General features: G+C 44.0%; 1 protein-coding gene across 1 annotated transcript; it reads left to right on the top strand.

The window, feature by feature from the left end:
* Nucleotides 1-376: 376 nt before the first annotated feature.
* On the top strand, nucleotides 377-106,810 carry FNDC1 (fibronectin type III domain containing 1). The gene is made up of 23 exons (XM_027056527.2): nucleotides 377-670; nucleotides 27,628-27,822; nucleotides 30,155-30,241; nucleotides 30,682-30,750; nucleotides 46,660-46,866; nucleotides 52,181-52,279; nucleotides 53,839-53,956; nucleotides 56,235-56,422; nucleotides 57,310-57,417; nucleotides 60,353-60,541; nucleotides 61,929-64,520; nucleotides 66,202-66,302; nucleotides 68,483-68,594; nucleotides 69,671-70,066; nucleotides 84,256-84,324; nucleotides 85,893-86,036; nucleotides 88,110-88,340; nucleotides 91,795-91,903; nucleotides 97,427-97,506; nucleotides 100,833-100,862; nucleotides 101,814-101,975; nucleotides 103,313-103,435; nucleotides 106,021-106,810. The coding sequence occupies exons 1-23, from the start codon at nucleotides 562-564 to the stop codon at nucleotides 106,134-106,136; spliced, it is 5,634 nt and encodes a 1,877-aa protein (XP_026912328.2). The 5' UTR covers nucleotides 377-561; the 3' UTR covers nucleotides 106,137-106,810.
* Nucleotides 106,811-121,896: the final 15,086 nt, after the last annotated feature.

Here is a 121,896-nt window from a genome sequence, read left to right as displayed (position 1 = left end):
GCAAGACCGCAATGTGCAGATAGAGGTGAAGGGGCCTGGCTCCAGTCCCCAGCGTTGAAACCAGGGTGTTTGTTTAAGGGATCATCACAGGGCACTCACTCTTGGGCTTGGCAAGCGATTGGACGCGATGAGCCATTTCCCGAGCCAGAAAACGAGACAGGTTAGACAATGGGAGGAACGTCCCAGGCCACTTCGCCCCGCACCGAAATCACCGAATTTTCAGAACCGCCAAGCGGAGTTCCGGGGCGCTCCGGCAGCCGGAGCCCAGGCGCGGCACCCAGTGCCCCGCCCGCCTGGCCCCGCCGCCCCGCCGCCGGCAGGGGGCGCCCGCTCGCGGCTAAAAGGCACGGCCGGCGGCCGGCGGCCTCAGTACGCGGCGAGGCGGCCGGTGCGCGGGCGGAGCGACCAGCGCGGGGCCAGGGCGCCGCGGACACCGCGCAGAGCGCGCACTCCCATACGGACGGCGGGGACCCGACGGCTGCGCCCCCGCGCTCCCCGACTCCGGCCCAGCGCCCACCGGCCAGCCCGCCCGCCCAGCCCGCCGCGCACCCCGGGCTCCCAATGGCGCCCGAGGCCGGGGCGGCCCCGCGCGCGCGGTGCCCGCTGCCCTGGGCGGCGCTGCTGCTCCTGGCGGCGCTGCTGCCCGTCGTGTCCCCGGCGGGGGCTCCAGGTACGCGCAGTTCCGGGCTCGGCTGCCGGGCTCTCCGCGCCTCCTCGCCGCTTCTCTCTCCACCCTTCGCGCGTCACCCACCCTGCCTGTCGCTCCGGGGACCGCCGTCCCGCTCTGTGATGTGCTGTCAGTGTCACTAACCTGTGCGTCTTCATCGCTCGCGGGTCGGGGAGCGGGGTCTGGGCACTTGGCGCCGCGCGCGCGGGAGGTGGGCGCGGGGACACCGTTGGTACCCGGGGACCTCAGCGCTCTCGGTTTTGACTTTGCCGTCGAACGCGCAAAGTTCTGGAGACTCGAGTTCTGGAGGCTCGAGCAGTGTAACTTCCCGGAGAGATTCAGGCAAAGGGAAAAAACAAACAAAAAAGAAAAAGAGAGAGTGAAAAGCGACCCCTCGGTGGCGATGCTTTCCTTTGCCCAGAATTTCCCCGTGGGCATCTTTCTTTCCCCCAGTTCACCTGCCCCGAGGTAGGATTGCCCGTTGGAAGGTGGCATTCGACAGACCAGGGGGGAGGCAGGGAGAGGGAGGCAGGACTCTTCTAGAAGCGCACTCTTCTAAAAGCTGCGAGCTGTCCCGGGGCGGTCGGGTACCTCGGGGCCCAAGCGGCAGCCGCGCCCTGACGGAGGCCAGTACCTCCCGGTGAGAACTTTGGAGCTGGGAGAAGACATCGGTCTTGAGAGCGGAGAGAGAGGGAGAGTGGGGGGGCCGATTTGGGAGAAGCTCCCCCTTCCCCAAAGACTGAAGTTGGAAATGGGATGGTGATGTGAGCAGCGCTTTTGGGAAAATGCCCGCGGGTCGGTTGTCAGAGTTTCTGAACGTTTCCTGCAGAAAGAGATACGTTTGTGGTGGCGTTTTCACCCTTAAGCCTTCGGCGGCCCTTGTTCCCACCTCCTGTGCAGGCATTTTCACACTTAAAGCGTGTGGCTTTTATTTATGCCATCAGTTTGCAGGAATCCAAGAAGTCCACGTTTTTGTTTGAGACTGTTCACTCCTGGCTGGGTTATAAAAATTCAGATGTGACTCCAATGAGGGCTACTTGCTTTATGATGCTATTTAGTGTTCCCATAGCCCTTTTGTACAAGGGGAATGGGACAATGTTGGGGGAGGGGTGTCGTGTTGTCGTCCAATTCTTTTTGGTGGGTCCATCCTGCATAACGCTCGGGTTTATGTCACATGCTGGGATGCCAGAGGCACGTCTTCATAAAAGGCAGTGCTAGTGGTGGGTTTTGTTTTCCTCTCTGTTAGCAATCTCTAGGAAAGCATTCACGGAATATGTGGTACAGTGGTTCACAAGAATACAACTATTTTAAAGCCTTTCAAATTCCCCACCTACAACCCATGGCTTTTTTTTCCCCCCTAAATTAAAATTTCTGAATGTTGAAAGAGTTTTTGTTTCAGAAAATGGGCTGGAGCTGGAAGTAATGCTGAACCGGCTTCGCGATGATTCCACCTTCATTCCTGTTAGATCCCGCTGCCACCTGCCCAGTGGGTTACGTTTGAGTGCGTCTGGACTCGGGGTTGTTTGTGATAGCTTCAGAAATGCTTCTGTGTTCCGTGCTCTTCCTTCTCTTGCTTCTGCTCCGTAAATCCACTGAGCTGTGGAATGTGCAGCCTGGAATGCTTGCTGGCACTCTCTCTACTGTGTTGACGTGGGATTTGCAGTACAGTGATGATCAGACTAGAAGTGGACAAGCACATTTCGAAACGAATATTTACTGCATTGTAGGGAAATAGAAGAAGGAAAGAAACAGACATCATCTGCAGATAGCTCCCCGATGCTGTGAAAGAAATCATGGGGCACATAATTTATCTCATCTGCTCCTCTGGAAGGCTTCCTGTCTGTCCTGCTGGACATAGCTCCAGTCACTTGCAGACTTGTATTCTGGGTCTGACAACAAGGCCACGGGCGCACTGCTCCTGCTCTGGCTGAATCAGTGCATGGGCCCAGCAAGCTGCTCGAGTCAAGCCTCCCCCTACTCTCCAACCTTTGGGGGCCAGAATCCCTGTAATGAAATCACCCAGAGCCACTTTAAACGGCAAAGCATCACAGCTCAGAGGGGGCTCTCCTTAAAACAGAGGTGATTTGCGGGGCATGCTGAGGATCTATATAAACTCTTTAAGTTGGTGGCCCATTAATGTAAAACAAAATAAGCAGGCAATGCCTCCACCATCCATCCCATCAATAAACTAACATGCAACCCTTAAAATTACGATGGCACTTGCCAGTCTGATAGGATGCATTTCTCTAAAAATGTGGGGACACACACACTCCCATACATTTACAGCAGTTCCCTCAGGGTGGTTATGGGTGACGTGACTTTGCTTCTTTAAAACTTAAGTATCCTTTCAGGGACTCTGCCAGGTCAAAACTATTTTCAAAGTAATACAAAGATACTCTTTGCCTTTTTTTTTTTTTTTTTTTACCGTGTTGACATTGACAGCAAGCGTGAGAAGCTTGGTGAGTAAAACCACTGGTGCTTTAGTGTGAATCAAGGCAGTGGCACCATATTGTACTCGTAGTCACTGAATTTTTTTAGGCCTTTGAAGTGCAGTAAAGCTATGCCAGTTCCAATGAAGCATGTCCTGTGGCAACAGTAAAAATGATTCATTTTGCCAAATCTCTACCCTTGAATGCATGTCTTTTTAATATTGTGTGTGGAGGGGACAGGAAAGGGACATAAAGCAGTTCTGCTAACTACCCAAGTTCAGTGGTAATCCTGAAGAAAAGTTCTTGTGCGGTAGCTTGAGTTGGGAACTGAACTAGCTTCTTTTTTCATGGCACGCCATATTTACCAGAAAGAATGACCACAGACAAACTTGGGTATTTGGCAGACATCTTCTCAAAAATGAACAAAGGAGGCGCCTGGGTGGCGCAGTCGGTTGAGCGTCCGACTTCAGCCAGGGCGCGATCTTGCGGTCCGTGAGTTCGAGCCCCGCGTCAGGCTCTGGGCTGATGGCTCGGAGCCTGGAGCCTGTTTCCGATTCTGTGTCTCCCTCTCTCTCTGCCCCTCCCCCATTCATGCTCTGTCTCTCTCTGTCCCCAAAAATAAATAAACGTTGAAAAAAAAATAAAAAAAAAATGAACAAAGGGGCCTGCCACTTCTAATAGGATAACTGATTGTATGTCTTGCTGGTGATAAAATTTCAACTTTCTAATGAAAGAATTTTGCCAAGTCATCTCTAACATCGATCGAAAGCTTCCTAATACTTAAAAACTTTTCTAATAATATTGATGGTGATATACATGAGTGTGATGTTTTAAATATTATCTTATAAAAATGTCTCAGCATACTGGGTGCCTGGGTGGCTCAGTTGGTTAAGCGTCTGACTCTTGATTTTTGGCTCAGGTCATGATCTCATGATGTCATGATCATGGTGTGTGGGTTTGAGCCCTGTGTTGGGCTCTGTGCTGACAGTGCGAAGCCTGCTTGGGATTCTCTCTCTCTGCCCCTCCCCTGCTCTGTCTTTCTCTCTCTCTTTCTGTCAAAATAAATAAATAAACTTAAAAAAAAGTCTCAGGATATGACCTGCATAACCAGGTGAACCAGTAAATCTAAGTGACCAATGCCGAGTGTTACAAAATCTTGCCTGGTGAAAAGATCCATCCAAAGTGCAAGATAGCCCAATGGATTTTTCATGTAACAAAATGTGAAAAATTCTTGAGATGGTTTCAGATTCTGTATCATAACTAACCTTTAAGAAACTGCTACTTGATGAGTTTTGGTGTAGCATCAAAGATTTTCCAAACTTACTCATAAGGCTTTTAAAATACTTTCCCAACTATAGATCTGTGTGAGGCTGGGTTTTTTTCAGGTTCTCCAACCAAAACAACATATTTCCATAGACTGAAGGCATAAGCAGATAAGAGATCCTGCTGTTTTCTATTAAAGAGATATGCTGAAGTGCAAAACAATGCCATTCGTCAGTTACTTTTTGTATTGGAAAATGGTGATTTTTCATAAAATCCAGTTTTTTAATGCCAATATGAAATGGTTTACTGCTGCTATTTTAAAATGATTTAGGGCGCCTGGGTGGCTCAGTCGGTTGAGCGTCTGACTTCGCTCAGGTCACGATCTCACGGTCCGTGAGTTCGAGCCCCGCATCAGGCTCTGTGCCGACAGCTCAGAGCCTGGAGCCTGCTTCAGATTCTGTGTCTCCCTCTCTCTCTGGCCCTCCCCCCATTCATGCTCTGTCTCTCTCTGTCTCAAAAATAAATAAATAAATGTTAAAAATAAATAAATAAATAAAATAAAATGATTTAATACACGCCTAGTAACTTGTGCCTAGTTTTAATTTCTGGTCAGTAGATAGCATCAGATAAAACCCACATAAATATAAAATCTCTGTGAGAACCTCATTAATTTAAGAGTAGAAAGGAATCCAGAGAACAGGAAGTTTGGCAACTGCTGGTGTAGACAAGGGGAGTAATTCCAGAATCAGGATGCCTGGGTCTGAGTCTCGTGTCATTCACATGCTGTGTGGCCTTGGGCCAGTTAGTCAGTCTCCACTAGTCCAACTGAATGGAAAGATACCTTCCATCTTCAGAAGCCCTCAGTGACTTTCTTGTGGCCCAACCTACACCCAGCTCTGTAGGGTTTCACTCCTTACTTCTGTCCTCTTTGAGAGGAGGAGGTGAAATACCCTTTCCTTTTATCTTGTGCATTGGAGCGCACCCAGATGAACTGTTTAATTCATCAACTGAACATGCAATTTGTTACTGTTGAATCAGAGGTTGTAAAAGAATTGCAGGGTGACAATTCCTGTCATTGGAAAATTATCCCTGGACAATTCCAGAGCATTGTCAATATGTCTAACCAAGGCTGTTCATATCTCTAGCTAAGTCATAAAGGCCCATTCCCTGAAAACAGGCAGGGGAGGGGGTGAGGAGTGTGTGTGTATGTGTGTGTGTGTGGGGGGGGTGTAATTAGTTTCCTACTTGCTGTTGTAACAGAGTACCACAAATTTAGTGGCATAAAAAAACACAAATTCATTATCTTCTAGTTCTAGAAGTCAGAAGTCCAAAGTGGGTTTCATTGGGCTAAGATGAAGGGCCATGTTCCTTCTGTAGGCTCTTGGGGAGAATCTGATCCTTATCTTTACAGCTTCTAGAAGTGCCCACATTCTTCTAGGGGCCCCTCCCAGCAGTCCCGTGACTCTGCCCCCACCCACACATTGCAGTTTCTGACTCTGACCTTCCTGTCTCCTTCTTTCACTTATGAGGACCCTTATGGTTATATTGGGCCCACCAGGATCATCCAGGATAATCTCACCAGCACCAGGTCCTGTCCTTCATCACATCTACAAGGTCCATTTTGCCACATGAGGTCACATATTCTCAGGCTCTGGGGGGTTAGGACATACACATCTTTGGGGGCTGTTATTCTGCTACTGCAGGCGTGGGTGGGGCAGTGGGGGGGGGAGGGGGGAGTCTGGAAGCAAACATTCCAGGAAAGACCCCATCAGCCTTCAGATAATTAGGAAGCAAACTTCTTTTCGTTGTTCCCTGTGGAACTTGGGGATTTCTTAAATTATCATTAAACTTCTTATCAGGGGATTTTATTTCAGTTTGGAAATACAGAGGCAAGTATCTAAAGCTATAAAAATAAAAGAGAGAAAAATATGTATCTATTTACTTGTTAATCCATAGACTGTTTATGTTAGAATACACTGGAACCTGAAACTCTGGGTGCCTTTGAGGAGAGCTGGGTAGCTGGGGCAGGGGCGGATATTGCTTATTTCCTTTACCGGTTTCAGTAAGCACATATTGGAGCATTTGGATCAGGGTATTGATGATACGTATGAGCTAACCTCTTCGTGTCTCTCCTAGAATTTAACCTTGTCTTAGTTACAAAGAATGTGAATTTCATTCTGTTTTTGGGAATTGTGTCATTGTTGATTTTTCATTAAGGAAATTTCTCCAATATGGGCCAGATGGTTAAAATGTAGACATTTTGAACACAATTATCTTTGTGCCGCTGAGCATTTAGGGGACGTCCTGAGGAAGACAGTTTTCCTGTTCCTTTTCCTCGGCAGCGCTTGCGCTTCGCGGCCCTTAGGGGGCGCTGCTGGCCTGCTGGCGGCGTTTCCACCGCCCGCGGGCCCTTTGCACTGGCGCCCCAGCAGCTGTGGCTTTTTCAGAGTTGAGAAAATTAGGACAAACGTGCTCTGGGTTTCTCTTAGTGTTTGCCCTTGTTCAGTTTTGCTCCTCACTGAAGCTTCCTTCAGACGTTAAGTCAGGAAGGACAAATCATTAAGAGTGGAATTGAGTGCTTCCTAGTAATTTTCAACTGACCATTGGTGAGGAGGAATTTGAAGCCTAAAGTTAGATCCGGGGGGGGGGGGGGGGGGGAGTGTCAGCAACCCTTTAGCCCTGGGGGTCCCTGGTATTTCTGCTCTTCCAACAGAGCTGCAGCAGCTGGAACACAGGGGACTGGAGGGTCACTGGAGGAGAACGCAGCCTCCTGAGTGCTGCGGGTCCGTTTTGAATGAGTTGATGAATCAGTTTCTCCCCTTTACCCTCCGTGGATTCTCTTTGTATCCGGGGAGTAATGCAAGTTCTAAGGCAGATTTGTAAGTCTAGCAAAATAGCTGGACAGCTGCTAGTGTCATTGCTCACAGTTTTCTGCCTCCGTCTCCTCTATGTGGAGGAAACGATTAACTTGTAATGTCATAATGGTATAAACAACACAATTCCATTTTCACTTTACGTGGCGTTCTTAGGTATGCATTTTAATTTCTTTTTGATAATAACTGGCAGTTAAAAGTGCCACAGAGTCTTCCGTTTCTCCGTATGTTATTTCATTTGATTTTCAGGGCGACCTCGTGAAGTTGGTAGCACCCTCACCTCACCACGAGGGAACGGCGTTCAGAGGAGTTAACTGATTTTCCCAAAGTCGGTCCTGTAGTCTGTGGTATCCCAGGATTTGGACCCCCGTCTTCTGGATCCACATCCTCCGTGCTTCCCGCAGACTCTCCCAGCTCCCATTTGGATGTTTGCTTAATTTCCCTTGTTTTCTTTCTTCTTTAAGCTGGTGGTGGGAACTGGCACCAGCATTTCTGATTTGCTCAGAACGCCCTTGTAAGTCTACGCTCTGGTGACACTGCCGTTGGCTATTGGGAAATGATCCTGTCACACCCCGAAGCGTATTGAACTCCAGTAGGGTTTAATTTCCGATGAGCCTATTCCCTATTACAAAATATATTTGGCATTTGGGTATAAGCATGATCTTCATTGCAGGAAGTGTCTTTCCTCAGTGGCTCCTGTTAAAACGTGCCCTTGAGATGAGTGTTCTGTGTCTGGTTTGTTACAGAACACTTCGGTGTTTAGTACAGTGGTTCTCTGTGATGCCTGATCCTTATGGTGGAATCTGTCGGCCTTGTGCTGTCACTAGAAGGTTCCTAGAATTCAAGTTTGTTTACAGCAGACCACTTAAATCAGGGAACAGTGCTGACAGACATTAGGTGTTAATCTCAGGGGTTGACGGATCCTCACCTCTCCTGGAGGTGATAAGACTGTAACAGCATTATTGTTAAGGTGTTTGGAACTTCTCAGAAAAAAGTGTCCTCTAAATGCTGGGATTTGTGTTTTAGGGATTATTTTGCAGGGTCACATCTCTTCACCCACATCTGCATTCACTTCACCTGACCCACGTGCTGGCTTGTACTGTGTGAACTTGGGCAGGTCATGACCCTGTGGGCCTGTTTCTCACGAAGTGACAGAATGGGACTGTAGACATGGCTAAGGGCCCTTTCTGGCTCTAACTTTGTGTGAGTCTCCATCTGAAGGCCATCCATCCATCCATCCATCCATCCATCCATCCATTCTTCCATTCATTCAGTCAGCAAGGGTCAATGCCCAAGCGTCAGTGCCCAAGCATCAATGCCTGTCAGACATGGGGATACCAAGTCCAACAAACACAGTCCGTCTGTCCAGAATGCACAGGCAGAGAGGGGGTGGGGAAGAAGGTACACACAGTGTGGTGTGTATGAGGGCAGTCCCTGGGGGGAATCAGACTGGAAGTCTCGGACAGCCATATTTGAGCTGGGTTTTGAAGACAGGTGTGGGCATTAGTTAGAGAAGGAGGGCAAGGAAGGACATTTCGGGTGGAGGACCACCATGCGGTGGGTGTGAAGGCTCAGAGGCAAGGGGCATCATGACATGTGTGAAGAAATGTGAGTTTTCTGGTGGCCCCTGCAAAGTGACCCCTTGAGAGAATGGTGGCATTCAGGGCTGGAAAGGTCAGCAGTAGGCAGCTTAGGAAGGGCCTGGAGTTTGACCATAGTCCAAAGCAGTCGTGGCCATTGAAAGAGCATCCACAGTGGGAGATTGCGTGGCCGCTGAGTGGAGGACAGTGCAGGAGTCAGGCCAGATGGGGGGGGGGGTTCTCTTATATCTGCTTATTTTTTTGAGGCTTGGGGAGTTTCTTCATTACATGCTAGACCAAGCTGACAGCTCCTAACTACTGTCCTTACTTCCAGTCCTATCTGAAATGTTCTAGAACAATCCCATTTAAAAAAAATATTCATTTTTGGGAGAGCACAGCAGGGGAGGGAGAGAGAGGGGTCAGAGGATCTGAAGCGGGCTCTGCGCTGACAGGCTGACAGCAGCGGGCCCAGTGCGGGGCTCAAACTCACGACCTCTGAGATCATGACCTGAGCCGAAGTCAGATGCTCAACCGACTGAGCCACCCAGGTGCCCCTAGAACATCCCATCTTGGAATGGGTTCCAGGTTACCATGAGTCTCATGCCTTCACGTGTGGGCAGGTTGGTAGACTTTGTAGTTAAGATGGGAGTACTGAACGCCGAGTGTCTTTGGGGTTGAGGGTGGTTCTGTGGACAGAATTCAGTGTGGTTTCCAAGGGAAAAAACCATGGGCAATTTTAGGAGTTCGTGGCCGTGGCGGTGGTAGGTAACTTGGAACTGAAATCGATGGGCATAATCTATGCAGACTCTTGGAGCCTAAGTAGTGATGCTCCACTCTGAAGGTCACCCAAGCATCCACTCGTTTCAGGGTCTGACAGTTGTCACGTCGTGGACAGGCGGTTGGTTAAAGCCAGCCGACACAGACTGGGGAGGAGCCCGGCTGTTCCTGGCAGAGGGGTGGACAGTGGGTCCCCTAAGCACGGCGCTGTGGCTGGACCAGCTGGCACCCCAGTGAGCAGTCCCGGCAGGGTGCACAGCAATGGCTAATTGGGGGTGACAGCACGGTTGTCTCCCGGTGACTGACAGTCACTGCGGTCAGAAACAGCAGTGCTGGGTGGGGGAAGAGGCCAGGGACCCTGAGCGTCTCCCCTCTGGAGCAGCGACCTCAGCCAGGCCAGGCGAGGGCGGCCGGGGCAGGCTGTCCTTGTGCGGGGTGGGGGAGTGGCTGCTGTTGGCAGAGCAGTGGCGGGGAGGACTGCCTTCTCAGGGGCACCGCAGCCAACATCCTCATTTTGTAAAATGGTATAAAATCCCCTACGGAGATTAGGGTCACACTGTGATGGTGCCGCCTTGTAAGTCGCCACACGGACACTTCCGCCTAGAGAACAGAAAGCTTAGGTGAGCCTTCCCCACAGTGACACCAGTGTGGCCTGTTGCACTCGCTGGGGCTCAGAGTGCTTTACGTGTTCATTTATCACGAGTCTGCTGTGGCCTGCTCTTTCCCCAAGCACAGGGGTCAGGGGTTTGCACTCCCCTGTAGGCCTAAAAGACTATTTCTTAACAGCTTTTTATTTTTTATTTCTTCAAAAAAATTTTCTTTAACGTTTGTTTATTTTTGAGAGAGAGACAGAGGGTGAGTGGGGGAGGGGCAGAGACAGAGAGAGAGACACAGAATCCGAAGCAGGCTCCAGGCTCTGAGCTGTCAGTACCCAGTCCGACTTGGGGCTCAAACCCATGAACTGTGAGATCATGACCTGAGCCGAAGTCGGACGCTTAACCGACTGAGCCACCCAGGTGCCCCTTAAAAATGGCTTTTTAAAGTGTTTACTCTGAGGTAGTTGTAGTCATGTGCAGTTGTAAGAAATAATGCAGGGATCTCAGGTGTCCTTCACCCAGTGTCTCCCTAAGGTGACCTCTTGTGTAACTATAACACAGTGTCCAGCAGGAAGGTGACATTGATACAAGCCATTGACTCTTCCCATCTCATGAGTGTTACATGCTTGTGTGTGTGTTTCTACATAATTTTGTCACGTGTGTAGATTGTGTGACCGCCACAGTCATGATGCAGAACATTCCATCCCCGGACTACTCTTTTATAGTTCATCTTCCTTCTTCCTGTCCACCTCAGCCCTTGGCAACCACTAACCTGTTCTCCACTTCTATAATTTTGTCATGTCAAGGATGTCATATGAATGGAACTATACAATGTGTCACCTTTTGTATGGGTAAAGGCCTATTTTTAAGAAGTATGTTTGGGGTGCCTGGGTGGCCCAGTCGGTTAAGCATCTGACTTTGGCTCAGGTCATGATCTCACTGCCTGTGGGTTCAAGCCCCACGTCGGGCCCTGTGCTGACAGCTCGGAGCCTGGAGCCTGCTTCAGAGTTCCTCTCTCTCTGCCCCTACCCCGCCTGCCTCCCGCCCCCCCCTCCCCCCGCCTCTCTCTCTCTCTCTCTCTCTCTCTCTCAAAATAAATAAATATTTAAAAAAATAAGGAGTATTTTTGCCCATTCTGCTTGAGATCACTATAATTAGCTTGCAAGTATTTTTGCACACACTGAGATACCATGGTATATAATTTGGCATAGTGGCAAAATACTGCCACCGCCTGGTCCAAGCCACCTTACCTGAATTATTGCAATAACCTCTTTACTGGTGTCCCTGTTTCTGCCCTCTTTCCCTACATCCTATTCTCAAAAAAGCAGCCACAGTGATTCTCATGACGTGTGAAGTCACAGAAGCTTCTAGTAACTCCCCATCTCTCTTACATAAAAACCAAAATCCTAACAAGTTTTCAAGGCTACACATAATCATCTTCTATCCCATGCCCTCCCTCACTGTCAGGTCCAGCTACTTGGCTTCCTTGCTGGTCCTCTAATGTGCTAGGGACCTTCCAGCCCCAGTGCCTTTGCACTTACTGTTCCCTCTGCCCAAAAAACTTTCGATAAGCATCTATGGGTACATTCCTCATTGTCTTCAGATTCTTTATGCAACATCTCACCAGGTCTTATGTGACCACTTCCTCCCCAATTTAACAGTGTAACCCTATCCCTACTCCCCAGTGCTTCTTACTCTGGCTCTATTTTTCTCCCCAGCTTATCCCTACCTGCTAGGTCATGTATTTTGCTTTTGGATTTGATAAGTGCCTGTTGTCCTCCACTGGAGTATAAGCTCCACAAGAGAAGGATATTTTGTTGGTTTTATTCACTGAAGTCTCTTCATTGCCTAGAATGCTGCCTGCACAGAGTAGGTGCTCCGTAAATATTTGCTGAATGATTGGATGCGCTTTCTTTGGTATTGATTACATGTGCTATAAATATATTGATGTACACTGACTAACAACAGCAGGATACGTGGGGTCGGGGGGTGTGGGACAGTGTCCTGCCCACCTGTCTCCATAGTCCTGTGAGGTCAGCCCTCAAGTTTTGAAGAGTGTTGGCTTGTGTTGGAAAGTCCCTCTGCGGCTGGAGCAGAGAATTACATTTACTAGTTTCCTAGGGCCACAAACTGGGTGGCTTTAAACAACAGAAAATTTATTCTCTCATACTTCTGGAGGCTGGAAGACTGAAATCTGTAGGTCAGGGTCACACCGTCTCTGAAGGCTCTAGAGAAGAATCTTTCCTTGCCTCTTCTTTGTGACATGATTTCCAGTACTCCTTGGTGTCCCTTGGCTTATAGGTGTATCACTCCATTCTCTTGTCTCCACTGTCACATGGTCTTCTCCCTGTGTCTTCTTGTAAGGATACTGGTCATATTGGATTAAGACCAGTCCTAATCAAGCATAACATCATCCTAACTTGATTACATCTGCAACAACCCTATTTCCAAGTCACATTCACAGGTCCTGGGTGTTAGCACTCAACATAGCTTTTGGGGAGACACAGTTAAACCCACAACACATGGTGTGCCTCTCAACACAATTCCTTTTCAGTAGGTGAAAGAATTCCTGCAGCTTCTAACAGTGGGGGCCATAGTTGAGCCATAGGAAGACATGAGGCACTGTGTTGTACCCTGTGTTGAATTGTCAACCCACATTCTGAAGACCTACGCACATTCAGTAGGCCTAATTCATAGGTCAAGCCTGACTCCATCCTTCATTCATAAAGTAAGTAATTAATTAATTAACTTGGATCTTCTATGGCCAGTGACTATGCTAGGCTCTGAGGTATGTGGTACAAAGAAGAAGTCGGGATTGATGTAGCAATAAACAATGGCATTGAGTGTGTGGTATAGCAATATAGGATCATCTAGTACTTTCTAATCAACTTTTACTTGCCAGGTATTGTGTTAAGTTCTGAATGTTTTTACACTAGCATACATAAAATCGTAAGATTAGCAACAGAAATTAGCAAATTTGTGTGAGGACTTTGCCTGACGGGAGCAGTTTGATGTTGACTGATCTACATTTTTTTTCCTATTTGATAAAATTTGGGATGCATCACTGTCTTTCTCTTACCTGGACTGCGGTCTGTTCGTCTCTCATCGAGATTTCTAGGTGATGAGGTGAGGCAGCCTTGCTCTCCTACAAATGTCCAACTTTCTGACATTACATATGTTACAGAAAGCTGCCATGTTCTTTTTCTGTTATAACCCATGTCTGGGCCCTGCTCTGTTTTTTAACATTTCTCTACCCTACCCAACGATTTCCTTCTATTATTTTCTAATAGACTGGGAGAGCTGAAGCCTCTTCTTGTGGTTAATAACTCTCAGAATCCACATAGGTACCTACAGATATCTGAGCAAACGACAGGCAAGGGGAAGAGAAAAGAGGGGCAGAGGGTACTATGCCCCCTGACCTCCCTGAAACCTGGGTTGATCTTATTTTAAAACTGTGCTATCACCATATTTTTATTCTAAATAGTAGGAAGGAAGAAGTCCTGGAGATGAAACACAGGATATTGTCTGAGCAGATTACATGTCTGTCTTGGGGAACATGAGGGTTTTGACTTAGAGTCTCTGGGATGAGTTTAATGGGGTCCACTGATGCTCTGGAATTGTAATATATTTTGATTACAGGAAGCAATTCAGAGCATTCTCAGAGGTAAAGGGTAGGCTGGGTTGGAGTCACAGATTAAATGTCCTCTTAGAATCAAAAGTACTGACCAGTGCTCACACATGGGGGAAATCTCTGGCAAAGGCCCTTCTTGAATGCCACCAATGTCATACTTTGTTCTCTTATCATCCTTACTTGAGAAAGACTTCCTTCTTGCCCTTCGGAGCCCTGATAATGTGTATTGTTAGTAGCACGCAGGTGATATTAAATGTCTGATACCCTTACTCTTTTACTCATGTGCTAGTAGAGTGCTTCCCTCAGAAGACTGAAGACACTGCCTTTCTTACATACTTGTGAATTTATTCACTGGTATTCCCAGGGCAGCACTTGCATAGTAACTCTGCATCATTGCCCAGCTGAGGAACACATTCATAGAAATTTACCTTTGAAGGTGGGGGAATGTGTTGGGATTTGAGTTAGGTAGATATGACTAGTTACAGAAACTACTCACGACCATTTTAGGCACAGAATAGATAGGCAGATTGAAGAGGGAAGTTGATCAGGTTACCTAAGTTTCCTTTCAACTCTTAAGATTTTAAAATTCATTTCAAAGACTATGTCTTAAGATTGAGGAAAATGAAGACCCAAAGCCCACTCCTGCTAGGTGAGGAGGGAGAATTGGTCGAGAGGTCCCAGGTACTGGGAACCATGCTGGGTCATTTTCTATTAGCCAATAGAAAATTAATTGGTGACACGAGCCCCGCACTGTGCCTCTTCCTCCTCCCATGTGTGTCGAGTGCCTTATAGTTTTCTTTCACATTTTATTCTTACATCCGTGCTTTGAAAGTAGCACTAGAAAAGGAAGTCATTAAGTTTGATATTTTCAGAAAGAAACTATGGTGGCATATTAGCTTTGTTTTGATGTTTTGAATGGGGTGAACCTGTCCTAATTATAAGTGAAGAAAAATGGGCTCTTCTCAGCATTTATTTGACTTGACACTGACAGATATTCCTTACTTTCTGAAAATCTCTCTATTTCTGTCTTCCATGATGCAACTATTTTCCAGTTTCTCCTCTTTATAGCTAATATTTCAAATTAAAGTGTCTTCTTTCCAGTCGTCCTTCACACATCTATGTTCTTTGGGTTCTACTGGGGATGTCAAGTAGACTGTTGGACACACTGGAACTCAAAGGAAAACCCAGGACTGGAGTTATGAATTTAGGAACCATCATTGTATGGATGGTATTTGCAATCATAGAACTAGATGTGCTAACTAGGGATAGAAGACAGCGGGGTGGAGTGGGGGCGGTGCATGCAGAGAAGAGGGAGGGCCAGAGGTTGGGCTCTGAAGTACTCTCACATTTGAGTTCTGGCAAAGGAGACAGATGATGTGAAAGATAAACCAGGGAGGATGGTGTCCTCAAAGGCAGATGACTGTGGGGTTAGAGAGGACAGGAGAAGAGGACTTCTAGGAGAAGGACTCAACTGTTGTTGGAAGTAGAATAAATCAAGGACCAAGAGATGAAGGTTTGGCAATATCGACTCTTCTTAATATTTGTAATAGTTCACTCAGCACAATGAGCTCATGTATCGCCATGAATTCTGCTGCCACTGATAACTTTTGGTTTTATAGATTTGGTTCTGACTTCTCTCCAGGCTTACATTTATCTCTTTTAGTTATAATGGCAGCTGAGAGGCAACAAAGAATAGTGGAAAAGCATGGTCTTTGGTTTCATGGTCTTTTGGTTTAGCCAGTGTAACTTACTAGCTGTGTGCACCTGGGGAGTCACTTAACTCTATGAGACTCAGTTTCCTCATTTATAAAAATGGGGATACCAAAGCACATTTGATAAGGTTTTTATGGAGACTAAAGACCTAATAGTTGTGATAGCATAGAACTCTTTTTAATCACCTCTGGGTCCCCAGGGCCTATCTCAGAATCTGACACATAGTAAGTATTCAACCTATGTCTGTTGCAGAAATAAATGAAATGACTGGCACTTACTACATGGGTATACAACAAGTGTTCATTTTCTTTCTTCTTTACCTCTCTGTCTATTTGTTCTTGATCACAAATGGCTCCATTGCAAAACCTAAAGTCCTTGCTCATTAGGTGTGTTGAACATTTTTTTCCTCTTCATTGATAGATTGTTTGCCTATGCCTGTTCATAACCATGAGGTTATATCTGAAATATTAATTTTTAAAATATTAAAGCATAATGTAAAAAATTATTATCATTAGCAGTCTGGGCTGTCATTGAGTCCAGGTGGTTGTTGGCTTCTGGTCGTGTCTGCCTCATATACTCTGTTTCATACCTGCCTCTGCACAACATTTGCTTGGCTTGTCTTCTAAGGGTATTTTGCAGGGAACTTTCCGAGTAAGATGAGTGGTGATTTCAGTGACAGTAGTGCCCAAGTGTTTAACATAGTTAGACAATGACTTTCACATTTTGGGAAAAGGAATGAATTTTCAGGGAGTTTTTTTTGGCTGGCGTGTCCGGCAGTTTATAGTAGGCTGAGTTTAAGCTGGACCAGCAAACAATGGTAATTCTTTGAGAAACTATTTCTCAGTTGCGAATTGAATTTGAAGAATGTGCAAAAGATCCCACAAAAACCTGGAAAGTACTGGTGTCTAGTAGGATCTCTGATGCTGGTCAACAGCAGGCATGAATCCTGTATTCCTTTTCAATCCATAGGCCTTTTCTCTTTGGGGTCCCTTGTTTTCTTGTTGTTATTATAAATAGGCATATCTATGGAATCCCTCCAGTTCCACTTCCCTAAATCATTCTGGAAAGCTGGTGGTTTAGATGGGGAAAAATTCTTGTCTTTTCTTTGAACAGTAGCTTTTGCTTACAATAGTTCCTGAATAAAATGGCCAAGACCTTTAAAACTTTAAATCCTAATGATCAAATCCTGCCAGCTCTGTGGGTTAAGTTTACTCTAACTTTTGGCTGCATCATTTTCTGGACAGATGTACTGACTCAAGTCTGTGGCATACTGACAAATAAAGCACTGACATTGTCAAAATTAAATTTCCAGAGAGGATCCCTTAAAAACAACAGAAATAAGTTAGTTAAAAAAAAAAAAAAAAAAAAAAGGCAGCTCTCATTTAGAAATCAAGGGAAAAAGTGACTTGATTTTATGGATCCAGTAATGATGATACCAGGTAGCAATGGATTGGGTTGCTGATAGCACAGTATCTGATTAACAGTGGCTAAACAGGCAAGAAAATTGTTTATCTCACTCATCAATAAACTCAGGAGCAGAGAGGCTCATGAGGGACCCAGGATCTTTACATGTTTTCCAGTTGGCCATCCCAGGCCTTCCCAGTATGTCTAGTTGAACATACTCAGGCTTGTCATTTCATGTTCCAAGATGGCTGCCGCATCTCCAGGTGTCATGTTGACATCTCAGAGTGGGGAAAAAACAGGAAGGTATGAAAGGTCAAAAGCACAGGAGAGCAGATCCTGCCCCTGTATAATGCTTTCCCGGAAGTGATAGTAACTTCCTTGTATGTGTCGTTGGCTAGAATCAATCACATGACCACCCTTAGCTACTGGGAAGGCTGAAGGGTCATGAATATTTAACATCCCAGTTTCTATTGTGGAAGAAGGTGAAGGAGGAAAAAGCAGCCAGGAATGATTCTTGGGTACCCAACCCACTGTTGACCATTTCTGAATTCAGTGCAAGTTCTAAACTGTTATAAATTAGTTGGGAAACTGTACATTCTTGAATGAGACTAATAAAAATTCAACTTAAAACATCTCAGGAGATTCTTGAGGGAGAAGGCAGATTCATTTTAAGAGTGTTCTTTGGGCTTGAGCACTTTGTTTTAGTTTTGCCACTTGCTGCTGGTTTTGAAACAGAATTCCTTGCTGCTTCTTTTTGTTGTCCATTTTTGTATTCTTCCACTTTATAGATCTTTCCCAAGGTGGCTGGTGAGGAGGAAGAAAGATAATTGAAAGGGAATAATATGAAGTAAACTATATTAACAAATATTTTGACTTTCTCTGTTCACCCCTTTTTCTCCCCAAATACAAATAAACAAGGTAGACTCTAGAACATTCTAAGCAAAAATTTCCCATAAGAAGCCATTAACCTTTGAGGTAATGAGATGGTATTTGAATACAGCCTTTGTTTACCAACATCACAGGACTGTGGCCGCATTGGGGATGCAAGTGGCCTTGGGTGGGAGGTTGGGGGCCAGCTCCTAAGGAGAAAGGGACAGGGGAAAGAAAGTGCAGCCCATACAGCATTGGGACTCTTTCCTTGGGAAGTTCCTGTGAGCTGGCAGGAATGCCTGGCAGCCTAGGGCATGACCAGCTTATGTGTGGCCCCTACCCCTGCCCCGGGGTGCAGTTTACTAAAGTCACATATGAGGATCGCCTCTTTCTGTGACATGTGGCCACGGGAAACTCATCCTGGGGAGAATGCTTGCACAGAGGCAGATGAGGGTGGCGGTGGCCCTGAATGTCTGGAAAGGATAGAAATGGTCTCAGACAAACTCTACTGAAGTGTAGCCAGTGGCTCAAATTTTGAGATTTGGATGGCTTCATCATTTGGCTTCTTTGAGCTGATGGAGAAAAAATGTGATTCACAATTGTATTCAGTGACCATCTAGTGCCCTTATAAGCTCATTGGCATGTATGCATGTGAATTTGGCCATTTAGTCTGAATAAAATGATGCTTTGTTGTGATCAAAACACTGGAAAGTGCCCGAGGGTCTGGGGATAAGGGCAGGGAAGTCAGGTTTAGCTGAGGCTCGGGAGAGGTGAGCAGAACACACACTGAACCTAGTGGCTTCCCTCCTCCCTCTGTTCATTAGGAAACTCTGGGAGTGTGAGTGGCGGGGGTGCTCCTGCCGCACCAAGAGAGGCCTGGGGCATTCTGAGTCTTCTGGTTTCTCACTCCACTTGTATACACCCTCAGCAGGTAAATGGGACAGGACACATTGGCCATGGGGGCGGAACCCGGTTACATGGGGTTACATCGTGACAAGGGGAGATGGATTGGGTTTTGAGGAATGTGAACCAGGGATAAGGTCTGGAGAACCCTGACTGCCCTCCATCTCCCGAGGGACTCAGGACATCTGCTTGCCTTCGTGTTTCCCTCTGACGTGAGGACAGCGCTGTGTGTCTTCCCTGTGGTGGGGTCAGAGGTTCTGTTTGCAAAGTTCTTTTGGCTCCCTGGGGTGTTTTTCAAGTTTAAAGACTCCAAAGACCTAGACTCCTAGACCTGGGTTTTGTTTTTTATCCGTACAGAATCATGCCAACAGTGGAAAACACTTTTATTAAACCCCATTCATATTGTGAAATGTCAGAAGAAGAGCCAGGCCATTATTTTAGTACTCAGACTGTGTCTACCCAACCCCAGTCTTCTAGGTGGAAAATGCAGTCAACCATATGTAGATTTTACTAGTATCAGTTTTACTTCCCACCATGGCAAATCAACCTGTACTTTCTCTGTTTTTTTATTCTTGATTTTGTTGTTGTTTCGTTTGCTTTTGCTTTTTGTTTTGTTTTTTTGAGGGAAGAGCCATAATTATTTGGCAAATATAATTCCAGCCATTTGACAAGTTATTAAAACTCAGTCAGGCATTTCAGTGTTTTGCCCATGTGTTGCCAACCATCTGGATATTTCTACATTTGTGAATATTCCTGTGCTGTCTGGTATCTTATGGACAATAGCTGAATTTTTCCACCTTTTCTTGGAATGATAGTCTCAAAGTTGTAGACCACGTGGATTTCCTGCCCCCTCCCCCCCCCCCCCCCCCCCCCCCAGTTTACATCCTGACCTTTCCTGGCTTATCAATTGGATTTTTGGTCAAACATTCATGGTTGCAGTGAGAGCTGTGTTTTCTTCATTTCAGAGTCTGGGAAGTATTTGGCGGTTTCCAGTGGAAAGTAAAACTTGAATTTCAAACAAAGATGAAATAGGGAGACTTACATAAACACGAAGGTTTTGTTGCATTAAAGAACAATCCTTGGTATACTTATGAAATAATTTTAGAATTTGGGGGGTTTTAAGAGACTCGTTTATTTCGAAAAGTTCTTAACATTCATTTGGAAGTTTCCTTCTTAACCAAGGTTGTCCTCTCTGGCTCCTCAGCATCGACTGCCAGACTGGGTGGGCTGCATGGAGCGCTCAGCTAGGAATGGCAGCTGTCCCTGGCTGGTATTTGCCTTAAAAATTTTTGGGGTGTGTCTGCACCCTGGCAGCCTTTTGTGACTAAATGTACTGGCTTACTGGTGTAGCTTCAGAAAGTTATTTTTGACTTTCATAGAGGATCTTGATTAACCTATCAGGGTTTAGCTGCATGTGGCAAAATCCCAACTTGAACGAATTTAAATCCCAGAATTCATTGCTTTGTGGAGCTGTACGTTTGGAAGTGCAGGGATTGAGCTGGCCTTAGGGGTTGAGCCCTAGAACCCAGGTCCTAACAGCCCCCATACTCTCTCTCCATCTCTTGGTGAGACTCTCTCTCCATCTCTTGGTGTCTTCTCTGTGTGACATGAGAGCTGTCACTAGCAATTCTAGGATGCTCCCTTCAGAGCCTTATGACTGGAAAGCAAAAGCAGTGCCTGGGTTCCAGCTCCAGTTAAAATGGTTCCAGTGGAGTCTTCTGAGCCATCTGGACTCACATGAACAGAAGTCTGTTACCAGAATTGGGGGAGGCTTCACTGGATAGACAAAAGTGATATGTATCCTTTACAGAGCACATTTTGGATTTGCTGCCTTATAGAAATTTTAGGGTCTTGGGGCTCCTAAGGAATTTAGGCAAGTGGAAGACTTTGAATTAGAATCCACATCAATCCCAGTAAAAGACGGAAGGAGCTGTAGTTGCCAAGGGAGCCCTGACCTCCTCTGGGCACTTGATGAATGTCCTGTGGCTGAGGCTAGACAGAATAGGAAGAGCAGAAAGAAACTTAGATTTTAATTTCTTCATATTTTAAGCTCTGAGACCAAGAAGGCTTCACTCTTGGACTCTAAATTTTCCTTGAGAATTTTGTAACGGGAAGGACTTATATTGAAATCGGGATATTTCATATTGCTGGTATTGTATTATCAGAATACCTATCATTTCATCTCATTGCTTACACTCTGGTGGGCTATTTTGGACAGCATGAGTTGGCAGAATATGGGATTGGGAAAGGACAGGCAGGAGTGGATTTTCAGCTTAGAGGTCAGCATGGCTTTGGAGTTGGCTAAAGAATGAACCCTCCTCCTTTCAGAGCCTTTTGGGGGCTGGGGGAGATCCCTATCTGTAACCCCAGGAGGACACATGGTAGGACAGTGGTTGGCAATGGGGAGGCTCCTGAAGGTGGAGCCGGTGGTCCTGATCCTCACTCTGAAGGAGCAGCCACAAGTTGACCTCAGGGTAATGGTCATGCCCAGTGGGGCCAGGTTAATGGTCATGCCCAGTGGGAATAGTCTTCTGGGGAATAGTCTTCTGGGGATGTTAAGGGGACTTCCATTTTCCTCTCCTCATGTTTCGCTTCTGGCCTCTCTCCTCATCCTGTACCCCCTTTCCTCCACAAGACTTGCTGTATCTGAGGGGTGAGTGGAAGGAGCCCAGTCTCCATTGGCCTACTTTCTCTAGTCGGTGACAGTAATGGGTTAGAAGACACAGACATGTGAGTTTCCTCTTCGGGTCTGCCTTGCCATAGGCTCCATTCCTGCTTCCACATGGGAGGGTCCTGGGTTGTGGCTCAGGCCTGTTGCTTTCTCCCCACCTGTGAGGCAGCGGCCCTGAGGGGTTCTGCTCCTAGGCTCAGCTCTCCCTTCTGTGTTCACCTGAGGGTCTGGAATTGGAGAAGAGAGGAAGACAGAAAGCATGATGACGGTCACACATCCGATCCACCCTCTTTAATTTAACCTTATCAATACTAAACCTGTTAGTTTGATTGTTTGCCTATGTAGAGAATATAATGAAGTCACAGTATGACTTTTCAAAAGTAGAACAAAACAAAGAAAAAAGCAAAAACAATATTTTGGATCCAGAAAGGTTCAGTTACTGTTTTTAATCACAGTCTTCAAATCATGATTTTTTACATGAATTGTGTCCATTTTGGATTACTTTTTACCATTGAATCTTTTTTTTTAATGTTAATTTATTTTGAGAGACAGAGAGAGAACAAGCAGGGGAGGGGCAGAGAGAGAGGGAGAGAGAATCCCAAGCATGTTCGGTGGTGTCAGCACAGAGCCCAATTTGGGACTTGAACTCATGAACCGTGAGATCATGACCTGAGCCAAAATCAAGAGTTGGACACTTAACCACTGAGCCACCCAGGTGCCCCTACCATTGATTCATTTTATCAGTTAATTCTGAACTTTCCATCCCTTTATTCTGAGAAATAGCCCTTGACAGAATTCCCTTTCTAGGAATATACGTATTTTCGTTCGTTGTGGCTATGCCTGTACCCTTAAGGATGGATGGTGATGTCTGAACCAAGATAGTGAGAAGTGAGATACCGAGTTCACTTTGAACACGTTACATTTGGAACTCACATGGGACTATCACATAGGCAGTAGGGACTGTCAGTCTGGGATGGTTAGGCCAGAGCTAGACATCTGGAAGTCTTCAGTTTTGCTAGTAGTTGAAGCCTGTGTAGCATCCTACACTCCCCTACCCAAAACCATCCTGGGGTAGACCTTCCTTTCTTCTTTGGAGCCCAGGCCAGTTTTTTTTTTTTTTTTTTTTTTTTTTTGCAGAGCCTTTAGGTCTCTCATGGGACAGAGGGTGGTCTGGCAGTGAGATAGGAATCCTTGAACAGATCTGTACCTAAAGTGAGACCAAATTGTGCCTTTAGACTCAGTGGACACTCCTTAATATGTCTTCACTATTTGCTTGATCTTCCTGGTCCTTGGAGGTATTTGGGTTGGATATCCTTGGTTGATCTCATGAGTCTAAATCCTGCTAACATCTTTTTCTTCAATCCATCAGCCATTTAAGTGAGAACCAGGCATATGGTCAATTGTGGTGTCAAGAAAGATGCCAGAGTGGCAAGGTGAGCAAGGGGCAGGTGAAGAGTTTTGCCCCTGTCCACTATGAAAAATGGGCCCTGCAGATGTTGGTCAGGCCAGCCTGCCTTGGGAACCTAGCTCTGGCATCCCAAGGGCATTCATCAGCCCTGGAGAATCCCTTGAGGTCACTCTGCAGAAGCTGAAGACCTTCTAAGGGCAGACATTACAGAGCCATTGGAATTTTGGTATCTATCCTTGAGCAGAAAGGGATCCATACTTTGACCCTTGAAGCAAACTGGCCTTCTAGAGCCCTCTTGGATAAGACCTGAGGTTTGGAGCTAGACCAAAGGAGCAACTCTAGGTACTGACTGTGCCCTTATTTTCCATTCCTGAACAAACCAGTAGAGGTCTCACGGGAACCATGGCTCAGACATGTCTAGCCTGGCAGTGGCTGGGAATCTGAAAGATCACCAAAATACCATATGCCACTTGGTACATGGCAAAATATTCTTGAATTTGGGTAATGGTTACTGGCACAAAGTCTGGAAGTGGCTTTGTCATGGTATGAAATTGCTTCCGTCACAGCAGACTTTAGTAGCTTCCTTCTTCTGTCTGGAGCATCTTACCATTTGCTCTATTCAAAGACAGCCTTGAATGGGGAGAAAAGGGGAAAGACATGGACAGGAAATTCTTTTTTACTTAACCTAAAATCCCTTAGGCTGCAGCTTAAGCTCATTTCCTCATTTTGCATCCTGTGGAGAAGAAAAAAACAGCTTGTTGTGGCCCTAACCTGTCGTGCACACTCTGTGAGATTACCTCCCAGTGTTCCCTCTGTTGGGCCATATAATTCCTGTTGTGTTGACTTTGGGTTTTTCCTTTGTCCTTTTTAAAGAGGCAGCTCGTGGGACACATAGCTTTAAAGAATATACCCAGTATCATACGTCCTTATCAGGCAAGAATACTGAGAACGCTTACAAAAGGTCACATGCTGCATTTATCTAACAGAGGGTGGTCTATTATAAGATTCTAAGAACACTTAGAATAAATGAGGAACCACTTTGTCATATTGCATCTTTGTACTCCCAGAATGTTGATCCCACAGCACAGAACCAGAATGCAGTCTGCAGTCCTGGAAACCAATTTCAAAGTCTTTATGCCTTTACTTCACATTTAAGGAAGGAAATCAGGAGACCTACAAAATGATCATCAGGAATAGAACATATTGGCATGTTTCTAGTCCCAAGAAGAAGCTTTCTGTCAGGTAATCCAAGTGTATGCACATTGATTTGTGCCGCCTGGACTGGCTGTTCCTTAGATAGATGCTGATTTGATGAGTTCACCGAGAACTTGGGCTCAGGGAGCTCTGGGTGGGGCTGGAATGACAGACAAGATCACTTTTGATCTAGGGTCTCTCTTCTCTTCCTCCAGTTCTTTCTGAGGAGGGTACAGATGGTAGGAAGCATCACAAATGACATCAATTTTAAATATCAAAGTTGATGAGAATCCAGGGGGTGAAAATACCTGCTAATCAAGCCACCGTATAGTTTGTTTAACTGTCCCAGTTTGCCTGTGCTGGGGGGTAGGGTGGGAGGAGGGGTCATGGTAGACTGGCCTCAGGCCTTTGGAAAACCTTACATTCAGGATTGATCTTAAGGAGACTGATCCTAAGGCTGCTTTGAAAGTATGGTTCCAGGTCCCCCAAAGGTCTTTGTGTTTAAAAACGACCTTCATTAGGTGACTCTGTAAGGCCTAAAGCGTTGCTATGAGAAAAGTCATTTGGTCTCAGGTTTTGTCCTAAGAGTGCAAATATCCCTGAGAGAGTACCTCGTCCACTTCTTCCATGCCTTCAGAGAGAGGGAGGATGAGGACACCCAGCACAAGGTGCCATGACTGGGGTGGGGCAGGAGTGCTCCCCCGCCCCCGCCCCGTCCCGAGGGGAAAGCAGCATGGTGGAAGAAATGGTAATCACAACTACAACTACAGAGGCCTTATCTTTTTTACAAGGGTGGTTTCACTGGCAGTGATCACAGATCATGTATGGGCCGGAGCAGATTCTGAGGATCTGGGAGCTGTGGGGGGGAGGGAGACCTGGGCTTTAGAATGGGACAAAGCAGGGCTTGCATTTGGCTCCCCCTGGGTGCAGCTGTGTGACTCTGGCTGAACCCTAACCTCCTTGCTCCAAGGCCTTCTTTCCCCCTTCTGCAATATGGAGGGAGTTATGTGTGTTCTCCCAGGTTATGTGTGTCCTGAGCGTCTCCTGCAGCATAAGGTTGGGTGCTCAGAGCGGTGCGTGGTGGATGGTAGACACTTGATAAATCCCCTCTTCCTGGGGCGCCTGGGTGGCTCAGTCGGTTAAGCCGCCGACTTCGGCTCAGGTCATGATCTCGCGGTCCGTGAGTTCAAGCTCCGCATCGGGCTCTGTGCTGACAGCTCAGAGCCTGGAGCCTGTTTCAGATTCTGTGTCTCCCTCTCTCTGACCCTCCCCCGTTCATGCTCTGTCTCTCTCTGTCTCAAAAATAAATAAACGTTAAAAACAAAAAATTAAAAAAAAAAATCCCCTCTTCCTATCCACTGAACTCTCCCATTCGTATTTACTTTAGAGCAGTTGCACGCACCATATGGCCTTTTTCTCAGCATACACATTCTGGCTCAGGCAGTTATCAGGTGGAGACACACTGATGGTACTTGATCATTGGCAACAGGAGAACAAACAGACTCATGCATGGACGCAGTTGGAGGCTTTGATTGTGTGAGCACAACGAAATGAGATTCATTAGGTTTTGGCAACCCAGAGGTATTTGCCCCTTGCCCTTCTTTACTTGTGCCCCTTACTGGAGCTCCTTGAAGGTTTTGAGTGTTTCCCCATATGCTGGGCTGATGCAACCATTTGAACATGGATTCTTGCGTGAGTTGGAAATTCATCTATGCCGGGTCCAAGGGTAGATGTGAGGCAGAGCCGGGAAGAACAAGGAGTATGTTTATAAATTGTTCTTTTCAGATACCGGTAATGAAAGTCCAGCATTTTCAGGCCTAGGCAGGTTTGTGCTAATTGAATCACGAGTGCCCAAGAGAAGATGTGACAGTGTTTGGGTTTCACAGGCCTCTTGTTTCAGCTGTGTCTGTCCGGGATCTAACTTTTCTTAGATTTGGAATGGAACCGTAAAGAAAAATGTTATTCACGCACTCATTGATTTGTTTTCGTCCTTGGGAGAACCACCCAGCCATGAGCATCCCTTTGCAGGCTTTGGAGACCTCGCTTTAGTCTTGCACACCTTTTGGTCACTGTGAAATAGCAGATTCCTGGAACTGATTTCTGCCGTTGGGGGAAACATGGAATGCAACTCGAAAAAGCTCGTTAGTCAGATGGCAGAGGAGGAGGAGAGGTTTCTGGAATGAAGCCTTGGGAAAAATAAAGGGAACCGAGGGAAGGGAGCCCCAGTCCTCTGGCTAAGTAAGTCCTGGAAGGTTTCTTGTGGGTGAGGCGGGAGTACGTGAGCATTATTGAAGAGTAGCTGTGATTGCTAGTAAATGCTCAGGAAGTCAACCCCTTGCCGTGTGTACAGTCTCCTGAACTCAAAATTCCACACAGAGTACCAGGTTTCTTTTCTGATTTCTCCCATCCTGACACCCTCATCTCTGGAACTGGGGACGGGTTGCTTCGTGGGTTTCTCTTCGTGCCCGTAGTCGGGCAACATGCTTTTGTCTCTTTCTCTTCTGCTTTGAAATCATCATATTCATTCTCTTCTTTTTTACTCCTTGGATTTCTTTGAGTGGGGTCCACGAGTTCTCCCCTTTTCTCATCGTGTTCCTCCTGAGGCAGCGGGGAAGTTTTGGGGTATGTTAGGGTCATCTGTGCTTCCTGTGTTCTGAATTTTCATCCAGTATTAAAATCACATACTAACCAATCCACGTTTCATCATGAAACACTTCCCCTTTCTTTTTCCACGAGGTTCCAAATTCACTTTTCTTAATGTTACTAAGTTAAAAGGTTTCCAGGTTTTTTGACTACTTTTTTCTTTCCTGGGAGTGCCTGGCATCACTGAATAAACAGTTTCAGATCCAAATTTGCCTAAACTTTATTTGTGTGAATGTTTAGCATGTGTTTATATTGTGTTATGTGTTCTGTGTTAGGATCCATTATGGTGTGGGCTGAGAGATTTTGTTTGACAAAATGTTATGTCTCATTTGGGTTATTTTTGAAAATCTAGAATACTTTTACGGAACCTCAGAACTGAAGAAACAAATGGAATTGTGCTTCTTAATAACTTGTTTTTCCTCTTCTGGGACAAAATATGGAGACATTTAAATTAGTTATATTCAGATATACCAGAGGCTTATCTCCCTTTTAAGCTGTTGATGATCTTGGTTTGTTTTCTTTGTGGAAATGAACACTTCCATTATCTCACTTTGGCTGCAATGGATAGTCTCCCTTATCATGAAAATTTTATGTTGCTCTCAGAGGTATTTTAAAGATTATCCAACTATACCATACAAAATGCTGAGAAGTTATTTGATATATGGTTGCCTCTGGAGAATATGTCAAATTATGAGTTCATTGTTCCTGTGCTAGCAAAGCAGCATAATCAAGCCAGAGAATGCCTCGAGTTTGTTTTGATTCACTTTTGTTTTAAATTTACCACCCACTGTTTTATCCAAAATACATAAAAGCTTGTGGGTTTGGTATGTTTGTCTTGCTCTCATCCTGTAATGATGTTCAAACATGATTGTACTTAAAGTCTTTAGGACCAGACAAATGAAGAGTCATTTGCTCTTTTGATAACAATATCAGAGAACACTGGAAAAAAAAATTCGTTTTCCCAGTCTGTGTTCCCGTAAGTTCATAGTCATGCTGTTTGCATAGCTGACCACCCACTGAAGCCAAGGCACGTGAAACTGCTGTCCACTAAAATGGGCCTGAAAGTCACATGGGACCCACCCAAAGATGCTACCAGTAGACCCGTGGAGCATTACAACATTGCCTATGGGAAGTCACTGAAAAGTCTTAAATACATCAAGGTGAATGCCGAGACGCACTCCTTCCTTATTGAGGATGTGGGTAAGTGACACTCTGGTCTTGTTCCCAGTCAGAACTAACTGTACACCAACCTTCTCAGTTTCCTTCTTAGGTAGGATGGCTGTTTGTGAGACACAGTGTGGACAGGCTCAAGGGACCTCCTGGTTCTTTGGGAATGGGGAGCCGAGTTCATGAGGCTGTGGCTTAACCTTTATCTTGCCCCTGGGCTTCCTCATTCTGCATTTGAATTCTAGTATTTCTGGATATCTCTCTAAATGGATGTAGGAAACCATTTTTAGTTTCTGAATGTGCTTTTGGAAAATACGTTGGTCCTTTGTTTGTTTCATAGAAACTCAACTACTTTGTAGCTTCATCTTGAGATTTCTAGTTTACAAATCAATCAGAGGTTACTCAAGTAATGAGTCCCTGTGAAGGTACGTATGTGCGATATTCGCTTAGCCACATCTGGTTCAAAGATGTAACATTCTCCCCGTTAAATTTGATTCTGGAAGTTTGTAATGTTTGCAGTTTTTCCTAGATATATTGTTTTATAAGTGCAGGTATAGGCGGTTTTGAACTTAGGTTTTGAGCTGCCACCTCCCAGGGATCCCCTGGCTTCTGCGTTTTTGATCTGACGAGCCTGAAACTCCATTTATTCTACAGTCACGTCACAGCCCAACCTCACGATGGATCGTGAAGAAGTAACAGAAGTCAGCATCCATGACAGCCAGGTCTCCCTGTGCCAGGTCACCATTTTCCTGCCTTCCTCTGGTGGATCAAAATCAACTCATGACTCCTTGGGTTCCTGGCCGTAGTCTACGCACTTACTCCTCCACCTCCTGCTCCCTAATGTTAGGTTTTCTGAGTAATGGAGCAGAGAGTGTATAGAAGGGGCATAAGGGGGGCCAGATTTCCTTCTTGGTAGTTCCAGCCACACATACATTTCTCTGAATCCTTTCCATGTCAGTATCACCCTAGAAAGTCCAACTACGAGGTTAAATGGAGATTCTGTTGGATCGAAGGCATGAGCAGGGTCATATCTGCTTGTTCAAACCTTAGGTTGTTAAGATTGCTGCAGAGAAGAAACACATGCAAAAAGAGAGCCCTAGAGCCCACTGAAAAACAAATAATGCCTCCCAAGTAACTCACTGATGAGTTAACAGGAGTCAGAGACATGTGGATTACATTTCTTTGAAAATACGAATAACCTCAGGATGAAGAGAGAAAGTGCCTGGTGAAGCATGATTTTGCATTCTGTCTGGATCTAGAGCATTTTCCAGTTGGTCTGGCAGGTCGTGCCAAACCCTCAATGCCACCAGGCCCTGCCTCAGTCAGACAGAAGTCACACTGGCCTTGAGCACAGCAGGGATGCTAGAGGGCATCACTGTGTCGCTGTTCCTGGACCTCTGGCCCGAGAACTAAAGTTCCGTTGCAGGAATAGTCCTCACTTTGAGAAATGTAATAACCGTTATTGTCTTTGATACAACTAACTCTTACCTCTCCAGCCTTTGGCCCCTCACGTGCCCGCACACTTTCGTCTCCTCAAGGAGTTCGCACCTTCACTTACCTTTCACAGTAATTTATTTTGAGGAAAACGAGCACTACTGGAGTTTTGCTTTCTGAAGCTGCACATTGGGGCGCACTCACTTGGTAATGTGGCGTCTTGGCTTCCCTTCCTGTTCCACTGACTTCAGGAGCTCAGCCAAAGAGAGCATCACAATTTGACCTTGACCCCTAGATGCAAGTCAAAAAGTGGAGCCCAGTTATTTCAAGATTAGCATTTCCAAGATTCCAACAATTGTTTTTCTAGATATTTGTTGAAATAGTCAAAGACAGCACACAGATCTAGTAAAGGGAGTGTTTTACTGGGATAAGGGGAAAATTTCACGAAGCTTTATGTGTGTTGCAATGAAGATTTCCCATGTGCTAAATTTTATGAGTTCCACTGACATTTTCTTACTGTTTTTTGGAGATTTCTGTTTGGAGCTTTCATGGAGAGATATTATTGGCAGTTACTGATAGCATAGGTTAAAACATCTAGTTAGCAGACAGTGCATTTCTATTTCCTGCATTAATTTCACATTAAAAAACTCAAAAGCTTTTTCTGCCTACTGCTCATGGACCCAGGCTTATTACACATGCCATGTACTTTGTACTACAAATAAATTTTGTGTTCTTTGGGTCAGGTGTATTTTAGTTACATGAGAGGAATGTTAGCGATAGCGATTAAAACAGTGAGAGAGAAAGCCGTAGTTAGACTTGTCGCTTAATTCAGATTTCTTTATTTGGTTATATATGAGGAAGACGGTTAGTGAATCGAACTGTCATTCTTGGAGATGTGAAATGGTGGCTTGATATAAACCATATGTTTCAGAGCCGGGTGTAGTGTACTTTGTGCTGGTTACTGCAGAAAACCACAATGGAGTGAGCCGTCCAGTTTACAGAGCTGAAAGCCTGCCTGGTAAGTCTTACCTAGAATTGGAGGCTGTCTTTTTGTTACTTAGATTGGGAGAAACATCTCTCCTTGCTTTCTCAGGTCTACACAAACGTAGAATCTTTAAAGAGTTCCCAAACAGGAATTTTCTTTTTTTTTTTAGACTTGTCTAGCAAGCTGAAAGATTGAAAACTAGGAGAGATTTGCTCCTTCTTTTAAAGTAATTTGAATGTAGGTCATTCGTGTTTTGTCCTATTTTTTTGAGCACTCGTTAGAGTAAACCACGTGCAAAAGACCAAAAAGATGTGTTGTCGATAAAGCGTATGTGCCTTGTTACTGATGTGGCCTGAGCAGATCCTCTGGAAGAGTGTTGAAAAGACCATTAAATATACGTTAGGGCTGCGCAGAAATGTGGAAAATCCAATCGTTCTTGTTTCTAACTATGAAGTTGCATTTTCCTCATTTAGGAGGTGAATGGATCAAGATTGATGGTTTTCCCATTAAGGGTCCAGGACCATTTAATGAAACCGTCACAGGTACCTCGTGCTCCTTCGGTTCATGTCTTCACTGAGGCACCGTCTCGCAAGAGGGTGGTGTTTCTGTCACACACATGTGCTCACCAACCTTCATTCAGTTCCCATCGCTAAACTAACACACATGCCACACGGTTTTGGTCAACCTGCTGTGCACCTGATGGCCCAGACTGCAGCCATTGTTGCTCATTTCTCACTGTTCTTTCATGTTCTGGAGTGGGGAGGTGTCCGCGTCCACATCTGGGGATACTGTTGCACTGTTAACAGGCAAATATGGTGGTTGAGATGGCAGTCCTGGCCTGATGAGGATTGTTACAGCTCTTTTTCCTGTGGATGGCGTAAATGAATGGAACCCACCAAGCAGTGGCTTTTATTGGCTAATATGCTGCATGCATCAAGTCTTTCTCTGTTTTCTTGTAACCATGGGATATTTTGTGATATGTTAGAGAACCTGCCTTCCATCTCTGCTCCATATTTGTATATATGTTTTATCATTTGGATGTTGCTGTTGTCTAGTCATGTTGTTTTACTTGTTGAGAGAAGTGTGTACATTTCTTGTATGTTCTCGTATGAGTGTGGTTGTTTTGGAGTGTGGTTGCATGATATCCCAAAGGCGATATGGTGAGGAACTGTATATTATTTTCATGACCCATGTTTTTAAGTACATCAGTCTGGTGTTGTTGTTGAGAGGAAGGTGAGTACTTTGAAACCAATGACCATAATCTGCTTCTCAGGTCAGATTTGATGGGTGTAGGCAGCTTCAAGTTCCCTTTTCCACCAAAAAGGGGTGGAAAAATGAAACAACCAGAAAAGGAAACTGGCTTTCCAGGAAAGGTGATATGTTTTTGTTCCAATATGTTGGACTTGTGTTGACCCCAGGGGTGATGGAAGGGAGACATGTTAGAGGTGATTACATGTGAAGGGATGAAATTTGGAAGAGAGAAGTAAGAGACAGACATGCATTGTGGAGTCATGCTCCAGAGTGAGAGTGCGAGCAGAGAGTGTATGAGGGTGACAGGAGAGACAAGAGCAAAAGGCCAAGGGTCAAAACGGAGAGGATGATGACAGTAAAGTAGCCAAGATGGTAGTACACCTAGGAATATGCAGAATAGACAAGGGTGTTTATTCCTCGATTGTCTACCCCTGAAGAGGCACATGTAAACTCTTTGCTGACAGAGGTTCAGTGCCTTGTATTTGAATCTTGTATTTTAAATGACCATTTTATTTTTTATAATCTTTCTGATAAAGTTTTCTGAATGTCAGTGGTTTTAGAACAAATAGTTTTCTTTTGCTTTTTCTTAAGTAATGAATTCCTTGTGCCTTCTTTATAGAAGTACGTGTATGTATGACCTTTCTGTGTGTGTGTGTGTGTGTGTATGTATGACGTGAGCATGAATTACCGAAATGCTGGGAATTGGGACTCATAGACAATCGTGTTCCAACTCATTATTGGTCTTATGTACAGTAAGATGATTTAACCTCTCTCTGTAGAAGACTTTGTGTGCCCTAGTTGCCAAAGAGCACTCTTCTATAATACATAATAGTATATTTGTTATACATTACGTTACAAAAGATACTGGAAGAAATTAGCTGAAACAATTTACAGCATATGCTGTAAAGCAGAATTTTTTTAATGAATATCCAGAATGCATAGACTTGGCGACAGTGCTCCAGAAAAAAAAAATCACATTTCATTGTTATTAAAATAATAAGAATAATTCATGAGAAGTGATCAAGAAGTGATCGGCATGCATCTACACCTTTTTTATAAGGCTTGGGAAATACTATGCTGCTGTTCTGAGGAATGGTTAATAAATTATAATCCTGGTAGTTAAACAAAAGAAGTATTCTGAATTCCAAGTATCTTCATTCAAAAGAAGGGATTTGTCCTGGGGATATTGGCAGACATTGGCATTGACTCCTGGGGTGAGGTCCCAAGGGTTCCCTTTAGTGCTTTGACTGGTGACATCCCACTTTATTCTAGTGTTTTATTTGAAGCCAGAGGGAAATCTATTCTTTTGCTTTGCTCGAAACAGTAGTTTCAGTTCAAATTCCAGAAGGCCTCTTTATGCTGCTGAGACCTATTTTGACCTCGTTATCTTTCCTTAATTATTAGATTCATTCATTTAGCGCCATTGGTTTTGCCAGCATGTCTGGATGCTAAAGATACAATAATGAAGAAGATAGACAAGGGCTTGCCTTAATGGAGACTGTAGTCTAGAGGGAAAGAAAGACAATAAACATATAAGCAAAACATAATGCATATAATCTGTATTAGTTTGCTAGGGTCGCCATAACAAAATACCACAGAGGGTGGCTTAAACAATAGATGTTTATTTTCTCGCAGTTCTAGAGCCTGGAAGTCCAAGATCAAGGTGTCAGCAGGTCTGATTTCCCCTGAGGCCTCTCTCTGGCTTGCCTTTCCTCTAGGAGTGCACATTCTTGGTATCTCTTTGTGTCTCTGAATTTCTTCTCCTTAAAAGGACACCAGTTAGATGGGATTAGGGCCCACCCCAGGGGCCTCACTGTAATTTAACCACCTCTTAAAGGCTCAGTCTCCAGATACATTTACCTCCTGGGATAACTGAGGGTCAGGACTTCAACACGTGAATTTGGGCGGGGGTGGGGGTGGGTGGGGACACAATTCAGCCTGTAGCATGATCATAAGTTCTTTGAAAAGTGAACAACATTGAGATCTAGAATAAGCAGGGTGGGGGAACCCAGGAGGCGCAAAGGTGGTGACGCCAGGCTGAGATGGTATGGGGACCGCGGGGGTGAGCGTTAGGAGGAAGAACGTGCCAGGGCCGACTTGAGTGATTCTCAGACTGGTTGCTCGTCCAAATCTGAAAACCCAGAGGACTCAGAAAGTAAGAGGACTAAGCAGAACTGCAATTCCCTGGCAGAAGTTTCAGCTTTGGCTTTGGGTAGCTCCTGTTCTATCTTTCAGCTAGAAAGTTCTCTGTGTATTTAAATATAAGATCCCTCTCACTGAGACTTAAACCCATATTCCTCTGTTTAGTCCCCAGGGAAGAGAAGTCCCAAGTCCAGATACTGGAATCTTATTATTTACCTCCCCTGAAGATTTCTTTTCTGAAGCTGTTTTAGCTTTTTTTTCCCCCTGTTGACTGGATGTGGGGTCATATGGTCTGTGCAAAGCCAGACACTGGGGTCAGGACAGGACCATGGCCCAACCCTGATTCCAACCAGCCCAGCGACTGGGCGCGCAGGTCAACCTGCCTTCACCAGGCTCTTCATCTGGAAAATTTTAGTTCTCAGTAAGATCATATGTATTTTTTTAAAGTTTATTTCTTTATTTTGAGAGAGAGAGAAGAGAGCAGTGGAGGGGCAGAGAGAGAGGGAGAGAGAGATAATCCCAAGCAGGCTCTGTGCCGACAGTGGGGCATGAACTCAGGAATCTTGAGATCGTGACCTGAGCCAAAGTCAAGAGTCAGATAGATGCTCAACCCACTGAGCCACCCAGGCACCCCGGATCATGTGTATTTTTAATAAGGTGATGGTTTTCTAAAAATCGTCATGCTGCCCTTAAGCTATGGGGCCCAAACTAGACATAATATGGAGGGAAAAGTCAGACTTGTGCCTCATATTTTGTTATATCATATTTTAGTTCCTGAAGCTTGCTCATTTTGTAGGCAATTAACTTATAGCTCAGACTTGAGCCCACAGTTCTCCGTGGCCATTCTCAACCAACACTGGCTTGGTACCTGACCTCCAGTTTGCTCCCCAAATACAAATAGCATGTTGGCGCTAGGCTCATAATGGCCTGTCCACACTGGCGTCCTTCATGACAGTGGCCCATGTGACAGCTTCACCTCAAGCTTTCCAGCTGCTGCCACCTATCACCTGTGGTAAAGCTGCTCCTCTCCACAGTCATCTCGCCTCCTCAACTGCCTCGCTCTCCTGAGCTCACTTTCAGACCTACTCAGGCTTTGGGTCCAGAGACACGTCCCATTTCCACGGTCCAGAGCCGTCTCCTGGCTCACTTCTCGTCTTATCCTGGTCCCACTCATGTCAGCACGGCCGGCCCCCTGACAGAGGGACAGCCTCAGTGGCCTGCTAGTCCCCACACCACCACCCCCCACCCCCCATCCCTCCTGCATGTGCATTGTTGAGCCTCGTGGGAGAAGCAGAGAGTTGAGCTGATCTGCACCATTGTCACTCCTTACCGCTGGTTAGCCAACTCCACTCGGGTCCTCAGCGCTGCTTGGCTGTTGTTCTATGTGCCCTAAATCCGGCTCCTTCCTTTCTTCCATGGGTTGGGCCAGAATGTTGCCACTTTGCTCAGGCTCCTCCCTTTGCCCGTTCTCCTCTCGCTTTTAGCCCTGCTTCCCTCCTCCCTGGGAAATAAAGGCCATCAGCGTGACACCCCTCCTCTTATTTCCTGTGACCTCCAAACTCTCATCTCCCTTCCCTCCTCTTGGCTCTGAGGGGAGCTGCAGTCTGCACGTCTCTTCAAGGCTGACTTCATGCACGTGAAGCTGCTTTGCACGCATGGTCAAGCCAGAGGGCAGGCCTGGGTTCGCATCCATCATGGGAGCCCCGACGCTCCCCTCAGTGCCTGCCTCAAACAGCTGATACCTGCTGTTGAACAGGTGTCCAATTATTTGACATGGGAATGATGAATCAGGAAGCCATGCGCCCCACAGTTTGGCGTCTTCCTGCCCTGGCATTTCTTTTCATAGGCAATACCTACAGGCATATGAGAAATGGGTATTTCATAATCTAGAAATACGAATTCTGCTCTTTTCTATCAGTAGCTCATCAAAATGAGCACTGACCTTCAGGTGTATTTTCGTGCCAATTTATTTAAATGTGACTGATGTCGAGCGTGGAAACTCTAACCCTGGTGTGCGGCAATGGGCTGTTTCCTGACCTGTTGACTTCAAGCCGCTGTCCCCATCAAGCCGGTGTCTCTGCCCTGTGCACGGCTGCCCGGGCTGCCCAGGACATTCCTAGATCCAGATTCCTCAGCTGTAACATGCTGCACTCGACAAGAAGTTTTTAGGCTCCTTTCTAAGAACTGTCTCAGGTTCTAGGTTTCATTCTACGGTTCCTTTCAGCTTTGAAATTTCGTGAATTTTGGACACTAAGTGGATTGATTCACCACTTTTCATGGATGATTTTAAGCTTAGCAAGCGATTGGGAATCATTTTTATTACTGAGAAATGGCTCCGAGCCTTTCTCTCCACCCTACTTTGGCTGTTTTAGGTCAACAAAGTCAAAAATCCTATTAGCAAAGGGAGAAACACTGACTTGGAGTGTCTGGGTGTTGAGTGCGTGCCCAAGGACACAAAAGTGCACAGAAGAAAGAATTGTCTCCAGGGATCCACTGAAAGTGCCTCCCCGAACGGCCCCCCCGTCTGTGCTGCCCTCCCCTTCTCTGTGTGTGATGGCAGGAATCCTGCCACGTGGGCCAGAAGACACGCATCCGTGTCACTCTGGGTAAAAGGTGCCGGCACAACCCACCCGTGGGCAAATCACACACAATGCTGATTATCTGATTATCCATCAGGTAATGCTGGAGCCAGACCATGGGGCTGCTCTGTGCCAGACTTAGAGTAGACTGCAGTCCAGAAATTTTTAATTAATTATGATCAGTTGGTCTTTTTGCAAGCTAGTTTCCATTAACGTCCCGGCCAACGGGGGTTTACTAATGTCTGTGGCATTATTTCCTCGGGAGCTTTCTCATGCCATCATCAGTTGTTACTAAGTACGATTTGCAGGGCAAAAATCAATTTCTGGTTCACAGCCCGGGTGGTGAGCTCCTCAAGGGCTGGGTCCTTTGATTTACTCATTTTTTTTTAATGTTTATTTATTTTTGAAAGAGAGAGAGAGAGAGAGAGTGAGTGAGGGAGGGGCAGAGGGAGAGGGAGAGGGAGACACAGAATCCAAAGCAGACTCCGGGCTCTGAGCTGTCAGCACAGAGTCTGGCGCGGGGCTCGAACTCACAAACCATGAGATCATGACCTGAGCTGAAGTCGGATGCTTTAATCGACTGAGCCACCCAGGCGCCCCAATTTACTCATCTGTTTATCTCCAGGGCCTGGGGCAAGCACACAGTAGGTGCTCCATAAATGTTTTTTAAGCAGAAATGCACTTGGAGGCTGCTTCCCCTGGGGGGCTGTGCCCTGGTATAGGAGATGAGCAGTGACGAGAGCTTCCACATCACACAGCGCCCTGTCAGGAGGCCAGGGTCACCTCTGCCTGGTTCAGCCGCGGACGCTGGGGTGGTCCTGGGCCGGCCGGTGTGTCGGCCACAGAGCGGTGTGGTCGTTAATCAGAGATCCTAATTCTTGCCTTCTGTTTCTTGGAATGATATTGACTGTGTCTGTGGATTGGGATTCCTCGAGGCGGCTGGTCTGTGAGACGAGGTGGGTGCACAGTCCCTCTGCTGTGGGGTTGCCTCTCAGTCCCTCGGAGGCACTGCCCGGAGACAGGTGCCTTCCTCTTGGGGGCTCCCAGCTCTTTATCAGAGTGACTGCTTCCAAGTCGCCTGTCACATTAGGGGGGAGACTTCCCTAACCTTCCGGCCCGTTCTTCAGTAATGAGAAAGTAGGGCGTGGAGGCTTGTGTGCGGAGCTGTGTGACTTCTCACGTGGCTGGATGTGCTTGGGTCAGATCCAAGCCCTTGGGGGTTCCAGCCCCCACAGGTTTCCCCTGGAAGGGAGTCAGGAGCCATCACCACCGGCCTTCTCTGACACCAGGGCTTCACCCAGCCTTCTGTGGCGTTTCCCCCGTATTGATGAGTAGGATATGTGCTCACAGATTTTCCCTTCCGTGAGTTGCTAGGAAGCCAGTGGCTAGGAGTGAGGCTGTTTGCTGGGGGTGGGCTGGGTGCTCCCTTCAGAGCCGATGAGTGGCTGCTCCAAGCAGACAGGGCAGGGCCGAAAGCTGGAGAGATGAGCTGTCCCCACGTGAGTGGCCTTGAGTGAGGGGCTGCTCTCCCTGCCTTCATGTCCTGCAGTCATTACTAAACCCAATGCTTCTGACAAGGTCAGTGTCCTGGGGGCCAGGTGCCGCTCTCTGACTTCATATCCACCGTGGCCTTTTCTTTTGATGTCTGAGTGGAAGAGAGGGAGGGCGTGGCCCCTGTGAGGTCGCCAAAGAGGGATGTGCTCATAAGGCAGGATCCCTGCAAATGCAGATCTTAGTCCTGAAAGAAAGCCCTTTTCTCTTTTAGCTTTTCAACCTATTCAAATATCGTAACTGGGTCTTCCATTTGCAAAGGGCATGTTGGGTCACAGTAAGAAGCTGAATTCTTCAGTAGCCACTCAACAAAAACATGGTCTTCATTTCCAGGGAACGAGTGCATTACTTAGTTGTCTACTCCCGAATGAGAGCGATGTAGACGAGCTTTAAGACTAAAACAACTGAACCAAACAAACCTTTGAACTGGGACATGATTTTCCTCAGAATATTTCCCAGTCCTTCTTCTCGGCCTCCATAGTCTCCGTGTTACGCCACGGGGTGAAGAAACGCCAGAGGTCTGCATTTCAGCCGCTGAGGAGGTCAGAAAAGGGCCGTTCCCCCTTTTGCTTTTCTGTGGCCCTCGTGGGTCCTCAGGAAGTGCCTCCGGAAATGACGATACCCCCAGAGGGATCTAGAGCAGATGCTTTCAGTGACTGTGACTGCCCATCATGGATGGAGGAGGCCTCCACAGCTGGAGAAGCTCCCTGGATCCCCTCACGCTGTGTCCGTGGGGCTGGGCCAGGGGTGGGCTCCCCCCAGGCTCCTGTCGCAGGTGGCTGAGGACATCAGCGGCTGGTGTTGTTCTTCAAGGCTTATACAGGAGCTACTGCCATGAGTAGGAAGCAGACCCTTGCTCTGCCTACACAGTAAGATGGTCAGCTTAGTGTGGGGAGAGATGCCCCTCGAAAAGCTTAGGATCTGTAAGAACTGAGGAATGTGTCCATGCAGGTGGTTGCTGAACCTCTTAATTCTTGTGCCGGTGGCCGGGCTTCATGACCAACTTGTGCAGGTGTCACTCATGTAGCACTGGCCGCCATCTCAGGGTGACCTGGCATTTTGTAGCCCTGGTCCTGTGGGGTGAAATCGGTGGCATAAAGTACTTTTCACTGATATTCTTTGCACCACCAAGGTCAAAGTCAGCCACCGTTTGACACGTCGGATAACATCCTGAAGCTGCTGACGCACTAGTGGTTCTTGGGGCTTCTAAACCTGGGGTTCTCGGAACCTGGAAGTCCATGAAGGTATAGGATTCACCGGCCATGTCCACAGGAAGTGCTTTCTTGATGATCAGTCATTCAAAACGTTACTTTCTAGTGTAAAACAAACACCAAAATATTAAAGAGTAGTCTGCAGAATTGACGTGCAATTTTGAGATAAAGTCTGCATAAATTGCCTTGCTCCTGGCTTCTGGGATTGTGCCATCTGCTTTTGCTGTTAAGTAAACTCTGGTGAAAAGTTTGAGGAGCTATACTAAGTGATAACGTGAAACGAACAGCCAAACAAAACAAAATGGCCACAGGTGAGTGGTCCCAGGATGGCGGAAAGTATTTGCTTTGTTTCTGGGACCATCCCTACTGGATTCCGAGTGCCCTATTTTAGGGCACCAGTGCTGGCTGCCTCACACAGCCTGTGGGGTTCTGACCACACCGTCCTTTCTCCATGCCATGCCGAGAAGGATGCCCTGAGGCTTGTCATCTGGTGACAGCCTGGACATCACTGCATCATCCCAGGGAGCAGGTGAGAAGAGTTTGTGAAGACCTGGACAGGTCCAGGGGGCAGGAGAAAGCTTGACGGAAGACACTTAGGTTGGTTGATTTAAGAGTTAGTGTGAGATGTTTTATAAAGGTTCTTTAGGGTTCATGATCCATCACAATGTTAGTAATTGGCATTGATTAGCTTGGGGGAGATCAAGGTTGTTTTTCTTTCTTTTTCTCTTTTTTTCTTTGAAGATCTTCTGTCTTCTCCCAAGCCCTGAAAAGGCAGTAAGGATCCAGTGCCTCCAGGTGTGGGCTTAGGGCCACCGCTCTAGTGTCTCTGAAGGATGGAGAGATGTGTCTAACTTGCAAAAATTCTCTCCTTCATGTTCTGAATGCTTCCCCGGATGAGTCAGGTGGCCAGGCCGTCGGTGGTGCTGCCCAGGTCCTGGGCTCTTCATCAGACGGTCTTCCCCGGAGTGCTGAAATGTATAAATGTCAGGGGAACAGTGTGATGAGTGTATCCTGATGGGACAGATGGACCAACTTCTCTTAAGAGCAGCCGGGTCCTTGGGGTCTATGCTGACATTTTCCGTAAGTGGGTGTCCTCGTGGTGTGGAAGTCACAGGCAGTGATTACTGGAGCTGCAGACCAGATCCTTCACGTGAGGTGTCTGTGAGGCACCAAAGGGACCTTCTCCCAGGGCAGCCACCATGCTGGCCGCTGGTGACACTGACTCTATAACCACCGGGAACTTCTGAACAAGAACGAAGTGGAGAGAATCAGAGCTACAGATCCCACAGATCAGGGTTCCAGCCCAGCTTAGTGCCCCTGCTGTCTGGCTTTGAATCCCCCCTTAACCATTCTGAGCCCCGCTTTCTTTGTAAATGGGCCGTTATTGGATTATTGTGAGGATGTTTGTCAAATGCCTTCTGCCTGGTTCGGATCCAATTATCTTACGAAGGTTGGTGACATGGTGACAGACTCTATTCCAAAATAAAGAAATAAGACAGTCTTTTTCTGGTTAAGTAATTCTTTCCTGTTAAAAATATTTTCTCACTGTCGTTAAGTTGTTAGTAATAAACTGCCAAATAAAAATGTTTGGCCTATCACACAAAAGCTTAGTCGTCAGATCACTGAGGATGTTTATTGGAAACGAAAACATGGCATTAAAAGGACTTCATGTGTGGAAGGAGAGTTTTGTGAAACATGCAGAGCTGTCTCAGGAGATTACGTGTCAGAGCTCGCCCAGGAAGGAGCCCTTGGCAGACAGAGGTGCTTGCAAACCTATCTTGGCAGATGTCGGTCAGTGCTGGCCTGGACCTATGTTAGCGACAGGGAATCCATACTCCGAGTGGGGACACCAAAGCCCATGTCCTGTCTCTGTTCTGGCTGTCCGTGGTTCATCTTCACACCCCTCTAATGCACGTTTTCTCCCCTTTTCCCATCCTGTCTCTTCCTTATCATGTTTATTCATCAAATGTGAACGTAAGCTTTGGACTCTCTGGCCCTGATGAGGGTGGGGGCTGGGGAGTGTTTCCACAAGCCTTCCAGGTGATTCCGCCCCACACTGCCGTGTGGGGGCCACTATACTCTAGCCTCACAGGCTGGGCCTCTTCTCGCTGGAGGGACCGGTGCCCCCGCTGGCCTCGGGGGTCTGATGTTTGGGGATGGTGGGGAAGCTGCCTGGGGCAGAGGACGAGTGAGCACACAGGCCTGCCCTGCGAGGCCGTGGGAATGGGGATAAGGGCCATTTACCTTTATCTTTGTGAGGCCTGGAGGTCAGGGATGTGGGGTGTCAAGTTGGTCAGTGGAAGAGACCACTTAAACCTGGTCCTCAGAGCTGCGCACCGAGTGATACCTCACACTCTGCGGAAAATGAGAATGTCCTGGTAGCTGAGGCCAGGCTGAGGAAAGTGGTCCCTGGACAGCAGTGGCCACGGACTCTTTTAGGCCAGCGAAGAGTAGGGACTTGATAATTGTTAGATGCTTTCAGTTCATGGTGCAAAAAGGGGTCTGGATTAGACCACCTCGCATTTGAGAAGGTTTTCAACGTAAAGAGTCTTTGGCAATAGGGCATCTTTTGCTTTTGTCTGGTTCTTTGCAACACATTTTCGCGGCGCCCCCCGTGTGCAAGGCATCATGGTGAGCTGTGTAGCGCGAGTGTGGCCCACCCATCTAGTGAGTCTGGTAAACGAGGAATTTCATTTTTATCACAACTGCACACACAGCTAGCAATGAATGTGTGCTTAATATATGCCAGGAACAGTTTTAAATGCCTTTTGTGGATTAATATTACAAAATTCGACATGCTATATACTACTTTACAGAGGAGGAAATGGAGCTTCAGTGAATATTCTCAAAGTCACACAGCCAGTGAGTATCAGACTTAGATTCAAACCCTGACTTTAGAGTCTGTGGAAACCCAATTCAGAAGCAACCATGTTTAACTAGCTTTGAATTGTAGATGGGCAGAGCATCACGTTGGTTTTTTAAGTTTTTTTCTTTGCATCAAGAGCAGATTCTGAGTCCATGTAATTTCAGAATATTTGCCAATTGGTGTGGCTGGCAGTACAGGTCAGGAGCGATGTCCTAATCCTGTTTGACTTTCTGAGGTCTGCTATAATCCAGATGGTAATTGTTGTCCCCAGTTGACCTGCCAGGTAGATGGTGTGTAATTGATCGCCACAGGTCTTCTGTTATTGACCAGTTCTGAGTAAGATCTACCTGGTTAGATTGTACCAGGAGCAAGGGAGGGATTGTGTCCCGCCAAGGTTAAAATACACTCTGCACTGGTCAATGTGAACGGGATTACCCGTGGCAATTGTGACTTCCTGTTTTCAAGATAAAAGACTTACAGAGATTTATTAGAAAAATTTCACAGGGCTTCTGTGAAGCTGTCACATACAGCTTAGAGAAGACACAGAAATAGTTTCATTGCAAGTAAATGTGAACCATACGGATAGTTTTGTTTTTTTTTTAATGTGTGCATCAGCTTAAAAGAGAATTACCAGATGATCTATAAAAGATCTATGAAAGATGTTTGATGGTGTGAAGGACCCAGCATATTAAGGAAATTTTCAAAATACCTGAAAAAAAATTATAGCTGGCGTTTCTAAAACCAAGGTTAGAAAAATGGAGGGCTGTGTTGAGGGGGGTTAGAAAAATGGAGGGCTGTGTTGAGGGGGGCATTTTCACCTTACTCTGTGGTTTTCAGAGTCTGGAACGTCCGTGTGGTGTGGGAACAGTTCTCAGGGCAATCTTTGGTGAGAGGCCTTCTCTTGTTTGTTTGTTACCTGCTGGGTATACTGTCTGGTCCATTGAAACACACGCACACCCACGTACACGCACACACACACGTGCGCGTGCCCACACACACACTCTTAGTGCCCACTGTACGAGGCATTATACTCATACCCTGAAGACGGCCTGTTCAGTTCTGAACCTTGTTTGACATTCATTCATTGGCAGACGAGGTTAGGTGGTTGCCGAGGTGGCATATGGGGTGAGGGGAGAACGTAAAGGGGAGGTGTCTAGTTAGACAAGATTGGAACTCGGCCCGCAGTGGTGGAATTCGGGTCTCCAGTGGGCACGCGGTAGCCGTGCGGCCTTGGGTCAGTGACTTCATCTCTTTGAACATCAGTTTTCTCTCAGGGATTATGATGTCTGTCCTACTTACTTGGAAGCTCTTGTAAGGACAATTAAAATAAACCATGTGAGGGCTTGGGATAAACTGTGAAGGTCTGTATACAGTAGGCCGTGTGGTTGGTGGTTGGGGCTAGCCTCAGCCCTGTGGTTGGTGGTTGGGGCTAGCCTCAGCCCCGTTCCCTGTTTTCCCCTGAGCTCCTTGTACAGCAGGCTCAGCCTCCTTCCCCAGCCCTGGTGCAGAGAGGTTGGACAGCAGGTCGGAGCCGGGGGTGAAAGCCCATACGATCTGAGGGGGCAGCCACTGTCTTTGCCACTGGGCAGTGTGGTGGATAGTTAGTGGGCCTCGCGTGGGTCAAGACAGAGCCACAGGCACCTCAGGCAACAAACTTGTGCCGTCTGAGACTGAACTCCTTGTCCTTGGAACCTTACCCCTTCCTCCTCCTCAGGGACTCTGTCACTTTTCCTTGTTACTGTTTTGTCAGTATTTTACTGTTGAGTGTCGGGGGTTATTTGTCTGGAGCAGAGACCCGCCACGTTCCCCAAGGCCCAGCAGTGACAGTGCACCCTCCGGGAACACTATCCACCATAGCACGCGGGACACGGCTGGAAGTGTCCCAGGCCTGGAGCAGAGCTCCAGGGCAGGGAACAACCATCTCTGTCCAATAATTTATTTTTTAGCTGACTCCTGTAAGACCCATGTGTGTGTTTTCAGTACATTTTCCCATTTTGCTGGACATCATCCCAGAACTCCCGTGCTGACGTGTTGCTTTCTGCAGTGGTAGGAGCATCCCTGTAGGCCGCAGAGGGCTTTAGACCAAGAGCTCGGGGTGGGTGAGTAACACTGAGAACAGTCAAATTGATAACAGCACCATGGACATCTGTCCTGTTTACTGCCGCTCCTCGAGAAACAGACTGTGACAGCCATGGTTGGGTGGTGACCCTGTCATTTCCACCCAAAAAACAAGCGGTGCAAATGGCCTGTGGCAGCTTGATCAAGAGTCATGTTCAACCCCACATCATTGAGAGGCGCCCTTGAAGAGGTATGAACTTTTTATAAAAGTCAAATAAACATATGTTGTTGGCAGAGATCATTTTCACCTTTTACACTTTTTAAAAATGTAGTACCAACCCCTGCCCAATGCTGGGCATCCTGTGAAATCAAACCCCAACCTCAGGTGGTTCACCCTCAGAGAGTCTGTGTCATTAACTCATGAGAGGATCTTCTGATAAAATGGAATTTCGTGTGTGTGGTGACAGTTTGCATTAGAGGCCCACGGGTAAAAATGACTTAGAAGATGTAAAGACAGAATGAAGCAAAGGGTTTTGCTTCCTGTAAAATTTTCTTTCTTGACTTCTATGCCCATGCTTATGGCTCCTGTAAAGTCTATTTCATCACTTTGCACAAATCTGAAAATGACATGAACACTATTCCTGAGAAATTAAGCTTGGTTATGTATTTTGTTCTGATGAATGTCCCCCCAAGATCTGTTAACTTTAAAAAAAAACCAAAACGTCATTGTTGGTAAATGAGACTGAACATGCTGTTCCTTATTCAGATTTTACTTTTATATGTGTTGTTTTATAAGACATTTTCCTCAGTATTTAAAAAAAAAAATCTTTTCACTGTAGCCCCACACAAGGTCTGTTTGCCAGTGACTCATGCTGTTGAAGAAATTCATGTCCACCTCTGTGACACCGTCATCTGTGGATAACCCAAACACTTAATAAGTTTTGGCAACCTGGATCTTTCTAGAAACATGGGACATCACATTGTTATGGGTATGAAGTAAGAGATCCCCAGTGGGAACTCTTAAGAATAACAAATCATAGGATTAATATAGGAACTCGTACAGTTAATCAATGCTGTGCCATTAATGAGTATTAGTACTGAACAGTTTTGGCAAATTATTTTCTTTTGAGCTACTTAAATGAATATATTTGTCTTTTCATATCATTTGGTGGTCCTTAATTTTTATAGAGGCTAGTCCTTGAAATTGAGAGCCTACCTCTTAACTTGGAACAAAACGGAGATCAGTTTGGTATTAACCCCAGGAAAAGTTATTCGATACCAGGCTGCAAGTTCCATAAAGTTAGTCCCTTGACTACACTATTGGGCTAAAAACAAAAAATCTTAATAGTTACTACTTTGAGGGGCACCTGGGTGGCTCAGGTGGTTGAGCATCTAACTCTTGATTTTGGCTCAGGTTGTGATCTCAGGGATCGAGCCCTGCGTCAGCCTCCATGCTGAACATGGAACCTGTTTGAGATTCTCTCTCTCTCTCTCTCTCTCTCTCTCTCTCCCTCTCCCTCTCCCTCTTTCCCCCCTCCCTCCCTCTGCCCCTCCCCTGCTTGCACACATGCTCTCTCTCTCAAGTAAAAAAAAAATTACTACTTTGATATTGGGCAAAATATTTATTTTACCATAGTATGATATTCTCTAAGTAGTCTTTAGGAATGCAGGTGCCCAGTAACTGAGTAGGTAACTCCAGCTAGTGTACAAAAGAATATCCCTTTTGATTACATTTAAGACATTGGAGCCATGTGTCTGGCTCCACTAGAATAGAATAACCATCCACTAGAATGGTTATTCTATCCACTAGAATAACCATCTCTAGTGTCTATTTGTGTTATTGAAACTCACACTAACTCGTGACATTAGAGTCTGTTTCTATGTCTTTGCTTAGCTAAGAATGTCTAAAACACTAGTGAGAATTACTAATGGGCTGATGTAGGTTGAAGAACAATACCTGGGAAGACCTGGCCTCTATAACCAGAGAGACACGTATTAACCTAACCGTATCCTGATGCAGGGCTAGAATGTGGCCCACTGTCAGAAACAGGCAGTGTGGTCTCCCCAGGGCCCCTCACCCTTGTTCCCAAACTTGTCGGCTCTTAACTGATGTAAAAACAAGACTCGAAACACTAAGTACTGGCCACCAGAATGCATTGCTTTGAAAAAAGTGAACAGTCAGAGCGTTTCTGGAGATCGGCATTTAGCAAGAGGATTTCTAGGCATTGATGTCACGAGAAGGAAAGAGCGGAGACTGGGGTGAGCAGTGGGGTTTACCTGGCGGGGCAAGGCAGCCATGAAAAAGAAATTACAATAAAAAGCAGAAGCCAGTTAGTATTTAGCTCTTAGGGGTTTAACCGTAAAGACAAGGAGAGGCTGTCTTTTCAGCCTTAGAGAGGAGAGCTTCCTGGAGGACAGTTAGAAATAGTACCGAATTGCATTTCCTATGTTTTCACACTGACCTTTAGCTCTCACCGGAGAATATATAGTTTTGGCCTTAAGAACTCAAAATAGGTGAAAAAGGACATTGTAAAACATCCAAGATTTCTGGCTGGCAGCCCCACAGTGGTATGTTTCCACTTGAAGTTCTCGAGACCTCTCGGTCCGAAATGCAGGGAGGAACATGTGAGTGGAGTGTCGATACCCGTGGGGGAAATACGTTCCTCCTCGAATGCGTTAGCGAACATGGAGGTTTCGAGCACAGCTGCCAGACTTTGGACTGACTTGACATACTCAATGGTTAAGTCTGAGGGGTGTACTGTTTAATAATTTCTGTGTCATGTCCTCTTTAAGAAAAGGAAGTGCCAAACAAGCCCTTGCGCGTGCGTGTCCGATCCTCAGACGACCGGCTCTCCGTTGCGTGGAAGGCACCACGCCTGTCGGGAGCCAAGAGTCCACGCAGATCACGGGGTTTTCTTCTGGGCTACGGGGAAAGTGGCCGGAAGATGAATTATGTTCCGCTGACAAGAGATGAGCGAACACACGAAATTAAAAAGCTGGGTGAGTTTAATGGTAACTGATGTTTTGATGACCGATGCAATCTTGTCAATGTTTAGAAGCTCGTTCATGACAGAAAGGTACATGGTAGGCGTAGCATTCATTTTCCAGGTATTGCGATTCTTCTGAACTGAACTCTGCAAGGTCTGCCCTCCATGCCTCTGCCCTTTCAGCCTTCCGTTAGGGGCAGGACAAGGCCTCCCCTCCAGGTGCCCATCAGTTCCTTGAGTTGGGCCATTTTTCTGGACATGAGAAGGAAGCTAAGGTTTTCTCATCTTGTCTCTGTTTCTACCATTTTGTCCTTTTTTTTTTTTTTGTAATGTTTTATTTATTTTTGAAAGACAGTGCAGGTGGGGGAGGAGCAGCAAGAGGGGGACAAAGGATCCAAAGTGGGCTCTGCACTGTCACCCAGAACCCGAGGCACAGCTCAAACTCACGGTCTGCAGGATTATGACCTGAGTTGGACGCTGAACTGACTGAGCCACCCAGGTGCCCCACCGTTTTGTCCTTTTAAGCTTTGTCTTAGATCCCAGGACACTGGAACTTGGGTCCTTTCAAGATGAAATGTGGTGGCTGCTGACGAAGGCTGCATATCAGGCCTGCCTTCCTCCTTCTCTGCAAACCTTTATTGTGGGATGGAAGCCTTGGCCACGGAACGTGGAGAGATTATGTGCATTGTTCTTGCTTGGGTGGAGGCCTGACCTTTGCTGCCTTTACTCACTGACAGGCCCGGACAGTGGCACAGGCCGTAGTTTTAGAGAGGCAATGCTACAAACTCCTGCCTTTCTCCCCCTTTCCTCACGCCCCCTTATTTACCTGATGAGTTTGGCTGTCAGCGTTGGGTAAGCGTGAGTTGCCCTTTTTGTGTCCTCCACTTGGGGGGAAGCCAGGCTCTAGAGAGCACATGGTCTGCTCAGCTCCTCTAGGCCTAAGTCATGTAGAGCCCAGGGCTGCTGGGCAGGACGGCCCGCATGATTCTAGGGCTCATTCCAGAATACTTACCCCATGTTCTCCAACATTCGCACCAGCAATAAGTATATTGGCCCCCCACTACTTATTGTCAGTCATTTCCTAATTGGGTCAGTACTCGGGCCAGAAAGGGGGTGTGATTTATTGGGCCCTCCCACAAGACTCCTGTGGGACCTGGTGGTCTCTTCACTTGCATGCCAGGCTTCGCTCAGCTTCCAGCACCCGCGAGATGGGCTGGAGGTGGGAGGGAGGGTGGGCTCCAGGCAAAGGAGCCCACGAGGACACGGAGCCGTGTGCCGTAAGCAGTGTCCCTGGTGAGAAGGCAGTGGTGCCCGTGGCTCCTACTCAAGTCTTCTGTCAGACACGACACGGGACAGGCAAGTAGTGGGAAGTGAGTCTGGCGAGACAAGATGGAGGAGTGGAAGAAGGAAGGGAGAAGAGAGCCCAGAGGGAGGGTGCCAGGCTCACAGGAGCGATGAACAGCGGTCGGGGGCTCAGTGGCAGTGGAGGAAACAAGTCAGCCTCCTGCTGGCCCCAGGCGCCTCAGGTGCTCCGAGAAGACAATCCGCTCTGCTCGGTGACCACATATTGTGGAGTCTGGACAGGCAGCTCTGAGTTCCTCAAGACTCTCAAAGCCTGGCCCCCTGGGCTGCACGGCGGGCACTGATCGGGGCAGATTTGATCCGTGTGGAGACACCGGTGGAAGGCCAGGCTGGATTCCCCTTCTGCAATAGCCCTGAAGTCACCGTCCTGCTCACTGCTCTCTGTTCAGCCACCTGCTGAAGACTCTTGGAAGAGCCTGGTGGGTGTTCTGTCAGGCATAGCATCCAAACCATCTCGAAATACAGACTCCAGACCTCCCCAACAAAAATGACCAGCCACCCCTCTGCTCCCGTGCCACTGGCCACCACACGGGGTCACAGAAGGAGATGGACAAGTCTGAGCCGTGGGTGCTTTGTGAGGCTTCAGTATGAGCAGCGAGGCCTGGAGCTAGAGGCCCAATCACTCTTTGGTCGTCCATTCTTGAAGAGCCTACCTCTTGCCATTTCTTGTAAAATGGCTCTGTTTTGGTGACACGGGCCAAATTCTACCCAGAGTATCAGCAGAAGAGTGGAGCCTCTGTTTTTACGTCCTGAGACTGCAGGGGGCCTTTTTTAAGTGGGCACTTTTCACTGTGCTGAGCCTCTCACAGACACCATGCAGTAAGACGTCGGTCAGTGTGAACAAGCGTCTCATCTGACTGGTTCTGTTGCCTCTTGATTTGCTCGGTCATGACCCCTGGCTCACCTGAGGGCAGAAGAAGGATTTGTTTGCTGCTTCAGCTTGAACAAATGTGGGACCTGAGGTCAAGGATGGCTCCGGCCTCAGCCTGATGAGCAGTGTGGACCTCCTGTGCCTCAGCTACACCGTGTTAGCTTTTGAATTTTCACCAAACAAAAATGTGTTGGACTTGCCGTCGTGAATGATCCCAGAGGCTGCCGTGAGGAAGAAGAGGTCTCCCTGGACGCTAGCTCCAGCACAGTTGGGAGGATGCCGTGAATTCCCGGGGAGATGTCGCAGCGGGCCTGTTGTGTTAGGAGATGCTGTGTTCTCATTTTTACCAGAATTAGGATTCTAATTCTGTTCATAAGCCAGATGCCATGTAAAGCGTGGTGCCTGCAGAGCATGGCCACACATGAAGGAAACTTGTGGAAAGGTGGGCCTGAGGTCCCGTCAGCAAAAATCCTGCCTTCTGAGTCATTTACGAAACACCTTACTGGGCATCCTCTGTGTCAGGACCCGTGGGGTTCTGGGTCCCCAACAGTCCCTGGCAGGGACAGACAAAGGACAGAGTGTCGTGCAAGTGGAGGCAGAGGTGCGGGCACAGGAGGTGGGAAGTGCTGTGGTGGGCACCCAGGGCTCAGGGGCCAAGTCCCCTCCAGGGAGGCACAGTGGCCCCGGGCTAAGGAGGCGAGAGAACAGAGCAAGCACCAGAGCTCACGTGCGAGTGGGGCAGTAATGAAGGAGCGTGTGAGTTTGGGCTCCCTCAGGAAGTGAGGACAGACAAGTCTGAAGTCCAGACACCTGCGTTTCTGGTGAGTCACATGCCTGAGGTCAGGCTCTGTGGCTCTGAGGAGGGGCGGGGGTGCCTGGGGTCCTAGGGGGCACTGGGCTGGTGATGGTGGGATCAGTTTGGAAATTTTATTTCCAGACTATCAATAATCAGGCACAGAATGGAGTGTTTTGTGATACCAGTGAGGCTTCATTGCTTTTGTGAAGAACGAGTTGGCTGCTCCGTAGCCGGTGCTTGGCTCTGGGCCCTGCTCCCTCCTCACCCAGAGGAGTAAGACTTGGGTATTGGACTGACCACCTAGTCCATGACCTTGGGTGGGTCACCTTGTCCCCCTGATCCTGGTTCTTCATCTGTGAAAAGGAGACTGTGAGAGTAGCTTCCTCATGGAACTTTTGTCGGGACTAAATGAGTAACTGATGGGACATGCCCAGCATGGCAGAGACAGACCCAGACACGTGAGCTGTCCCGCTTTACTCTTCCTTCATGATAATCTTGGGCCAAGTTTAGTGTGGAGAGCTTGCAAATCAAGAATCTGGGCATTAAAAACAGTCTCGGAACTTTAAGAAGTACATCGCAAATATGTAAAAACGTCAATTGTGGGAAGTTACTCATTTCTTGGTGGCTCTTGATAAATGATGGGTCACATTTTTTATGTTTATTTATACGTGTTCCCGGGTTGTGAGGTTGGATGGCACAATTTTTCTTTGTTGACCTTGGGCTGCTTCCTTTGTCAATAGCACCAAGAAATTGATCCCCTGAAGGGACTTCTCTCTGGAAGCTTAGTTTGATGCTCTATGAATGTGAGGGTTACAAACTTGATTCTTCCCTTTTATAAAACATATATTTCAAAATTCTGTGGTAGAGTAAGATGTCAGAGCCTTAGCCTCAATAATAATTTATCATCCCAGCATGAGTTTTACCTGCTCTCTCTCTCTCTCTGTAAGTATGTATGTATATGTATATATGTGTGTATATATACATATATATATTTGTATATACATATATATGTGTGTGTGTATATATACATATATATATATATATATATATAGAGAGAGAGAGAGAGAGAGAGAGAGAGAGAGGAGAAGAGGGAGAGTGGGGGTGCTCAAAGATTGTCAAACATTGTCCCCTTTCCCTGAAACGTGATTAGTCTATAGCAGTTTAGTTTACATAAGTAGGTTTCTCCATGTAAGGTTTTTGAACACTGGTCTCCTTTTATGTTTAACTGACATATTGTTTGTAAAAACAAAACGTTTGTTCTCCCCTTGCTGTGAAACTTTGCAATCCCTGAAAGCAGACCTCTAGTGTTACAGGTTTCTGTTAGGATCTCAGTGTCCCTTCTGCTGATTTGCTTAGGTATTACCTGATAAGATTGTTGTCTGCACTAGAAATATATCAAATTGCCTCATTTTTACTCTTGAGCTGATCAAGGCTGCTACAGGAAGCTTGGTCGGAAGAGCCTGGAGTTAGGCATTAACAACTCTGGATTTGGAGACAACTTTGAGTCTTTCTTAGGGGCATGGCTTTGGGCAAGTCAACCAATTTTTTTTCATGGCTTTATGTCCTTATTTATAAAATAAGAAGGTCACATTGGAAGGTAATGAATGAAGACTTCATCTGGGTCCCAGACTCTATGGTTCCAAGGTGCTTGAGAGTTACAAGTTTTATTTCATCATTGTATTTTTTCCCAAATAAAGTTTTCAAGTTTAGATTCGGTTGGATGCTAGTGGGCCCAATGTCCAATTAGGAGTGAGGTGGCGGGACCTAACTTAAAGAACAATCCAGAAATAAAGGGTATGTTTAAACTCTTACATTTGCTCTTAATAAATCTTTGGAGACTCAATTCTGAGGATGTCGGTTTCTAAGGGCCCAGCATGCTCTCTGGACTGCTAATCGGATACACTCGCTGTTTTTGTCTTGCTTCCTTCTTTTCGATGACAGAAACAGAGTGACCCCTCTTTCTATTTTGGAGGTAAAAAAGAAATTGAGGGATTTCTGTGGGTAAAATATACTATTCTTTTCTTTTTTAAACATTGCTCATCTTTCTTCAATTTTGGTGAGATAGAAACCTACTTCTCAAGAATTATAGGTAACCGTCACTCCCACATTTTCTAACATAATAGTGTTCTTCTTGAGCCTAGTTCTTACAGTTCTTGGTCTCATCTTTAATTGTCTAGAAGAAATTGGAATGCCCCCAGAAAGCCAAGATTGGTGGTAGGGGTGGGAGACGCAGACAATGAGGGTGTGCATTCCGGAAAGCCAAGTGCAGAGCCTCATCCCTTGCCGGTTGGTCCACAGCCTCGGAGTCGGTGTATGTGGTCTCCCTGCAGTCCATGAACTCACAGGGGCAGAGTCAGCCTGTCTACAGGGCTGCCCTAACGAAACGGAAGATTTCAGGTATGTTTCCAAGGACGCACCTGCTCAAGTCATGGTCTGTGTGAATGAGGTCTTGTTTCCAAATGATGCTGGCTAAGTGACAAATTAACTGGGTGTCATTCATTGTGAAGGAAACAACAGGGCTGGCTCGGCCACATTTCAGACAGAAGTGTGTTTCTTTTATACTCAGAGCCTACAGAGTTCTTCCAATGAAGCATATTTCTTTGTGTATTTTGAATGGCTTCTCTGTGCGGCAAATTTGCCGTGATAGAGGCAGCCAATCGTTTGTTCCATTTAAGGATCCAGTCTGATCCAACATCAGTGGCCCTTGGGGTCAGACTGTGAACAGAGAGGAGTAGGAGTAGGTGTGGAGGGGGCGGCGTGCAAGATCTGTACTCATGCTTCATTTCAGCTAAAATCACCGAAACACAGCATTGAGAAGAGGAAGAAAAGGTAGTAGAGGCTTTCTCATAGCCTGATCATTGGTCATTTACCAACAGAGGCTTTTTCCTATGTCCATTCACAGCTGGTTTTTAATATGACTCACATACTAAGAAATTACACATACCTATTCTGGATCCTGTGCCTTAACTTAAAGAGGCAAACCTATAGCATGATTATTTTCATGAATTCACAATTTATTTGTGATTACAATAGTATATTGTGGAATAGACATTCTATTACTATGTATAATACAGTAATAGAATATACTATGTATAATATATGTATTATAATTTTATATCTGTGATGATTATGATTGCTTACACTGTGTAACAGAAGCCTCAAATACACAATGTGGCACTTTTATTTTTCATTATTTGTTGCTATAGAAGAAGTGTCTCCATCGCTTTTCTAACAGGCTAATTATTTCCACCTTCCCCTATTTGTAGCATAAGCCACATCCTTTTGAAATACCATCCCTTAAAGGTGAAAAGAAAAAACAAAATAAACAAAACCTCCAAGAGACTAAAAAGCAAAATTGAAACCTCTTAATCTTCATTTATGGTAGAGATTGAACAGAACTTCACGAAGAACAGGCTTCGTGACTGTGATGTATTCCACTGGAAATCTGCAAACTGAAATCTATTTTATGTCTGAGTGTAGCTCTTAATCTGTCTTGAAACCACATTTTGTAAAATGCGAGGACATGGAACCCAGTGTGATTTGTACAGTTGTTTGAGCCAGAGTTTTGTTTCATGCCATGATCGCCAAGGAAATGCTCTGGCTTGACCTTTTCTCCCCCAAAACTTTTGCTTCCTGTAAAGATTGTGTGATTTCCCAGAAACTTACAGTATGTGTTAAGAAAACACTGAGTTACTTGGAGAATCTTGGACCAGGGCAAAGCATCCCTTTTGTATCCCTGTGCTGTATGTCAGCTGGATTGGGCAGCTTTTCAAGTGAACTGCCCATTTCTTAGACTGTGTGTGAGAAGGACAAGAGTGGAGATTTTAGTTTATCTACATTAAGCATAAGCAATTTAAAAATTGTACAGCGTGATTAATGAACCCTGGGGGGCCAGAGGAACTCGGGGCAGAGCCTGTTGTAGAGACAGCCTCTAAGGTGTCCTGTTGTCATTCCAGAAGAGGATGACCTGGATGTGCCTGAAGACATCAACGTCCGGGTCATGTCATCCCAATCTGTGCTTGTAGCCTGGGTGGATCCTGTTTTGGAAAAACAGAAGAAAGTTGTTGCATCAAGGTACTTTTCCTTATTTCTTTGCCTTTAGGTATGAGAGATGTGGTTTTTCTGGTGCTCAAAAGACCTGTGTTTATTTGAATGACTGTATCTTCTGACATACATGGATGATGGCCTCTTCCCATAGCTGAATGGTCAACTATTCTCTGGCAGTCCAGCTAGTCTCGAGTGTGGTCACACACTTCCCACAGCTCAGATGCTGTCATGGCCTCGTGTGTAATGCACACAGGAGGACCTCGCCTCTCACTTGCTCAGAGTTTTATCTTGTGTCTGGAAATTCCCTCGATTCCATCTCTTCCTTTGCCCCATTTGTGTTTTGCTTTGTCTCCTTACGATCTAGTTGTGCAGAGGGTGTGGGCCCATCTTAGAAGGAGTCTTCCCATCCCTCCCATTACCCAGGAAAGGTTGGCAGGAGCAAGGATTTTTACACAGAGAGGTGGACATTTGTCAAATGCCTTGCACACTGTAGTTCTTCTTTAGACATTCTTCAGACACTGAATTTCTTTATGTCCAGCTCATTTGTGTACAGCAAAAGACAACTGTCTTGTCTCTTAAGCCACAATGTTATGCTCTTCAGATTTTTATAATACTGATTTGCAATAGCAGTAGAAGAAAAACCAATCATAAGGTTAAAATAATTTCTATGTTAAAAAAGCCACTGGTGAACGGCATTTCATGTTACTGGTAGGTTAATATAGCCATCAAAATTTTATGTGTTAAATGACTGAATAATTAATATTACCAAGAGAAAGCCAAAGATTTGGTAGCCACCAGGGCACTATGTATTAATTTTTGAACCTATCTACGACCAGGAAGAGTGAATGTCCTTTAAAAAAAAATGAATGGAATCGAATGCTGAGATTATATACATATAATATATGTGTGTGTGTATATATGCATATATATACATATATACACACACACCATTATTTGTATTAGATATAGTTTCTGTCACTGTCTGTTAGTGAAAGAAAGAAAGAGTAGAAGAAAGAAAGAAGAGGAAGGAAGGAAGGAAGGAAAAGAGAAAGAAAGAAAGAAAGAAAGAAAGAAAGAAAGAAAGAAAGAAAGAAAGAAGAAAGAAAGAAAGAAATCTGCTTCTTTTGAAGGACCTCAGAAGGGTCTAGTGATTCTCTCCCTAGCCATTTGGCCTCTCCCAACACAAAGCGTTCCTGATTACCACTGGACTTTGATTTCTAACATCTTGATGAAAACAAAAGAGGGCTTCAGTTTTCTTAGCAGGACTCTTATATTAATTGGTGGGCTGTGTCTGAAACTGAAGTCTTCATTATTAAATATAATGAATGGCCCCTTTTTAATGTTTCACATGCTTTCTACTGCAAAGTGGCTGCAAAGAAAATTTCTTGGAAAAGGAAGACACTAAGTGGCATTTGCAACTCTCAGAATGTTGAGGATGCCTTCTGCCTAACATTGTTACACCCTGTTTGCCCACACCATTTCTCTCTGTGATAATCACACAGTAGAGCTCCTTTTATAAGCTCCTCTATCCTGCTGTGTTTATTACACAGTTTTGCTCCTTCTCATAATGATAAGTCTACTCAAAACCATACGTTGTCTTTCCTCCTGATAACTGCTTTGGCATGAAATGGATCTTCTTGTCTTTCTTTTCTGGAGAACCAAGATACCTTGGGCTGTTCCAGTTTAAAAAAAAATTTTTTTTTTTAACGTTTATTTATTTTTGAGACAGAGACAGAGCATGAATGGGGGAGGGGTAGAGAGAAAGGGAGACACAGAATCTGAAGCAGGCTCCAGGCTCTGAGCTGTCAGCACAGAGCCCAACCCCGAGGCTCGAACTCGGGAACCATACGATCATGACCTGAGCCGAAGTCGGACGCTTAACTGACTGAGCCACCCAGGTGCCCCTGTTCCAGTTCCTAATATTGGCCTTTCCACACCATGCACACACACACACACACACACACACACACACACACTCACACTCACACATCCCTCATAAGGCACTTGCCTGGTCAAAGCTGTCCCCCTTCTGTCTCTTCCCTTCTGAATCTCTGCTCGATCTTTTGATCTGTAAGACACTAATCTCCGTCTTTCCTGGCCTACTTTAGACACCTTTCCCTGGAACTTAAGAGTAAATTCTCTGACTTAATAACATAGTCAAAACTTTAGATTTTTCTCCTCTTTGATTTCTCTGCTTACCTCCAGAAGTCATTACTTATGGGGAAGGAAAAATAGCAATGAATCTAGCGTTCAGTTGCAGGGAATTGGTCAGCTGGGCGCGTGACTGCCTTGTGTTTTCTTACAGACAGTACACCGTGCGCTATCGAGAAAAGGGGGAATCAGCAAGGTGGGATCACAAGCAGACCTCGAACAGACGCGTGTTGGTTGAGAACCTGATTCCAGACACCATGTATGAATTCGCAGTCCGTATTTCACAGGGTGAAAGAGACGGCAAATGGAGTACATCTGTCTTCCAGAGAACACCAGAATCTGGTCTGTATTTAAAACAGAGAGAGAGAGAGAGAGAGAGAGAGAGAGAGAGAGAGAGCAAGAGAAGAAGAGAGCAAGAGAGCGCACAAACGGGGGAGGGGCAGAGAGAGAGGGAGCCCCAGAGTCCAACACAGGCTCTAGGCTCTGAGCTGTCAGCACAGAGCCCGACGCAGGGCTGGAACCCATGAGCCATGAAATCATGACCTGAGCCAAATTTGGATGCTTAACTGACTGAGCCACCCAGACGCCCCAGCAGAGGCAGTTTTTAAAGTAACATTACTCCGAAATCTTGGAAGTGTTTCTATATATGAATGCAAAGAAGTTCAGGAACTGTTCCCTTAGATCTGTGTTTTATCCTTCACTGGCCATTTTCATTAGCATGTTAGTCTGACATGTGGAGCACATTACATCCTAGGATAGAGAATAATTAGGAATCACCACTTCTGCGTGAATGCCCCAGGGTAATGCCTGGCTCTAGAGGGTAGGAGAGACTCTTCCTTCCTAAGGCTGAGGTTGTGTTTCATCCTGGGGGAAAATTTTGCTCTGTATCAAATATTTTTTAAAACTATGTCTTTAAAAGCTTTATGAGAAAGAAGTTTGAACTGGATTTTTGTCTTCTTTATATATTTCAATATTCAGCAATGAGAGGAATTCTGAAATTCTAAAAGCATTTCCCTAGATAAGCCTAAACTCACTACATAAGTTGGTAGCACTGACATAAATCACTATATTACACTAAGAGTAATGAGAGTGTAGATTTTTCTCTCGTGTATAATAAAAATTAACACAGTATTGCTTCAGTGAAAAATCTGTATGTAGGACCACATGTCATACACTTGTTGAATATCCATAAGGGCATTTTTAAACCTTGGGTCCTTGTTCTTTTGTAGCTCCTACAACAGCTCCTGAAAACTTGAACGTCTGGCCAGTCAATGGCAAATCTACAGCTGTCACTGTCGCTTGGGATGCACTGCCTGAGACCGAAGGGAAAGTGAAAGGTAGGCACCTCATTATTTAAGGTATAAGGTGCCCACCACAGCAAAGTACTCCAAACAGAGATGTGTCCGTTGACTCTGATGAACACCAGTTCTAATAATAGCAGGATCGGTGACTGGAAAAGCAATAGGGAACAGCGTACGCTTGTGGAGCGCTAACCCAATGGACAAGGGTATTTCATGCAGGGTTTTCATTGTCAGGAAGGTCCATGTAGTCGTGAAGATGACTTTCCATCTTCCCTATCTACAGGGAATTTGGTGCTGCTATCAGGAGGGATGTTTTTGATTGTGTGGGTGTGACAGCGTAACCTTTATCCATATAAGCCACACCTTGTGTTTCATGCTAGGGGTCTTTTCATTGTACCAGGAAGATCATGGAATGTAGAAGTGAGTTGGAACCCTGTGGGACCACAAATGTCTTGAATGAGACCATAAATACTTAATGGGTTTGAAAATCAAGTAATGAAATAAAATTAAAAAATGGATTTTTTCCTATTTTTCAGCCTTTTTAATTATTATTATTATTTTTTTGGTTGAGGAAAAATAAACTATGACCTTAGAAAAAAACACAGAAGATGAAAAGAAAATAGAATAAAATATTCACAACTAGTTAAATTTAAAAATTGTTGACAATGTTAAAGAAAGCACAAATCATTTCTTTTTTCTTTCTTTTTTTTTTTTTTTTTTAATTTATTTGGAGAGAGAGAGCTCGAGTGGGATAGGGACAGAGAGAGAGAGGGAGAGAGAGAGAATCCGAGGCAGGTTCCACACTGTCAGTGCAGAGCCCAATGTAGGGCTCAAACTCACAAACCTAGAGATCATGACCTGAGCTGGAATCAAGAGTCCAAGGCTTAACAGACTGAGCCACCCAGGCATCCCACAAATCACTTCTTTTTAATGTAAAAATATTTAAGAACCTTTCGGAAGTCTGTTGGAGATATTTTAAAAGGCTATATGGAGATTCCCCCCTGACAGTGCCTATATAAATGCACCCTAAGGGTACGTTTTATTGTTATTTGATTTTAGAAGACAACTTAAGTCTGTCCAGAATACTCTGACAAGTTTGTGTAAGCTTAAAGAAATAGAGACAGTTATTGCTAATCTCCTTTGAGGATTTCTTAATTAAAAAACTGAAAAGTTCTCTTGTATACAACTGTAAGTTGTCTTTGCGGACCTGTAAGGTTGTCCGTGGGACAAATAGAAGTTAAGGAAGGTAGATGTGGGGCAGTAGTTTCTAAACTTACTGCTTTCTCACTTCGCAGTTTTTAAAGAATATATTATACTGTTCTTGCTCATTTTTTTTTCCAGTGGAATAAATCAGAAGCAAATGAAGAGAAGAAAGTTGGCCCTTTTAATCATCCTTTTTATGACAGTTTGAGCTTTGGCTGTATTATTGTTGTGATGCTGAAAAGGATTGTGAAAATTGCGTAAATACGTTTTTTGGCTGACTACTTTTGTTAGTTATAAAAAAAAAAGTCAATTGTTCCTCTTTTCGTGACTTTATTACCATGCTACTTATTTGTTTTCTTTCCCTCTCCCACATCTTAGTTTATATTTATAGCTCTTTGGCAAATGAAGCTCCCTCGTAGTCAATGAAATATTTTCAGAAATAATAATAGCTACCGAGTTTTTGTGTCCAAAAGAACTCATGTATCTTAACCCTGTTAGGTGGTTTTAATAAAGGTGTGGTGGTGGGACTGAAAATTCATAATTACACTGGGGAATTTATATGTTTGAGAAATAGAAGACATAATAGAAGAATATACTTCGACATGGTTACATTTTTTCCAGATGAATTGAATTCATAAAAAAAATCTGTATGACAATATTTTATAGCAGTGGGTTCTTTTAGTTCTTGCTTGCGACCACCACAAATGACTAGTTTGCTCATTTTCAAAGAGAAAAGAATGTTTGGGTGTTTTTTTGGTGTTTTTTTTTTTTCTGGACAAATGCTACAAAAGCATTTTCAGTTGAAGTTTTTTAATTAACATACTGTTTGAAGATTAGATCTCAGGGAAAAGAAAAGGTCTTCTGTGCTCCTCTATGTAGGATGTAGATAGTATGACAGTCGCTTAGCTTTTCTGTGATCCCAATTATTTTTTGTGGTTAGTGCATCCTCCCATTAATGTGATGAGTTCACTGGGAGGAAAACAGACCTGACAGTTTTTAGTTGAGGGTGGAAATTCTGCTTTAAAACATGGCTTCTCTACGTTATAGTATTTCCACATAAGCATAGAGATGTATTAGTTCCTTGGACTGAATTTGCTCTGATTTTCAAAGTTTAAGGACATTACATGCTTGTACGTGTCTATAAATATCACTGATTCAAGGTGGAAACATTAGACATCACATAAATCTATGAACTAGCAACTTTTCCCCATAGTATTAAATACTGTGAAATGCCCTTATATTGAGTTAAGACTGTAATTCCTACAAAGGTGAAATTCTGCTCCAAGTATAGACCTTATCTGGCCTAAGACGCAAATAAAAATAGCTCAAACGAACACACTGAGGCTGTTGAAGGTGGCAGCAATTGAGACTCAGTTCCTACAGTTGTCATTTCTCCCATGGCTGCTTCTACTCAGCGTATATTAATGTGACATAGTAAGTTAGCAAAAAGCACAATGAAGAAAAAGTCCCAACGCAGCGCAAATAGTTTGGGTAAGTTGTGTGAAGACTGGCCTCCTGGGTTCCATGTGTTTAATTTGCAAAAAATGGAAAATTGCCTGCTAAACCCTCCATGACCCTGTCTGGTAGCCCGAATGAACGCTAGTTCACCTTCCACTGTCTTTATGCTCCAGCTGCTGACTCGGCGTGCATTGCTGGAGTATTAATTTTAGTAATGCACGTTCTAATTCATCCTGCCCATACAGTCTGTCTGCTGGACACAGGACTGTTTTCAGTTTCCTCCTTCCAACCGTCTGCCAAATCATTTCAGAATACATTCTTTCATACGCCCCGGCTCTCAAACCATTTGGAGCAAAGTCCCTCACCTATCCTGGAGAGACTACTTCTGCCCTAGTGGATGGTCTGCAGCCTGGGGAACGCTATCTTTTCAAAATCCGGGCCGCAAACAGGAGAGGACTGGGGCCTCACTCCAAAGCCTTCATTGTCGCTATGCCAACAAGTAAGCACTGTGTGTCTGTGCCTCTCTCTCTCTTCATTACTGCTAACTGTGGTGTGTTACTTTGAATCATGCCCTTGGGTTTAGTGCTGCTCTGCTGATGATTTGGGGGGCTAAATTTGCCTATTGATTTCTAAAATATCTTTGTTGTTCCTTTAGAAATTAGTCTCCCCGGAGACTAAAATATTATTGATTGCTAGTAACATGAATTGCTATTACAATATTACAGTAACACGAACGTATTAATTATGTGATTAACCTCATATCACTGTATAATTTAGGGCTTGTGATGACACGGGAAGAACATTTTTGCAGGTGTGATGTGACATTTTTATGTGTTAGCTCTCCTCAATTTCTAAATAGCACTGAAAATTTTTAGTTTATGTTCCATTATTTTGGAGTGCAGCTTTAGTGGGAAGAATTTTAAGTACCTTGTGTGTCTGACCACTCTGAAAATTAATAAAATCCAAAATTGGAGTGAGGCTTTTGGACTGTATTTTCTTTTCTGGTTCCCCGTATTGACACCCGATATCGGTAGCTGTCTCCTTCACTGTGATGTGAGGATGGCTTCACAGTGTATACTATAATATTCAACCATTCTGTGCTGGAAAAAGTGAAATGGATGAGGTTTGCTCCCTCCGGGTCCTCCATTGCCATATACAGTCTCCTTCTGTCCCCGCATCCCTTCCTACATTCAACCCTGCTCTCAAGAAAGGGTAAATTGTAGGGTACGTGTCATATAATGTTTTGCCTACACGAGGAGCCTTTTTAGTTTAGACCTTATTTTGAGATTGCAAACGTATCTATTATTAAAGGGATTTTAAGTAAGAAGGAGGAAGCAAGTACCCGCATGTTAGGGGCGGGGAATAGGGAACACTTTGTAATGTCTCAAAAATTACAAATTTGTTGCTCACCCTTCACCTGCACATCACACACAGCACATCCCCATTTGGTCTTGAGTGTAGATCATTCAACATTTTGTACCAAGCTTATGTGTATTTCTTGCCTACGTCGCTAAGAATGGCTGTAATACATCTGTAATATCCTGACAGTTATGTTAAGAAAGTCCTACATAAGATCTTGCATTGCCAAAATCAAGGATTACTTACAAGTACTCCTTTCAAAATGCCTGCAGTAATAAGCTGTGACATAACTTGACTCAGTTTCTAGAAATGTAATACAATTGGCTAGGACTACTATATCTTTACTTAAAACAAAAGAGGTGTTTAGGAGAGATTGCCATAATGTGGAAAATGTGTCCAATGTCTAAAGAATGAGAAATTATAATGACTAATTATAAATGCCTTCACACGGTCATGTTAAATGCTCACCGCATGTGGCACGGCTTTCAAATCTTTTTTGATGGCAAAATCTTTGAAAACTATTACAGCTGGTTCTGGCGTGTCCGATGTGCAGAAAACCCACGCAGAGGATAACTGGAAGCCTGAAAAGCCGGAGGTGTCTCCCAAAGCCCCCACTTCCTCAAAACACACTCATTTGCCTGTTTCTCCCCGAGGCAGAAATGTCAAGAGTCCTCTTCTTGACTTGAAGAACAAAATATTGGCTAACGGTGGGGTGCCCAGGAAACCCCAGGTTCACTCCAAGAAGACTGCAGTTTTAGATCTTCAGTCGACAGAAATCACCGGCGAGGAGGAGCTGGATTCTCGGCGAGACCCACCAACCGCGTCCTCGGAGACTCAAGACCAGAAGCCACAGCAGAGGCCACCAAGTAGATCTGTCCCCCCAGCCCTTGCTCCTGGAAGGACTCCAGCCAGAGCTCACACACTAGCGCTGCCCCGAAAGGAAAGTGTAGACAGGGCTCCCTACCCTCGTCCAGGGGCCTCCCCTTCTGCGCCAGCCTCGTCTGCACCCCACACGCCCACTGAGGGCAGCCCTCACCGCCCTTCAGGGGGGCCCTTCCCCAACCTGCCCTCCAGCTCTGCTGACAATGACTCGGTGGGCCAAGAGGAGGAAGAGCCAGCCGCAGGCTCCCCGGCCCCCAAGGACACCTCTTCCCAGCGGCCGCCTCCCAAGAGCCCCACCCACGCTCGGCCAGCCTTGTGGCCCAGCCGCCAGGCCCCCTCCAGCGCCCTGCGGGACAGGAGCCCTGCGCACCACGGCACAAAACCAGCCTTGCCCGCTCGGAGGGCACCCCATTTGGGGGATAGGGAGGAAAATTCAGATGCTTCAGTCCCACCCTCCAAACTTTCTCCTCCCCAGGGAGGGTCATCTCGGGTTTTGCCCCCTGAACCACACCCCGGATCTCCACTGTCCAGGGGCTGGAAGGCTGGGCACGACACCCCAGCTACCAAGTCCAGTGCGCCATCACAGTCCAAGTCGTCCTTGTCTTCTGGTGTCTCCTCAAGGACACAGGCCTCTGAAGGAGGAGATGCCTCTGATGGTGCTGGTGACAATGATACAGAAGATAAAGGCAGGCAGGCTGAGGCCACGGCTCCCACGTCCCGGGCCCGGCTGCCAGCGGGTCCGCCTGTCTCTGGGCATTTCAGTTTGTTCAGAAACAAGCCCTTTGCTGCCCACACAAGATATCCCAGCCGGTTTGGCAGCGGCCGAGGACTCCGGCTGCATCCCTCCAGCTCCCCACCGTCCACCGTGTCCCCCCGAGTTCACTCGAGGGTGAATTCTCAGTCAGCTGCTGACCATACGCACGGCTCGAGTATCCACAGAGACGGTGCGGGGAGTGAAGCAGAGGACGAGAAGCCGCTTCCCGCCACCGTGGTACACGACCACGTGTCCTCCTCCTCCGCCTCCTCCAGGCAGCCTTCCTCCCTGGGTGTGGATCACCTCAGAAGAAGCCCGCAGAGAGGGGTGAGCGCTCAGCGGAAGGAGCCCCTGCCGGAGAACCCCAAGTCCGCGGGCACTGTGGCAGGTGCCAATCCTCAGGGCAAAGCCCTGCCCCCCAAGGCGCAGGATGTTCAGCAGAGCACAGAGGTGGCTGTGGAGCGCGGCTACCCCAAAGCGCAACTGGCCCCCGCTCGGCGGTCACAGCACCACCCCGGGGCCAGCGTGCCTTCCTCCGAGGTCTCCGTGGCGCAGCCACAGCCCCGTGGTCCCCAGAACAAGGAGATGGGGCGTCTGCCAGCCAACCCCCAGCCCGAGCGTCCCCACCCCGCGGCGCAGGAAAGCGCCTCTTTCTCGGACCCCTACGCGGCCAGAGGCAGTCAGTCCCCTCACACGGCCAACTCCCGAGGGGTGCTCCCCACGCCTCCCCATAATCGCAACGAGGATTCCGAGGGCCGATCTGGCGGAACCCCCCACGATAGCGCAGAAGCAGCGGCCCGGGCCAGGGAGGCCACCGCGTCCCTTCCCAAGCACAGCCAGCTGGAGGCTCAGGCAGGAGGCGCGGGCGACAGTCACCTCCGCAGACCCCCGGTCTCCCCGCCGAGGCCCGGCAGCCCCCGCCCCCACCCCCTCGCCCGCCCCAGGGGCCCGGGCCGGTTGGGGCCCCAGGCTGTGGGGAAGAAGGACCCAGCCTCCCCGTCCAAACGCCAGCCCCTGCCGTCTAAATCTCAGCAGTCCGTCTCGGCAGAGGAGGACGACGAAGACGCGATGTTTTTTAAAGGAGCAAAGGACAAGGACCCTCTGTCTTCCTCTGTTCTAAAGTGGCCCTCCTCCTCCAGCCCCGGGGGCGGCAAATACGCAGATGGGAACAGCGCTAAGGACAAGACTGAGCCCCTCGTTGTGCCCGCGCCTCCCAGGGTGAGCTCCCCCCAGGACGAGAACGACACTCCAGTGCAGCGTCCTCCCCCTCCAGGCAGCCCCCCGAGAGCCCCACACCTCCCGCCCCGACCCCCCCACCGCAGCCCAGCCACCGCAGGCCCCGCCGCCCGGGTGCGGTTCACCACCCGCGCCCCTCCGGCCTATACTGCCACCACCCCCATGCTCTCCTTGCGCCAGCGCATGATGAACTCCAGGTTCCGGAACCCTCTGGCCCGCCAGCCTGTGAGGTCCCCTACCAGGCCAGGTAATGTGCTTTTAACTTAACATTCTCCTTGTGGCTCCTAGCAATTTTGAGAGGCTTTCATTTTACCTTATTGAGTGTCCACTGTGTCCCCGCACTGTGCTAAGGGCTTTGCAGACGGAACGTGATTTCATCCTCTTAACCTTGCTTCTTGCCTTGTTTCTCCTGGTTTTCGGATGAGGAAGCTAGGGCTCTGGGATCTGAGTGGTTTGCCCGAGGTCAGACAGCTTCCCATCCCAGACGTGGATTCCCCACCCCCCCCCAACCCCGCCCCTGCCGTTCCTCTGTCACATGCTGCCTCTTTGAATTCCTGAACATATGCCCTTAATCCGTGAAAATGTGTCACGGTCGTGATGCCAGACTCGGGTTCCTGTGTTGTAGGTTATTTTTAGTCCTTCACCTGCCAGGGTAGATTTAAAGAATCCACAGTAAGGAACTGGGTACCTGTGTAGGCTTGACCTCGTTCTTGTTGATTCTCAACTTAACACACCCTGGGACAGACTCCGATGGGTCGCTTCGACTTTGCAGTCAGTGAATGTTGTTTAAAACTTCCAGGAAAAAAAAATGCATGTTAAGGATGATTGTCACACAGAGGAGTAACAGGCAGATGTGTGACTTACATTGAGGGCAGAATGTAGACAGCTATGAATTAGAGTCTGCGTGGACCCCAGGGCAGAATCCTTGCTTGGAATTTGGGCATGATGGACGATTCTTGAAAGAATGTATTAGTGTTTGTTAGTCTGTACTATGTATTGTTAGTTTGGCCCACTGTAAAGACATAGAACAATGCACCATGGAAAGGTCAGTTTTCTATTAAAATGGACTATTTTAAGCAATTCTAAGACCTTGATAATAGATGTGAAATCAACATTCCCTGGTAGATAGCAGAATTTCCATAAGTATTTAATTTTCATTAACTATTTGAGCAAGAAAAATAAGTCTCTGACCTGCAAATAGTTGTCAGAAAGCCCAAGCACTTGGTGCTGTGGGTGGGGCTGGGCCAGAGCGCTCCCAGCGCGGACCTTGCACTAACTGTAGCTGATCAGAAATGCCCAGAGATGAAGAGGAAGGGCAGGTGCTAAGAGCAGACAGGAGCAACGGAAGGAGCCGCTAACTGAACCTTCTGTTTTCTCTCTGCGCTAACACTTCTCAAGCAGCGCCAAAGACGTGAGCAAGCTTCGAGTCAGCCCCGAGCGTTCACACTTGGCGACTGATGATTGGACCTGATTCAGCTAGAAATAGTTGTTGGGTTTAGTATAATCTGAGAAGAACAGGACAGCATCTAGTCTATTTTAGAGGTAGTGTTCTCCATCCTTCCAACTCTCCCTCTGTCTTCCGACTGGCTAAAATAATGCTATAGCCATTACTGTCTTAAGCTTTATCTAGAAAATTTACTTACTCTGGACTGTCACCTTTCCCCAATATTGTCAGAAAACTGTGACTTTACTGTACTTTTAATAGACATTCATACTGGGTATTTGGAAGTCACAATTTAAGACTGGCATCTAATATGTATAAGCTATTGGTTTAAAATCCTGTTTAGTATTTCTTTTAGAAATGATATGTTACTGCTTAGAGTTTGGTATGAAACCAACTTGACAGGAGTGTTGAATTTACCAGATTTTTTTTGTTTTTGTTTTTGCTGTGTTTTTTCTTTCATCTTTCTTTCTTCCGTGCCATGTAGGTTATAATGGCAGACCAAATGTAGAAGCAAAAGTACTTCCTGGTAGTAATGGAAAGCCAAGTGGACAAAGAATTATCAATGGCCCTCAAGGAACAAAGTGGGTAGGGTAAACTTCTTTACACATACCAGTTATTTTCATGCTGTTGGGAGGAGAAAATGGTGGGCATTTTGCAACAATAAACGAAATGGTCTTTCGTTTTTCTTCTCTAGTTGTAACCACTCAATGTCAGTATACATGCATGTTGTTTCTTCCAGTGCTCAGAAAGATCTTCATTCCCCTGAATCACTAGTGTGCTTTCTTCGCATTGCCAATAAAATAAAAGGGGCCTTTATTTCCTGTTTGCTTTGACGGGTTAGGAAAATCACACAGACTTATGTTCCAACTGCACGCTAGTGCTTAGCCTCTCAAATGGGCTTCTTCTGCTTCACCTCTGATAGCTTTATTTTTATTGTTTTTCTTATTACTTGATTAACTAGTATACACATGTTTTCCCTGTAAATTGTCTCAAATCCTTTGCAAACAAAAGCAGGGTAAAAACAAATGAACAAATCAAAACATACTGAATCAAACAGGCAATTTTTAACAGATCACCTTTTGAATTTTCCAATAATTGTTGTTTGACTGAAATAAAAAATAATTATTAGTATTTTATATATGCTTAAGCTTTAATGACTTTCACTTCCTGAGGTTAAGATAAATGCTAGGGATTTCTTGGCAGGTTAGAGGATAATGGGGAGAACACTTTACAAAGTCCCAGGATTTAAAATATTTTTCATTTTTCATTATTCATTATGCAATTATTCATAGTTTGGGAATTCCCGGTCAAAACTTCCCCTTTATGACAGTAAGGTGTAAGAAAACATATTGAGAGACTTCATAAAAGTTTTAGTCACAGGTAAAAGATACATTTAATCATTTCTCAAAGGAACAGGAATTTATAAAGGAAGAATGTATATTAAAGCAAAATGTCATCGTAAATGATTTTTGCAAAACTTTTTTTTTTAAGTTTATTTATTTATTTTGAGATAGAGAGGGAGGGAGGGAGAGAATGAACAGGGGAGAGGCAGAGAGAGAGAGAGAGACAGACAGACAGAGACAGAGAATCCCAAGCAGGCTCCAGACTGTCAGCGCAGAGCCTGACGTGGGACTCAGACTCACAAATGTTGAGATCATGACCTGAGCTGAAATCAAGAGCTGGATGCTTAACTGACTAAGCACCCTTCATTGTAAACAATTTTGCATAGAAACGGTATGGAGTCGAGTTCAAAAGTAGGGTTTATACAAATGAGTTTTAATTACCAAGACAGCACCCAACAAAGTGGCTTCCTCCCGTGGCCTGCTGTGCAGTCATGGTTCTCAGACATCATGGGACTTGTCAGTTAAGGTCTGGGGTAGGGCTAGGTAATTAGCATAGCAGACAGTTTCCCAGCTGACGCTGAGGCTGCCGGTCCAGGCCACACTTGGAGATCCACCAGTGTATATAGCATGAGCTTGTTTCTTAACAGAGATGGTAATAGCCTCCCCTCACCCCAATTTTATGATTCCTTAGAATATGAAGTTTTTGCATGCATTCTATATTAGGCAATTTAATTACAAATTAATTTGTTATAGCAACTCCGATGTTTAACATTAACAGCCTGACAGAAACATTTCCTATTTTTAATACACTAGCAATACATGGTCATGGCTGGAAGTTAAAACAACTCAGAAATCTATGAAACAGATATATTTTAGGCTAATAAATACCCCAAACTACGCCTCAGAGAAAACCATTACTAACAGTTTGGGGTATGTCCGTCCAGAGTATTTTTCCCTGCAGTTTTAAGCTTATATATACACATGGATATATTTTTATTTCTGCAAAATAGGCAGTCCTGTAATCTGAGTCTGTAGCAGTTGATGTCAATATATGTAGAATTGCCAAATCTGTATCATGGGCTGCTAGCATTCCACTGTATGGATGGGCCATAATGTATTTAACCCCTTCCTTCCACTGATGAACACTTAAGTTGTTTCCTGCTTTTCAGCATTACACACAGCATACTAAATGGTAGCAGCATTTTGCACATGTTTTGCGTATTTGAGAAACTTAAAACAATTTACATATTCTATGGGTAAACAATGTGACATTTACACTTCATTCTTAAACCTTGCAAATGATGTGGACAAAAATAATGTTTCCTACTCACATTATGGTCTCCTTCTGTGGAGGCTTCGTGCATATGTTTGTGTAGTTGGATTAATGCTCAGTATATTCTTTAACCTGTGTCATGGGTTTAGGTCGTGGATCTCGACCGTGGGTTAGTATTAAATGAAGAGGGAAGGTACCTCCAAGATTCACAAGGAACTCCTCTTCGGATTAAACTGGGAGGAGATGGTCGCACCATTGTGGGTAAGTGACAGTGGTTTTTCGGCCACAAAAATGTTCTGAATTAGCTGTAGAATAACAACCCCCTCCCCATTTGTGATGGGGTCCCTTGGTCCAGTTACGTTTAGCCATGTGGAAAGGAGTGCCCCACAGGGGCAGAACGTAGCTTTTCCCCTGATACAAATGTAGTTATACCCTTGCTTCAGATCCCAGCCTCCAGAAAAGGTGGTGCTCAACTTTGTTCTTGAAATAGGGCAGCCTAGAGCCACAGGAGGCAGCAAATCATGGCACGAAGACCAAGCCCTGCCTGCTGCCTGCTTTTGTAATGCCTGTGAGGTCAAACGCGTTTTTGCACTTTTAAATGATTGGAAAAAAATCAAAGAATAATATTTGTGAAGTGAAAATTATTCGAAATTTACAGAAACACTCCTTTGTGTACTCTCTATGCTTTTTTTTTAAAGTTTATTTATTTTGAGAGAGAGAGAGAGAGAGAGCGAGTGCTCACAAGTGGAGGAGGGACAGAGAGAGAGAGAGAGAAAGAATCCCAAGTAGGGATTCACAAAGCCTGATGCGGGGCTCAAACTCACGGACCTTGAGATCATGACCTGAGCCGAGATCAAGAGTCAGATGCTTAACCAACTGAACCACCCAGGCGCCCCAAAGTTTCATGGCAGAGTTGAGTAGCTGCAACATAAAGCTTAAAATATCTGGCCCTCCTTCTTCTCTGGCCCTTTGAAGAGTGAGTTTGCCACCCCTGGTACAATGTAACACTTTTCCTCCCGAGGCTTAGGAATCGGGAGGAGGAAAGAATTACTTTCCTTACCAGAGACTAAGAGTTGTTTCAAGGTAATCCGACATATCGATGAAGTATTTACATATTTAATAAGGTAATACAGAGTAATGGGCAATATAATAAGCCCAGAAATCTCTGGATAACGGCAGACATTGCTACCTCTGTTAATATTCTTTTATTCCTTCCTTTGCTTTTTACTGTTTAAAATACACAAATACATAAGTTTGAGAAGACACTCTGTGTTTATTTTTTACTTCCTCTGGATTATTTCATCTTGTTGCACGGCTTTGGTTCGGTTTTGTTTCAGATCTGGGAGGGACGCCTGTGGTGAGCCCTGATGGCCTTCCCCTCTTCGGGCAGGGGCGGCATGGCAAACCTCTGGCCAGTGCCCAGGATAAACCCATTCTGAGTCTTGGAGGGAAGCCCCTGGTGGGCTTGGAGGTTGTGAAAACAACCACCCGTGCCCCCGCCACAACCACAACACCCACCACGACAACCCCAAGACCCACGACCACCACCACCCGCCGCACGACCACCACCACACGTCCAACGACCACGATTCGAACCACTACGCAGACAACCACCACCCCTGAACCCACCACCCCTGTTCCCACCTGTCCCCCTGGGACCCTGGAGCGGCACGATGAAGATGGCAACCTCATAATGGGCTCCAGCGGGGTCCCAGAGTGCCACCCCGAAGAAGGTAACGGCCTTCGTTGTAACGGTGGCCCATGTAACTAGCATGCTGCGTTTGAGAGTAGAGTCACAGAGGCTGCAGGGAGGGGTAAGTAGGTCACCGTGGAATGGTGAGTAGAGGCGTCTCTAGTCCCACGGGGTTTGCTCAGGACACTGTGTCTCAACTGGGGCTGCCGGATTTAGCAAAGAAACGTACGGCATGGGACATACTTAATATGAATAATGATTTGCCTGGCAACCCTATCACAACCCAAGTCAAAAATGTAGCTAAAACATGGAACATGACGAGTGTGGACTAGTGTTTCCCCAAGTGGCTATTACTGGATAGTCGTAGATCCGCACCTGCTGTATTTTTGTAATGAAAAGGTTCTGTGATTAGCTATGTGATTTAAACTAGGTTAATGATCTCTTATGGTTGGATTATTCAGGTCACTGAATAGCCTCATTGTGAGTTTCCAAGAAGAGTAGTGTCCTGAGCACATTTGCCAGCTGAACACTTTCTTGATCAGCGCTCCCTTTGGAAAATGCTGATCCTTGAGCAGCTGGGCTCTGGTGGCTGCAGGGTAGGACTACTGTCCGCTGGGTAGGGCTATGTCATTTCCCCTGCTGCGGGACACCCAGTCAGGACTGTCCTCTGCCCCTGGAGTGTCTGCCTGCTGAGAGGGGCCCATTCCCCCTGAAGCAAGGACTCTTCGGTCTGGTCTCAGGGGAGCTGCAGAGTCATCATCTTTTCCGCTCAGTCCCTGCTCAGGCTGCTTCGTGAGAGGTCATCCTGCATTTGTGTCAGGCTCGGAGGAAGCAAACTCATCCTCTTTCCCTTAGGTTGAGATGAATCGCAATGTAGGCTGTAAAACATGTCTTTTTAAGCTGATGCAGAGTGAAGGCGCTTCATTTCAGGAATCAATTTGCATGCCCGGTCTTTTGCACAGCCTTGTTGACCATGATAAGCCCAATCAACTTGAACTTGAACGCTGTATTCAAAATGGGAATTCTGTTTGAAGTCGGTCTTCCCGCAGAAATGCTCCAAATACACAGCAACATTGGACACATCTAAAAATTCACACCAAAGAACAAGGAAACATGCTGAGGAAGAGGGCTGTTGGGAAGATTTGCACACTATCATTTAACCCAGTGACCACGAATTGGAATTTACCTTTGGATTTCTGGTATGAAAATATTATGTACTTCCCTTGACCTTTTACTTCTGCATACATTGGTGCATTCATTTTTGTATTTTTTATTTAAAACCATTTTTTTAGTGTTTATTTAATTTTGAGAGACAGAGAGAGACAGAGTGTGAGTAGGGGAGGGGCAGGGAGAGAGGGAGACACAGAATCTGAAGCCGGTTCCAGGCTCTGAGCCATCAGCACAGAGCCTGATGCGGGGCTTGAACTCACAAACTGTGAGATCATGACCTGAGCCGAAGTCAAAGGCTTAACCAACTGAGCCACCCAGGCGCCTCAGACATGTTTATTTTTCTTTTAATCGAGGTATAATTGGAACAGATATTTACTTAATAATTGTTTCCAACCAGAAGAGTGACTATTTTGGATTTGAATTACTACCATTTTAATGAATATTTGCATTTTCTTTTGTCTACTTTTACAGAGGGCTTGTAGCATATTCATTTCATTTACTCTGGATTTTTGGACTTTTATTTGGCTTGAAAGTCACTTTTTCATGGTATTTTTGTTCCTCCTCCTCCTCCTCCTCCTCCTCCTCCTCCTCCTCCTCTTCCTCTTCCTCCTCCTCCCCTTCCTTCCCCTCATCTCCCCTCCTTCCCCTCCTTCCCCTCCTTCCCCTCCTTCCCCTTCTCCTTCTTTTGCAAATAATGATGTATGTGTATGTTTTTTTACTTCATTTATGTCATCCTTCTGTGTCCCTAGCCCAGGCCGAATTAGTATCCAAGTGTTAATTATAATTGGCCTTTAGGCAGCATTTTCAAAATAAGTACAAATCAATACAAGGTCTTTGAAAAAACTAAATTTAGGGAAAGCAACATGTAATCTTTATATAATGTTAAAATGTACTATAATTATTATTTAAAAGTTTTTCCTGTATGGTTGACCTTCCTTTTTTATTTAGACTGCTCCACTGACAGCTTTATTTTCTTCCTCGTATTAATTCTAATCATAGTTATTTTCATTTAAAAATTTTAAAATTATAGCTTTCTTGAGATATAACTCACATACCATAAAGTTTACCCTTCTAAACTGTATAGTTTAGTGGTTTTTAGTATACAGGGTTGTGCAACCATCACCACTATCAAATTCTAGAACATTTCCATCACCCCAAAAGAAATTCCATACCCATTAGCCATCACTCCTCGCTTCCCCCTCCTTCTAACCCCTGGGAAACCACGAATCCACTTTCTGTCTCTATGGGTTTGTCTATTCTGGACATTTCATAGAAATGGAATCCAATATGTGGCCTTTGTGTCTAGCTTCTTTCACTTAGCATGATTTGTATTCAAGTTTCATCCATGTTGCAGAATATATCTGCACTTTATTTCTTTGACTGCTGATCAGTATTCCATTGTGTGGATAAACCACATTTTGTCCATTTACTGGTCAATGGACATCTGGGTTGTTTTCACCTTTTGGCTATTATGAATAATGCTGCCATGAACATCGTGTGCAATTTTTTTTTTAACACCTGTGTTCAGTTCTCTGGGGTATAGGTAAGAGACTTGCTGTGTCCAATGGGAACTCTGTATTTATGTTTTTGAGGAACTGCTAAACTGTTTTCCATAGTGGCTGCATCATTTTACATTCCCAGCAGCAGGGTATGAGGCTTCTGATTTCTCCACACCTTCACCAACACTTGTTATTGTCTGTCCTTTTCATTCTCACCATCCTAATGGGCACAAAGTGGTACCTCCTGGTGGTTTTGATTTACAGTCCCTAATAACTAATGATACCGACATGGTGGGTTTTTTATACTTTCCAATGATAGGTTCTGAAAGTGAAGGCCAGCATGATTAAGTTTTGGGTCTAGATCAGCCCTGATTTAGAATTGAGTACATTCATTTGATAGATGTTTTGTCTTTATCATTTTGGCAGGTGACATCATTTTGAGAAAACCCTTGCAGTAAACTAAAAAGCGATAGAGTAGCTCTTGTTTTGTTATTCTGGTTTCATTCATAATTTTATCAAATAAAATAAAATTAGCAGATGATCACTAATCATCTGCATGTGGATCAGGTGTCTTGGGAGATAACAGAAAAGTAGGTGACATGCCTCTGCCTCTGAAAAGCTCACAATATAATGGAAATGACAGCAGGTAGAAACAACTCACTCTCTTGTCAGAAAGCCAAGTTGTGGGGCGCCTGGGTGGCTCAGTTGGTTAAGCAGCCGACTTTAGCTCAGGTCATGATCTCATAGTTTGTGAGTTCGAGCCCCACGTCGGGCTCTGGGCTGACAGCTCAGCTTCGGATCCTGTGTCTCCCCCTTTCTGCCCCTCCCCCACTCACATGGTCTCTCTCTTTCTCCCTTTCTCTCTCTCTCTCTCAAAAATAAATAAACATAAAAGAAATAAAGAAAGAAAACCAAATTGTTCATTTATAAAATAAACCAGGACAAGCTAAAGATTGTTTGGCAGTAACCCAGAGAGCTCTCCAGGCCTAAGCCTTGGTGTCTCCTCTGACTTATTTTGCCCTTTGATCTCCACTGCCAGGTCTCACTGCCCACTCATTATTCCTCCATCACACTTCCTTTTCCTTTAAAGTTTTTATTTTAATCACCCGGTGCTCAACACAGCAGGTGCACTCCTTAATCCCCATAGCCGATTTCCTCCTTCCCCTGTGCCCACCTCCCCTCTGGTTGCCATCAGTTTGTTCTCTATAGACAAGAGTCTGTCTCTTGGTTTGTCTCTCTCTTTCTCTGTCTCTCTCCCCCCACCCCACTTTGCTTGTTTTTTTTTGTTTCTTAAATTGCTCATATGAGTGAAATCATGTGGTATTTTTCATTCTCTGAATGACTTATTTCACTTAGCGTTATACTCTCTGGTTCCATCCATGTCATCGCAAATGGCAAGATTTCATTCTTTTTTATGGCTGAATAGTATTCCATTGTATATCTATACCACATCTTCTTTATCCATTCATCAGTCAGTGGATAACCGGGCTGCTTCCATATCTTGCCTGTTGTAAATAATGCTGCTATAGACATAAGGGGTGCATGTATCCCTTTGAATTAGTGTTTTTGTGTTCTCGGGGTAAATACCCAGTAGTGTACTTGCAGGATAGTAGGCTAGTTCTCTTTTTAACTTTTTGAGGAGCCTCCATACTGTTTCCACAGTGGCTGTGCTAATTTGCATTTCCACCAACAGTGCACGAGGGTTTCTTTTTCTCCACATCCTCACCACACCTGTTGTCTCTTGTGTTTTTGATTTTAGTCGTTCTGACAGCTGTGAGATGATACCTCATTGTGGATTCAATTTGCATTTCCCTGATGATAAGTGATGATGAGCATCTTTTCATGTGTCTGTTGGCCATCTGGATGTCTTCTTTGGGAAAATGTCTGTTCATGTCCTCTGCCCATTTTTAATTGGACTATTTGTTTTTATGTGTGTCAAATTGTATAAATTCTTTATATATTTTGGATACTAACCCTATAAGGGGATATGTCATTTGCAGATATCCTCTCCTACTCAGTAGGTTATCTTGTAGTTTTGTTGATTGTTTCCTTTGCTGTGCAGAAGCTTTTTATTTTGATGTAGTCCCAATAATTTATTTTTGCTCGTTTCCCTTGACTCAGGAGACCTCTCTAGAAAAAGTTGTTATGGCCGATGTCAGAAAAATTACTGCCTGTGCTCTTTTCTAGGATATCTATGCTTTCAGGTCTCACATTTAGGTCCTTAACCCCTAATGAATTTACTTTTATGTACAGTGTAAGAAAATGATCCAGTTTCATCCTTTTTCATATTGCTGCTCAGTTTTTCCAACCCATTTGTTGAAGAGACTGCCTTTTTCTCATTGGATATTCTTTCCTGCTTTGTCAAAGATTAACTGACCATATAATGGTGGGTTTCTTTCTGAATTTTCTATTCTGCTCTATTGGTCTATGTGTCTATTTTTGTGCCAGTACCATACTGTCTTGATTACAACAGCTGTGAAGTCCAGAATTGTGATGCCTCTAGCTTTGTTTTTCTTTTTCAAGAGTGCTTTGGTTATTCAGGTCAGGTCATGATCTCAAGGTCCATGAGTTTGAGCCCCGCATCAGGCTTTGTGCTGACAGTATAGAGCCTGCTTGGGATTCTTTCTCTCTCTCTCTCTCTGCCCCTCCTCCACTTGTGAGCACTCTCTCTCTCTCTCTCTCAAAATAAATAAACTTTAAAAAAAAAAAGCATAGAGAGTACACAAAGGAGTGTTTCTGTAAATTTCAAATAATTTTCACTTCACAAATATTATTCTTTTTCTTGTCTGTTTGCTGTGGCTAGGACTTCCAGTACTATGTTGAATAAAGGTGAGCGGCGCCTGGGTGGCTCAGTCAGTTAAGTGTCCATCTCTTGATCTCACCTCAGGTCATGATCCCGCAGATTGTGAGATCGAACCCTGGATTGAGCCCTGCACTGACAGTGCAGAGCCTGATTGGGACTCGCTCTCCCTGTCTCCCTGCCCTTCTCCAACTTGACACACTCTCTCTCTCTCAAAGTAAATAAATATTTGAAATGAAATGAAATGAAATGAAATGAAATGAAATGAAATGAAATAAAGTGGTGAGAGTGGACATCCTTGTCTTGTTCCTGATTTTAGGGGGAAAGCTGTCATTTTTCCCCCATCAAAGATGATATTAACTGTGGGTTTTTCATATATGGCCTTTATCATGTTGAAGTATGTTCCCTCTAAACTGACTTTGTTGAGGTTTTTATCATGAATGGATGTACTTTGTCAATGCTTTTTCTGCATCTATTGAAGTGATCATATGGTTTTTATCCTTTCTTTTCTTGATGTGATGTATCATGCTGATGAATATGCAAATGTTGAACCACCCTTGCATTCCAGGAATAAATCTCATTTAATCATGGTGACTGATTTTTTTTAATGTATTATTGGATTTGGTTCGCTAATATTTTGATGAGGATTTTTGCATCTATGTTCATCAGAGATATTGGCCTATAGTTCTCTTTTGTGTGTGTGTGTGTGTGGTGTCTTTATCTCTTTTTGGTATAAGGGTAATGCTGGCCTCACAGCATGAATTTGGAGTTTTCTTTCATCTTCTATTTTTTTGGAATAGTTTGAGAAGAATAGGTATTAAGTCTTCTGTAAATGTTTGGTAGAATTCTCTTATGAAGCAATCTGGTCCCAGACTTTTGTTTGTTGGGAGTTTTTTGATTACTGATTCAATGTCCTTGCTGGTAATTGGTCTGTTCAAATTTTCTCTTTCTTCCTGATTCAGTTTTGGGAAGTTATGTTTCAGGAATTTACCCATTTGTTCTAGGTTGTCCCATTTGTTGGCATATAATTTTTCATAATATTCTCTTATAATCCTTTTTTATATTTCTGTATTTCTGTGGCATCAATTGTTATTTCTCCTCTTTCATTTTTGATTTTGTTTCAGTCCTCTCTCTTTTTTCTTTTCTTTTTTTTTTTTTATTAGTCTGACTAAAAGTTTATCAATTGTGTTGATCTTTTCAAAGAGCCAGTCTCTGGTTTCATTGATCTGTTCTGCTGTTTTTTTACTTTCTATTTCATTATTTCTGTGTAACCTTTATTATTTCCTTCCTTCTATTATTTTGGGGTTTTTTTTGTTCTTTTTCTAGCTCCTTTAGGTGTAAGGTTAGGTTGTTTATTTGAGATTTTTTTTCTTGCTTTTTGATATAGGCCTGTATTGCTATAAACTTCACTCTTAGAACAGGTTTTGCTGCATTCCAAAGGTTTTGAACCGTTGTGGGGTGTGTGTGTGTGTTTTCATTTCTTTCCATGTACTTTTAAAATTTCTTCTTTTATTTCCTGGTTGACTCCTTCTTTGTGTAGTAACATGTTATTTAACCTCCATGTATTCGTGGTTTGTGGTCTTCCTAGATTTTTTTTTCTTTGTGGTTGACTTCTAGGTTCACAGTGTTGTGGTCAGAAAAAAATGCATAGTATGACTTCAATCTTCTTGAATTTGTTGAGACTTGTGACCTAATATGTCATCTATTCTGGAGAGTATTACATGTGCACTTGAAAATAATATGTATTCTGCTATTTTAGGATGAGGTGTTCTGAATATACCTGTTAAATCCATCTGGTCCAGTGTATCATTCCAAGCCATTTGTTTCCTTGTTGATTTTCTGTTTAGATGATCTGTCCAATGATGTCAGTGAGGTGTTAAAGGCCTCTACTATTATTTTATTTTTACCAGTTCTGGTATGAACTGCTTTATGTATTTGGGTTCTTCCAAGTTGGTTGCATAACTGTTTATAATTATTTTATCTTCTTGTTGGATTGTTGCTTTTATTATTATGTAGTCTCCTTCTTTTTCTCTTGTCACAGTCTTTGTTTTAAAGTCCATTTTGTCTGGGGTGCCTGGGAGGCTCTGTTGGTTAAGCATATGACTCCTGATTTTGGCTCAGATCGTGATCTCATGGTTTGCGAGATCGAGCTCCACATCGGACTCTATGCTGACAGCACAAAGCCTGCTTGGAATTGTCTCTCTCCCTTTCTCTCCCTGCATCTTTCTCTTTCTCTAAAAATAAATAAAGAAACTTTAAAAAAAGTTTATATTGTCTGATACAAGTTTTATTTCTCTGACTTTCTTTTGATATCTATTTGCATGATAAATATTTCTCCATCTCCTCACTTTCAATGTGCAGGTATCTTTAGGTCTAAAAATGAATCTCTTGTAGGCAGAATACAGGTAGGTCTTGTTCTTTATCCATTCTGTCACCCTATGTCGTTTGATTGCAGCATTTAGTCCCTTTCCATTCAAAGTAATTATTGATAGATATGTACTTATTGCCATTTTATTACTTGCTTTGTGATTGTTTTTGAAGATTTTCTCTGATCCTTTCTTTTCTTTCTCTCTTTCATGGTTTGCTGGCTTTCTTTAGTGATATATTTGGATTTCTTTCTCTTTATTCTTTGCATATTTATTAGTGGCTTTTGACATGTGGTTACCATTAGGTTTTTATAGAACATCTTCTGGATAGAGCAGTTTATATTTAGTGGATAGTCATTTAAGTTCAAATCCATTCTTTACTCCTCTCCTCCCTACATTTTAGGTATATGGTGTAATATTTTACATCTTTTTATTTTGTAAGTTCCTTGACTGATGTTTTTATAGAAATATTCGTTTTTACTGCATTTGCATTTCCTACCTTCATACTGTCATTTTTGGTCTTTCCTTTCCACTCAAAGAGTCCCCTTTAATATTTCATAAAGGGCTGATTTAGTGGTCATGAGCTCCTTTAGTTTTTGTTTTTCTGGGAAAATTATTTTATTTCATTTTATTTATTTTAGAGAATGCAAGCAGGGGAGAGGGACAGAGAGATAGAGAGAGAGAGAATCTCAAGCAGACTCTAGACTTGAGCTCTGACATGGGGCTTGATCCCAGACTCTGGGATTATGACGTGAGCCAAAATCAAGAGTTGGACATTCAACCGACTGAGCCGCCCAGGCACCCCAGTCTGGGAAACTCTTTATCTCTCCTCTATTCCGAATGATAGCCTTGCTGGGTCGAGCATTATTGGCTGCAGGCTTTCCCTACTCAGCACTTTGAATATACCATGCTACCTGTTTCTGGCTTGGAAAGTTTCTGCTGAAAAGTCTTCTGATAACCTTATGGGGTTTCCTTTGTATGTAACTGTCTTCTTTTCTATTGCCGATTTTAATATTTTTTTGTTATCACCATGTTTTGCCAGTTTAAATACAATATGTCTAGGTGTGGATCTGCTTTGTGGATTTTGTTGGGGGTGGTGGTTTCCCTGTGTCTCCTGGATCTGAATTACTGTTTCCTTCCCCAGATTAGGGAAGTTTTCAATTATTATTTCTTCAAATAAATTCTCTGTCCCCTTTTTTCTCTTTTTTCTTCTGGGATTCCTGTAATACAAATGTTATTACATTTGATGGAGTCACTGAGTTATCTAAATCTTTTCTCATTTTGCGTAATTATTTTTTTCATCTTTTGTTCAGCTTGATTGTTTTCCATTACTCTGTTTTCTAGGTTATTAATTCATTTCTCTGCTTCTTCCAGTCTGCTGTTCATTCCATGAAGCATGTCTGTCATTTCATTTAACAAGCTCTTTATTTCTGTGATCCTTATCTCTGTATTAATGGTCTCACTCGTGTCTTCCACTCTTTCTCAAGTCCAATGAATATCCTTTTGATCACTGCTTTAAATATTCCATCAGGCATGTTACTTATATCTGTTTTGCTTAAATCTCCAACTGTAGCCTTGTTCTGTTCTTTCATTTGGGACTAATTACTCTGCCTTCTCATTTTGTCTTAGTCTCTCTGCCTATTTCTCTGTGTTAGGAAAGTCAGCTACATTTCCTGTTCTTAAGGGTAATGGCTTTATGAAGAATAGTTCCTGTAGTGCCTTTAGTGCAGTGTTCCCTATTCCCCAGGGTCTGGCACTTCTGGGAGTATCTCCAATGTGGGCTGCATGTTCTCTGTTGTTGCTTCCTGGCCACTTTATCCATCAGGCCAGCCATCTGCAGTGGCTCTCTCCACCTGTTGTGGGCAGTGTTTGGTCCCTGGCCTGAATGTGGTGAGTTTTGACTAGGTGTGCTCTGGTCTGCTTGTGAAATGAGACCTGTCACCACTGCTGTAGAATTAAGTCCCTGCACAACTCCTGGGTCAGGAGATGTGATGTTGGCAGGGGTTTGGGTTGGTCTTCTGGTGGAGGGGGCCACCATGCTAGGACTGAGGCAGTTGTGACTGGGAAGGGCAGTTCTTCCAGAGTGTGGGTGGCAGGGCTTGGCATAAGCAAGTTAAGTAGCCAGTGTCTACACTGTGCTGCTTCCTACAGGTGGGCCTGTGCTTATGCTGAGGGTTGGGGAAGGAAAATGGCATCTGCCAGTTCCTTTGTTCCTGGAGGGGTCTCTCTGTGAATGCTGTCTTTCTGGGATGTGCTCTGAGATGAGTGAATAACCTCCTCATTGTGTGCTTCAGGTGCTTTTCAGATCACTGTTTTCATGCTGTATGTCCATGGACTGTTTGTCTAGCCTTCTCTACAGGAACAGTCTCAATGTCCTCCGAGGTATCTCAGAGTCAAGCCTACTGACCTCTAAAACTCCAGGCTTTAAGGGACACCTGGGTGGCTCAGTCAGTTAAGCATCTACCTTTGGCTCAGGTCATGATATCATGGTTCATGAGTTCGAGCTCCACATCAGACTCTCTACTGTCAGTGCAGAGCCTGCTTCAGATCCTCCATACCCCCCTCTCTCTGCCCCTTCCCCATTCTCTCTCTCAAAAGTAAATAAATAAACTTAAAAAAAATACCTCCAGGCTTTAAGCCATGCTGGTTTCCAGAAGTCATGAAATTTTGCTGCTCTCTTTCTTTGCAAGGCAATTGCCATGAGGATTCATTTTTCCCATGCACTCCCCTGTGTGCTAGTCTGTCTCTTATCCTTCTCCACAACCACGGTTCCCTCTCCACCATAGTAGCCATTATCTGTTTCTCTCCCAAGCTGCATCTCTGCACTTTCTACCTTCTTCAATGTGGCCTCTTCTCTCTCTTTAGCTGTGGAGTTGGTTCTGCCAGTCTTCAGGTCGATTTCTGGGGTTTTTAGAATGATTTGATAGTTATCTAGTTGTAGTCATGAGATAAGCCTAGGGCCCTCCTTCTCTGCCATCATCTGCCTCTTCCCTTCATCACACATCTTATATTTGCTTCATTCTGTCCATCTATAGGCTGGCCCTGTTGGCCCATATTCAAATTGTTATTCTTTATTGGGCTTCCTTCCACCAGCCTCCACTTGCCTGGGGATACCAAGCATAGTCCCTGCTTCATTCATCATTGGGATGAAACTTGTCAGGGCCAATGCTGGAGAGAGGCATAGGAGCAAGCATCTTGGGTGGGGATTAGCTTCTAAAGATGGCTTGTAATTTGAAAGATGGTCACAATCACTCTGGAAAATTCTATGCATTATATATGAAATGCAACGAAGTTTGTCATTTTTTGGTGGAACACCTTGTAGTAGCCTTGATATTTGTTCTGTAAATGTTGTAAAGACACTGAGAGCAGAGAGATGCTTTCAGTAAGAGACTCTGATGTCAGCTGAGGGACAGTCCCAGGGCTCCCCTTCACAAATGAACTGCAGAACCACCTGTATCCTGTCTCCCTGCCTCTTATTTGGCTCTCAAGTTTCTGTTTTTCTCATGCATCTTCTCTTTTGTGGTATTTAGTGCCATCCATAATGAACATTCATAAGCACTGGGGCTTCATGTGCACACATCCAGTATTTAGCAAACAATATTTTGGTCATGGCATTTTGCAGCCTGGTAGCCTGAAATGCTCACTCTTGTAGTGCTTATGATCACCTGCGTTAGTGATCACTGAATGAATACCTTCCCTTCAAGACCCCCACTTCATACCCTCCACCCAGTGACCATTTGTTATCACATTCTGCTGGAAAAGTCCAAAAATTTTGTTTTTAGCCCTCTAATTTTCAAATCATCTTTTCCGGGGGCCCCTGGATGGCTCAGTTGGTTAAGCCAAATTCGGCTCAGGTCATGATCTCGCCCCGCGTCGGGCTCTGTGCTGACAGCTCAGAGCCTGGAGCCTGTTTCAGATTCTATGTCTCCCTCTCTCTCTGCCCCTCGCCCACTCTGGCTCTGTTTCTCTCTCTCAAAAATAAACATTAAAAAAAATTTTTTTAAATCATCTTTTCCAATCCCAAAGTCTTGACTGCCCTAGTTAAATCATGCACCCTTTTCCTTTAAAATACTGCTTAAAAATAGTAGGAATAACCTGGTGTCATTCAATCATTCCAATAACTGAAGCAGTGTTTAAGTACTTCCTTATTTGTTATGGATGCCATATGTGTGTGTATGTATATTCGTGGAAGCACAAATGCATGTTATATGTTCATTTGCAGTGTTTTGTTGCTATTACTCTTCCCTCTCTCTCCATACTTGCATGCGCACACACCCCCACACAGACACACACACACACACACACACACACACTTTTTTTTTTGCTTGATATGACCCTCCCATTAGAGAATAAACTCCTTGCAGTGCAGGCAATGTCTTCTGCCTCATCTCACATTCTTCATGGTGTCTAATTATTCATGTTTGGTCGGTCTGTCTAAACAATATCTTAAGCTATAGGCATTCTCTGTTTTACTAACTGAGAAGTAAAAGCCAGTGATCTTTGTTTTTCAGGTTCCATTTCCACAGTGGATCAGATGATATCATGCGTGTGTGGAAATGTTGAGCCAGCTGAACATCTTCAGTCACTTGTAACATGATCTTGGGGCATGTTTCAGAAAAACATCAGTCATTATGGAAAGCTGTTCCACCCTCCCACACCTCACTCTCAGGACAGAAAACATAAGGAGAATAGTTGGAAATTCACTTGAGCTGGACCAACTGTGCAATTTACAAATATTGTTGGTTTTCAAATAGATTTACCTTTTCTCGAAATTTCTACTCAGAATTTTTTAATAGTTTTGTTAAATATCTTTGGAGCTGAGGCCCTAATTCTTTGGTGACATCTTGCACTCGTGTTTTCTTCATGACCATTTGGATGAACTACTCAAGAGAATGAACCATACCCCCGTGCTGGCGGCTGGCAGTTGTAGCTCTTTTATGTGAAGAGGTGGAAGCTTTTGATACTGATGCCGAGTTGACTTACAAAGCATCTAGTTTTATGTAGTTCCAAATGCTTCCAAATGGCAATCAGTTGGGACAAATCCTGATGGTCAGTTGTTTTTTTTTTAAATACACTGACATCTGGAAGTTTCCATTACTTGGAACCAAGATGGTGCTATTTTCGGAAAATTATGCCTGGCTTTATTTGATCTTAAGGGGGAAAAAAAGAGCACTAAATCACTCAGTAGGATGTTTACTCTTGCCAGAAGACTGAATTGACACTCATTCAAGAAATGATCCCAGTTTGCAGGTAAAAGGCATCATTTCTGTGGCCTGCGGCACATAATGCAATATTTTAGCGCCTTGAGAATTCCACTTAACAGTGAGAATCCAGCAAGGTAATGCTGTACTTTCCCCTTTTCTTCTTTACTCTGGGATGCAAAAATTATACAGTTTATTCATTTTTGATCTGGCTGAAGATTAAAATGGAAGAAACACGTCTGAACCAATAATGAGGAGAAACAAGACTATGTTCTTAAAAGTTAAATTGACACAGAAAAGAAAGTGGTACCAAAAGAAACAAATGGCAAGATGGGCCCAAACTGGGTGATGTGAACTTGAAAACTGTCTGATTTGAACCAACCCAGAAGTAATTCCTCTTGGATCCAAGAATATTGACATTGGAATGACCTAAGGAAAAATTAGGTCTTAATAGTTGTTCTTGAAATGACAGTCCTGACCCCTGAAGGGTGGATGGTAATTTACAATTTCTGTCCTGCTGACATTCATTGGCCCCATCAGAACACACCAAGGGTCACCACCTCAATGGTAAAGCAGGTACCGGGGAATCTCACAGGCCCTGGACTGTGGGCTCCCCACCAGAGACTGGGGGGAGGTTAGAAGGGAAGCAGTGAAACACAGGGAACTCACATTGGTGTGGTTTGCCAAGGTAGAATGGAGGAGAGGCAGGAAATCACCCTGCTTCCGAAACACGTGAGCATGGCAAAATCGGGTTGGAGAGAATGAAGGCGTGATGAACAAGGGAGTTTGCAGATGGGGTGATTTTGTTGCCATCCTGAGCACCAATCTCCCACTCTTCTGCTTTCCGAGAATGCCTTTTCTCAGGCCTGTGACCTGCTGGGCCAGGGCCCTACCCGCAGCCTCCTGAGAGCTGCCTGGGCAGGCTGGAGAGTGGGCACTGTGTGCGGAAGCAAGGTCAGAAAGCGCTTTGTGTTGGAGAGCCAGCGTGCTGGAGCAGGCGGCTTTTCTCTGACCCCTAGGGGGCGTTCTGAGCACCCCTGTCCGAGTGTGAAGGAGAGGATTTCTGGGTGTCAGCATTCTAATGCTCTCCCGTCTGAGAAAGCTGAGCGGCCCTGGCCTGGTGACTGACCCCCTGGGCCCTGGACATGATTCCAAGCTGCAGAGAGGAAACCTTTCTCCTCTTTCTTCACTAGATGATTTCTCAGGATTGGAGACTGACACAGCGATACCCACAGAAGAGGCGTATGTTATCTATGACGAAGGTACTAACTGGTTTTAGATAGATTGGATTTGGATAATTTCTCTCCTTTTAATTACTGAGTGGATGATCTCAATTTTGAGTTTCCTTCAGACTCTGAGCTGCATGGCAGTGCTCGGGAAGGTGGTTTTACCCCAGCTTCCAAGTGAGCCCCCCATTCGTATTTGATCCAAAGAAGAACAGTGTGCTTCATATGTGAATACAGCCTCCAGACAAGCCCCTGTGCCCCCCATTGTCTCCCACCCCCCAGGAATTCTGGAGCTGCTTGTCTGGGCCTCTCCTTCGGCCACAATTTGTGAACCCACTTGGTTTAACCCACAACTCTGCTTCCTCTCTTAGCTCCTCTCATTTCCCCCTTTTCTCTTCTTTTCTAATTATGTAAAAGATGCAGTGCTATAGAGGTGTTGATTTTTTATCACAGAACCTTTTCAAGTAAGGGTAATCTCATAAGAAGAAGAATGCAAAATACCTTGGATAGAGTCTGGAACAGTCGTTCCGTAAAAGTAACCAGGCCTCTTATTCCTTTATGACCTTGTGATGGTTCTGTGTATTTTATAAGTTGCCACAGCAGTGCAAAAACTTCTTGTGGGCATCTTGTTCCCATCCTAGTGCTGGCCTTTGACACTCAGGATGTTCTCACTTTTGTGCTCCTTTGCCTGCTGTTATCTGTAGCTCCAGTAGCCTTAAACCACCAATGAGACAATAATGTCACCTTTGATGCAGTCATAATAAAGTTTGATATAGTGGTTTCATCCCACAGTTTAAAAAACAAAAAGAAAGAAAAAAACAAATGTCAGAGAAAAAAGAAAAGTTTCTTAGCACCTTTGAAAACACTAAACTCCTTTCTTATTTGAGCAGTGGAAAGGAAGCAGCGTTTTCTTTTTTAAATTAAAGGATCAGGGGTGCCTGCGTGGCTCAGTTGGTTAAGTGTCCAACTCTTTCTTTGGCTCAGGTCAGGGTCTCACAGTTCTTGAGTTTGAGTCCCTCACTGCGTTCTGTGTTGACAGTGAGGAGCCTGCTTGGGATTCTCTCTTTCTCTTTGCCCCTCCCCCACTTGTGTGGTCTTTCTCTCAAATAAACAACAACAACAACAAATGAATGTTAAAGGATTAATCCCACCTCCTCCCCAGAAAAAAAAAAAAGTCCATTCACAGAAAGACTAAATTTCTAAATTTCTAAAAAGTCAAGTTTATTGTCTAATGTGAATCTTCTATGACTCTAAAAGAGAAAATTACTTAGGCAGAGAATGGCCAGGGGCCAGTTATAGGAGCATGCTAAACCAGATGAATTCTAAGGTTCTGTCCAGCTCTGATCCAAAAATCTCATTTTTCTGCTCACATATATTTCCTTTTCCTCTTCCTTTCTTTTATCTGCAGCTGCTTTTCCAAGGGGACTGAAATGGGAGGAATAACTGTTTCATTGGGAACAAATTATGTTCAGGCATAGCATTTATTTTTGGGTGTGTGCGTGAGTGTTTTAGTCTCAAGTTGAATGTTAAGAAGGTGTCTCTTGGCCACTCGTGGTGCCCCTTTTCTGGAAGTTCCCAACTGCAAAGCCTTCATATCATTTCAGATTATGAAGTTGAGACCTTGAGCCCACCGACCACCACCAGGCCTCCCACCACGGCTGCGGCCCCTGAGGTCATCCCGACAGAAGGCTCCATTAGCTCCTTTCCTGGAGAAGAGTTTGATCTGGCTGGAAAGAAACGATTTGTTGGTAAATAGAACCTCCTTAATCAGAGAAACATGGGGTTTTAACTTTTTTTTTTTTTACTTTGAGGAAGAGCATAACTAATTTCTTGGCCTGGTCAAGGCAGCCCATTTGGAGCAGAAACTTTCCCAGAGGGAAGTTTCCATTTGGGGGTGATTCAGTGAGTCAGTCCTGCTTGGATACACGTTAACTTGGTTTCTGCAGAAGTCAGGAGAGGGAAGTGTGCAGGAGAAAGTTCAGTATCCAATAGAGTAGAGCTTAGAGAGGCTGCCTCGTGTAGACCAAGAGGAAGGAACACTTTTAAACATCTTCAGGACCAGAGAACATGACTAGTTTTGTTCTAGCAACATTTCCAAGCCGGGGCTTCCACTAGGGCTCGCCTATGTGTTGCTTGTTAAGTTCTTCGTACAAGACGAGCATCTTACTGAATTGAGCTACTGGTTCTTCTTACAATACCAGAAGGAACCAAAGCTCCTTCTCTTCCATTGTATCCTGTGATTTTCATTAGCCTCAGGGACTTGGGCTCTAGACGCTTACTTTATTCTTCTTTCTCAGCTATTAAACAATTTCAAGAGGAAATACTATTTCACTAAACTGTGCCTCAGTCCCTGTGGGAGTCTTCTTTTCCCATGCCCTTAATGAACTTCACTAACGAGACAGTTAGATTAATACGTTACTAAGTGGAAAAAAATATTACCAAGTGGAGACAGGCAACAGCTTAAACTAATATCACACTTTTCTGTTTCCAAAACAAATGTTCTGCCATAAGCAGAGAACGGCTCTCACCAGCCAAGATGTAGTACTGAGTGTCTAAACTTCATGTGCTTGAAGAGCAAGAATATTAATTTGAGGTAGCATTCCTGAGGCAAGTGCTAATGCTGGATCATGGCGTCAAGCAGCCTGGCTGAGTTCACCAAGTGTTCCGATCTTCCTCTCTGTGCTTCTACGACAGAAACGAAAATGCTTTCAGCACTGTTGTTTGCTGTTCCAGAGAACTTTTCTGAAGACTGAGAGGCTTGCTATTGTCTGGCTATTTTCATATGTCTGTAACTCTACAAAGCATAGTAGATTACTCCCCCAAATTTCCTGGTTAGATCCATCGACAAGCTCTCAAGGCCTAATTTTATCCAAATTATTGGAAAATAGAGGACCTAAAAATTGCTTTTAGTCCCAATGGCCACTAAGAAGGAGAGCCTGTACCAAAAGATGCAGTGGAACATTTAGAAAGTACTAGAAATTGTCACCTGAAAGCACTTGAGAGTCTTGCATGTATAAAGCCCTAGCTCCAGCTCCAATTCCTTGACATTTCTGTCTTCTTGCAGAGCATGTATGATAAAGAGGTGTGGCTAGAGGTAGAGTCTCCTGTCTGGCTCTTGTTTTGTGGGCCCTCTTGGCATTAGTGGCTCAGATGAAACATGAGATATCAGTCTATACCCTGCTTTATTCCCGGGCCCTTGTAGCCACTGAGATACGTGTGTAGAAAAACCTTGAACCTGTCCATAAATGAGAGTTACTGTTACTGTACTTAGCAGTAATGTTGTAAAGACTGTTCAGGCCTGACCTTGTATAGATATTCCAGGTGGTCATGGGTATCCCTGAAGCTCTACAGAAGGCCACACAAGGACTGAAGCCTAGAAACTGTACATCTTGATCAGTGTATTTTTTTTTTCTGGTTCCAAGTCAGTCTAGGGAATGAATTGTGCTGAGAGAGTTCTAGAGCTTCAGTTAAGTGTCAGCTGGGCCCAATTCTGACCTTTCCAAATGTCTGGGCATATACATGGCAGAATGCTGCAGACGTATGCTATGTTGAATTACAGTTTGGGGATCTTTCAAAATTACTTTGAAGACATAATCATTGATGTTCATGGAGTAACAGGATCTTTTGAAACCACTAGATTGGAAGATAAAAATGCATGGATCCATTAAAGAGAGCTAAGCATGTGTTTCTGAGTTTAGCAGGTCTGGAGCCTCTGTCTCACCGAGAAAGACTGAATAGTGATGGCTCCATAGAGCAGACATTATGTTTCTGCCTCTAGGGGAAGCTTTCAACAATACAATTGGGTATCTTTTCTTTTCCAGCTCCTTATGTGACATACCTAAGTAAAGACCCATCAGCCCCATGCTCTCTGACTGATGCTCTGGATCACTTTCAAGTGGATAGCCTGGATGAACTCATTCCAAATGACATGAGGAAGAGTGATCTGCCCCCTCAACATGCCCCCCGCAACATCACTGTGGTCGCTATGGAAGGCTGCCACTCATTTGTCATTGTGGACTGGGATAAAGCCACCCCAGGAGATGTGATAACAGGTGTGTCCAAGGAAGATGCTCAGTGTTCCCATTGATCTGTAGGTGGAAAATACAGACTATAAGGGATGAATAAGTGATGGATAAGTGGATGGATGGATGGAGGAATATATGGATGATGGATAGGTGGATTGGATGGATGAATGCAAATGCCTCCTTTTAAAAGGATGAAATAGGGGCGCCTGGGTGGCTCAGTCGGTTAAATGGCCGCCTTCGGCTCAGGTCATGATCTCGCGGTCCGTGAGTTCGAGCCCCACGTCGGGCTCTGTGCTGATAGCTCAGAGCCTGGAGCCTGCTTCTGTTTTTGTGTCTCCCTCTCTCTCTGCCCCTCCCCCATTCGCACTCTGTCTCTCTCTCTGCCTTTCAAATATGAATAAATGTTAAAAAAAATTAAAAAAAAGAAGGATGAAATATAGGCAAGAAGGAAAACTTTGTTGAGTAGTATGAAAGCACTGGGTGGAAGTCTAGAGTCCTGAATCTTAGTCCCAGAATGGATTACAAGACCTTGAAATAGCTACTTGATCTCTTTGGACTTTAGTTTCTTCATATGAAAAATATGGTTATATCTCTAAATTCTATAACCCTGCAAATGGCCGAGGAGTCCACATAGCCATTTGTAAGATCAGATCTTGCAGCACACGTGATGAAAAACCTCCTAATGTGCACTGCCCCATGTGAGAGTCAACCTTGGGATCAAGACTCTGTCTCTGGACTTAATTCAAGCACGATGCCTGTAGAATTGTAGAGGGCATGTTTCTGGATCACATACTCTTGTTAATATGAATCCCAAGCTGTCCAAAGCTCCCTGGAGAATTCGGTGTCATCACATCATCATATACCCTCCACCTAACCTGAAACCAAACCTCAGTGCCCTAATCACAGGTACTCATGCCCCTAGCATAAATAATGTAGGTGAGGTATTTATAGGGGCTTGGGCATTTCCAATATAAGGCTGTGCCAATGGCTGGTATATTCATAACCATGGAACATTTTGGTGCATGACAGCCCTGCAATGTGCAGGAAAAGCAACAGACCTCAAAAGGCTAAAGGAAAAAATAGTTGGAGCTCTTTATCAGTAAATGAATCAAGCACCAGCCATCGTTATGTACAACGTCACTGTGAGCACACATGGCTTGCCATCACTGTCATCAGAGGAGGAGGAACTCCTGTGGAGAGAGCAGCAGCCTTTCACAAGTTCTCCCACTATATTTGTTGAAGAAAGCAAAGAATGCATTCCTCCAGGGAACAGTGTGGAAAGGGCTTTGGAGCCCAGCACACCTGCTTCTGGTTCTGGTGTGCCCCTTGGTGAGCTGTGTGACTCTAATCCACTCTATTTATGTCACCAAAATAGCTCTTGTGAAAATAATCAGTCACAGGTAGCTTGCCTCTTAGATGCAGTCGATGCTTTGCCCTTCTCCACCTCCTTGACTTGAGCCCTGATTTTCTTAACCAATGAGTCTCTCTCACAGGCTTGTCTGCTTTGCCCCAACAGTAAATATTGGAACTTCTCGAGATTTGGCCCCAAGTCCCCTTTCTTTTTTCCTCTAAGTTCTCTCCCTCCAGAATCTCACCCAGGAATGTGGTTTTAATTCATCTTGGAGATGAATCATTCATTGATAGCTCAAGGCTAGGCCTGCCTGTCCTCAAGCTTCAAACAGTAAAATCAAATAGGCACTTGATGTCATAATCAGGATGTTTCCAAAGCATCTCTGACTCAGCATATCCAAAATCAAACTCATCATCCTTCTGATACCCAGCTTGCTCATCTGTGTCTCCTATGTCAGAGAATGACCCCACTCCCCACCCCATTTCTGCAAACATGAAGCTTTGGGATTGTCTTCAAATCTTCTACAATTTCTCCACCATATTCAGTTCATCACTCAATCCTATCAGTTTTACCTTCCAGGCTTCTCTTGAACCCATCCATTTCTCTCCATTAACTACCACATGAACCTGAGTAATCTGAGCGTTACCACCTCTCACCTGGATATGACAGTCGCTGGCTGGCTAGACCACCCGATCCACACCCCATACCTGATTCATTTTACTCTGCACCAGAGAGAGGCATCAAAGACAGTCTGGTTGTGTCTCCCTTTTGAATGAAAAGCAAAAACCTGTGTGACCTAAGGACACTGAGTATTTTCTCTCTTCTGTGCTTCTTCAGCTTCATCTTATGCTGTCCCCACCCCCATCACTCTGAGACTCCATCTCCTGCTGGTTCCTCTGTCTTCAACATCTTTCCTGGTCTTCCCTCTATCTGAGCCCCTCCCCCCACCTCCTACCCTGCACCTTGACTGCATCCCATCCTTCAGTGTTCAGCCCCATTTTCATGACCCCAGGGAGACTCTGCCTGCACACACCTCCAAATGCATGGACTGCCCCTTTGTGACTCTCATCACAACCATATAATTCTGCCTGTGTGTCTGGCTTGCTCCTCCTTCAGGTTGAAATAAAACGAGTCACTGTTTTATCTCCAGCACGTAATATAGTATATGACAAATAGTAAGCACACAGTAAATATCTATTAAATGAATTAATGAATGTGAACTTGGACAAGATATTTAACCTCCCTCTAAGACTCTCTTTCTCTGGGGATAGCAATGCCTACATACTAGAATCAAGAGAATTAATCAAAAGAAAATTTGATTGAACATGTTTAGAATAGTGTTTGGAACATAGGTGGTACCTGACAAATATTTTCTTCCTTTGTGTATGACATAAGAGACTCATGTAGAGGATACACTGAGCTGTGGCATGAACTTCACTTGGCCTTCTGAGGCAGCCTTGAAGCCTTAGCAGGTGTCATGGGCCCACTGGGATCCATTCATAGCACATAAGGCAGAAAGAACCACCTGACAGCTGTCACTAAACATCGAGGTCAAGGGCAGGCACAGATATTCAACAACTAGAAATCAAAGGAGATCCTTCACCAAATGGGTGAGGAGACCACTGTGAGTCTGGGGTCTTTCAGTCCCCCACACATACACGTGAACACGCACGTGTGTACACACACACGCAGAATTCACCATCGACAGTTTCTTTGTTTCACATGAAGGACAACTGCATATATCTCTGCCAGGAAATTCTCAAATACTCATGTGAAGGTCACTGATTTTTCTTCTGCTGCCTTTTTCTCTGTGCAGTCAAGGTTAGTCAAGGTGATTAGTCCTGACAAAATGAAGAAGGCCAGGAAATGTGGGAGATAAAGAGAAGGAAGGGAACCAGCAGTTGTGAAGAAGTATGTTTAATTTTGTTATCCATATCTGAATTCACCAGAAGGTACCAACATTATACCCCATCCAGATGCAGCATGCAGCTCTCTCTCATTCTTGAACTTTTCCCACAGAAGGGAATGCCGCTGTGCTGTTGCCTCTTCCTTGTCCTCTTCCAGGGGCATACCTCATGGGTGATGTGGTTCATTGATGGTCAGTGGGTTCTTCCTTATCTCCACTTGCAGGTTACTTGGTTTACAGTGCATCCTATGAAGACTTCATTAGGAACAAGTGGTCTACTCAAGCTTCTTTGGTAACTCATTTGCCCATTGAGAACTTGAAGCCAAATACAAGGTATGATGTGTTCATCGTTAAAAAGAAACAGAGAGAGGGGTGCCTGAGTGGCTCAGTCAGTTAAGTGTCTGATTCTTGATTTTGGCTCAGGTCATGATCTCATGGTCATGAGATGGAGCCCCTCATTGAGCTCTGCACTGAGCATGGAGCCTACTTAAGATTCTCTCTTTCTCTCCCCCTCTTCCCTTCCTTAGCTTGCATAGGCTCTCTCTCTCTCAAAAAAATTTTTTTAAAGAGAGAGAGAGACCTGTGTGTGTGGTCACAGATATCCTCAGGTTGAAAATGAAAAGATCGATGAATAGGTTTCATGATTTCTGCTGCAGTCTCTATTTACTTCTCATAGAGTTTCCAGGGATGCCCACTGTATGTCATGTATTTTCTTAGAAGAAATTATTCTATTGTGATTGTTAGTCTATCATGTTTCTGTTTTATTACCAGTTTTCCAGAGACTAGACACTACTTACCCTTGGGGAAAGAAAGGTGGCTCTGTGTGTTGAAGGGGAATGGATCCATATGCAGTCAATCATGCGGTGGCTTTAGGCAGCACAGCCTTCATATGTGACATCAATGGGGCAGCAATTACTAAACATATTAGTTAACTGGTACTCAGACTCTGTGATGTAGAAGATCGGACCATTTAGAAAGATGCATTTTACACATTAATAAAGGTTACAAGTGCATCTTCTGAAACTGGACAGTGACTGGTTGGCCAGAGGGCCATCCAGGAACCAGAGTTTCTGGCTCTCAGTATGAGAGCTACAAAACATTCCCAAGGCAACAAGAGGGTGAGTGTGCATTTCCTCTTTTATACTATCTGGTTTTGATAGTAATGATCATCAGAAAAGCTTTTCTGGTGGATGAAAATGGACAAAGCACCAAGAACATGATGGTCAAGTATGGTGTGTATGTAAACCAGCTCTCTGGGGAGAAAAATCCCTGATTGATGGTGTTTACCAATTTCTGTAGTGTGAATACTCCTGCCATGGCCAATTCCAGGCTACCAGTGGGCCTGCATGATTCTTGAATATTTAATAATTGGCTTTCTCAAGCCCATACAAATGACTCCAGCACATCAGTGTCACATCAAGCCCTATATTTATGGAGCAAAGAGCTCTAAATGACATGTCTGTGGACCTGAGGTCTCTCATTTTCTGTACAATCAGAGGAACACAGAGAAGGTTGAAACAAAATACTTTTCTTAAACAGAAATGTGCCAAAGGGCTAGAAACTAGGCAATAGCCATGGGTACTGAGACACTTGTGAACTAGCTGAGAACCTTCTTTGGGGGCTTGGAACTGCCATGTGGACTTACCTGAGTTAAGTGTTCACAAACTATTATGGGCTTCAGGATTTGAATAAAAAGCAAGGAGCAAAGCAGGAACCAGAGAAAAGCATTTTTCTTTATTTTTCCCTAGTAATTATGAAAAACTGATTAATTAAAGCAAACAAAAACAACAAATTTAAGACAATGGAGTCAATATCCAATTTTTGTGTTTGTGTGAGTGACAGTGCTTTTCCAGAACAGTCTCAGTGTCACAAGGCTGAAAGAGGTGTGAGAGAGGTTCTTCCTCATAGCTTCTGTGGTAGAACTTGAATCCCAGTCTCCTGAATCCCCACCCCATGGCCAATGTTCTTTCTACAACTTTTGCTGCTAGGCTGATTTGAGTTTTGGATAATGTCAGGAGATGGTTATGTAGGAGGAAGGTATATTCATTCTTCCAACAGGTCTGCATGAGGGCTCATGATTCCTTAAATATGTACTTAGTATTTTCTCTGTGCCAGGCACCAGACTATGCACTGAGAAAGGGGGTGGGATTGGTTGGGGGTCGAGGGGGTGGATTAGGGTGGGGGAGGCAGACTGTAAACTACACCGTGGCCTTGTCTTCATGGAGCTCACAGTTCTTCAGCAATAATATAAATAATAAAATTTCACAAGTCAGTGTCCTGAGGCAGAGTATAATAGGGGACTTTTTTCCTGAACTTGTGGGGGGGGGCAGTCAAGTGGGCTTCCTTGGGGTAGTAGTAAGCAGCAGTTAATCTGGAGAATGTGGATGGGGCGAGGCCAGGCAGAAAGGACATCCAAAAGCATGGTATGTTCTAGAAAGGAAAGGAGGCCAGTGTGGTGGCAGAGGAGGAAGAGAGGAGACTGGACAGGCTGGTCCCAGAGGGTCTTGGGAGTCCCTTGAGGCTCCTGTTTTACCCTCCACCCACAGCCAGTGCCCTGATGGACAGGCTGGAAATAGCAGCTGCTACTGTAGCCTTCTCTCTAGGATGCCTGCTCAATTCTTCCTTCCTTTCTTCCTTCCTTCCTTCCTTCCTTCCTTCCTTCCTTCCTTCCTCCTCCTCTTCTTCCTCCTCCTCTTCCTCCTCCCTTCTCCTCCTCCTCCTCTTCTTCTTCTCCTTCCTCCCCTCCTCTCCCTCCTCCTCCTTTTCTTCTTCTTCTTCTTCTTCTTCTTCTTCTTCTTCTTCTTCTTCTAAGTTTATGTATTTATTTATAGAGAGAGCACACAAGCAGGGGAGAGGCAGGGTAGGGGAGAGAATCTCAAGCAGGATCCACAGTGTCAACACAGAGCCCAACATGGGGCTTGAACCTACAAATCGTGAGGTCATGACCTGAGCTGAGACCAAGAGTTGGACATTTAACCAACTGAGCCACCCAGGCACCCCTATTCCTTCTTCTGATGGAGAGTGCTGGCCAAGGCACAGAGCACACATGGCTCCTCTACGCAGATTTCCTCAAAACCCCCGTGAACAGCCTGATGTAGGGACGCCCATCTTCTCCCTGTGTTACGCTGATACAGAATGTCTCTGGTGGATCCACATTAGTGGTCCTCGTCTTTATTCCATGGAGGCTGCATGTCCCTGTTGTCAGCACTATCCTCAGGGCTTCTCCAGATCCCACCTGAGTCCCTGTGGGAGACATAGGAAGTCCCCTCTAGATGAGCCACTGTGTAAAAAACTAAGCTTTGGTTGTTTATAACTGAATCTTGTACTTGAATCTACATGGACATTGCACACCTTGTTCACCCATCTTGGTCCCAGATCACTTTCTAGAGTCTGCATGTTTCATTTATACTTAAAGCACAAAGACTTAGGCTGGGGAGCTATTCAAAAGAAGGTGCCAAGAACTTATATAAGAAGGCAAAGTTGGATTGCTCTTGTTACTTGGGTGAGTCAGAGACTATTCAGTGTTTGAAATATATATATATTTTAGTTTCTAGAAGAAGTTTAATGTGGTTTTGAAAGTAGGAACCTTAATTTTTTTTCATAATTTCATGTTTTTCAGCTTAGTGTATTTAAATTTGCTTTGACACATTAGGTGAGGTTCAAATGGAAATATGTCCTTGGAATTGGGCCGTGAGGGCTTTGTTGGAGGACAGAGTAACTGCGTGGACAGAGAAGGTGGATGAGGGGAACACTTAGGTTTCAGTGGTGAGACAGAATTGATACAGTGACGCAATCTTACGAGTCTGGCGTCCTGTGCCATCTCCACAATTGTAGAGCTGTGCTTCCCTCGGTGGACCCTGGGGACTGGTATCAGGACCACTGCAGCGATGGCTTAAGAAATATTCAGCAGAAATGTCTCATGGAGCCTCTGAGTATGTGTCATTCCTTAGGTTTTGATTTCCCTTTTTAAGGAAAGAAAGTATCTGTAAGTTTGACCAGTATCATTGACGTATGCCAAACCCACTGCCTGCAGAATTTTGCCTTAAATAACTCCATAACCACTGAATAAAAGTATGCATAATTGGGAAAACACAGACTGCTGAGTGAATTGAGATTTGGAAACTCATATGTTCTTAATTGTGCATATCTTTTTTTTAAATGAAATTTAAAAAGGATTCTCTTCTAAATGAGATGTGAGTGACTTTCTTGAAAGGCTTAAAAGAAGACCAGATTTCCCAAATGAGCTTTTCTTTGCTGTTTAATCAAGCCCAATGTCAAATATCTCGGTGTAACTGTGAGGCCCAAGACTCCCTTGGTGATCTCAGAAGGTCCGAGGGCTTGGCACTGGGACAGTGATGTAACAGAAATATGAATTTGCAATCTGAATAAATAATTCACCTCTTGAAAATTTAGCACACTTTAATTAATGCATATAACCTGTGTGCCACGACTGACCATAGGCAAAGACTTGTTATGAACTATTGGAAATGGCAGAACCACCACTTACAGGGGTCTCTTACTCCCTTCTTCACCTGTAAGTAGCTGAGGACCACAGGAGCACAGGTAGTGTCTGGTGTTCCAGAGGTAGAGAAGCCACGAAGATTAACAGTAGATTTAGTGGGTCACAGTTGTGGTGTTGGGCTCCGGTAGTTTGTAACCACCACTTCTTGTCCTGCAGCTCCTAAGAGCACAAACCAAGATGTCTAGGGACTCCCAACCTGCTTGGCCTGTCAGTCTCCCGCTAGATGAACAAGCCCATTCTCTGTTCCAAGACAAAGATTAATCCACAGCAGAACCTCTCCAGGCCTCTTCCCCTTCTTGGACTTGCTTCTCTTTCCTTGAGGCACAGAAGCTTGAAACTCAGTGACTTTTAAAGCTCCAGAGCCAACCATAGTACTTGTCCATGCCCAAAACATCATTGTCAGGTCAGTTCCACTGAGGAGGCCAACCTCGGGACTGGCTGACTTCTCCCTGCCCACAGTGAGTTGCATCATTACTGGGTCAAACATCCTGCTTTTCCACAGAGTCCAGTGATAAGAATTAGGTTACATTTGAATTCTGCTCTGTAAGTGTCTTGCTGCTCTAACTTCTCCTTCTCAAGCTGTGGAACTCAAGTGGGGCAAGAGCAGGGCGAGAGGGGTGTCCATCCAGGGATGAGCCTGTGTGGGGCCAGGTAGCCTTGATGCCTTAAGAAACACACACTAAGTGGCTTATTTGCCCGATTTGCTCCTTCTGTTGCCATCAGCTACATTAGTCTATGCTGTTAATTGTATTATTTTGAAAAGTTACTAGAAAATGAGAAAGTTCAGGAAAAATATGAATATCAGTGATGTATTAAGTAACACTCCAGGGCGCTAGGTGGCTTGGTTGGTTAAGCGTCTGACTCTTGGTTTCGGCTTAGGCCACGATTTCACAGTTTGTGAATTTGAGCCCCATGTCAGGCTCTGTGCTGACAGTGTGGAGCCTGCTTGGAATTCTGTCTCCCTCTCTCTCTCTCTCTCTCTGCCCCTCTCTTACTTGCTCTCTCTCTCTCTCTCAAAATAAATAAATAAACTTAAAAAAAAATACTCAGGACATCTGGGTGGCTCAGTTGGTTAAGCGTCCAACTCTTGATTTTGGCTCAGATCATGATCTCATGGTTGTGGGATTGAACCCCACATAGGTCTCCACGCTGAGCTGTCTCTCTCCCACTCTCTGTACCTCCCCCTGCTCTCTCTCTCTCTCTTTCTCAAAAAGAAAAAAAAAATTACAGTCAAGCCCTTCCACAGAGCAAATGCTTAATAATTGGGGAATCTGTCTTATTACACAGAAATTAAAGAAGCTTCTCTTTCAAAAAATGTTTTCTTCCAATTTCAGGTATTATTTTAAAGTTCAAGCCAAAAATCCACATGGCTACGGACCCATCAGCCCTTCGGTCTCATTTGTTACAGAATCAGGTAACAGCAACTTCATATTCTCATTCTTCTCCTTTTCTCAAAGACAAATCACTTGGAATCATGACTACAATGGAATAAAAACTGAAGAAGTACAATCTTTTCTATTTAATGAGTTCATATTGGATATCACTTCATAAAATAAACATCGTTTTCTTTCTGCTGTGCTAAAATCTGGATAATAAAATTAAGAGTAATCGTCATTGGGAACTGCCTGGAAAGTGGAAAGGTCAAATTCCAATGAAAGGGAAAAATCTAGTTTTCAACCATGTGGGAAAGATAAGTTTGAATCTCCCTGTAGAAGATTTAGTTATAGAGCTAATTTTTTTTTTTTATTACAAACAGCTGAAGAGCATCGATGTCATGTGGCCAGAGAGGCGGTTGCTTCTTCCAATTAGTCAGGTCTTCAAGATGCTTCTTTTGCCAGGAGACAAAGATGTCTTTACTTCATACGGAGAGTTTAATTAGAATAGCAGCCAGTCTTACAAGCAGTGTCACTCAGAGGATGTCTGTGCACTGGGGCATGCTGGTGTACAGAGCTCTCTGGCCCTCCCATAAGGTGTTCTTGTGGTCATGGTCCACAGCAGTGTGCACAAACTGGCCACGGCCACAGTCCTGGGTTAGCAGCCTTTCCACATGGGAAACTCTGCTGGGAGCTGTTACCTATGACTCCGAACGAACCAGGTCACCTTCAGAAACCCGTGTGAACCGGCTGTGCACTAAAATTGCTCTGGCTTCTCTTTGGTTAGATTATTTCCCACACGTAGTTCCATCCCAGGACATTTGTCAATGGAAGCTATTTTTAAGCGTGATGATTTGAAATCTGCATCACAGTAAGTAGAAAAGATAAAATCTTTCATGGGAATATGCTTCATACTAGAAATGCTGGCAAAGGACCTCAAAAGCGTTTTTACTAATTTCATTTAAGAAGTGTGTTCCTCATTAATAATTAAGAAAGAGAGAAAATCATTTCCAAGGGTTAATTTGGTAAAGAAGGGAACATGTCTAGTTCATGGCTACATTTCCTAAAAAGAGAGTGGACCTTTGGTGATGATCAGAATTAACATGATAAAAGTGTATAGAAAAAAATAATTCAAATCTAGAAAGCTATCAAGAAATTCTGGCCCCAAGTCTGAGAATAGAAATGTAATTTCTGAGACTGCCATACAGTTTGAAAGAGATAGCTCTCTGCTACTCCCCCTCCTAAGAAAAGTCCTGCCGTGCCCCCACCCTAACCGTTGTGGCTTCCAAAGAGTGAGCGTTGGCCCCCCCACACCTCTGAAGAAGACTGTCTTTTACAGTCAGCTCCGAGGAGATCCTTATGTATGCCATTTGACAATTTGATAATTACTTGCAATTTGACAATTATTTGCCCTGGGCATCTTTGCTTGTTCAGTGAGTTTGTTCAAGCTTCTCCTTCCCTTTGCACGGCCCCGCTGAAAGTGGTTACTTGACAACAGGAACATTGTCAAGTAATTCAATTCTGGCACTTGCCGAACATAAAAATCCATGAAGCAAACATGTACGTGTAATGTAGGCTGCACCACAGGGGCAAGCTTTGGTTGTTGTTTGTGTTGTGCTGTTATTCCATATGTTCCCCTCCACCCTGCCCTGGAGTATTTGACATTTTTTTCAGCAGACTGTTGAAACTTAAGAGCAGGAGAGCAAAACAGGCATTCACACTTACAGCTAATGGTAGGTCCCTGTTCTGTGAGAGTGAATGAAAGATCTGTACAAAGGGGTAGCTCAAGGGAGATTTGGGTAATGGAAATATTCTGTATCCTGCTTGTGAGGGTTCCAAGAACAAATGCATGTGTTGAAACTCACAGGATATTTACCCTGAAAGAGCAATTTTTCTTTATGATCATTAAAAAAAAAAAGAATGGCCCATGTTTACCTAGCCCATGGCATTTTATAAAAATGAACTATTCCTTTTAAGTAACTCTTTTTTAAGGTTTATTTGTGTTTATTTGAGAGAGAGAGAGAGAGAGAGCACGTGCATACATGCTCGCACAAGTGGGGAGGGGCAGAGAGAGGGGGAGACACAGAATCTGAACCAGGCTCCAGACTCTGAGCTGTAAGAGCAGAGCCCAACACGGGGCTCGAACTTGCGAACCGGGAGAGCATGACCTGAGCCAAAGTTGGACCCTTAACCAACTGAACTACCCAGGCACCACAAAAATGAATTTTTTCTAAAGCAGCATTCCTTAAAAAGCTAGTTCCGTATTTTCTTAAGTGGCATTTTTTGGGCTAAGATACAGAGATTTTAAGTACCACTTTGTTGAGGTGCAAGTGGCATACAGTAAGCCGCACACACACACGGTGTACAACTCAGTAGCTTTTAAAGTGTTTACCCCCTTGAAGCCATCACCACAATCACGCTAGTGAATATCACTGTCACCCCAACGTGCTCACTGCTGCTGTGCAACCCAGCTCCCCTGTCCCTGCCATGCGCCCATCTTCTCCCCTGTTTCCAGGCAACCACTCCTCTGCTTTCCGTCTCTCTAGATTATTTACACTTTCTAGAATTGTATACAAATGAAATCATACAGTGTGAACTCTTTTGTCTGGCTTCTTTCACTCAGCAAAATCATTTTGAGATCCATCCATCCATATTGTATATATCAATAGTTTATTCTCTTTTATTACTTAGCAATATTCCATCATATGGCTGTGCCATAACTTACCCATTCACCTGTTCATAGACATTTGAGTTGGCTTCTACTTTCTGGCTATTACAAACACAACTGCTATGAACATTCATGTACAAGTGTTTGCATGGACAAGTGCAAAGTGTTTGTATGGACAAGTATTTGCATGGACATGTCTCTTGGATAAATACTAAAGAATGGGGTGGATAGATCAGATAGTAGGTATATGTTTACCTTTTTAAGAAACCAAACTTTTTTGTCAAGATAGACACATCTTTTAAAAATGACAAATATTGAATTCTTTTGTAGTACCCAAATCAAAATCTTAACTATATTGTCCCACAACTTCTATATAAATAATAAGGCAATTTAATTAGAAAAGAAGATAGGTGGTGGGCAGGGAGGAAGGGACTTGTTGGAATGAGCACTGGGTTTTGTATGGAAACCAATTTGACAATAAATCATATTTAATATATAAAAAAAGAAAAAGAATATTTCTCAGAAGGAAATGCTTAGAAAATAAAAACTAAGGAAAACATTGGCATCTCTCAAATAAAATATATTGTATCTATTCCAGGGAGTTCTTCAGTTAGCACTCTCAGTTACAATAAACATTTCAACAATTGCATGGTTGTGAAATATGATAGTGAAGTCCATTATTTTTTTTTCACTCTACAGACAATCCTCTGCTTGTTGTGAGGCCACCCGGTAAGTTTCTCTTCTTGACGTAAATAATAAACTTGACATTCTAGTAATCATGTTGAATACTGAATATGAGATTGCTATGATTACTCACAAGTAGAAATGCTAGACCATTTTTGCATTTTTTCAATGTATTTTTGAGAGACAGGGTGTGAGTGGAAGAGGGGCAGTCTCCAAGCTGTCAGCACAGAGCTGGACTTAGTGCTCGAACCCAGGAACCATGAGATCATGACCTGACCTGAAGTCGGAAGCTTAATCCCCTGAGCCACCCAGGCTCCCTGACCATTTTTGCGTTTTTATGATTTTTTGACAACTTCTGTGGTTTCCTTGTACTCTTCATCCTGATCTAGGGAAAAGAATGATCTGAGAATTTTTTTTTATAGGACCCTAGCAGCTAATATCTATAAAAGAAAACCATTATGGAGTGGCCAATATCAATGAAATAGATAACTGTATTTATATTCCCTTTCAATATTTTAAATTGCTGAAAAGAGAGAAAAATGGATTAAGTGTACAACGCATCTTTTACTTGGTGTTTCAAACCAGCTGTGAAAGCCCTATTGCTCAAGTTCAAGACAGGTCTTAGGCGTGACAGGAACAGTAGGAGCCTATGCTGAGGGACTTTCGGAGTGGAGATGTAGGATGGCATGTCCCAAAAGATCAAATATGCCATTATATCTTATTTGCCTTGAGGCTGAAAGGCCTTTTCTTACTTCAAGAATCCCTTATAGAAATGCAAATACAGTACTTGAAATATGTTCAGGTAAGAGGAACTCCTCAATTGTACTTCAGTGCCAAGAAAGAAGGGGAATGAGGAAAAGGGTGCCCACCGAGGAGGTGAGAAAAGCCCTGAGAGGAGGGGAAAGGCCAGTGAACAAGTCAGATTTTCTGATACTTTATGTGACAATAAATGTTGTGGAGTGCCATGACTTAGAGATTATGTTTTGTATTATCAAGGTGGTGAGCCCATCTGGATCCCATTTGCTTTCAAACATGACCCCAGCTACACGGACTGCCATGGCCGGCAGTATGTGAAGCGGACGTGGTATAGAAAATTTGTGGGAGTTGTTCTTTGTAATTCACTGCGGTATAAGATCTACCTCAGTGACAACCTGAAAGGTAGGTCTTTGAGAATGGTGTGGTGTGGGAAGGTATGGAAATGGAAATTTTTTATTTTACCAGGTACTAAATTGACATAGCAGGTGCATCAGAATGTATTTGAAGTGTGGACCCATTATATCTCACTCTGGCTCAACACAATTTGGATGTTTAGGCTCTATTTTGGAGTTACTCGTTTTTGTCTTCTGTATTTTTTAAATCCACTGCATTTTAGAAATGAGGTCCAAAATTCTGGTAGATATATGAAGTCCAATTTTCTTTGCCATTAATTCAATAATAATAGGTATGAGCGTAAGCCAGAAGTATTGAAGAACAGTTCTGCCCACTCTAGTCCTTGCCATTGCCACACCGTTGTGAAGAAAAACTGTAGACGGTGAAGCATACATCAGAAGTATTATTTTTTTCTGTGTCTGAATAAAAATTGCATTGTTTTCATTATGGTAAGGCATTAAAACAAAGAATTTCATGAGTATCTTGAGCTACTATTTCAAAATGCCATTTCTACCCAGCTGGCTTTGACTCATCCACCTATACAAATTTGGGTTTTTTTATTTTAAGACTTGCACACCTTTAAGATTTCACTACATACATTTTTAAAACCTTTATTCAGCTGCTATAGATTTTTTTCATAGGTCATTTTGTTTTTGTTTTTGTTTTTCATGCTAGTGGTGATCATTTAAAGACAATGTCAAAACAAAGTCTTCCCTACCATTCTCCAGTCTGGCAGTTTCTCAGTGTGTGTACCTCTCCTAACAGCCACTGTCTATTTGTTTATCTGTGCTCTTTCTTTTCTCACCCACCATTGTGCTTTCCCGTGCCCTGCATCAGAATTCCCGGGAGAGATTACACAGCCACTCCAGTATCCCAGGGTTGACTGAAACAACTGCCCTACTGTGCAGCTGTGGTTCAGTACCACGGACAGCAGCTTATGACTCAGACACACACCCTACATATAGTTATGTATGAAAATAGGGTCTATTTTTTACAGATCTTCATGCCTTTTGTAATTATCTCATAATATATTCTCTATCACAGTTTCATCTATTCCTTTTTTTAAAGAACCAAAGAGTAAAAAGCCCTACCAGTTAAAAGCTGAAACTGCCTATTATATTAATAGTTTCCATTTAGTGAGGACTTGTTAAGTATTTAGCATACACAAGCTTGCTGAATCCTTACAACACTTATGAGGTTGGTGCCATTATAATTTTTCCAATGTGGAAAGTATGACACACAGAATTTAAGTACCCAGTTCAAATGGTCTCCAAAGCTTGTGCGAACTCTCAAACCAGCTGTACATTTTTTGACCAGTCACTGACCCATTGTATTCCCTCATGCAGATACATTCTACAACATTGGGGACAGCTGGGGAAGAGGTGAAGACCACTGCCAGTTTGTGGATTCACACCTTGATGGAAGAACAGGGCCTCAGTCGTACGTAGAAGCTCTCCCCACCATTCAAGGTAATTAGAACAAAGGCCTGATTATACCACCCTGGGGGCTGGGAGAGGAAGGTTAATGTAAGGAGAAAATCACCAGAACTCTCCCTTTTGTTTGCCATTTAAAGACAGGTGTTGGTAACATTTTGGATCATAAAAATAAGGAATCAGCAAAATACTCCAACCATGTGCTAGAATTGGGGTGAATTTAGGAAAGGCAGGGATACCAAGGAATATAAGACCTTGTCCCTACTCTCAGAAAAATCACTTCCCTGCTCTGTAACTGGGAAAGGTAAACAAATAGTGAAAGGTAACTAATTTAAAGAACAACTTAAAATACAGATAATGACAAGAGTTACATCACATAATTGTCCTATTATCAGGTAATTGTGCAGATTATAGTCTGCACAATAGGGAGGCAGGCCACTTGAAGCTATCAGGGAAGAAGAGCTGGAGTCTGAGCTGGGTCATAAGAAGACCTAGACATGCAGAGATTGGAGAATCTTCCAGGCAGAGGATGGCACAAACAAGGGTACAAAGGAGGAAAGAGTCAATGAACATGCAAACCAACCATAGCTTATCATACACTTCAGAAGATAGTGTATCAACTATTTCATTAGGCATTATAGAGTGAGAACAAAGTATATCACTCTTAAAGGTTAACAACTTGTAATACACTACCAACTCCCTCAACTGCCAAAAAAGTAAACAGAACAACTGAATGAGGTACAGCACTGTTTCCATTATGCCCTTAACTCTTAGTGATCTAGCATTTTCAAGACATGACATGTTCCAGCAACATGTTTTAGTTTACAAAAAAAGATACAATACCCTGGGATGCAAATTGCCCATTTTTAAAGAGTTAAGATAGAGTAAAATACACACAACAGTAAAATAAGTGATTAGAGTTCTCCTAAGAAACAGAACCAGAAAGAAAGAGAGAAACAGAAAGAGAGACAGAGAGAGATTGAGGGAGAGGTGTCTTAAGGAGTTGACTCATATGATTGTACAGGCTGGCAAGTCCAAAATCTGCAGACTAGGCTGGAGACCCAAGGAAGAGTACGTGTGGCAGTTTGAGTCTGAAGGCAGTCTGCTGGCAGAATACCCACCTTTTCAGGGAAGGTTAATCTTTTCCTAGTAGGGCCTTCAATTGATTGGATGAGGCCCACCCACATTCTAGAATAACCTGCTTTACTCAAAGTCTGATGATTTGAATGTTAATCTCATCTAAAAATGTTTTTACAGAAACATCTAGAATATTTGACCAAATATCTGGGTACCATGGCCTTGCCCAACTGACATAAAATTAACCATCACAGTCAGTATATAAAATATATCACATTTCTTTATTTTTTCAGACTCTTGCATTGCCCCAGGGTTACTATGCATTATTTATAGTTCACTGTGTTTCTGCGACTGTGGCCATGGTTTTGGTTCTGAATAGAGGTGCTGCTTACTTAGCATGCTCACTGGTAGAATGGCAGGTAACCTTTCAGCTGGCAAGAATGAACAGGGCCAAAGGGGAGTTGTTACAAATGCTTTTGAGCAGGTTGGGGCCTCACTTTAACTTTATGGGAGAACTACTCAGAAATGCTATAGTATTCTTTCCTTGGAGAGATTCACTGGAAAGATCTAAAAGCCTACCCCAGATTCCAAGAATTAAACCTGGAAGCTTGAGGTTCCAGGCAAGTCAGGAGGCCCTAAATTCTGTGAGGACAGGTGGGAATCTTGCTGAGAGTTGCAAGACTCAGAAACATTCTCTCTCTCTCTCTCTCTCTCAAAATAAATAAATAAACTTAAAAAAAAATAGGGGTGCCTGGGTGGCTCAGTCAGTTAAATGTCCAACTCTTGGTTTTGCTCAGGTCATGATCTCACGGTTTGTGGGATCGAGCCACATGTCAGGCTCTGCGCTGACACTGTAGAGCCTACTTGAGATTCTCTGTCTCTCTCGTTCTCTGCCCCTCCCCCACTCATGAATGTCTCTCAAAATAAATAAATACACTTAATAAAAAAAGACTCAGAGAAGCATTTTACTTACTAGGGTACAGACCAGCTTATTATAAAAGTGTACAGTGGGTGGGAGCAGACAGGTGGAAGAGACACATAAGGCACAGTGTGGGGAAAGGACACAGAGTGTAAACACCCTCTCTGGGAGTTCCCTCCTCTCAGCGTCTGAACCTGTTCACCAGCCCAGAGCTTTCAGAACATCGTGCTTTTGTGTTTTTGTGGAGGCTTCCTTACATAGGCATGATTTAAGAAATCACTGGCCCTTCATGATTGAACTCAATGTCCAGCCCCTGTCCCCTCCGCAGAGGCCAGGAGGTGGGACCAAAAGTCACACCCTCTAATCACATGGTTGTCCTCTCTGGTGACTAGCCCCGCCCATAGATGCTTTCTGAAAGTAATCTCATTAGCATAATCTCAGGAGTGGTCCAAGGCATTTGTTATGAATGTCCAGATACCTTAACCACTCTTATCACTTAGGGAATCCAAGAGTTTTAGGAGCTGTGTGCCAGGAACAGGGATGAAGACCAAGTATATAATTCTTATTATAAATCACAATATCACAGATGCATTTTGTTTCCCTCTCTTTCCTTTTGCCCTTTTAGGCTACTATCGCCAGTATCGCCAGGAGCCAGTCAGCTTCGGCAACATTGGTTTTGGAACCCCCTACTACTATGTGGGCTGGTATGAGTGTGGGGTCTCCATTCCAGGGAAGTGGTAACCATGGGATGATCGTGCTGAAACTTGCCCCGTCCGGCCCCCCTGGGCTAACTTGCACTAGGGGCTGAGAGCAGGAACAGAGAGCGTTCCAAGCCCCACCGACCCTGGGTGCCAGCAAGGCCACATGGTGGACACCGGACATTTCAGGCGTCTTCAGTCTGGAACTCAGTCCTCCTCTTTGGCCTGGACTACACACAGTTCAATGTTGCTGTTAACTTTGCTTCTCCACGTGGTTTCCTTGTAATAGCACATCCCAGAGAAACACGCAACTACAGTAGGGGATGCCCACTGATTGAGTACAGTTTTCACACTTTTTAGGCACAAAATTCAGACATGTCGTCTCCAGGGAACAGCATAAATAAACATGAGCTTGCTTCAGGGACTGCTACATGCTTTCTTTTCTCTCATTGGACTCTTCCAAAATTAGTCAAATTTAAGTTTCAGATCACTCTCTATGCAGTAGAACTGAATTACTAAAAACACCACCAAAAGAAATATATCCTACTTCAGATTTATTCCATGGACTTACCCACTACTAGATCAAATGTACCAAATCATATTTGTAAATTCTCAATTTTGGTATATATATATATGTATATATGCATATACCTATCCTCACTTGTCTGCAAGAACACCGATTAAAGTTGCTAAATTTGTACTTGTTCACTAGATAAATGTGTGTGGGACTTTTTGGAGCAAAGGTACTGTTTGCTAACATCTTTTGGAAGTATCCACAGAATCCACAGTATCCACAGAATCTGTATACTATGTAACGAGAACAAGGAAGTGCATGCCGCTAGACTGTGGGAGTGACGGGGATACTGCAGTGTTAGCAGTGACCTAGTCACAGACCGAGTGCTTTCTACCTAAGGAGACAATCTTTCCAGACCCGGGTGAAAACTACTAGTTGCCTCTCTGGGGACATATCCCGTATGTTTTCAGAATAACTGGGGACACCTGGGTGGCTCAGTCAGTTGAGCGTCCAATTCTTGGTTTGGGCTCAGGTCATGATCTCATGGTTGGTGAGTTCAACCCCTGCATTGGGCTCCCCAGTGAGTATGGAGCCTGCTTGGGATTCTCTCTCTGCCTCACTCTCCCTCTCAAAATAAATAAAACATTACAAAAAAAGGAATAACTAAGATTTTACATCCCAAATGATTTAAAAATCCAGTTTAAAAAAAATCCTTTCCCCTTTCCTGCCTGAGTATTTCCTCCTCTACATATGAGCATCTTATCCCTTTTGACTACCACACAGGAGCATTTATTTAAAAACACGTTATTCTAATTCTTCTTAAAATATGGTGTCCTTTCCACAAGCTTGGCTCCCCTGTGTCCTCAGGCAGCTCCACGGGATGAAGATTTTGCCTTCTTTCATAAAGATTTCAGCATAGGGGAAGCAATGGTCGGAAGGAGCTGGAGGCGTGCCCTTTTCTGGGGCCCCCAGGCTGAACCACCGTGTACGGATTTAATGGCAGAATTCAGTCCAGCCTCCTGGAGTCAATTATTTTCAGTACCAGTACTGTGTTGAGATGAAACCTGATGTATCTGGTGGGTTTGAAGGTAAAACTTACATGGAAACAGGTAACTTTGCAGGGTCCTTTCGATGGGGCTGTGAAAGCTGATATTCTCAGATTCCACAATCCCCTTCCCGCGGTAAAGAACAATAAAGAAAATACAAGCATTCTGACAACCTGGGAAGATACTAGAATTCCTGAGGGGGCAGATTAGATACCCAGTTCGTATGTTACTCACGGTTTAATGTGCAAAATAGGATGGGCTCCTCTAAGGAGCTTTTGGGACTTTTGCCCATGAAAGGAGGATTATTTAAAAAAGGATGTCTGAAAACCTTATTCTGTACCCAAATGAATGTTCAAACATACTTCACAGTTCTAAGTGAAAGATCTGACCTTTAAATATAAGTGAATTTTCCCAATAAACACACAACTTGCTTCCTCCATTTCTCCCGCCCACCCCTCCAAACTTCTGTCTGGTTTTAGCCTCCACTAGCATGCTATTGGAGAGCAGAGAAAGATGCCAAAATGAGGCCCTGGGGAGGGGAGAGAGCACCAGCAGATTGCACATTTCCTGAAAGTGTTTCCTTGGGTATAAATAATTCATTAGCATGGACAAGAGGAGAGCCATTTGGTCTGTTCCACAAGCCTGTTGTGGTTACGGGGCCTCCTTTGGAAGATACAGAGCTCTGGATCATCCTGGAGACAACAGGCAACCCCTCCTCTGTGATTCACACACTAAAGGGTGCATTCCCTGCTTCATTCACCCCCAAAGGACCGTCTGCTCATCTCACATACTAAAGGACATGTGTCCCTCAGAAGGAATTTACACTCACCTCACAGAAATAAAAAGAATTTACTTGCATTCACGCATGCAATGATTTTCAAGCCCTGCCTAGATCCTTAGGCCGTATTTCGTTATAGAAATCTAAACTTCTAGTGAAAGTAAATGCTTGCAGTTTTTGATGGAAATTCCTGCCAACCCCAGATGACAGAGCAGCCAAAACGAAAGCAAAAACCACTGAATCTCAGTATAGGTTGGTGGTATTATTACTGATACTCTGTCCATACTAGGTTATGTAATGGTCCAAACACATGCATGGTGGCCACATCAAGTGTCTGGTTCTGTGTCAGTTCTGGACGCCACATTCTCGGAACACCACAGGTCTCAAAACCACTTCATGCCAAGCTCGGAGGAAATTAATGGACTGTTTCCCCAAAGAAGACTTGCTCTATTTCAGAGGCTCTGAGGAAGAAGAACTTGCCAACTCTAGAAGTCAGAAGTAGGCACACGTGTGAATTAAAGGGAAAGAACATTTGGCTCAGTGGGATGCAGTTTTAGAAGAGTCCAATCATCAGAGGAGTCTCATCGGAAGGTAGTGAGATGTCCATCATCGAAAAGCCTCAAGTATACCTGGAAGTGTAAATTTAACAGTTGGAGGCCCACACCTGTTTTTCTATGAGCTGTGAGCTCAGAATGGTATCTATGCATCTAAAGCATTATAAACATAAGAGACAGCTGAACAAAAAACCAGTAATATATTACAGAGACCATATGTGGTTTGCAAGGTGTAAAATACCATCTCACCCTATTAGAAACAGTTTGGGTACCTACGGATCAGTTTTCTTGAGGTTGAAAGAAGGTTTAAGCATTTAAAAACTAGCACATAGTACTTAACAGATGTCCGTTCAGTTTTCTCTTACTTGAGTTCTATTTATTTCTGACCATCTCTACAGCCTAATAATGCTTGAATGCTCCAAGTGGTTGGATCCTGGGTTCCCAGTTTTCCCATTTGGCAAACCCTTTGTTTGTGCTGTGGTCTCAGGAGGTAACTCACTCTTTGGGAGGCTTCATGCATATTTATTACCATCTGGTTAGAACATAACTTGCGGCTTTTACAAGATGAGTTTTGACTTATTTTCTCCCCTTTGACCTACTCGAGCCACATGTCTTGGTCAGTTCAAGGGGGCTGGGGAATTTGGAAATGTGGTGATAAATGGGGTTACATTGGGGTTCCTCTCTCTGCATGGAAATCAGCTCTTAGTCACTAGTACAGTTATGTGATGATTCTGCTGATAGAATCAATCAGCCCATGCTTGTGTGCATCTTACATGTTGTAGATGCCTTAAAATCATCTCCTTGAGGTGTAACTATTTTGTAGTTACAGGTTAGAAGTGAGTTTTTAAAAAAATATCTTCCCAACTGTCCATTTCCAGCCATTCTCAGATCAGGTTGAGCTCAGTAAAATTGTATGAAACCACAGAGTGTACCTGTTATGAATGGAGGTGTGGTTTTAAATCTTAGTTGTGAGATTATTAATGTACAGAGTTTAGCAATCAAATGAGAGCTAAGCATGCAAAGGTTTATAATAAAAGTGAAATGAAATTGATGTGAAATTGCAAGTCAACAGGGGCTCCTGGGTGGCTCACTCGGTTAAGCATCTGACTCTTGGCTCAGGTCATGATCTTAGGGTCATGAGATTGAGCTCCGCGTTGGGCTCTGTGCTGAGCATGGAGCCTACTTAGGATTCTCTCTCTCCCTATCTGTCTCTGCCTCTATCCCCTGCTTGCACTCTCTCTCTGAAATAAAAAAATTTCAAAGCAATGAGAAAATGAAGCCGACAAATTTAACACACGCACAAAAATGTTTGATCTAGATTGGGAAAGCAATATTCTCTCAGGCAGTGGTTATTTGATGGCCAAGAATAGAAATACCTCGAGAGTTAAGTAAAGGGTTTGTGTAAGGTTGGACTGCACAGTCTCAGGACAGGAAATAATATGTGGGAGGCACTGCTGAGTCACAGGGATTGTCAGGTTGGGAAGTAGTTGTTCTTTCCTCTTTTCCTCTCTGGTATGTTGTCTCTCCTGCTCTCCGTGCACAGCCCCATTCCCTTCCCTGCAGATGGCTTTCTCTGGATGCAAGTGACCCAAAGGGCTGCCGTATACAACTGCAGTGTCTGGCTACCACACTGTATGCAGCGATCTGTCTACAAGACCTTGTAACTTTGCTTCTCCAACTCTCCAAGTCTCTCAGTTTCCAGTTCCAAATATCCCCACTACACTCTGATTGGATATGTTGGGCAAGGGTCCACATGCTGATCAAATCAGCTCTTCCCACGTGGGGGGGGGGGGGTCAACTGGTAGAAACCAGACTGCCTATGCCTGCCCCATGCACAGGGGCTGTTTGATATGGAGAAAGGTAATGACTGATGTCTTGGGACAGATACACATAGGTGAATAAGAAATCAAATAAGAAAAGTGAATCATTTTAAAATCTGGCCATTTTAAAATCTCAGGATGTATCATGTTTGTTCACTACGAGGCTTTTATGTTTTCTATGCTCTTGTCTTTCTACCATTGGGGTAATCTCCTGATAGAATCCAAGCATCCACATCAGGCAAGATGCTACCCAAGCATGGGTTGATCAGTTCTATCAGCGGAATCAAATCAAAGAAGTTGGAGGATAATTCCAAATATTTCTGATTAGATTATGGGTTGGATGCACACTACCACACATGTTTCTAAGGAAAAAATTAATGTATTCCTTTTACTGAGATGCTCCCAGAAATTCCTTAAATTTTGCTTTTTTTTTTTTTTTTTTAAAGTAGGCTCCATGCCCAATGTAGGGCTTGAACTCAGAACCCTGAAGACCAAGAGTCAAATGCTCTATCTACTGAGCTATCCAGGTGCCCCAGTTTTTAAATTTTGGACAGAAATAAGAAAGTATTCAAATACACAGTCTTTTGGAAGCTTTCTGTTACCAGGTCAATGATGAAATAAATGGCTGATACTAGCATAGTCTTCCTGAATGAGATACAATTAATTAGCCAGAAGTGGAAACTTCTTGATAGCCCTGGAAGTAAATGGCCCTGAATACTCACAGGGGTGGGTGGTGGTTGTGGAGTGTGTCTGGAGTGATGAGAGGTACACTTTGCTGGGTGCTTTGAGATACCCACCTTCCTCAGGGTAAAATCCTAGGTTCTTCCCACAGCCTCCAAGGTGCTCCACAATCTGGTCACCCCCCCACCCATGCCCCCAACCTACCCATTGACACCAACAACCCGGCCACCACTCTGCCCTCCTGCTGCCCCCTCCAGCTGCTCCTGCCTGTCACAGAGCCCGCACAGAGTGGGCTCACAGTAAATATTCGTTAACAGGGTAAACATATGGCAAAGATATGGATAGGAATTGAAAAGACAAAAATTTTCCATCCAAGATTATCAATGAGCAAAACGTGCTCCTTCAGCCTGCCAGTCTGTCTAGGGTTCCCTCAGATCCCTGCAGCTTTCTGCAAAGGTTTATCAGCCTGTCCCCAGGGTGCTGACATTTGCTCCCCATCGCCACTCACCTGCATCCTCCACTGCCCCTCATTCAGGAGACTCTTCACCTCTCAAGGCAGATGGAGCCAGCAGGTGAAGCCACCAGTCTCCCATGAGCCTGCAGTGTGCCCACTCTATGCCCCGGCCTTCCACCTCATCCCACACATTTGTCACACCACCGCCACACCCAGGCCTCTGTGACCCACCTCACACCCAGCTCCCCTGGCCCCAGTCTCCCTAGTGGCTCAATCCAGTGGACACCGGTCGGTCTTTTCCAATTATTGAGGTTTGGCAGCACTTGAATACTTACCAGCTTGTCCTTGAGCCGTTTGCCACATGGTTCTTCCTTTCCTGGCTCAAAAATGGCAGCCAAGTCCTCTTGTTTTTTAAGGGACTTTGGATAATACTTGAAGGCAACTTTCTCCTCTGCCTTTCTTTTCAAAAACCTAATAACATTAAAGGGATTTATGCAAGGGCAGGGGATGAATGCTTTGGGAGTTACTGTGGTGAGGAGACATTTCCCCCAAGATGGTGGGTAGTTGCTAGATGGGCCCTGCAGGCCATTCCTTCCCATCTCTCCAGGGATGTGGTGGAACGAGGATGAATGTAGTGAGCCAGTAGGGCTGGAGCTGAGCTCACAGAGGTTTCTAGCTGACTCCATCTGGAGCCTTCTCCCACTGACACACCGCAAGGAGCAGGAGGGTGTTTCCTTCAGCTGTGCAGGCCTGGGAGTGAACACACAGTGACAAGCCACCCCTTCTTTCATGCACCCTGCTAATGCCAATTGAATTAAAAATATGTGCCAGACATTCCTCTAGGTACTGCGGCTATGCACCAAATCCCTGCCCTCATAGAGATTATATATCATGGAGCAGATGGAAAACATGCAAACAAGTATACCAGATGTCAGTTGGTGAATGTGAATGAACATCAATAGAGTGGATGATTGCATCACGGGCAACTGGAGGCTAGAAGCAGGAAAGGCCACTCAAATGCTCAGTTCTGGGAAAGACCTAGGATTTGGTGAGAGAGAAGGAAAGTGGAGCATAGGAGGGAGCACCAGTAATGACTGAACCTAAAGAGTTTCTACCTGGGCATATGGGATCTCAGACTTGACATGTAAAAGCAGTAGTAAAATAATGCTTATTTCCTGGTCTTTGAACTCAGTAGGAATACCCTAGCTGATTATGTTGCTACAAGTTTAACACCATAGCAAGAGAGTCTAGATCTTGCCTACCCAAAGGACTCCTCCTACCCACGTCCAAACCTACCCACCCAACTAGTGACCCATCTTCAAGCCCAGACATCACCAGTGAAGAGAGGAGGGACAGCAAGGCTTTTCCATCCAAAGATCAAAGAGTTAGGACTCATTTCTCCTTTTACACAGTAACTGGATACTTACTTTATGTTTGGGAGACTAAAGGGCTCTTTTGTAATTTTCCCCAAACAAAGGGTATCTCCCCTCCAACAGACAGATAATTGATGTCCATATTTTTTTTGGAATCTTGCCAAACCAACCTCCAATGCACACTGAATTATAAGTGTCATGGAGGCAGAGGCCATGTCTGCTGGGCTTTTTACTGTCATATCCTGGCATCATATACAGAGCCTGGCCCATAGTAGGTGTTCAGTAAGTAAGTCTTCAACAACAAAATGAATGAGCAAATGAATAAGTAAATGCATTCTCTGTTGCCCTCCTCTGATTGCATTTCTTCTAGGTATGCTACTTCTTTCAATCTACTGGCTCTGTTCAGTTTGTTTCAAAGGACAGAGAATTTGAGGCTAGGATCATTATCTCAAGAAAGTCCCACTAGCCTGGAGAAATTCTTCCAGTGTCTCCAGTTAGTATCTCCTCCAGGTCTTCAGTTAACTTATTTCCAGTTCTGTGACAATGTTTTTCATTTATGCAATTTTTTTTTTGCATTTGGAAATTGGAAACCTGATACCTGAGATATATTATATACCATTGTCACATAGAACTTAGAATATGAAAGTTTGGTAACTCAAGACTATCATGCTTCCTTTATTTTTGCCAGGAAGCAGGGGAACTTGCAGTTAAGGACAAGAAAAATTGAGTAGGGGAGGAACCCCCATGCAAATAGCAGTCCCCTCAAATCTCCTCCTTGCCCTAGTCTTCCAGAAGGCTTTTGACACTAGGTAGTGAGAGGGTCTGGCTGGGAGCTGGGTCTCAGACTAGGGAAGGAGTGGCTATAAAGGATTCTAAAGATGGGTCTCTATGACGACTGCTTGCTTTCACACTCCTACCCTGGTCTGTTTTTATGCCTTTACAGTCCACTTGTACTGGAAAAGTCAGGACTCCTCAAAGCACCTGCAAGTTACAATTCCACCTGCTGTCCCTTTCTGAGAAAAGAAGCGTTATGAAAGAGCTGTCCCACCCAAGTCTCACTGGACAAGAATGATACTACAGCTAGAAGGTGATTGTAGGGACCCTCAAATGCATCCATCAGATTATCCCTTTAGGGAGATGATAGAGATAGATAGATAGATAGATGATAGATAGAAGACAGATAGATAGATAGACAGTAGACAGGTAGATATAGACAGACAGGCAGGCAGATAGGCAGGCAGATAGATAGATAGCTAGATACATAGATACATAGATAGATAGAAAGATAACAGACAGACAGATATACAGAGAGTAAAACCCACCATGATTTCAATAGTGACAGCAAGAAAGAGGCTTAGACAGCAAGAGACACATGGGAAGAGCCAAGCTGCTTGGTCCAGGATGTTTGTTCACAATTCTCTATCCTTGCTCTCCACAACTAATCAGACCTTTCCAAAGATGATACAGCCATCCAAGTAGACGTAGACCTTATACATATTTCATCAATTAACCAAACATTTATTATTTACTGATTGTATAAGGCACAGTGATGGTGGATTAGCATCCCAACAGTAAACAGATGTCACATTCAAATGAGAATCATTCAAGGAGGTTGAAGAAAGGGGCTGGTTATGTAGGTTCGAGTGGGGACCCCAAGGAATACTGCATCAGTGGGCTGTGGCTGCTCTTGAGTCTGAAGGGCCAGAGGAAGGAGTGCTTAGCAGAATCCAGAGGGAGGTTCTCATACAGCAGTCCAGTTTTAGAAAAGCGATGACCTCACTCAAGGGACCACGCCAAGCTCCCTTACTTTCCCTTCCCCATCTTCCTAGTTCCTGCCAGGTCCCCATCACCCAAAACCATCTGGAAGCCAGGTGGCAAGGAGGCCAGCTGATGAGGTTGAAACAGGTTGGCCCTGCAGCAGAAAGCAGGGTGAAGTATGGAACGGAGTGTAACTGGAGAGACCAAATTAGAAGCATGCACCACATCTGGGAATTGATAACTCATTTTTCACTATCATTAGTTCCTTTTAGCACATTATATCATTAGCAAAAATGAGTTGAGGACAAGTATTAAAGCATTCATTCAAATAGAAATGGACTTCAAACTCTGTTCTCTTCCTGGAGGTGGTTGAGACTTCACAGGGTATTTCACCTAAATCATTATAAAGTTAAGGAAACTGAGGCTGAAAGCTGAAATAAGCAGCTAACGCCACATACTGAGTCACAGGTCCTGCTCTTCTCCCTGGCAGGAGTGACAACATGGGCATAGGGGTCACCACTCAGCTTTCCCTGACCATAATAGACTGCTAATCAGTCAAGGTGGTTTTCTCCATCAACCTGCACTTGACTAGAGCGTCACCATCAACATCTATCTCGGGCAGTTGTCTCACTGAACAGTGCCAGCAGTCAAGGTCAAACCTACTGGCCATCTCATACTGTAAATGTCTCTTCATTTTGATTCCTGGAAAGAACTAACCTACTCTCAGCACTCCCCCCCATATGTGGTCAGAATTGGGGGGAAATGATAGTTTGAATCAAATCAGTGTTTTCTACCAAACAGCATCCAGTTTTTGGTTTGATTGACAAATCGGGTTTCCTTCAGCAGCACCAAGTCTTCATTTAATTCAATTTATCAAAGATTTGTTTATAAGCCTTTGCTACATAGTCAGCACCATGCTAGCTGCTGCTGAGGCCAAAGGGAGAGAAGGTGTGCTTGTCGCCCTCAAAGGTTTAGTCAAATTTAAGGAAAAACATCCATCCCACTCTTCCTGTGTCCAGGCTGACCCTGGCATTACTTCTGGTTACTTTTCCAGCTACCTCCTGTGATGTCATATTCAGAGGAGCGTCGCATCCCCTCTGTCCCTGCCTCAGCGTGGAACCAGCCATATTGTTTTCACTGCTCTCCCACTTGGCTCTATCCAGGCATGGCATACAGACCATCCGCCCACCCTACAAGACCCTAATAAACCCCATCCCCTACCACCTGCTTGGAAGATTTGGAAATTCATGAATTTGCCTTGAAAAAGTAGGGGAATTTGATGGTGAATTGAAAGATGGACCTTGAAAGCTCTCTATGGGAGGTAGTCCTGCTCTAGTGGAAGTCTGAGGTTCATTCAGAAATGAACATGTGCGGTGCAGAGTCCCTAGCACTATACTTCATTCTGAAGCAAGACTTCATGGGCTTCAACTTCAGACTTAGGGAAATACTGGGAGAGTGGGTGCAATCTGACTTGTGCCCTCAACACGTGATGTTTAGGAGCAACGTGTTGATCCTCCCTTTTTGATTCGACGAACTTTCAACGCCATGATGTGCCAGGGGGTATGAATGAATGACAAATACACATAGCCCATGCCCATCTCAGAGTTCACAGTCTACACTAAAAAAATACTTGAAAAGCTGGGCTTCTTTAAAAGATTGGGAAAATTGTACCTCAATGATGGATAGTGTGTATTTATTTGTATCTCTGTGCTGTCATCTTGATTGTTCTGTTCCATGTGAAGCACAGCTGCTTTGAGACTCTAAATTCCATTGACAACATTTTTGGGTTGCCTCGTTTTATAGGAAATATTTATTTGGTGACCAGGGTTCTGTTCTGTTTTTGATATTGAATTGGAGAATGCTGTTTCCCCACTGGGAATGCTCTAGTTAATGAGAAACAAATGGTGGTCTGAGAGGTACAAAACTTGTTGACCAGTCCCAATTTTCTTGGTATTAATTTAGGGTTATATCTATAGTCAGCATATTTATGAGTTCATTGGTAATTATTGAGTTGTAAAATAGATTGTATCCGATTTTACACAGGATGTAAAATGTTCAAATGCAGGGTAAATATTATTAATGCATCCATACATGCATCCATAACAGCCAATTTCAGTAAGTCCTTACCAAGTGCCAAGGGCCCTTCCAAATACAGATTCATTCCTGGTTTGTTTTTACTATTATATATATTTTTTTGGTCTTTAAATCATTGTGAGGTATGATTGACATACAAAAAAAACCTGCATATAATTAGTGTATAGAACTTGGTGAGTTTGGAGATAGTATATATTCGAGAAACCATCACCACAATTTATGCCTTAAACATATCCGTTACCTTCAGAAGTTCCCTCTACCCTCTTTATTTATTATTATTTTGTGTGTGTGATAAGAACACTAACATAAGATCTACTCTCTCAGCAACATTTTAAGTATACAATAAGTAGTAGTAGCTGCAGGCACTATTCTGGGCAGTAGATCTCTAGGGCTTATTCATTTTCATAATTGAAACTTTGTAGCCTTTGACAAATCCCTCTCCATTTCCCCGTCTCCTAGCCTCTGGAAACCGCCATTCTACTCTCTGCTTCCATGAGTTTGACTCTTAGATTCCTCATATAAGTGGTGTCATGTAGTATTCTATGCCTGGTTTATTTCACTTGGCCTAATGGCCTCCTGGTTCATCCATATTGTCACAAAAAGCAGGATTTCCTTCTTTTGTGAGGCCAAATAACATTCCATTGTGTGTCGGTACCATATGGTTTTATTCACTTCTTTTTTTAAACTATAGCCACCATGCTTTACATTACATCTCCAGGACTTATTTATCTTATAACTGGGAAGTTTGTACCTTTTGACACTTGACTGATTTCACCTATTCCCAAATACCACCTCTGGTAATCACCAGCAATCTGTTCTGTATATCCATGAATTCAGTTTTTTTGGGTTTTGTTTTGTTTTGTTTAGATTCCACATATAAGTGAACTGTTACGGTATTTGTCTTTCGCTGTCTGACTTATTTCACTTAGCATAATGCCCTCAAGGTCCATCTATGTTGTCACAAATGGCAGGAGTTTATTCTTTATTATGGCTGAGTAATATTCCAGTGTATATGCACATCACATCTTTTTTATCCATTCATCTATGGATGGATACTTAGATTGCTTTCAAAACTTGACTATTGTAAATCATGCTGCAATAAACACAAGGGTGCATATATCTTTTCGAATTAGTGTTTTCATTTTCTTCAGATAAATACCCAGAAGTGGAAGTCCTAATACATATGGTATTTCTATTTTTAACTCTTTGAGGAACTTCCGTACTGTTTTCCATAGTGGATGCACTAATTTACATTCCTGCCAACAGTGCACGAGGGTTCCCTTTTCTCCACATCCTCACCAACACTTATTTCTTGTCGTTTTTATACTAGCCATTCTAATCGGTATGAGGTTGTACCCCATTGTGTTTTGATTTGCATTTCTCTAATGATCAGTGATGTTGAACACATTTTCATGTACCTTTTGGCCATTTGTGTGTCTTATTTAGAGAAATGTTTATTCAGATACTTTGTCCATTTGCTAATTATTGGATTGGAGGGGTTTTTTTTTTCTTTGAGTTGTATGAGTTATTTTTTTTTTAATGTTTATTTATTTTTGATAGAAAGAGCCTGAGCAGGGGAGATGCGAGGGTGGGCAGAACAGAGGATCCAAAGCAGGCTCCTTGCTGACAGCAGAGAGCCCTATGCGGGGCTTGAACTCATGAGCCATGAGATCATGACCTGAGCTGAAGTCGGATGCCACCCAGGCATCCCTATGAGTTTCTTTATATATTTTACTAACCCCTTATAAGATATATGATTTACAAATATTTTCTCTGATTTGGTAGGTTGCTGTTCCACTATATAAAAGTGTCACTGTTTGGTTATGCATTTACCAGGTGATGGACATGTGAGTATTTTCTAATTTGGGGGTGATTATGAAAAAAAACCACTATAAACGTTCATATACACGATTTTGTGTGAACATAAGTTTTTATTTCTGTAGGAGAAGATCCCTTAGTAATGTGGTAATTATGTGCATGTTTAACTTTGTAAGAAATTGTCAAACTGTTTCCCAAAGTGGCAGTACCATCTACATTCTTACCAGCAATGTATGAGAGTTTCAGTTTCTCCACATCCTTGTCAGCACTTGGATTTGTCAATTTAGTTTTAAAATTTTAGCTATTCTAACAGGTGTGGAAGAATATCTCATTGTGGTTTTCATTTGCATTTCTTAATGTCTAATGATGTCGAGCATCTTTGCATGTGCTCATTTACCATCGTCATATCTTTGGTGAAATGTCTTTTAAAATATTTTGCCCATTTCTTTTAGTTGGTTTGTTTGTTTTCTTATTATTGAGTTACAAAAGTGTTTTATATAGTCTGAAAACAGACTTTTGTCTTTTGTCAAACATATGATTAGCATATATTTTCTTCCAGTGTGTGGTTTCACTTTTTAATTCTCTTAATTGTGTCTTCTATAAAGCAGAAGTTTTTAATCTTGCTGAAGCCTAATGCAACAGTTTTTTTCTTTCATGGATTATGGCTTCAGGAAAATATATAAGAAATTATAGATATTTTCTCCTCGAAGTTTTATAATTTCTTCTAGGAGCTTTATAATTTTGGCTCTAACTCTCAGGTCTATGATAATCCATTTTGGGTTCATTTTTTATGTAAGATACAACATATATAAGTTGAGGTTCTTTTTTCTGCATCACATTCAGTGATACTCCAGCACTATTTGTTGAAAGACTAGAATTTCTTTATTCAATTTCTTTTGTGCCTTTGTTGAAAATCAAATGACCCATAAAGTGTGGGTCTATTTATGGACTCTATGTTCTTCTATGTCACTGATATTTTGGTCTATCTTTATACCAATACCATGGTCTCTTAAAAAAAAATTTGTAGGGGCGCCTGGGTGGTGCAGTCGGTTAAGCGTCCGACTTCAGCCAGGTCACGATCTCGTGGTCCGGGAGTTCGAGCCCCGCGTCAGGCTCTGGGCTGATGGCTCAGAGCCTGGGGCCTGTTTCCGATTCTGTGTCTCCCTCTCTCTCTGCCCCTCCCCCGTTCATGCTCTGTCTCTCTCTGTCCCAAAAATAAATAAACGTTGAAAAAAAAATTTAAATAAAAAAAAAATTTGTAGCTTTAGAAGAAGTCTTGAAATAAGATAATATGGGCTATACAACTTTGTTCTTTTGCAAAATTATTTTGGCTAACTTGCCTTTCCATATACTTTTTGGAATCAGCTTGCCAATTTCTACAAAAAAAAAAAAAATCCTTGTGAGATTTTGGTTGACACTGCACTGAGTCTAAGGTAGTTTTGAAAAGAATGTACAACCTGACAGTAATGAGTCCCCCAAATCCATGAATTTGGTATTTCTTTTGATTTATTTAGACCTTGTTTGTTGTTTTCATCAACATTTTTAGTTTCCAGGATATAAATCCTGCATATATTTTGTTGGACTTATCCTTATGTATTTTGCATTTTGTTTGGATTTTATTTTTTGCTTTACTTTAAAACTTTTTAAATTTCCAATTGTTTATTGCTAATATTAGAATTACAACTCACTTTGTATGTTGATCTTGTGTCTTCAACCTTGCTAAACTCACTTATTAGTTTATGAGATTTTTTTGTTTGCATAATAAGACTTTCTACATAAACAACCATATTTTCTGTGAATAGAGACAGGTTTATTTCTTCCTTTTCAATCTGCATGCATTTTATTTCTTTTTCTTGCCTATCACTCTGGCTAGGACATCCAGTATGATGCTGAATAAGAATGGTGAAAAAAAAAATCTTTGCCTTCTTCCTGATTTTATGAGGAAAGTGTTTAGTCTTTCACCACTGTGATGCTAGCTGTAAGCTAACATTGTAGATTCTCTTTCTCTTACAGATACTCCCTTCTATTCCTAGTATCCTTTGCGTTATTATCATGAATTAATATTGATTTTTTTCAAAAGCTTTTCTGCATCTCAGATAGCTCAACAGTTTCTACTATTTGGTCTTTTGATATGGTGAAATATATTATTATATTTTCAAATACATAACCAGTATTGCATTATTATTATTAATTATTATTATTACTATTACATAGTATTAATTTCAGTTTGATAGTATTTTTGTTAAAGTTTCTTGCATCTATGTTTGTGAGAGATAATGAACTCTAGTTTTCTTTTGGTATCAGGGTAATTCTGGCCTCACAAAATAAGTTCAAAATGTTGTATCCTTTTCTAATTTCTTTAAGGACTTGCACAAAATTGTTATTATTTCTTCCTTAAATGTTTAGTAAAATTCTCCAGTGAAGCCATTTGGATCTGGAGTTTTCTTTGTTGGAAGGTTTTTAACTACATATTCAATTTCTTTAATAGGTATGGAACTATTAAGTTCAATCTGTTTCTCTTTTTTATTTACTTTGAGAGAGAGAGAGAGAGAGAGAGAGGAGGGGCGAGGAAGAGAGAGGGAGAGAGAGAATCCCAACCAGGCTCCATGTTGTCATCACAGAGCCTGATGCGTGACTCGATCCCATGAACCTCAAGATCATGACCGGAACCAAAATCAAAAGCTGGACACTTAACCACTGAGCCACTCAGGAACCCCTAAGCTGTTTCTTTTTTACATAAAATTTTATAGTTTGTGTCTTGCAAAAACTTTATTCATTTTATCTAAGTTGTGAAATTTATGGCATAAAGTTTTCATGACATTCTCTTAGTATTGATTTAATATCTATATGGTCTGTAGTGATGCCCTCTCCTTCATTTCTTTTTTTTTTTTAATTACTTTTAATTTTTTTTAG

This window comes from Acinonyx jubatus, chromosome B2 (assembly GCF_027475565.1).
Source record: "Acinonyx jubatus isolate Ajub_Pintada_27869175 chromosome B2, VMU_Ajub_asm_v1.0, whole genome shotgun sequence".
NCBI classification, from domain to species: domain Eukaryota; kingdom Metazoa; phylum Chordata; class Mammalia; order Carnivora; family Felidae; genus Acinonyx; species Acinonyx jubatus.
The sequence above is the reverse complement of the archived record's forward strand: the minus strand, read 5'-3'. Positions and strand labels throughout refer to the sequence as shown.

What these genes read in the sequence shown, in the direction of transcription:
- FNDC1 (XM_027056527.2), top strand. Translation starts at nt 562, where the DNA reads ATGGCGCCCGAGGCCGGGGCGGCCCCGCGCGCGCGGTGCCCGCTGCCC. An exon ending in ATTTAATGAAACCGTCACAG is followed by an intron (nt 30,751 to 46,659) that starts GTACCTCGTGCT and finishes GTCCTCTTTAAG; the next exon opens with AAAAGGAAGTGCCAAACAAG. An exon ending in TGGAAAGAAACGATTTGTTG is followed by an intron (nt 86,037 to 88,109) that starts GTAAATAGAACC and finishes TTTCTTTTCCAG; the next exon opens with CTCCTTATGTGACATACCTA.